General features: G+C 39.9%; 1 protein-coding gene across 1 annotated transcript; it reads left to right on the top strand.

The window, feature by feature from the left end:
* The first annotated feature begins 27,176 nt into the window (after window positions 1-27,176).
* AGPAT5 (1-acylglycerol-3-phosphate O-acyltransferase 5) lies at window positions 27,177-81,558 on the top strand. Its single transcript, XM_027715480.2, has 8 exons — window positions 27,177-27,622; window positions 42,365-42,434; window positions 42,648-42,763; window positions 47,655-47,744; window positions 54,088-54,178; window positions 63,033-63,194; window positions 77,239-77,362; window positions 78,995-81,558. The coding sequence occupies exons 1-8, from the start codon at window positions 27,404-27,406 to the stop codon at window positions 79,218-79,220; spliced, it is 1,098 nt and encodes a 365-aa protein (XP_027571281.1). The 5' UTR covers window positions 27,177-27,403; the 3' UTR covers window positions 79,221-81,558.
* Window positions 81,559-112,530: the final 30,972 nt, after the last annotated feature.

Here is a 112,530-nt window from a genome sequence, read left to right as displayed (position 1 = left end):
TGTAGAAATTGCAGGAGAAGATATTTTATGACTGAGAATTGTTAGGGAGATGATCTCATCTCTAAATTAAAATGCAAGATATTTACACACAAAAATCAAAAGAAGGCAGCCTAGAGCATAGTGTAAGTAAGGGTGAATTAGTTTTACAAAAAAAATTCCTTGATTAGAACAACTGAGACCTTGCTACTAGGCAGCGAAGTACTATCTGCAGAGGAATAGAGGTAAATCTTTTCACTCAAACCAAGAAGCAGCACACCTTTTATATTGTACAGTGACTGGGTATCATCTTTTCCTCCTTCACGTTCTTTGCAAATAACAATTTCTTGATAGTGCTTGCAGATTCCTTAGTGTTGTGTCAATCAAGTTCATAAAACATAACCTGTCTGTATTAACAGACACTTCCAAGATGGATCCTTCCCTCTGCTATTCTTTTCCATCTTCCCTGATTTAGTCACAATTTGTTTCATTCTTCCAGTTCATCAAACAAAACCTTCCTTTCTCTTCTGAGCTCTCAGCACTGTAGTCCCACCTTCTCTATCAGATCTGGCACGTACTTATGTTTTGCTTTTCACTTTTGTTTCATTAAAGAATACCAGCCTTAAGCATTAAATCTAGTGAGGAAAGAAAGGGATGGGGTGGTTAATAAACATTTTCATGCTTTGCTTTTCAGACTTCCATTTTAAAAGTCACTGTAGAAGTCTGTGGTGCAGTTCTTCATTCTCTCCATGTCCTACTTTAAAGGTCTCCACTTCTTTACTACTTGTACACTGCAACTACCTGGTTAGGGATAGGCAGGTAGAAAGCTATACTCTGAGCTTCTGATGGGCTAAGAACTATTTATTTCCTGTTGTATTTAGATGATATTTCTCTGTTCCATCTAATCTAATCCTCTGTTTCATCTGCTTCATGTTCCCAGAGGAAGCTCTCCAGCACATTGTCGTATTTGTAAGAGGGCAAGGGCCTGGGACCATCAGATTCTACCTTGCTGTAAAATTGGAGGAAGATTCATAATAGAAGAGCTTCCCATCATATTAAGGTAAGACATGGGTTATGTAGTTGGCATAACCCTGTGCCTATTTCCAACAAACAGTAAATACTGTAACACGTTGTTCCAGAATGACTGTGTAGACTCAAACTGTATGCAAGACACATTATATGCTTGAGCCTTAAATTGCTTTTCAGGCTTTTTTTCAACTCGGTAGGGCTGTTTTTCTTTAGATCATTTTCAGTTGCTGTCTTGGCTACAAATATGGGGAAGGTAAAGGAAGAGTATTTTCCAGATTTTCTGCTCTGGAGTGAAGCATTCCAGCTCATTCACTCACAAATCAGAAGTTTGTTCAGGTAAAGTTTCACTAAGTAAGTAGCCTCCAGGATTTAGAGATAAGCCTAAATCCAAGATGAATACATGAAGTACGGAAGATGCCATGACTTTAAATGTTCTGTGGAGCACACGTGGATAAAACTAAACCAACATCTATGATTCTGCATTACATTCTTTAAATGTTAAGTTGAGCAAATCCAGGATTTTTATCTTAACAGATGAGGGGAGGGTAAAGGTTTTAGTTCAAGAAATGAACAATATGGACCTGCTCTGATTATAGTCTAATGTCTTGATTCATATGAAAATCAAGCCACTTGGGAACCTGCTACAAGCTTACAGATACTTGACCTCTATGAAGAGCCTGATTGGTCCCTCTGCCACTTTTAATGTGCACTTTAAGAAATCTGGTGCTCTCCTCCCCCCACACTGATGACTGAATATTTCTGAATAACTTGAAATTCACACCCACTTGAAATGCTGACTTGGGAATACACTTTTTTGGACACATGCTTCATCATATTTCAGCTGTACACAAAGATAAGCACTTTAGAAGTTTGGAGGCAGAGCATTTCCTCCTACAGAAGAGAATTTATATTTTCCCTGACATTGCCCAGGCAACACAGGCTTGAATAAAAAATTGACGCTAAAAGCAGAGTTCTCTAGTCTGGGAATCAACACTGTTATTTTATTCCCAGCTACATTCAGTATCCTACTTGAAGAAGAGAAGAATGTCTTTCATAAGTCCAGGGATGTTGAACATATGACCCATATAGAAGCTATTGGAGGCCATGAAGATGCAAAGAAAAGAATTTGAAGTTATAGAATGATCCAACTGGAGATTCACTTTGCCCTGATTTTATCCAGCCTTCCCTCCTTTTGTGCTTTCTTGCCTTTTTTCCCCCTCTGATCTTAGTAGTGATATTGCATGTCTATTATATTTAGAGTGTTGTATGAGAGGCAGAAACCCATATTCTCTAAACAGTACTCTCCTGCACAGTATCATAGCTACTATGTTACAGAATCAGATCTCCTCTTCTGCCTTCCCATTTGAAATCTTTTGCATACCTAGAACAGCAGTGGTGAGCCACACACAAACTATGAAGCTATAGAAATCTCATGGGAGATATGAGCCTGAATCTACCCAGGCTAACAAGGGCTTTGCACCCAAGTCTTCAGTTCTCTGGATACCTTTATGAGGATTAGTCATACACTGACATGCAATTTAGAGCATCTAAGTTAAAAGCGTAGGTAAGCACGGAGACAGCAGAAGCATGAAGACTCCTAATAAAGGTTGCCTGAATATCCAACTGCAGTTTTTCAGGAGATTATATCATTAATGAGGATAGGTTTGTATCTCTGAAAGTTTCTTCTAATGCCTAAATTAGAGCACTAAAGGCGTAAGTAATCCAAAAGGTGACCACCCATTGAATTCAAGAAAGGTTCTTTACTTCCTGCCAGACTAGCAGCATCTTCCTTTACATTTCCAACATACGGGTATGCAGTTCTGTTCTCCCTGTATCTAAACCAACAAGGTATGTGCTGAAGAGGTTTAGAGAGGGGCAGAAAAGTCAAATCTACAAAGTGGTCTCTGTATGAGAAGTGATTGGACAAACTGGGATTCTCCTGCCTGCAAAAGAGATGGCTGAGAAAGCCATGTTGCTTTTCACACAAAATACAAGTGAGCTATGGCACTTCAACTGTGAACATTAAAAGTTTATATGGATTTAAAAACAACTGATCTAGGAATTGTTGGAGGCTGAACTATTCTGTTGAATGGCATGGTAGCTCCCTTGATCTTGATGGAACCAATTCCAGGCACTTCCTGGCCTTTTTGCTGCCAGGCAGCAGTTATACAAGGTACCATGAACCTTGCAAAACTAGCTGGAAGTGATGGGTATGATGATCTTCTAAAATGGTTTGCAATACAGCAGAGACAAAACATCCTGATGATGACCCATTAGATATGGTCAGGGCAGCAGATAAAATGTGTCTGTGACAGTTCAAGGAAGTTAATGAGTGCTAACTCTGCTATGGCTTCCTTTGTGACTGTCAGCCTGAAATAGTGTGGGCTGAATCTTAAGAATACCCATACTAATTAACCATCATCTTTCCAACCCTGCAGGTAAGTCTGCTTTCAAATAATCTTAGCAATCCAACTTTGTGGTCCCACCACTACTGTACCAAATAAGACGTATTTTCCCTTTTTTTATGTTCTTCCTACACTGCAGAAAGACCATGCCTTCCAATATCAACAACACAAACCTGTTTCTCTTCATGGACCAGAGACTATGAAATGGGTACATAACCGCAGGAAATTACTAGAAAGTGGTCAGCTCTGCCTACTCTAACTCTCCTGACACAGCTGGCATGAGCTGTTCTCTGTGGCATGCAGTGAGTAGGAAAGCTTGCTCACTTACAAGAACTCCCAATACAGTTGCCAACCACCTCTGTGTCTGTATTCAGAAAGAGATCTGTGCCGCTGTCCCAGCTCAAAATGGCATATTGCTCTCACCATGCTGAGATGCAAACAGCAGCCTGCCTTGTCAGTGACATGCCATGGCACCTTCTGCAATGCCATTCCTCGATGGCTGATTTGAGACACGTCTTTTCAGAGGAGCTACCCAAATTAACCTGCAGTGTAAGCCATCCCACAGCACACAGGCCGTGGTAGGCTGGGCACAGGGCAGTCGTGCAATACAAGCAATAAGCATCTGGCTGAGAAATCACAAGTGAGTGCTTTTTGCATCTGTTGGTGTTCACAGGAAGTGTATTTCTTCTAGCTGAGTGCTCATATTCAGTGCTACAGATCATGGTATCTCACTCCTAATGAATCAGCCTTGGAAAGTTTTCCTGTCTGCTTCTTAGTTATTTATACATTCCTATAATGGCTAGGAATTATTCAGTATTTGAAATAACAATGCTTTTTTCTTTTTTTTTTACCCTGGAGCCATTTTGTTAGTGGCTAATGGTAGCTATTGATTAATACTACTCTTTATATCTAAAATAATACCAGAATTCTTTCCAATTAATCAAAGAATAGTGTTAAAATGAATTTAGGAATAAATAACTGAAGCTAATAACGATAACTTTTTGCTTCTGCATTTTTGGCAGAATTAGCTTCAGTTACTGAGGTAAGAAAATCTTTGCTTTTTTCAAATCAGGAACAAGTGCTCTGTTTTGTTGTAACTAATACAATTTACTCACATCAGTGGCTTTATTTTTTTTCCAATTCTGTCTTAGTTGCTGGACCCTCTAAAACCAGCAATTCACTCAGATGATTACTACTTTACTCCCTAGTGAGACTAAATATTCTTAAGCTACCTTCCAAATGCAGACTTTCAGCTTCCAACACAGAGAAAAAAATTGTGTACAAATGTCCAATCCCAAGTTATACAAGGAAAGTACAAATACAGGGGTCTCTCAGGAAAACTGGATGGTGCAAATCGAGTGTGGGAAAATGCTGAGAGCTTCAGGTCACAGCTGACATTTAAACTCAACACCTCTGCTTCTGCAGTGCTATTACTGGTCATCAGTGACGTAAAACACTGCTTCACAGTGGGTTTGATATTGAGATAATCTGTACAATCAGCCACTGAATACAGCTATATTTACAGACTTAATAAACTCTTTCTGCAGAATATCAATATGGGTGCCTACAAGCAATGTTTCTTTTTAACTTGCATAGTTGTGCTTTTTTGCATGACCTGCACAAGAGAAGTACTAGCACCTGCCTCTTCAGAAGTGATTTCCATCCCATTATTATTGTCCATGATTCAGGTAACTGAATACTTGAAAACTGATAGCTACATTTCACAAGTTAGAAAATTCCAAGCGAAACTAGTGAGGCAACTCACCTCCATACTTTATTTCTGCTTCACCAAAGAGGACCAGATGGGCTTCACTTCATCCTTGGCCACTGCCTGTGGTATCCTTAATAAGGTGAAAGAACTAACTTTGAACTGAAACAGCACAAGCTCTGTCTGTCCACTGCTCATGCAGAACAGTCAGGTGGTGTGGTTTATGGACAAATGATGTTATTTATTTTACATCCTGAGTTTTTTTAAATATGTTGCTGCAAAACATTTTTCTATCTTTTAGAGAAATAAATGAGCTCAAGTTTTGATGAATTTGAGGTTTGGAAAAAAGGAGGCACATTGCAATAGGAGAAATAAGTTTGAAAATACCCTTTAGAAACACCCAGCATTGTCAAAGAGAATTCTTGAGTAATATACATGTGGCTCCTAATAACATTGTAAATGCCTGTATTATTGCCAATAAAAGAAGCCATCTGGTAGGTCGCCCTATTAAAACAGAGGTTTATCTGCAACTTTTTAAATCTGGGGGTTTTTTTGCTGTGGGATGTTGCTGAATCATTAAGAGAATCATGGCAATGTTAATAAAATTATTTATGAAGTTATCAAAATGCAAGTTGTGATAAATTAGATCCTAAAGTCAAGTCACTTCTAAATTGGACTTTGACTTTGTTAAACCAACTTCATCTCAACTTTGGTCATCAGCCCTTCATACTATGAAGGGTGGTAAAAGCACGAGTGCATCAATCACAGAATCACAGAATATGCTGAATTGGATGGGAGCCACAAGGATCTTTGAGTCCAACTCCTGGCCCTGCACAGGACTATCCCCAAGAGTCACACCATGTGCTTGAGAGTATCATCCAAATGCTTCTTGAACTCTGTCAGGCTTGGTGCTGTGACCACTTCCCTGGGGAGCCTGTTCCAGTGTCAGAACACCCTCTGGGTGAAGAACCTTTTCCTAATACCCAACCTAAACCTCTCCTGAAACAACTTCAGGCTTGTCACTGGTCACCACAATGAAGAGATCAGTGCCTGCCCCTCCTCTTCCCCTCACAAGGAAGTTGTAGACTGCAATGAGGTCTCCCCTCAGTCTTTTCTTCTCAAGGCTGAACGGACCAAGTGACCTCAGCCACTCCTCATACGGCTTCCCCTCAAGGCCCTTCACCATCTTCATTGCCCTCCTTTGGACACTCTCTAATAGCTTTATATCTTTCTTACATTGAAATGCCCAAAACTGCACACAATATTCAAGGTGAGGCCACCCCAGAGCAGAGCAGAGCAGGACAATCCTCTCCCTTGACCAGCTGCCGATACTTTGCCTGATGCCCCCCAGGACATGGTTGGCCCTCCTGGCTGCCAGGGCACTGCTGACTTATATTCAACTTGCTGTCGATCAGGACCCCCAGGTCCCTTTCCATGGCACTACTTTCCAGCATCTCATTCCCCAGTCTGTATGTATATATGGGGTTGCCCCATCCCAGGTGCAGGATCTGGCACTTTCCCTTATTGAACTTCATATGGTTGGTGATTGACCAGCCCAAGGCTGAAGTCTGACCAGGGGAAGTCATTCTGTGCACATATCAGCATGTGATTCCAGTGTCATCTGTGAAACCTGCTATACCTGAAGGAGGAGGCGGGGAGAAAAAAGGATACCTTATTTCAAAATGGTGTTTTTACCCCAAGGAACCTCTTTCTTCACTCTGTGTCACTACAGAAATATAGTCAAGTTGGGGAAAGTATGGTAAAATAGCAGAAGAACACATAGGTAGTTATGCACATATCCACCCCATGCTTCTATTCCCAGAGACTGCAGGCACGAGGTAGGATAATCTAGACACCCAATGAAAACATGCTTGTCCAAAAGGCTGGAAGGACCAGTAAAATCACTAGCAAGCAAAAATCCATTTTAAGTAAGAAGTTACTGCCTACCTTTATTAGTGGTATCACCACGTAGCATCTCCTTGATGACTGTAAAAGCATGGCAAAATGCAAGCAATACAAGGTTTAAGGACACTTGCACAAATTCAGGATTAGGAAGGACCAAGGAGAAAAATGGCCTAAAGAAAAAATAAAAGACAACTCTCATTTGAAATGAGACGTTTAAATCCATTATCAAAGAACAAAAAGTGAGTTTATCTGAAGATACTAAAAGATTCTTCTTTCAGTACTTGAAATAATCCATTTATCAGTGATACTAATTGAAAGATACAAGTCAGGTAGCATAAAAAGTGTTGGATGGCAGGAGAGAGTTTTTAAATAATAATAGTAATGCTTTATGGCATTTGGGTTTGGGGATTTTTAAAGAGAGTTGATTTTGCATGCAAACTTCAATGAAGCACAGCAATGGGAAGTATGCAGCACTGTAATTTCATCTTTGACATTATACTGGTTACGGTAGAAAAAGCTTCCCCTTAAATGTTTGGTTACACTAAGAGTATTGTTTATATGAAATTTCTGTACTAATGAGCTGCATATCAGCATTTTTCTCAGGTTGTACAGAACATGTTTGTTTAGATGTCATCTAAACCAGCATCTGATGGTTGTGTTCAACTGTCAGTAGAGTGGTAAAGAGATATTCCTACAGAGTTCTTCAATCACTTATGGCAAATTCAGGCTTGTTCCAAACAATTCTCACAAAAGCATAAAAAGCTTTAGAGATGATTTATTTTCGAAATACAGTCAGTCACCAAGGTGCTGTGACAACAGGGGGCCCTAACAAGGCCAGGGAACCAGCCCTGCAATTCCAACCCGTCACCATCCACATACAGGCAATCCTAGTTGCTGGAGCTTCAGAGGGAGTACAGCCATGAACATACATATAATGCACCTAGTGATACCTGGTGCCCTCTGATGCCTGAGGGAGCTCACTGAAGAAAGCACACTTCCAAGCATTTAAAGCATAAAGAAACTTGATACACCAAAGCAAGTAGAGACAGTAGCTTGAACACAGTAGTAGCTGGCATGTTATTCCTCTAACAGCCAGGACAGAGAAGCCTGTGGCAGAGGACGACACTAAACTGCTATCAACAGCCACAGCTAAAGAGCAAGTGAGCACATCCCGACCACTCTTTGGCACTGGGCAAAGTCGGCAGGTGCTCAGGGGCAGCTGCAGCCACCACAGGCCCCACGCAGGAGCCCCTGCCAGTTTCCACAACATGGTGTGTGTGTTTCACCGAATTAGTGTCTTTACCTCGTCTTTGATTCCTGTTAGTTTTCATCAATTTCAGCTGGTCCCATCCCGTGCTCAGAAGTCTCATTTAATCTAACTGACGGATAAGAAGCATAGGCAACTTTTTCAATAAGATTTCTGACTTCACCCTTTTAACCCAGAGAATAACTATAAATAGTTTATAATGTCTGGGATTTCCACAGCCTAAGTGCAGCTATAAATAGTTCTAAACATTTTCCCACTTCATGCTTTTGAAAAGAACATTCTCCACTTCCTTTCTTGGAGAACCCCTGGGAATAAGGCTAGATCACAGCTCAGAAAATATGTATATTAGGAGAGTTGAGCAAGACGGAGCTACAGCAGGGCTAATTTCGCGTCAGCAAAGGGTCAAGCATCTTTCGCCAGTAGTTCACGTCCGTGATGTCCCCAGGCAGGTCTTGCCAGCCGACTGCAGTAGGTTCCTGCCCGCTCAGCCCATCGGTGTGTTGGAGCTTGTTCCCGCAGGCAGGCGCTGTTCCCGAACCACACAGCCCACGGCGGGGTTTGGCCGCAGTTACGTGCAGGACGTGTGCGCTCAGCGGTCGCTATTTTAAACACCAAAGCAGGACACGTCCCTTCGGCTCACATTTAGGCATGGACTTGAGCGGCCCCGACTCGGAGCCGCCGGTCCGCGCCGAACCACCGAGGGCCCGGGCTGGAAGGAAGGGTCCGGGAATGGTGCCGGGAATGGCCCGGTCGGGAAGGGCCCGCCCCCTGCCGGCCGCCTGCCCGCCCGCCCTCAGGGCCGCTGGCACCGCGTCCCGCAAGGCACCGCACAACGAGACGGCGACAGCCAACAGGAATTCCCGCTTTGGCGGAGAGTAAAGTCGTTCTGAAGCGAGTTCGGAACTGGAAATCTGACGAAAAGAAGAAAGGAAAAAAAGCCTGACCTAATGGCAAATCATGTCCTGCCATTCTGTCCTTCATTTCCTCTGTCTTGCCTTTTTTATGTCACCTTAAGTCACCACACTGCTTTCACTTTAAAAGATCTAAAACCTTTGATATCTGTTTTAACCCTTATGTGAAGATGTTTGAAGTTGTTGATCAGAAAAGACTGGAATTTATCACTACAGAAGATGATAAATTATTTGCTCAGGGACAGCAGATCATGTACGTCCTAATGAACAGGCATTTGCAAGATGCAGCTACAGGAAACAGCTTCACACAAAAATTTAGGAAGTAGAGCAGTAGAATAGCTTGGTTGAGAGACCCAGACCATTTATTCTATGTGGCCCAGAAAAATGTTTATGCGAAAAAAAAAAATCCATTATGCCATTATATCTTTTAAAAGTACAGAGCAGTTTGATGAGACCATTTTATGCATGGCTTCATGTCTACAGAAATACAGATGAGCGGTAATGAAAGACCAGTTTCAAAACAAACATTTTTAAATTGGGCCCAGGAACTGGCAAGGATGTTGAGTTCCTAATATTAGATGGCAATGACTTTCTGTAAACAAGGAGCATGAGAAGATAAAGTCCTAACCCCACAGGACTCTGGCACCTCAGAGAACCTCCATAATATAAGGTGTAAAGTGTGTGATGTCTAATACTGAGAGCACAGCAAAATGGTTTAGCATACAAAAACCCAAGCTGAGATGCCTGCAGAAATTCATATTTGCTTTCTTTTGATGCTTTAAATCAAAATAGCTTTAAATTTGTATCTATGCAGTTGCAAATTTGTATACAAAATGAATGTAAATTGTCTGTGATGTATGCAATACCAAGATGCTGATTCCTTAAAAAGAGCCAGCTCTTCCACAAGTATTACTATCACAGCCTGTTCAGAGATTTGTTACATGGTATGCAAACTCTGCACCCACTTAAATGCTTGAACACTGAACAAAGTATGGCTCACTTCAAAAATACCTCCTTTTTACATTGACTCAATTTCAGTTAGTCCAGATAAAAAAAGCTGTTGACATAATTGAAAATGCCTCATCACAGAGAAGATCTGACTGTGCACAGGAACAAAGAGCTCTCTGCACAGCCACCTCTCATATCATCATTGGAGACTTTGATAGCTTGACATTGTGGAGGAGACTAGATCATTTTTTTTCTTGAATCTGATGCAAACAGAATGTGGGAACATAATAAACCTTTGTAACAGCTGATCAACCAAAACCAAATCATCCAATCAGTGAGTGCTCTGTAGTCTACTTAAAAACACTCTACTCATCACAGATCACCTCTATATTAAGCTAACTGTGAGAAAAGAGAAGCAGTAGTTCCATGGTTAATGATAAAAGACAAGCCTGATCTCTTGATCAGGGAGAGTATGCAGTGGCCAGCACATACTCTCATTCAGGGTATTTTTGAATGAGAATTGAGATGCCTATACCAGCAGACCAGTAAAATAATTCTGCTGTTATGAAAGTAGGAACATAAGCTCCAAACAAAGCTACAGAATTAACCACAGCTTTGATACACAACACTGCTTCCTCCTTGGAAAGGCCAGTGAGAATGCACCAAGCGGTACATTGCACTTGCACTTAGGTAGGATAATCCCAGAAATTTCTGTGAAGTAAAAAAAAAAAAAAATTTACAGCTTCTGTCTTATTGTCACTGAGTACTCAGTAAGCACTCATGCTCCTTGGCCCAGTTTCTTTTCCTTCCAATCTTGTTTTTCAAGCGGAGCTCCTTTACTAGTAAGCATTCATTTAAATAGTCATAGTACAAGCCACAGACTCTGAACCGGTAATTTCATTCATCTCCCTTCTGAGCAGCGTTTTTCTTCTGCATTTCCCTATCTCTGTAGGATATAATGAAATTCACTCTAATGGATTCAACTCAAAATGCTGCTCTCATTTGGCATGGAGCAAGTTTTTACAGAACCGAAGAGCCAAATGCATGATCTCCAAACAGAAGTAATACGCTGAGAGGGCTCGGTTCAAGGTTCAAGCCTAAACACTATTCTAGGTAAGATTTATTATGCAGCTGAATGTGGTAGTAAGCTGAGAGAGGAAAGAGTTAAATGATCTAGCTGAAACATTATTTAAATATTGTGAATTAAAAGCTTCAGCCTAGCTGCAAAGAATTAAAAAGGGCACAAGCTTGGCAATGCTCCTAAGGCAGTAAAAGCCATGTTTAGAGAGAAAGAAATCTTTGTTTGAATGCAAGAAGGAAACTAAAACTGGCAAAATGGAGCAAGGAAAATGTATCTGGGCGATCGCGAACTGACAGAATACAAATTTCCCTCAATACAAGAAGAATCTCCATGAATTTCAGCAGGGCCACTGTCAAAAATCTCATCATATAATACAGTCAAGGTGAAATCCCAGCAATTTCATAGGCTATTTTTAAAACTGTAGTTGTTTCTGTCACATCTCACTCTCCTCTCTTTCACACTCTGAGGGAGGAAGGTCAGTCACTTCTTCCATACTCATCTTTTCTATAAGAAATGCTGTCTGAGAACTCAAATTCTCTTCTGTTGGCACCAATGGGACTTCTGCTGATGACTTCAGTAAAATGGGAACGTGGACCCCAGCCTTCTTGGAAAATCTGCAGCAAGTGGGAAGAAATCTAAACCTCTTGCCTCTTCAAAGGAAATGATTAGCCAGAGGGGTGAGATCACACAAAGTTGCTGTGATTACTGACTGTCACCAAAAAGGGTGGTCCCACTGCCTCCTCTGCAGGGGACCCAATCTTATGTTGATGGCTTAGTTTTCTGTGGAATCATCTGCTTGATCAACTTGTGGTTACATGACATCTAAATCCCACCTCAGGGAAGCAGTGTGTGAGCACAGGGCTGCAGGAAGCAGGCCCGCTCCCAGGTATACTGTGAAATTGCCTCATAAGAAAAGTATGATCAGAATCCTCAGAGCTAGACTGTGAAGGACTAAGATGAGAATTTCTGCACAGTGCAATCAATGAGATGACTGAGCATCCATTTTCCTAAATGGCAAGCCTGCCATTGAAAACTGCGTGAGGAAAATCAATACAATTTCTTGCAGGTTTGTATTGCTTCAGAGCACATTTGTCCTCCCACATCAACCTGGCAGTGAGAAAGTCTCCATGCAAGACTGTGGAGGAGGGATGTGTGCTGCCCTAAGTCCTTTAAACCTGCTAGACTGGGTAGATGAGGCAGGCAGGTGAGGTAAACCCTGAGGTAAGCAGGCAACTGACACGATGATCTCCCCAACACCACGAACCCCATGGAAGGGTTGCTCTGTCCTCAGTTTTTCAGTGGGTTGACTCTGCCTGCCATATCATTGCCATCCAACTCACAGTGTCACTGGCAGGGGAGCACTAATAATAACTGAACTGCAGCAAATGTCATCACTTCCCACAGCCCTTTCCCTGTTGAGCCAGACGCTCAGAGCTTCAGCCCAACAGGGTAAAAGGGACATTCCTCACCCAGTGTGAACACAATCAAAACACGTCAGGGTACTTCTAATTAAATCCTACTTAAAATTATTGCCTCTGTAGAATTGCCTACAAAGAAAAAGCCCCAGAATAACTCAGTGAATATGTAGTTCAATTTACCATTTTTGTCTCCGACCAATGCCAAACACATCCGAGAAAAGGCGATCACTGACATAAATTCCTGCAATCATATGAACAAGTAGAAATGTCTTCCTGACTATACCTGGGATTTGGCCAACGATACATTAACAGCCTTTGTAATTTGCGTGTAGGTAGTGTAACCAGACTCTCTGCATTGAAATAATTAGGACTTTGGAGATTCCCTAAACAAATTCCCATGAGAAAAGAGTTTCTGGGTAAGATTTCAGAACTCTGGTAAATTGCTCAGGCTAGAATATGATTACAATATTCCCGGCAGTGACAGAAAGTAAAAAATCACAAGGTAATACTGGAAATGGATCCGTTCAGCTGGAAATGTGATTTTATGTGATCTGCTAATATTTGTTTCTTTATATTTTCAAAGCAAAGTTAGATGAATGTTATCTATCTTCTGTGCTGGTACTGACTGAAGAAACATTATGGAAATTATATGTCCATACATCTATATGCTTATTACATTAGAAGGATGGAAATTTAACTGTATTCAGCGCTTTCATAGCCATTTTTTTCTTATGAATCTAACTTTAGTTTTACAGGACTGGATTCTGTGAAACTAAGGAGTACACTTGTGCTGCTGCATGGGAAATGTCTTGTTTTTAATGAGTTTCCAACTTAATGACCTGTGGGATTTCAAAGTTCCTTTTTGGTTCTAAAGGAAATGATTAATATATATTCTGTCTTTAATTATGGTGCTATAATTGTGTGAAAGGAATTCCATTCATTCTTTTCTTCATTTAAATGTTTTACATTTGTGAATGTCAAGCAACATATTCTCCTAAAAGTTATGTCTGTAAAATGATGTATAATATTATTCACTTTCAAATGGGAGAGTAATGAGAGTACTGGTATTCCTCAGTTTTGGGCAGGATATTTTGATTTTTACTTTAAAAGGTTACACAAGTTATTTAAATGATTGCTTGACTAAAATAAAGTGAATTTATATGGAAATAAATGCATGGCTTCAAACATCTATTAATGTAATACTGACCCTTATTTTTTTACAACAAAAAATTTTATAAAACGGGAAATGTCATGTGTGTATTTTTGTTGATACTGTAATTGGCTACTATAGCCCACTAGCAAATGCCCTAGGATAAATTTGGACAACTGGTAGTTATACTTCAGAAAGCAAATCTTAATCCTACTGTTCTATCTGTATAATCCAAGGATTTTCTAATTCTGAAAATGAGTCATGACTTCTTTCTTCTGTTTTTGCCCCAAATAATTGGGAAATCAAATATTTGGGTTTTTAAGAGCTTATATATGTGTTGCATACGAATCCCATCTCTGTGACTCAGAGATTTTGATCCCCTGGTTATCAGCCAGACATTTCCAATAACCTGTAATCTCTGAAAATAAACGTTTTTGTCTGATTATTCCTTATACATAAGGAGAGCCTGATTTTGCAAAATCTTGATTTAAAAAAAACCTTTTAGGGTGCACACCACCACAGATGCTTCTCCTACTACCTACTCAGCTTTCCTGCTCCACACTAGACACCACACCAGGTGCTCTTCACCAGGTATCCCTAATTTGGTTTCCCAGATAGTCTGGGCTAGAGACCAAGACCATTTCCTGTTTTGTAACTCCTTGACATGGGTCACAAGGACAACACAGACTTATTGAATGAGACCAGAAACATTTCCTTTCACATATGTCTGAAAACTTTATTTCTTTGAGGTTTTGTGTAGTCCACAGACCTTTAAAAAAATGTGAAACCTATATTTGCTAATGTGATTCACAGCTCCTCATATGCACCTCTCCATCCTACTAGAGACATCTAGCTCTTCCCTCAGCAGCACCACCACCAAAAAAGGAACATAGACTACGAAAGGACTATCTGAGTCATCAAATCACCAGTCGTCTGCTATCTCAGGACCATGTCATATCATCCATTAACAAAATTATCAAACTCCATCTTAAAACTACTTAGGCTTTGTTGCCTCACTACACCTGTAAGGAAGTTCTCATTTCCAAGAGATAAGCTTCTGTTTTCTAACAGAATTATCTAGTATTAATCTTCCAGTGCATTGACTTGCATTTGGCACAATTACATTTAATCCCATTTCTCCAGTTCTCATCTACCCTGTTAACCTTCGGTGTTCTGCATTTACAGAGCTGCACCAGGAATGGTGTAATTTTAAGAAATGTATTTGATACACAAGATCTGCATTATTGTTCTGCTGATAAATAGAAAATGCTCTACTATCCTAGCAAGGTTAGAGTGACCTTGCTTGTTACTTCAGAAAGAAAAATATGCACACACATTCCATAAATGAGTGTGCTGACATCTGCTAGAAGTGAAGTGCAAAGTTAAATCACAATAATACTGCCACTACTGGTAGGTGTTCCTACCTCCTCTATCCTCACCAGCTACTCAGCTTTGTGCTCTTGAAAAATAACAATAGCACAGACTGACTTTTTGTGGCAAAGTCATTACAGAAAACATTTAACAGTATCAGGCTCAAGATCAGTCTTCGAGGAACTCTGCTTTCACACGAATTCTTCTTTCTCTTTAGCCAGTTCCTCACCTTGCCTACAGTTCTAATGCTGAACATCAGGTTCTCCGCCTTAATTACTAAGTTTCCATTTGACACTGTATCAGGTCCTCTAAAGAAGCTGACAACTCTTATTGCAATTTTTCAGTTACCTTACTAAAGAATACTAAAATGCAATTTGCATTTTATCCTCTTTGGTCTCTTTGGTTTTTTCCATCAAAAACAGATTTTTAAGTCCTGTGAAGTCAAACTGAAATACTATCCAGAGTACTCTTCCTAAATATAGCACCATGTATTGATATAATTGAAACCTTGCAAGATGCAGAATCAATGTTATCTGTCTTCTTCATGGACACAGTACATTCTGCCTCCTCTCAGTAGACCATGAAAGCACTGCTTGTAGATGAGTGGTAATTTAAAAAGTCAATAAATTCCTCCATCAGGTATTTCAAGTAGATTAATGTGAAATGAATACACTTTGTATTGCCCAAGGTAGAACTGGATAACTTGCATTTACTCTGGATTATGTTAGCGATCCCTGTAGTGCCAGTGTGGCAGCTTCCTGCAGGTACCTTTGAAGTGAGAACATAATTTCTGCAGCCTGTGATGTTGATTCCCAGCTATGTTTCTAAATTCTTCTCTCCAGAACTCTAAAGAGACACTTAGAATGATTATGTCTGAGAGAAGGAGCTAAGTGTATGTCACAAAGAGTAAATCTACAGCATATTATGTCCTAAGTTTCACAGTCCACAGGGTATATGGGATATTGTCCTTTCTTAAGAAAGAGATTGAAGAAATTTTAGGTTTATTTGCACCTGGATGAAGAAGAGTTGAAGAGACTTCAGGGAAGAAGTTTGGTAATAAGATTTATAAAAGATGTAAAAGACTAACTAGGTATGAATCATAGAATCATGGAATCTCCTGAGTTGTAAAGGAACCCACAAGGATAATCAAAGTCCAGCTCCTGGCCCTACACAGCTGCCTGAGAGCCTGAGAGCATTGTCCAAATGTTCCTCATACTCTGTCAGGCTTGGTGGGGTGACCACTTCCCTGGGAGCCTGTTCCAGTGCCAGAACACCCTCTGGGTGAAGAACCTTTTCCTAATATCCAACCTAAACCTCTCCTGACACAACTTCAGGCCATTCCCTTGGGTCCTGTCACTGGTCATCACAGAGAAGAGATCAGTGCCTGCCCCTTCTCTTCCCCTCACAAGGAAGTTGTAGACTGCAATGAGATCTCCCCTCAGTCTCCTCTTCTCCAGGCTGAACAGGCCAAGTGACCTCAGCTGCTCCTCATATGGCTTCCCCTCTAGACCCTTCATCATCCTCGTGGCCCTCCTTTGGACACTTTCTAATAGCTTTAAATTTCTCTTATACTGTGGTGCCCAAAACTGCACACACAGGACTCAAGGTGAGGCCTCAACCTGATTCCTGATGCACCCCAGATGTTTGAGCTTTTCTTAATGCAAGGGGCCTGAAGATGATAATCTCTTGAAATGTGTCAGGTTTTGCATTTCGATGCTTTTGTCTCAAGACAGAAAGTCATTGCCAAGGTCACCATCAGACGTTTTGGGCCTGACAATTTCACCATCAGTGCCTTTGAGCATCAAGATGGTTGTTTTCATGAATATATCTGCATATTTTACTTTCCTTGACTAGTTCTTTGCAGGATACAGAGATAAAGATGGCCTACAGCCAAGCATTTGGCAGCCCTCTATCCTGTTGCAGCTATTCATTCACAAATTACAGGTGAACATACATAGAATTGTAAATTTGTGTGTGTGCATCTTGTATGAGGTCTTTGACTGTTTTATGTCTCAGATTATTCCTTTGGAGATGAACAGAGACTAGTTTTGCTGATGCTGGATATATTATTAAATGATTATATATATTACCCTTTTTCTTTGGTGTTACAATGTCAGGCAAGGCCATCACCTTCCCCTTACAGGGTAAAGATATCATCTACCCTTTACAGGAAGAGGGAGTAGGTAGTGTGAAGATCAGTCAACTATTTCCAGGTGTGTTCTTACACAGGTGTCTTATCTGCCAGCAAATGGCTTGAGCAATGTGTCCAGTGTTCTGAGACTGGAAACTGAGACAAAATTATTGTGGGAGGCAGTGAAAGGACTAACTAACTTCTGTGTCACTCTTCTTTCTACATGGTTTATTGCTGTTTAAGCAGAGGGCTATACTCTTTGTCTCATGCAATGTACCAGCATTAAAGCAAAAGACAGTCCTGTTCTGAAAAGTTCAACAGAGAAGGATAAGTTTGTTTTACAGAAGACTGCTATTTCATAATATAGTGCCTTTCTGTTGGGAACAATACCCTATTCAGAAAAAAAAAGGTGTGAAAGTGCAGCATGGAGAACTGGAGGTGGACTGCCCCAGAGCCACGAGCAATGGGAGCCTGTGCGCAGCAGGCTGCCCCGCAGCTGTGGACAATGAGAGCTCCAGCTATCAACGAAGAATAAGCCTGGAAGCCCTGAGAGCCAGAGCTCCCAGAACTTCCCAGATTTTTGCCAAGGATCCAGGTCAGCAAACTGTCAGGAAACTGGGTAGGGTTCTCATTGAAACACTAGATTTTGATGAGTCAGCAAATCATAGAATCATAGAATCATAGAATCAGCTGGGTTGGAAGGGACCTCCGAGATCATCAAGTCCAACCCTTGATCCACTACCGCTTCGGTTGCTAGACCATGGCACTGAGTGCCACATCCAGTCTTGTCTTAAAAACCTCCAGGGTCGGAGAATTCACCACTTCCCTGGGCAGCCCCTTCCAATGTCTGATTACCCTCTCTGTAAAGAAACTCTTTCTAATATCTAACCTAAACCTCCCCTGGCACAGCTTAAGACCATGCCCTCTTGTCTTGCTGATAGTTGCCTGGAAAAAGAGACCAACCTCCACCTGGCTACAACCTCCTTTCAGGGAGTTGTAGAGTCATCCCCTTAGGTCTCCCCTGAGCCACCTCTTCTCCAGGCTGAACAGCCCCACCTCCCTCAGCATCTCCTCATAGGACTTGTGCTCAAGTCCCTTCACCAGCCTTGTTGCTCTCCTCTGAGCCTGCTCCAGGACCTCAATATCCTTCCTGAACTGAAGGGCCCAGAACTGGACACAGTACTCCAGGTGTGGCCTCACCAGTGCTGAGTACAAGGGAAAATCACTTCCCTGGTCCTGTTGGCCACACTGTTCCTGATACAGGCCAGGATGCCATTGGCCTTCTTGGCCACGTGGGCACACTGCTGGCTCATGTTCGGCTTCCTGTCAATCCAAACTCCCAGGTCCCTTTCTGCCTGGCTGCTCTGCAGCCACTCTGTCCCCAGCCTGTAGCGCTGCATGGGGTTGTTGTGCCCAAAGTGCAGGACCCGGCACTTGGCCTTGTTGAACCTCATCCCGTTGGAATCAGCCCAACTTTCCAACCTATCCAGGTCCCTCTGCAGAGCCCTCCTGCCTTCCAGCTGATCGAAACTCCCCCCCAGCTTACTCTCATCAATCATGCCAGAATTCTTCCAACCGTCTCCACTGATAATCTAAACAAATAAAGGGTGTGGGGAGGAAATACTATCCTTATTTTACAGCAAGGGAACTGAGGCAGAGATAAGAAGTAACTTATGCCAGGTACTGAAGAAAGTCCACAGTCAGCAGGCAAACTTAGATTTCATGCCATCCCTTAGTCACAAGAATCTCCTTATTCTAAACTTAATTTGCCATTACAATGAACTTGTGAGATAAGTATTACTTTCATTTTATAAATAGGAAACTAAAATAACTTGTACAACAGCAGATGGGAAGCCTGTATCTGAGCCAAGACTTGAATCCAATGTTTCTAAAGTTGCTGAGCTTTAGTAGCAAGCCTACCTGTTTCTTTCGTGAACAAGGTACACAAAAAAGATACCGTCAGTTGCAGATAACCTTACTCAACTTCACTTACCTAGCCATACTAATTGCAGCAACGGTATAGATTCCTACAGCAAAATACTCTGTGCTACAGCCTTCTTATACTGAAGCCATACTGCCCCTGAAACAATGTTGGTTTACTATGACTAAAACCCTCATATGTGGTTGTGGGTAGTACAGAACTAAAACTTTAGATAGAAGAAGATAACTAATGCTTCCCAAAACACTTGTATATACAGTTCAACTGGTCTTCCTGGTTCTGCTAAACACAAGCAGCTACATCTGTATCTAGGCACACCACAGAAGTTCTTTTCCCAAGTCTTTCATGATCCCAGGTTTTGTCCTTCAGCTGGATTTCCACTTTAAACACTGCCCTAATTGTAGGGAAGAACTGTAGCATCACCTGGTATTAAAGTCAGTTCAGCTTTTTCTAGTAGATTTTAATTTCAAGTGTCAAAGAGCTTTGCTGTCTTGTCTTTGCTTATTTTAAAATTTGGGGTTGAAATTTCCTAAACCACATTCCCTTAGGGAACATAGCTAAGTAAAATCTGCTATTCTGCTATGCTGCTCATAGCCCTCTTACATTTTACTACTTTTGGCCTTTGAACAGGGATTTGTTTGATAACATTATGAATAGCATTTGAGCTATGGATATGACTTCTGCTCCTACTGTGAAAATTGGCTCAAATTTGGCAAAGTCACAGACCTTTGATAAATCTGTTTGCAAGTGCATAATAGAGAACCAGCTAAAATACATGAATCCTGGCTCACTGAACAGGCTTTATAGATGCCGTCCTTTCAGAGAGAAAACATGCTTTGACCCCTTCTGGCTGTCCAAGGACCAGCTGGAGGGCTACAGTACCTTATTTCTGCCATTCTCTCAGTGCCTGTACTCAAGTGCCACAGAGACAGAGGCCACCCAAGTTGCATACAAAGGGACTGAGAGTTTGACCAAAGGAGGGGGAAAAGGCAGAGCTAGAACTGCTGGTCAAGGATGAAGCTGTGGCTGAGAATTGTTGAGGAAAGACTGGACAGTGACCAAGTGGGCAGGAAGTAAAAACTAGAATCGCTCAAGCAGAGACTGACATAAAGACTGGATAACAGGATTAGGAGCTCTCGAGGGAAATTAAGAGCAAACTAGGATTCACTGGGGAAAAAAAGAGACTGACCTTGTGTGAGAAATGTGAATGGGATGTACAGAGTCATGGGAGTAGAATTAGCTAGGTTTGCCTGGGAAGGAGATAGGCAAAAGCATAGCTGAGAACAAAGGATGTGTTTTGGAAGGGGGACTGAGAGTTTGATGGGTGAAGACTGGAAACAGAGGAATGAGAAAACTTGGAGGCAGATGAAAGATGATAGTACTCCAGCTTGATGCAAAAGAGTCTGTGTTCATTAAAACTCTCTTTACTCCACAATCTGTAGAGTCTTGAAAACCACAATATCTCTGGTGTCATCAGATATGTTTTAGAAACATAGGAAAAGCGTGCTTCTCCTCATTTACTAGTTTGGTTTATTAAATGGTGACATATCATACTAGACTTGTGTCAGAGAATCTTCAAGTTATTTTTATGTATAAATCCTAGGAGAGTGAAAGTAATGTTTAAAAGATTGGGGATTTATTTTTGGTAAAAGAAGAATCACTTGCAAAACGAAACTTTAAAAGTTAGCAAATGCCATAAGTAATTCTTCCTATGCTTGCAAGACAGAAGTTATAGAACAGCTTTCATATGGGGCAAAACTCAGTAAAATTCAGTCTGAAAACAGATAACCTAGAGGGGATATATGGAGATCTGTAAAAATCATGAGTGGCACAAATAAGAGAGTGGATAGGGGTTTTCTGTCTCTTTCAATACAACCTCTAAGGTACATAAAATGAAATTATAATGTGGCAGGTCCAAAAAAAAAAATGAGATAATTCTACTGCTTGTCAAAGGCTGTTGTGGAGGCTAAAAGCCAATATGGGCAAAGGGAAGAATGAGTAGACACACATAGGATAAATCTGTTGGTGAATTAGACCTGGCTCCAGACCCTGAACCACAAATGGGAGAGATTGTAGACTTGTAGAGATAAAAAGTATAACCAAATTCTTAAGAAGAAATTTCTTAGGAGGCAGAGAAGAACTGCCTCAATTAATGTACAGCTGAACTTGAGTTTCCTTATCACTGCAGGGGAATGATGCAGAAGACAGTGTAAATCACACCACAAACACAACCATGCCCACTGCCACACAGGGACATAAAGTGGAAAATACTCTTGTGGCCACAGAATTAGCTCAGAACACAAGCTGGCCCACTGTGCTTCCTCAACATTTTCTCATGGTAAGAGAGTCTCTGGGCAGGACATGAAGTGAGGAAAGGAACAAGCAGAGCACAAGCATGTAGTGGACATGTTACTGAGGTGGATCAGTTAGATGTTGTGCAGCCTTATGTTCTGTGTGAGGGGCAGCCATGGAGTCCAACAGGACAGAAGCACAAGAAGGACCCCTGCAAGGCCAGAGTCAGGGATGGACAGGAACAACTACAGTTCTCACCTGAGGTTGGAGAGGATTGCAGAATTCAAGGAAGCCTTCATTCCATTGAGCAAATGCAGAGAGATGCAGAAGGTCATGGGCATTGTTAGAAAAAACACACACAGCTAGAGGACCTGTAATATAAACTAGTCTACTTGTCTAAACTAGTCTACCCGTAATCTAATTATTTCTATATTAAACAATTATTTCTACATTAAACAATTGCTACATAAATGCATCTTCAACATGAGAGATGCGCATTATTCTTACCCTGCAGGTCACTCACCTCAGTGATGGGAGGTATGAGTTTGATACCCTCAACAAACTGAATCCATGCTGAATCCAGTTCTCTGAAGCAGGAGGTGATGTTGGTGTCTTCTTTGGCCACATTTTCAAAAGTGTGTTACCAAACTCTTTGAGAGAGATCTGTGAGTTGTGGATCTCAAGTTGACAGACGTGCTTCCGAAATACAGAATGAGAACTTGCGAGATCATACTTAGGCCACAACACTGTCCTCAGTGTTTCATTCTACCTGATCTTGCACAAATGCACATTCAACCTGCTAATTTTAATCAACTTCCTGCACAGACTGATGATGGCTGTGGACCCTATTCTGTGCTGCTTAGCTCGCTGCATGACATGCATGGCATAGCAAGCCTAAGTTCCCACTCCAAGTCCTGGACTCCAGGAGTTCAGGTGCTTAAATCCTTATCTGGATCTAGATCTCTGACCTTAACATCAGTGTCTCGCTTATCAACATTTAAAAACAGAGGTAATACCGACAAATCATCTCCCAGGATATTGCTGAAGATAACACCATCTGTAAAGGTGTAAATTCTAAAGCTCGAGGCAGTTTGATTTGTATCTAACATTATCTGGCTTTTGCTTAGTCTATTTGGCAATTGCAGTGAGTGGGTGACAGAACTGTGAAACACAGTTTTGTGACTAGCAGTATGAGAAAACCCCGTAATGTTCAGAGTTGGTGCTTAGCGACACAGTTTGTAGTTCCTTCTACACAGAGGTACAGTCATCAGTATTTTTCGATATAAGATTAACATCTGATATTTTTTCCAGAGCTTGGTGAGTCTGGCTACTTTAGGTGTGACAATCACTGGCAGAAGAACCTAATACTAGAATAATCAGGGTCATACCAAACAGACTGAGCTCCTTATGCATGGAAGACCAATGCTTTTTTCCAAAATTGAAGGCTTGTTTATTCCTCTAAATTTCAAGGTTGTTCTACAGAAGAAAATAATACCTTAACAGGTCTGAAGTCTTAATATCCTAAATGGAGTTCTAATCACCCTAAATGGGGTGATTTTGCTTCACCCAAATGAAAGTAAAATGCTTAGAAAACAATTTGGTCAAAGGAGCTGTAATTAGGGCCTTTGCTTTCATAGGACTAGAAATGATGAATTGTAGCAAAGATCAGAACAATTTTCTTATTTTGTCTCTGTTGTCTAGAATCTGAAAGACCAATATGCAAATTCCTGCAGCACAATACAGAGGGATCTAGGATAAAAAGTGTATCTGAATCAAGAGAAGCAAGGACTTGGTGGCAGCATCCCGTATCTAATCACTGTGGTGTATTTCTTTAATGGAAAAGTTTGGGTTTCATTCACCTGCAGACATTTCAACACAATATTACCACATCATACTGATCTAATTATACTAGTAAATTAAGCCCTAAGCCACAGTATGTAGATTTCATACTTTTTTGTAACTAAAATGGTATCTATACATGTGATGATATATACTCAATTAGGAGAGGAAATATATTAAAACAACCTGTTGAAAATAGTAAATAATGAAAAGCAGAAATGAAGTGTGTGAGCACGGGCATATGTGTGTGGTGTGGGATGGTATGGTGTGAAAAAGTGTAAAATGGAAGGCAAAAATAAAATTCAAACATTAGTGTAACAAAAAAAAAGGAAAAAGAGAGAGCATGCTAAAAACATGTAATGTAAAACACAGCAAAGAAAATACAGCAGTCTTTGTCATACAGGGCAAAAACATTCAAAGGAATCAAAAGTAAACATTCTAAAACTGGTAAAGACATATATTTTTATATTCAAGCCTAATGAACTGAAGAATCTCAGTGCTCATTTTCAGCACTGGGGCAAATGACTGAGTGTAGTGGTTTGGACTTTGTTTTCCCCCAGAGGCTAAGAAAAGTGATAGACCCCAAGGGGTGGAAACCCCTGGAAGTTTTGAAGTTCTGTCCAATGGGCGCTCCTGCAAAAATGTCAACATTCCACAAGCTCACCGGAAGAGACGAGTTGTAGTTTTTTGGTTGTTGTAGAAGAGGTGGCCATGTTGTAGAGCCACGAGGAAGGGGCTCTGAGCCCCTTGGGCCCTCTGGGGCCTCCCAGCCCCTGGCTGGGGGGCTGCGGGGACCTGGAACAGCATAAAGCTGGGCTAGGTGCCTGTAGTTATGCCGGGAGATGTTTTCTCCATGGGCGCAGAGCAGCAGCCGACATTGACCAGAGAAACGGTGGCAGAGAGCCAGGACAGATAAAGACCTGAACCGGAGGAGCAGCAGAAGCAACATGCAGCACCGCAGAGAAGACTCCTGGAAGGAGAGCCGAGGAAAGGAGAGTCAAGAGACAGAGTTCTGGGGGTAAGACTGTACCACACTCCCCCAAAACTCCCTTGAGACCCCTCTTGGAGAAGAGGGACATGGACTCCTATTTTGGAGAGCAGTTTGGACATGCAGCACCGGAGAGAGAGAGGAGCTGAGAAGCTCAGAGCGTCCTGGAGCTGGACCGGGACGGCCAGATGGAATGCGGGGGGGGCGACCTTGGCTCCCCCCTTGCACTGCTGCCACGGTGGCAGCCTGAGAGACAGGGCACAGAGGCCCTGCAAGAGATACCAGACCGTCACGAAGACCCCCCTGTGTCTTCGTGATATGACCGTGGTGAAACGACCTTGTCTGGGGTTACGAAGCCCACGGAAGACCCCTTTGCCTGCATCAAGGGGGCCGAGGGAGCTTGGATACCTCCCTCGTGAGTGCTGGCAGAAAGCCAGCCACAGCTGCTGCATGCATGAGATGAGAAGAAGAAACCTGCTGCCTCAGAAGATGCTGCTGCTTAAGGACTGGAAGGGATCTGTCCTTCTTTCCCTCCTGGACTTTTATTTGGAGGGGAGAAGAGATCTGATCCATTGTAAATACATATGTCATGGTAGAGATAGTTGTGATCATGTGTATAATGTGATATGGTATTTATTTGTACAGTCATTGTAATATATTCCCTTTCCCCCACTTTGAGTCTGGTGTGTTTTGTCTGGAAAAACCCATCTCACATTAGGTTGAGATGTGGGAGGGGGAATGGAGCTAGGGAATTGGATTTTGGGACTATCTCAAACCATGACACTGAGTCAGATTCAAGACAGGAAGAATAGACATGTAAATAAACACATGTAAATAAATATAGTAGGGCGTCACAAATCCTAAACTGGAAAAGTATTATTAAAGTGGACAAGTCCAGCACTTAAATATAACAAGAAATACCAGACTAAGACTGATTGATTAAGTTCAGCTATGTATTACTTTTCCACTACATCTGTACTGCCTTTGGTGCATAGAATGGGTATTATTTCTTGATGAGCCTGGTATTTTATTTCCCTTTTTATTCAAAGTGTCTTCATGGGTAGGGTTGGAAGGGACCACAGCATGTCATCCGGTCCAAACTCCCTCCTTAAGCAGGCTCATCCTAGAGCACACTGCATCTTCAGTTCCTAGTTATTACATGATAGCCAAACTGTTCTCCAGAGGCAGAATTGTTCATTTCTGCAGATTTTTTAAACACATAATATGCAGGTTCTTCAGACGTATGACTGAATTTAGAATCCTGTAAGTAAAAATATGGTTTTATATACATGGAATTAGAGGCTTCAAGTTTATTCCTTGATATGAAGATTATTTTAATTCCCTTCACATTCGTTTCACTGCAAGTCATCTCTTCAGGTTGTCCACTGAGGTTTTACCCTCTTCTCATAAAGTTAATCTGCTTTTAAGCCTAGACAGCTTAACTTTGCCATATTTTCCCCAATCCTCTGCCATTTCCCAATCCCAGTTCAGATTGCTAATCTACATTTTCCACTCCTGATTACAGCCTCATTAAACAAACACACCTAGTTGCTCAGAATCCTTGTCTCTCTCTGCCATTGCCTTTGTGAAGCAGCGGGTCTGGATCCCCTCTCCAATCCATCCCACTGTTCCACCCACACTAGAGCATTCGCTCCTCCATATCTGGCTCTGCTCAAATCCACTTCTCTGTGTTGTGTTGGATTACTCTGTCCTCCCTGTATTATAGTGAATTACTTTCTCTTCCATGTGGCCACGTTACAGACATCACAAAATGGAAGCTTCCTCCTCACTTTACTGTCTAACCTAGCTTTGACAGATTTAAAGCAGAAAAATTTCCTGCCAAAAGAGGCTGTGATGGGGAAAGTGCTTCTACTCAGCTCTGGTAGTCCAGAGCTGAGGGTAGTGTATGCAGTTACTCAATGAAGTCAGAAATGTATGCACTAATCAGGATGGGGAGCCCTGACAGAAAAGCTGCCATGACCCCTCCTACCTCCCTTTCTGGATGGGGAAGTGAAATAAAGATCCTTTAGTCTTGTTAGGGACACAGATGCTATGATGAATGTTCAGTGTTTGAAGAGAACATTGCCACAGACTTCAACCTAGTATCATTTCCCAAGTCTTATTTTGCAGAACTCTTCAGGATGCCACTTTCAACACACATTAAAAAATAGCTAGCACGAGGTCAACAGCACTGAAGGACAAAGCTTGTCCCAGTTAAAGCCTGGCAAAGGAAACAGATCTTAGCAGAAGGTATTGAGCATCCACTTCTTTCAAAACAACGAGATCTTTACAAGTTTCAGGATAAAACTAATTGTTTAAAGACAAGGAATAAATGCCTCGCTATAATAAGAAATTCCTTCCGAGAAGGTTATGGAACTGTTTTCTTCAAGACTTCTTGTATTTTCTTGAAAAGCAGTTGGTGCATCTGGATGCTGCTGCCACCAGATTATTGGGGGTCAGAGAGGAGGACGCGAGCCAGGCAGCTGCCTGCTTGTGCGAGAACGCGTCCAAATGCAGACTGGTAACGTGAAATGCCTCCTAAACCCTGAGCACCACTGTGCCTGGAGCTTGCAAAGGGAGAAGTTTACTTTTCTTAGTGCTCCACTTTGGAATCGTGGGCAGGAAGCAAACGCGGGTGCCTCGTTTGGCACGGAGCCCAGCAGCCAGAGGCCACCACTGAAGCCACTTCTGCGCGGAGAGGGATGAGGACAGCAATGAATGCACAGTCCCGGGGCAGCTCGGCCCGGCCGGCGCCGCTCGGCTCCTCCCGCCCGCCCGGAAGCGCCGCGGCCGCGGGGCCGCCTTCCTGCGGCGCGGCTCCGCCTCCGCCGGGCAAGATGGTGGCGGCGCGGGCAGAGCTGTGAGCCGGTGCCCGCTCCCGCCGCTCTCTCTCTCTGTCTCTGCCGGCCGCGGTCGCCGCCACTGCTGCTTCTCGCCCGCCTGGCAGGTGTGCCCGGCCCGGCGCGGCGGGCGATGCGGCTGCGAAACCGTGTGTGAGCGCACCGCCCATGTGGGTGTCCCGGTGAGGCCGGGGGCAGCGGGAAGATGCTGCTGTCGCTGGTGCTGCACACCTACTCCATGCGCTACGTGCTGCCCGCCGCCGTCATGATGGGCACGGCGCCCACCTACGTGCTGGCATGGGGCGCCTGGCGCCTGCTCTCTGCCGTGCTGCCCGCCCGCTTCTACCGCGAGGTGGACGACCGGCTGTACACCATCTACCAGAGCATGGTGCTCTTCTTCTTCGAGAACTACACGGGCGTGCAGGTGAGCCGGGCGGGTAGGGCAGAGCAGGGCAGGAGGCTCCGGCGGCCCGAGGAGCGGCCGTCGGTCGGTGGTGCCGCTCTCGGGTCGAGCGGAGTCCGCGGGCAGTTGCGGCCCCGGCCTGTGCCCGGTCCGCAGAGGATCCGCCCCGTTCCGCAGCCGCCGCTGCTCCGCTGGTGATGCTTTTCACGGAGTGTTGGTGTTGTGTTCGTTTTGCAGGTCGGGAAAACGGAAGAGATGCGACACTGGTCGTGCTCTGTCAGCACTTGAGTGGCAGCCGCCTTTACACACTTGAAGCCCCGTGGCCTGTGTTGCACATCTGTAGTATTAAATTGGCAGCAGATGAGGAAGCTATCACCATAATTGTACATAAAACACGTACAAGTTTTTAATAAATAGATTACTTAACCTCGAAATTATTACAGCTTTTCAGTTTTTGTGCAGTCTACCACATGTCAGTCTTTGGCCCTTAAATTTTGGATCAGCCATGGATTGTCATTATTCAGGATCTCAGTTTCAGGTGACTAAGTTGCAATTAGAGGCCTCTCTTGTGTGACCAGCGGGATATTTGCATTCAAGTAATAATACCTCACTTACAAAGTGCTGTGTTTGAGATGTTACATATTTGTCTGTAATTTGAAAAGTAAGCAAGGAGACTTTTAATTCTGCATGTAAAAAATAGTTACATAAATGACAGGTGCTTCCTGCACCTAAACCTGACTTTCAAAATATTTTGAATATACAGAAGTCTCTTTGAAGTTATTGTCATCTTTAGGTGCTTGAGAGTAAAGAATAGCAACACATGTTGACAGGTGACAGAGCTCATACAAAGAAGGCCTTGTCCATGTTTACAGCTAAGGCATTTGTCCACTTCCTAACAAAGCATTTATTTCAGAATCAGGCTAGATCTTCCCTAATTTCCACTCTTGAGTACAGTTGTAGGGCTTGCTTCATACCGATTTTGATGGAAACACCCAAAGCCAGCTAAAGATACAGGAGCTGCACGGTTTGACATCAGAGTAAATAGTACAGATACAAAACCAAAGTGAGATCTTCCTTTAGTGGTGGTTTTTGATTCAGCTTGTAACTCGTGTAACTTCACCCTTACGTCTTGTCCAACTTAGCTAACTTGTGTTGTGCTTTACATATCTGGGTTACTTTTTTAAAAAAAAAAAGAAGAAAAAGGGAAAGAGGGAGTAGTAGCACACAGATTAAGTACTTACCATTTTATCTGCCTTCTGTAGTGTCTTTAGTGCAGATACCTTGATGTGTAGTAATACACCTTGGTCATTAGCTGCTGAAAGTAGCAGTATAGTAGTTTAATTCAACCCAATCTAAGAATGAGAACCAAAAATCAGTATATCAATTGTAGTGGAAAATCTACTCTAGTTTCCTATGATTGGTGTGCAGAGAGTAGCAAACACTTTGAATTTTTTATAAGAACTTCTATCCAAAAAATGCCTATGACATAGAGGTAAAGAAAGGAAAATGCTAATCGAAAGAAACAAAAAGGTAGCCATAATCTGTTGACCTGTTTTATTGCATTGATAAACTTCATACACACAAAAATGGTGGGAGATAGTACAGGTGATCAATTAGGACAATATTAAAATAGAGATGCTTTGTCACAGTAAGTAACAGATGACGTTAAGAGATGATGGAAGAGGAGACATATGTCATAAGCAAAATAGTAACTGAGACTGGAAGGTAAATAAAAACTTGGAAAGTACGTGCATATGTAGGGAGGTAAGAGGTATAACCCTTACAATTCATGTATCATTTAACTGGAAGATGCCCCCCCTTTGAGGAGGAGAAACAGAGTGTCCTTTCAGACCTACTCTTGCGAACCCTGTACATGCTTAACTTGAAACTCACAGTGGAAAGTTAACCATGTGCCTGAGTGTTTGAGATTGGGATGGTAACCTGAGAGCTGTTTTAAGGCATATAATTAGATGCAGAAGTGTAGCATCATTAAACTTAATTCCAGTAAACTAGCAAGAATAGTGGCTTCATAAAGGCAGTTGTAGGGCTTTACCAGCATTAAGATACCGTAATAGCCATGAGAGGGAGGAATTCCATGTCTCTTTCAGGTTTTTTAGGTTATTCAATAGATCGAAGTGTTTGGGGGATATTTTTTTTTGTAACTGGATAAATGGAAGGCCAACAACCTCATCCATCAGAATACTGGAACTTGTTGTGTAGTCTCCCTGAAGTCGTTAGATTTCTACAGATGCTTAAGTGACTTATTTTGGCAGTGATGCCATCTTACTGTACATAAAAAGTCTTTATTTATGTACTGTTTAGCATTCTTTGGTTTTTCACTCAGAATATTTGTGGCATTTCCATACAAGAACGCTCTAAGGCAGTTGTGGATCTTTGAGGTGTCCAATCTTAAAATAATTTGCTGAAATTCCCATTAATCTGAGTTGGGTGTTAATAGAGTAAAGCTGGTTTGGATCATAAACATGGATTATTTTTTTGACTAAAATAACTACTACTGCATCATGATATTTACTTTCTATGTATTTGTCAGGAGGTGATGTTTCTATCTTTCATCTGGTATTAGTCCATCAAATATCTAAATCTGTCTCCCCCTCATGAGTGTATGCACAAGCATATTTTTCTTCTTTTTTTTATTATTCTTGACTTGGATGTTTTTAGCCCGGTTTGTTAAAAATCTAGTTCATGCTAGGAAGGCTTTTTATCTTTGTGGCAGTATCTCTTCTGTTGGGAAATGTAACTAAATAAGATGATAACCTGATCTGCATGACAGAAAATTTTGAAATACGAGTGTTTCCCTTTCTCTTAAGTATTTTTTTTGAGTTCTAAAATAACTGCAGATCTATAGTTGCCATGAGCCCTAGCTGAGTACTTATGTTCTAGACGGTGGCTCATAAAGTAACTGTACAAGTTTCTTGCTTGCTTATACTGTAAATACTTTCCCTTTTTAAATTTTGGGTCAGACACATTTTTCTTCCACCAAAACAATTTGTTTTACAAAGCCTGAGAGAACTCAAGCTAAGTTGGCATCAGTTTAGGTTTTCCAATAATGTTAAAATTTGTTAACGATTTGCCAAAAATAGTCCTTTTTGCTGACTATCACACAAGAGTTGGCTGTAGAAAATTGAAGAACCAGTATTTAGAGTACAAAAAGCAACCAGAGCATCCCAATGCTGTAAGTGAGGTAAATTGGACAAAGCCAGTACAACTATAAAGTGAAATCCTATAATACTGTGTAAATTTGTCGGTGCAATTACAGTTGAGCGGGTTTCCGTGAATTTTTTTAAGGAGCTATATATGAAATTAATTCATATGTGGCATTGTGACACTGCTCCTCAATAATCTCTAAAATTATAAACTCACAGTAATGAAAATGTGTAAATGCTGTCTGTTGGAAAGTGGCATAGAGAGAGCAGCCCTGCTTTGGCCCTTTGTTGGTTTTGATGCAAATGCAGTTGTGTTTTCCCACTTGTCCTGCTGTGAGCTGCAGATACCCTACAGTGCTGTTTTCTAGGAAGAATATATACATAGTGCTTGAACACTGTGTAAAGTGAATCAAATGCTATGTAAAGAAAGTCTCAGAGACCAAAGGATGTTAATTTTATCAGTGATGAGCCAAGGCAGTAACTGGTACAAACAGGTGCAATTCACACACTTTGGAGGACTTGCATTTGCTGGTGCTAATACTTGATTTGGCCCCAAGTTTTTAAATCATCAAGTAGCTGATGAACTGTGGTGGTATTACTGCATTTGTCTTTACTGTGTTAGGGCAGTCTGATCTTTTACATTTTGTACGGACAATGAACAGCTGAATCTTTCCCTAGAATATGGAAACTAGAGTGGCTGCAAATATGCCTGTGATTAGGGTGTTTGAAGAGCTGAAAGGACTAGTGATTTATTATGCTGAATGCTCTCATCTCTCTCTGACCCTTAGCATCTTATCCCAGTTGCTGTCAGGGTGATGAAATTAATATCTATTGTGTTTGTGCACGTTTCAGATCAGATGAGGACTAAATGTTCTTTAACTTTTTCTGTTGTAATTGGTTTTGATGTTTTGTATGGAATGCCGGTGAAGAGATAATAAATCATCACTCAGACATCTTCTGAAAGGATCATTTTCTTCTGAAAGATTTTGACAATTGAATTAAATCCATAATTGAATTAATGCATATGGATTTTGTTCAGTACTTGTGTTAGCTGTCATTCCCTACCTCCACTTCCTGATGAATAGCATTTTTTGGAATTGATGTTTTCATTAAAGACATTTTGAAATTGTGTTTTTTGTTGTCATTATGGGATTCTGGAAGGGCCGTGAGAATCAGATGCTACCTCAGTGGTTTTTTAGCAGAGCTGCAGTATTTCTAACAATTATTTTATAAAATACAAGAGATCCCTGTTAGACAGTGCAGTGTGCTTCCTGGTTTGATGTTGAAGCTGTGTCTCAACAAGGTTGAAAACTACTTAGGGTTAGAGCAAACTAAAACTTTGTGGAGATGTTATGCTGCTAAACTCTAGATGGTGTTTTCCAGTGGAGTAGAGCCTGGGCTTTTTTCTTATGTCTTGGCTTCCTAGGAGATCTGTGAGGAGAGCTTGGTGTCTGAGACTGGGATAGATGCTTAGTCTTCTAGCTATTGGCCAAATGGCAGTGGACGTGAGTGTGTGTGCCCATCTCTATTCCCAGGACAGCAACCTTCCCAGACAAGATCATCCTTACTTACTCCCTGCTTTTCCTTTTGAAGCTGTTCAGCCGCCCAACAGGTAATTCGTGAGGCCTTAAGGTGGAGATGAGAAGGCAAGGGGCAGTGCAAGTCTAGCAGCAAAGTGGCAGCATAATATAGGGAAGTGCTTCTGGTTGCTGTTGGTGAGGTGGTTTGTCATCTCTTAGGAAACTGGTTCTTCCCCTCTCCATGATGGGAGAGGCATCATAACCAGGTTTCATCATGTCAGGGTGAAGGTTTGCCTTTGAACTGCTTTCTGTCAGTAGATGTGAGTGGCAGGGTCTGACTCCTCGAGATGAGGATCCACTTCCTAGGCAAATGCCATAACTGGAAGATCCAAAGGAAACATCACTTTTAACCCTTCTTCAGTTGTGTTTGAAAAGAAAGCGTTGGCCATTGCATTTTGGCATGAGACTGGGTTTATTAACCTGTGCTTGAGTTCCCTGAGCCCTTTTCCCTCTGTAGCAGCTCAGGAGTGGGAGGGTACTGGGGTGATGTGGGAGCTGAGCAGGAGGGCACAGAGCTGCTGTCAAGGCAAACCTCTAAGCTCGGGCGGGAGCTGAGCAGCCTCCCAGGGCTTGAGCTTTATTAGCTCCTGTAATTTACAGCAGTAACCCCAGTTAGCACCTGCTCATGTTGCTGCTTTGTGAAACAATGTTAGCTGTTGTGAGGCACTTTGAGAGGTTGAAATAATTGCAATTTGTAATTTAATTGTGATGGTAGAAATAATGAAGTAAAGGTCTTGGGTAGAAATTTGGGGATTGGTGGACTGCAAAATTTGAAAAGAAGTGTAGTGAAGTGTATCATGTTTATGTGGTAAACTTTTGAAAGAAACCTAGTGAAATTTTTCTGCTGTGATACTGGCTCCATTTAAAGGGTTTACCCTGTCACATTTCATTAGCGATTTCAGTGCACAGCTGTCTCCAGGCATATATGTATTTTATAGTATACAACAAAGTCCTGTGTGTTATTAGAGCAGAAATGAAGTGATACCTGCTAAGCCCAAGGGATGCTACTTTCAAATTAAGATGTATGCCTAATTTTAGACTTTACGTTCAGCTGGCAGCAAAAATAGATACATTAGGTATGTAAGCTTTGTGCTCTTTCTGTTTTAGATATCGCAAACCAGATCTTTGCATATATCTTAATTTTTATTCTATCTGCCTTTGGTTGTAGTTCTGAGGATGAAAATTATGTCCTTCAGGACTGGTACAATGAGATACCAGCTACGGTTCCGGTGTGCTGCAGATTTGGCTTTGGGGCAATCTGGAAAGAATTTAGTATGGGGAGATTCCACATTCAGTGCTGATCCTGATTATCCTCCACTTACTGCCTGATATATGAAAAATAAAATAAATAAATTAAAACTGAGGTCTGTTAGCATTTTATAGAAATCCAGTATCAGCTACCTGAACCAAAACCGTTGTTTGGGTTCAGAAATTAGGAGCTTTGTGTGAAGATTTGACTAGCATATGTTTTCTAATTGGGAAGTCACAGCTGAATCTGAATTTCATATTGGTCTTATCTATTGGAGTCTCAATTTAAAAGATGTGTGTTTACATTTGTAGGTTAGCTACATGAATGTATGAAAGTATTAAAAAGTATGTGTCAGGTAGGAAAAGCTAAGGAGTCAAAGGGCAAGTTTGAATGCACTTATAAATTCTGATTCCTTTGGCCAGTAAGTTTTGCAATCTCATGGTTTGATTTTAAAATTTTCTGTTTAAATGTTTTAATTTTAGTATCTTAAGATTTTTTGTGTATTAAGGTTTTAATATAATTTGTTCTAACTTTACATAATTTGTTACACATTAAAATAAAAATTGTATTTATCACATTTTTTTAAATTACTTTTTTTTTTAACCTGCATGAGTTTTTGACACTTCCCTCTTTTTGCATTTTACTGTGTTTTGGTAGATACTGTGCCATGGAGTTTTACAGTGATCTTCCATGCCCTTTCTTTCTGCTTACATAATATGTCCAGGTACTTTATGTAAGGATGATTGTTAATTGAGATTGTTAATTGTTTTTTCTCCTAGTACTCTACGATTGGACGCTGTTTTTGCTAAGAGAAGATTCTATTCATAGTTAAACATTTGAGTGCAGTTATTTCAAACTTTTTACTTCAGGCTTACAGAGTATCCTTTTTTTTTTTTTTGTCTGTTTTAGTTGTGTTAGGTAAAGTAGGCTCAGATGTCAGGGATTTTGACATTACAATTATGAGGAAGCATATCTTCTCAGGGGAAAAATACTCTTTAATCTATCTTCTGTCAGTTTGAATTTATCCTATGAAGGGATTTGCTATAAAAAAATCAGGGAAATAATTTTCTTTTGTTCTTTTCATTTCTGTCACATATTACTTGTCATTTCCCTGTTACAACTAGATCCTCAGTGTGGGAGTAGGAAATCATAGCATTTATGCTTGTTTGATTTTTAAATGTAAAATTAGCTACACCTGATTTGGTCAAATCTGTATTTTAGCACATAATCCAAATTAGTATTTTTTTCCATCTAGTTACTTTGAACTGTATTGTGGTAGTCGCAGTAATTTTTCCTGCAGAACTTATGGATTGACTTGAAGAGTCGTTCCATTTTCTAAGGCTGCTTGTGAATCTGAGGGCATGCATTTTAATTTTGAGTAAGCAAACATAGTGCATGCTCCTGAGCAAGCTGCAGGTGAACCGTCTTAATCACATGCTGTGGTGGTGAGCAGATTAGCATGATTCTCATCTGGTGATTTTTTGTAGCTGATATAGTTTACTGTGTCCAGTTCTGGAGCCAGAATTGTTGCCGCTCTCTCAGATACCTCCTTGCGTGTTCTCTTTTGCTGTGTAGTGATTCCTTTGCCTCACTGTGAAAGTCCATAGTGCTTAAATTCTAAATACTTAGTGAAAATTATGTGTGGAGAAGCTTTCAAAAATCTTATTCCACAATTATAAGCAGAGAACATAGAGGTTTCTTAATCATCCCCTTTCCCATTCATGTCAACTTATTGACAGCTTCACACCGGTTTAGTCTATACTTGATAAAAACACTTGTACGAGTATTTCAAGTAAAGATACAACTTCTCCTTGAAGTCCTAGATATTTAGAAGCAAAGTTCCTATCATAAAGAGTTCTGGCTAGAGGAAACACTGCAAACTGTCACAAGGTTTCCTGCTTCTGGCTGATGTGTGGTGCACAAAGGTTATTTCCAGAGTGAGCTTAATGTACCAAAGTAGCTGCTGTCTGGGGGGAATGGATGGGATGGGATGGGACATGGACATTTTGTATTTTCCACTACAGAAACGTAATAAAATAAGCAATAGCCACATTAAATGTGGGTTGCTTTTGCCTTTCTTTTAAGGAGATTATAAAAATATGTGGGAAGAAGTCTTCAGAGGTGCCAAAGGCTTATAAAGGAGACTTTCTCCTATTGGAACAGATGGAATACTTCCTTCCACTCTTGTGCTGGAAGGCATGATTAGGTTTTGTGTAATACCAAGATGCCAGATGTTCAGAAAAACACTCCTGTTGAAATCTCAACTTATAAATAATCTCCTTTCACATGTGCTATGTACATGTACATGTCTGAAGTATGTACAGTTATTGTTAAAAAAATGTAACTAGTGGTGATTTACTATAAAAATTATTTAGATGCTCTAATTTTGACTTTCCCAAGTGATTGTAGTTGTGGGTATGTGCCATAGAACTACATTGTAATCAAAAGCAAGTCATTTGGAGAAAGATCAGTAAATTATTTGGGTGCTGAAAATAGGTTTTATTCAGAATTTAGATGCCAGAATCCTAAAGTCGTGTTCTTGATAAGTCTTGTGTTTTTTTCTGTTAGCAAGACTAGAACATCTAAGTTATACAGATGCCTTTTTAAAATTTTTTTTAAGGATTCCGGGGACGCGTTATCTTTAATTCAGCTCAGAAACTGTAAAACCTTTGTAGTCAGCATCAGAACTAGATGACTTCAGTACATGGGGTTAGTAACACTGAATGAAATGTAATGTTCGTAAAAATTTGTCAATTTAGACCATGAGACTAAAAGCTAGTATGAAAGCAAAAATGTACATACTTCATATTTAACATCATGATTCATTCCTGCATAATCCATATAGGTTGCTAATATAGTTTTCTTATAAAAAGGAAATAGAATGGCAATAAGTGTATTTTCTGAAGTTCTGTGCTCTCTGATTCAATCAAATGAAAGATGTATTTTAAAAAAAATTGCATTACATTACATACAGGAATCCTTTTAATATTTCCCAGAGCTTAGTCTCTTAGCAATGGTTTTCTTCACTGAACCTCAGTAAAATCCATAGCTGCAGAATGTTTGAGTGAACTCTGCTTTAATAAAATGGATCACATGATGATTTTATGGTTTGCTGCTGAGCCTGAGCGAGACTTCGGACTTGTGCAATTATGTATTGAGCAGATAGTCTCTAAAAAGATTGAGGTGTAGCAATAACATGATCATTACCTACAAATTGTATGTGCCCTAAAGATATTTTTAGAAAAATGATAAACTTTTTTTTTCAGATCTAGAGAAAATGCAACTAAAACCATGACAGTCTTTCCCCTTCTGTCCTATTCATATTCCTTATGCTTTAGGCAAGTGGAACCTGTATCTATTAAATGTGAATAAAAGTGCTTTAAAAATAAATATTTGAAATTCTTATAGTAGGACATCTGAAAATCTGAGAAATTTGTCAGCAGCAAGTGTCAGTTCCCTGTTTGTATCCTGTCTTGAGCCTGCTCCTTGTCAAACAGGTAAATAGATTCTGTGGTCTGAGGTACTTTCTGTAGAAGCTCAAAGGACTTGTGTCATCAGGCAGGTTTTTAGTCTTTGTTTAAGATGCCTGCAGAGGTCAGCTTGCACGGGAAATATGCTGACTTCAGAAGCTGTTACTCGGTGGTTGTTCTGGTGGTTGGTTGATGCAAGCTCCACCCCTTCACCACAAAATTGTATCCAGAGTTTGTAACAAACAGATGAGACATACGCCCTAGCATACTATGTATTTTAATAAACACCTTGTAGTAGTGCCCAGCTAACAAGAATGCTCTTGTCCCAAAGAGCACACAGTCCTAGTTATTAATTGGGAAGAAATACTGAAATGGAGAGAAGTGCATCTCATGAGGGTAGTACAGCTGAGTATATGAAGTCTATATGGTTGTTTTTAAGTGTTGATGTCGTGAATATTCTGTTTCTCCTCTCTTTCTCCAGAAGAGGGAATGTTCTCCCCATTATCCTACTACTTTTATCCTCCTTTCTAGTTGCTATTGCCTGTGCTTGAAACTGATGTTTTTCCTGATTGCAATGCACCACCTTCACCAAGTGCCCCAGTGCACATCAGTCTTGTGGAAGTAACAGCAAAGAAGGGAGCATCATTCTGCAATTCACACCTAGTTTCTTTGCATAGAGAAGGGAGGAGGGTTAAGAAGGCTGAGGAACCAAGAGTGAGTGTGCTGGTAGATGTGATAGGACATCAGATGAGATGGCCCGAGTTTTTACCAGCAATAACCAGTTGTTTGCCTTACTACTACAGAAGCAGAAGTGCCAGATCTGCTTGCAGATCAGCTTCTAACTGCTCCCATTATCAGCTACATCCAATTATAATATTAAAGTAATCATCTTAGGAGTTTGGTGTGATCACCAGTTGACCTGCAAGCAGGTCTTCAGATAGTGTGATTACTTTTACCTCTTGAGTTATTCTTGTCATGGCACTGTTTACTGATGATATAGCTAGGACATGATTAAATGATCTATTTCATTTTCTTTGGTATGTACAGATTTCATAAGCAAGAAGTAGAACTCTAAATTAGGAGTGTCCACCTTGTTGCAGTGAAAACCTCTGGAAATTCTGAGTTATTCAGGTGTGGCTGCCGTGCAGGACTGTTTTACGTTGCTACGTGACCTACCACATTAGCACAGCCATAATTGAATATGTTGCACTGGAAGAAGCAGAGGCTGGTAGTGAAGCTGAAACTGGTGTCATCAGATTACCCAGGAGCTCCCATTTGCACACCCAGATCAGCCTATCACTGAGTTAGTAAATTCACTCATCAGGAGAACTTGTAACCTCCTGCCAGTGAATCAGAGCTACATGTGGACATGACACTCCAAGGTGTGTCTTGTGCCCGATGAGCATGTGAACAACTTGGTGTATTGCATCCATGGAAGCTGGATACCAGCCTTCCCTCAGAAGGGGATCTAATAGCATCCTTTATTTGAGATCACACTGAATTGAGTTTGACAGCACTACTGTGTAAAGAGATCTGAAAGACCCACATTAACACTAACTGTATTACCTGTTATTGTGAACTGGGCTGTGAAGCAACCAAAACATGGCTAAAAGCATGCATTTTAATGTTGTGTACACAAGTAATATTTGCAATGTTAGACTGTAAATCTGCATATTAAACATTTTCCCTCAGATCTCTGCTTGCTTTGGCTTGATGTGTTGCTCTTCCTTTTAACTTGTTTTCTTTGCTTGACTTCATTTTGCCCTTTTTTTTTTAACACAGCAGATTATATTCTAAATGAATAGGATCCTCACATTCTGCATTGTGGCAGACAGAATATTTATCAGTTCTTTAAGCTGATAGGTAGAATGTATGTATGTATACTGTGACATATGGAGAGCTAGGTACTTAGTTTCTGAAACTGAAAATTGCATCCCAGGCATATCCTGCACCATTTCCCTGGTGTGCTGGTTGCAGAGGGGAAGACTACTCCCTCTTGTGCTCTTCACACCCTGAGAGAAGCATTATTCTTCTGAGCGGGGCTAGGAGTCTTTTAGCCACTCTGATTTCTTCAGATTGCTTCAAAAGGGGCTTGAATACAGCCTGGCACTGTGGACACTTGTTTCTGCCCTGCTGTCCCTGATAAATCACTCAAGTGCTTGCCTTGGAGCATGATGCTGATAAAACCAAGGTTGTGGGTTCGATCCCCATACGAGCCATTCACATGAGAGTTGGACTTGATGATCCTTGTCAGTCCCTTCTAACTCAGACTCTTCTGTGATTCACTGTTGCCCCCAGATATCTTCTGCACCATCAGACTGAGAAGGAGCCAGAGACTGCATGGCCTCTGCAGCAAGGAATTCTGCAAAGTTAGCTATGTAAAACAGCAGGGAGTCAGAGGTTTTCTGGACACCATGAAGCAGAGTACTATATCATTTCCTTCTGCAACTATAATATACATTAGGTGCTCTGGTTCACCTAAACACATCAGATTGTCAGAAATTGGAGACCTGTCCTGAGAGGACTCTTCCCCTGCTTATCCACAAGCAGGTGAATTCTTCAGACATCATCTCAAAGGGAAAAGGACAAAATTTCTGCAAGATTCAAAGCTCTAACTGTTACCCCACTGTTGTGTGTGATGAAAATTTTCAGAAACCTGATAAAGCAAAAACGCTTGGGTCTCAGAAGGAGAGCTGTGTGGGTGCCCACAGAGTAGGTGTCTCCTGGGATTGCAGGCTGGAAGTTGCCATTCTTATCTGTTTGTAGTATCAGTCTTAAGTTTGTAGCTCAATTCCTAGCTGAGAGTGTCTCACATGAATAGGTGTTTGCTGGCCTTTAGTGAACTGTATAAGCCTTTTCTCAAGATCAGTGAAATAGGCAGTGCTGAAGTGGATGATGCTTCAGTTAAAGCGGTTGCATCCTCTTAGGCTGAGCCATCTGAGCAAACAAAATAGAGCTTCCAGATTTTCTCATTCTTATATTTGCTTTGAAATAAAATGTCCAGTTTTTGTGTGTTTAATGAGAACTAATTATAAATAGGAAAAGATTTTTATTTTTTTTTTAATTCTGTACAACAGTATTGGCTGTGTGTTTTACCATGAGTAAAAGATTTTGGTCCATACCGTTATGGCGAAACATAATGTTGTACACAGAAATTGCTTACAGTAATAATGAACAAATGTTCCTTGGGATTAAAAGTGAACTAGATCCAATCTTATTGAAATAAAAAATAATACAGATTAACTGTTATATTTGGCAGACAACATTATACATGTTTTTTTAAGGGAATGATCCTTTATATTTGTTTTTACTCATGCAATAATCACAACTGAAGGCTTTAAATTGTGGGTCTGATTACACTGAGATCTTGACTTTGTACATGAAAGTGGAAATATTTACAAGTTGAAGTTAAAAATTGTACATTTCAAACCCTGTTTCTTGTGTGGGGCAGCTCTTGGGGTCAAGGGCATATTTTGTTTTCCTCTTGTTCTTATTTTTTTTATATATTTTAGAAAAGCTTAAATAGCATTTAGGACCTTCTGGTTTAGAGATTTGTTGTTTTGGACCTTTTCCCTTCCTCTAAAGCAGTCTTTGCCAGAAACGGCATAGTGGAGTCTTAACTTGAAATTAAAGCAAACAGTGTTTATGGACCTCACATGTAACAGTGCTGGGAAAGTGTACTCTTGGAAAATGAGGCTTTAACTCTGTAAGTGAGAATAGCAAGATTTATTTCAGTGGAATTTTTGCACCTGAACTGTAAGGTCAACCTTATACTGAACAGTGGTACCTAGTGTCAGCAGTAAGGTTATAAATTCTGGAACTTCAATGAGAAGACCACTCCTATAGCAAAATCTTGTTTGAATTTCTTGGATACTGTTCAAAATATACGTGTCAACTGACTTGTTACAAATAATGTTCAGTTAGAATTTATTATTGTATGCCTTTTTTTGGGGGGGGCAAGGGAAATTAATTCAGATAAGTAATGTCCTCTTTATGCTCAATGATCTCTTGTTCACATGTTTACTGAATATCTCAGTTTGGCAATATGTGGTTTCTGCCTTGGAAACAAAATTTAGTCAATAGTGCGGTTGCATTTTCAAAGAGGAAGCAGAATGAATGTGAAACAGACAGCTTTTATGAGGGGTTTTTGTCTAGTATTAACAAAACAAGGCACTACCCATCCAATATCACAGGTTAACTAAGAGGTGGGCAGATCTTCTGGAGATGCTGTTTGAGACCAGCATATGAGACTTAGCATACTAAATGATACCAATCAAGATCTGAATGTTAACTAGATCTTCCAGATAAAATTCCAAGATTGTCCAGACCAGGGAAGTGATGATAACAAGTGGGTAAACCTTCCAAATAGCACTTTGGTTTTTTTGGTGAATGGACTAATTTTGCTGTAGTGTGTATATCTGATACAGCTAACTTCTAGAAATGAGGAGTACACCCACTGGTATTGGCAGAGCAAGGGCTAAATTCTGCCTAGAATGTACTTATTGGAAAAACTAAGCTTCATTAAATAATGAAAATATTTATTAAAGATAATTGAACAGCTGTATTGATTCTTCAGTTCAGAATTAATTCATTTTTCATTTTGTATTTGATATAAAAGGAATTGAATTAATCCCTTTTAAAAGGGTAACTAGGATTCCTGCTTCAGCGTCTTGCTTCCTGGTCCTGCTCCCACAAGGTTATTTCACTGAGGCCGTTGCCTCTTAGGGTGAGAAACTACAAGGTTAAAGGGTATCTTTAATATAACAGAGAAAAAAGCATAAGAAAACATGCTGGCTGGAAGCCACAGACCAATTTAAAGACACCTCTCAACCTCATGCTTTTTAATTCGTTCTTGATGGTTAAAATCATGGCAAATGGTTGAGATTGATCTAACCCAGGAAAACTTAACATTTTAGATTGGATGATAAAGAGTGAGTGTCTGGCTGAAGCATGTCTTATTCATTAGATGTATAAAGTGAAATGGTGATTTTTGTACCTGGCTATTAGCTTTAGTTATCTAATGGAGGGATCTTGTGGATGAAGGTCAGCTTCCATGGATCGAGTTCTAGGGCTGAAGCACAAAAACAGAATAGCTTTCCTAAGCCCTTATTAATTAATATTTACAGCTTTGTTGATGAGTCAGTTGTCTGACACAGTGATAGAGTGTTTGTCTGTTGATGGTGCTAACTTGCTGACAGTTTTCCTAGTAAATAGCCAATTACTGCATTGGATGTCGTCACTGCCTAATGCAATGAAAATAAATAATAAAGTAATACTGCATATTTTTTTAATTTTTTTAGGTAATAATCTACGGGGATTTGCCAAAAAATAAAGAAAATGTAATATATTTATCAAATCATCAGTGTACAGGTTTGTATTTTTTTTGCTTGTCTTAGCACTTCTATAGGTTTAAAAAGTCTGCTTGTCTCTTTACTATGTCTCTTTCCAGCCTTGCCCTAATGAGCAAGAACTTCTAGTTCAAAAACCTTTAATGACATTTATACGTACACCATGTGTTTTGTGTTTCATCAGTAGCAACTAAGAACTAATTTAACTGAGTATGTTGGGCTTTTGTCTTTGCAGTTGATTGGATTATTGCGGACATGCTGGCAATTAGGCAGAATGCTCTTGGGCATGTCCGGTATGTCCTGAAAGATGGCTTAAAATGGCTTCCGCTCTATGGGTGGTATTTTTCACAGGTAAGCCTGTTCACCTTTTCCTTGCTGTTTGTGGGTCAAATATGTAAGATGTACTTTCCCTCTGTTTGCCATGCATGCTGGGAAGACGTAGTTCTGAGCTGGCATTTATTTATTTGGACATGAAAATAGCTGGTTTCACTCGGTGTAGTTAGATGTGTATCTTAGTTGAGAGACAGTTATTAGACTCAGTAAATGAATACGTCTTATGGATGGTGTTTATTACTAGAATTAAAACTGTCTGTTAAAAGCATTTCAGAATTTTCTAGAACTTTGTTCTTTTTACAGTCCAAAAGTCCACTTAGCAGTAGGTGTAAACAAATTTTTTTTTCTATGTATCATGCTACAAATTGGGAGTAAATTGGCATTTCTGTGCTGTACTTATTTATTTTTCAGTTGTTTGGTTTTACCACAATATAAAAGAGAAAAATTGGATCTTAGTGGAGGAAAGGCAGCCCCGTGAAAGTATTGATGGTTTTACTTTGGACTTTAACTAAGCAAAAACCTGAGTCTAACAATAATCCTATTACTACATTTTTCTTTCTCTTCTTTCTGCATAATGCTCCTCTTGTCGCTTTTAATTTGAAATCTCAACCTGATGTGACTCAAAACTACACAATTACTAAGAAACAGTGGGCCATGGTCATTGTACAGCCAACATGCTGAGCAGATGTGATCTTCACTCTAAAATGGTGGAGAGCAGTGTAGATTACTTAAAATCCTCCCTAAAATCCTCTGAATTTGTCATATCTTTGCTTTTTCTGAAAGCAGGACTGTTTTTAAATACAAACAAAATGTAGAGGGGGATGTTTTTGAAAGTACTGGTTTGTTTTTCTAGGTGATCAGAAATGGCTTTACAGCACTTATCTCAGGATTTAGATGGGTGCTTCTTTGTTAGAATAGAAATAGAGTTCTGGATAACTGTTCCAAAGTGCTTGTTCAATAAGATTTTTCTGCTTTGTCTTTTCTATGTTCTTATGTGTTTGATGAACATGAATCTGCGTTCTGTTCCCCCACCCCACCACCTGGGCAAAGAAAAGCAAAAAAAAATCACTTAGAAAAATACTTCTAATAGAATTAGACTGTTTGAACTTACTGTCAGCCCTGTCCAAAAGGGCGGGGAATATTGAGAAAAATACTATGCTCAGTATGATTAGAACTATATATTAGTATGCAAAGGAATATATGAAGAGGTGTATGTCTGAAGAGGAGAATTTACTCTTTCCCTCATCTTTGGCATCATATTCAATGTTTTCAACTTGATAGTTGAAAATCTTTGTTGTCTTATGGATGATTGTCTTAGACAGCAAGTAGGTTATAGATCTTGGCTCTACTAAAACTGGTATGTTTAGAGAAGCATATACTTCAGAGAAAATAAGAAAACGGTTCACAATTTATTTTGTTGGTAGGTTTGCTGTCCCAGTCCCCTAAATAAGTTCAAGCTGTCAGACCCTGTCATACCTCACTAAGGGTATCCTTTGGGAGAAAATGTACTTTTCAGTTGTCTGATACTTGTCCCCAGTCATTCTCTACATTTTTCATCCACTAAAGTGACCAGTCTGCTGCATGGAAATATTTTGCTCTTTGTCCTTGCCTGTAGTCATTACATTGGTGGAGATTTAAGTCTGTTTTAATTAAAATACAGACAGGATGTATATTCCATCCACTATCACTATGTGTCCAGAAATTATTTTTTTTCAAGATTTTGGAAAATTACTTTTGCTATCCGGAATATCCAGTGCTCAGTTTCCTGACTGGTATATTGACTGTTAAAAGAAGGTTCCTGTGGAAATTAATCTGAATGTAGCTTACATTACTAATCAAAACATATATATTAAATAAAATCTATTCAGCTTCAGATTCCTCAAAAAAATAAAGCTTCTACAAGATTTAGTGAGGGGTGATTATTTATGTATATATATATATAATTAATTCAGTGACACAACTGAAAGGCAGTGGTGATGCATGTGTGCTTAAATGACTGAGACGGGATGCTGAAGGCCTGCAGTGCGAGCTAATAGGTATTTTTATTGTTTTTATCACACCAAACAGTGCAAAAACATAAAACACTTCCTGCCCTTCCTGTTGATGTTCTGTCAGTGATGTCACTTACACTCCACTAAAAGTTTCCAGAGCCACACAATTACGCCATGCTCACGGAATTCATATTCCCTACCTCAGGTAAACATCCTGTTTGGAAATAAACGTGGTCTGGATGTCCAGGAGAGCGAAATTCAGGCACAAAGGAAGTATATTTGTAAACATAATCCATTGTTGACTGAGAGAGGGGCTTTTAAAGTACAGCGGAAAAAAATTATAACCTTAAAAACAGTACTTCCAGAAATCTGTTTTGAAAGGAGTTCATATATTTGATCTCTTACTGAAAAGGAAATGCAATACAAATTGGGGAATTCAAGCTATATACAATGGCATAACTAGCATTCTTCTTTGGAGGCAGCTATCTAATAGCAAGAAAAGAAAAGAAACACTTAAATTAACCTGTTATGTTTCAGGTCTGATTTATAAGGTGGAACCTATTTCAGTGCGACTCGGATAAATATTTTGATAAATATTTTTGATATCTCGCAGTTCGCCTGATTTTTTAACACAGGAAGCATGTCTTTATCTCTTCTGTTATTCAGCATCAGCTTGTTCACCCTTTTGGTTGTTATTGAATTTTAGCGACATATTTAGTTAGTGTGGCATCTTGCCTCTCTTTAGCTTTGTAACCCTGAGCCTTGGGGCACCTGACACAGTGATGTATTTGGGTTGTGTGCAGCAAATGCTGATCTTACACTACATACTTTGTCTGTTCTTACGTGACCGTATGCTCATTTCCTTCAGAAGTACAAATTGCTTCTGAGCATTAAGAAATCTGAGGTGGGACACCAGATGAGTCTTTGGTGTTATGGTGTCCCTGAGGAAACTCTACAGTAGTAACTTCATTTCTCCCAGTTAACAAATTAAACAAGGAGAAGTTGGTTCAGTATTTTTCCAGTTCACTGCAACTGGTTAGTAATTTGATAAGGGAAGACCTTGATTTCAGCCTTCTCCCATTTATCAAAGCCTCACCTAACTCAGCTCACACAGAATGACGACTTACCAATTACATGGAAGTCTTGTATAGTAGATGCATTATTTCTGATACCAAACTGAGTTTGCCCTTCCTGAAAGGGGTAGTTGTGGTGAGTGTCAGAATACAACTGTACTTAAGTCTACTTAAGAATTCTACTTCCCTTTAATAGTGTCAGATCTTAAAAATGGTCTTATAAGTGGAGTGTGGAGATAACTTATAGCTCTCTGTTTACTACACAGCTTTGGAACATTTTTCTCTTCATGCTGTTATCTGTCTGGAACTGTTAATACTGCTTATGGGATGGTCCCAATACCATGCTCCTGCCTGCTAAAGGCCAAACTCAGTGGGCTGGGGAATTCTGTTTATGGTTTTGGTCCCCTGCCAGTCACAGCAGCCCAACTGACTGTTAGAGCTGGCTACTTCACCTTGGCAGAGAACCACAGACAATAATGTTAAGACAGAATATGTAATATGGAGTTAATGCACCATTGACTTTCATGTTCCTTTTCACTGCAGCTTTTGGAGGACAACTTAAAAGTCTCATCAGATACCACTGTCTAAGCAGCTACACGGCCATCTCTCCATGCCGTGAAAAGCAAAGGCTGAAAGCAGTTTGCATGACCTCTTCCTAACCCCTCAAGCTTTATTTTTGGCCATGCCATGCCAGTTCCACACACAGCCCCTGTTTCTACAATGTGTACTGTATCTTTTCCTGAGATCAGACATTTAAATGAGATTCAGCTCTTAGTAGTTTTAATCTTTCTGTCACCTTTCTGTTGAGCATGTAAAACCATAAATGGACAGAAGTTGTCTGACAAAATCTAATACTAATAGTCAAGGTGGACAGAAAAGAATATTAAGAAGCTATGGAGCCCCTTAGAAAACCCATGAAAACAAGGTACCTTAAAACTGAAATTCTGTTATTTGGAAGCTAATTTTGTTTTTCCAGACTTTATTGTATCAGTAGTTCATATTGATGCATGTTTGTTTGAATCCTCTTACTCCATAGATAAAACAAAGTGGTGGAAGAGGGAAATGATACAGCAAATTTCTCTTTGTGTGTACTTTGCTGTAGTCCTTTTACTGAAGTTTTTGTGATTAATTGTGTGCAACAAGTTATAAAGTGAATCTCTTCCTGGACATAGTCCAACTTTTTGTAATAGTTTTCAGTAAAAATACTTCTATAAAATTCTTTGTCTTCTACAGATTTTGGTTTACTTATTCAGTTATCTCTGTATGTAACTTCTTTATTGAAAATTTGATTCTCTAAGAAGTGCATGGAAGTTTTCAAGACATATGCTAGCTAAATTTGTGCTATTCATAAATTTTGTATGTGGAGGTGTGATACTTGCATTTCCCGTATTTGCATAAGTCACTATTTAAGAGCGGATGCATAAAATTGAAAGCATTGACCTGTAAATACTTGTATGTGAGTAACTTCATTTGTGTGATTTTCCCTTGATATACAAATTAAGCTACATGTCAGTGTTGTCAAGGACAGATCCCTGGGGTCACTTCCAATGACATCTTCAGTTAATTATTTAACACCTTTAAACAACACACTTCAAATGTTTTATGCACTGGGAGTTTTTTTGTATCTGATTTTTATTTAAACAGATTTTGTGAACTAAAGTACATGCAAATGTAAAATTAGTTTCAGGTGCTTTCATCCTAGGAGAAAATGTCTTGTGGGCAATTTGCAGCAATGAGTCATAAAGGTGACTTGTCATTGTTGTCTTGTTTGTTCTTCTATCAACTATTCTACATTAAACTACACCTAAATATTTAATGCTTTTCTTTTTTTTTTCTCTCTGATAGCATGGAGGAGTCTATGTAAAAAGAAGTGCCAAATTCAATGAGAAAGAAATGAGAGAGAAGTTGCGGGCCCAGATGAAAGCTGAGACTCCAGTAAGCTTATACCTTCCTTCTCATTTCTTTGACTTTTTTAATGGCAAAGGCTTATTGGAGAAAAGAGCCATGCCCGATACCCACAAACTACAAGATGGTAATCATGGATTTGTTTTCTTTCTGTGTTTTTACAGTTACTTTCTATGATTAGAGTGATGCCTCTAATTAAAATGAGGAAAATTTGACTAGTGCTTTCTGAATGATAGGAACTTTGTGATCCTCTCTGTAGAGAGCAAGGGGGTTTGGACTTAGAAGATGAACTGTAGCACCTTCCTTGAGAAACCACTATTTCAAAAGAGAAACCCTTTGTTTCAAAAGACAACATTTTGACTACTGTGTGCTTGTCAGAGACTGACACTCTTGACTTCTGAAAGTCAAGAACCATTCTTACCAAATGTTAATTAGTCATCACGATGGTCAATCATTTCTAATGGCAGTGACATCTTAAGAACACAATAACTTTGTCTGATATGCCTGGAGGAGGAAAAAAATTACCAAAACAAACTCTTGATAATTTTCTATTTGAAGAATGATTGTTACTGCCAAGTGACTTTTCTCATGACTCCCTGTATGGTTTGTGGCTCAGTGGTTAGCATCACTGTGCTTGGCTTCCATTACTTGCTGTGTATTAAAATTTTTCTGCCTTTTTGGCTAAACTTAAGAAAAACCAACTAAGCAAGCCTTGATACAGAACAGTTACACTTTCATTTTATTTAAAAATGTATGATTAGGATTTAGACTCCACATATTGTCAAACCTTATAAAAGGTGAGGCTTGGGTAAAAGGAGTGCATGGGTTGCTTTGACATTCATAATAGTCTTTTCTTTTTTCTTCTTTGGAGATAGAGAGTTTCTGTTTGTGCATGTGTCTGTGTTCAAAAAGCAAACTGGCCTTATGCTTATTGAGAGGCTTGAATGAGTAAAGTTGGTGGTGTTGGAAATGGGCCCAGAACCTGGATGTGCATGCCAGGCAGTTGTTGCCGTTTCCTTCATACTGTCTAGGGTTGCTGCAGACATTCATTCTGTTTAAAATCTCTCAGTCAAACCATATAGGGAATGACAAGTTTTATAAAACCAAAGCTGTCAAAAGCCTATTTACTGAGACAAATATTTGCATCTGCTGGGGTAAAAGACACAGGCCATTGAGTTGTCATTTGAGGGAAGACTAAATTTTCTGTAATCTGCTTTATCTGAGAATTTAAATGTAGATGCTATTAAATGGCCTTTAACATGCAGTTACTACTCTGAGAAGATCATGATAACTTGTGTCCTTACACCATTATTCATGGAGATACTTTGCAGTTCTGCAACTTAGCATGACATTCACGAGCAACCATATTGCTTTTAAAATAAAAGACATTTTGATCAGTAAAGCAAGTATGCCCTAAAGTCATCAGCTTCATGCAAAAATAACTGATCTACTACTCTGGAATTTTTATGTACTGTATGCTATAGCTCAGGGTGGGCTTTTCCTCAGTTTATAGGGCAGCTGGTGTAGCTTAGTCATTCTGCATGTATGTGGTGGTGGAGTTCTTTCTTTATTGTAGTGTTAGAGAAGAGCTGGCCTTTCAGCTGCTAAGGAAAGATTTATATACCAATAGAGTAGGGATGGACAGGAATCTGTGTTAAGGGTCATGTTGTTGTTTACAGTTTCTCTGCACATACAATTTAAACAAAAGAATCCAGATGATTAATGTTCAGTCTGTCTGGAGCCATCCCTATTCCCATTAAGAAATTAAAGACATATAGGAAGACAGAACCAGTCTTCTGTTCTCTTCAGTGTAGCAAGATCTTTACTGTTTCACTGTGGACTTTTTTTTTTTTTTAATTACAAGTAAATTGGAGTTAAAACTGACAGGAAAAGTAAGACTGTCTCTTAGCCTCTTACATTCACAGTAGAACTGGATTAGTGGTCTGGTAAGCCTCCTTTTGTGCAGTAACAGTGGGACTTACGACCTCCACCTGCCTGCCTTAAAAGCCCCTTTTCCTCCACTTTGCAGCTGGTCCACCCATCTTCCCAGATGCAGCGCAGCAATATCAGATGCGAATAAAACTTTGATGCTAGACTGAAACACTGTTGCACTCATGTTTTCTTAGTGGGAATCTTGAACTAATACATTTTTTAATTTTGGCAATTACTTTGCTTCCCAAACTGTCATTGAATTATACACCTAAATGGTGCATTATTGAACCTTTTCTTGGTAAAACACACTTGAAACGCTGTGATTTTGTTTAAAATTCCATGAAGTCTGACTGATTGCTAATAAATTGCAATCTTATGTCTTGTTATGAGAACACAGACTGTCACATTGTTTAAAGAGCACTTCTGCGTTAATGTTGTTTTAATGTAAGCTGTAATAAGATTAATGCATTTCTCAATGCAACAATATATCCAGCTGATGCTTTATATGCTCAATGTACTTGATTTATAAAGAAAGTTAACTCTTCTGAACAGCAAACTATTCAGTTTGATAAATGAAAATGTAATTTATATTTATTTTTATCATGCACTGCATTCTGAGATGTGAGATTTAAACTAGTACAACAATATTTAGCTGATTACTATGTGTTTTGGTTTTGTCATTTAGTCACAGTTTTGTCATGCGAAGCAACGCCAATCAAACAATAAAAGCGCGGAGGGGACAGGTACATTAGTACAACTGCTATAAGACTTATTGTAATTACTTTGTCATATAGTTACTAATTTGCAAATCCCTAACAACTTATAAATCGTGGATGTTCTTGCCTGCTTTCCCCACATCACCCTTTGTATGTGATTTCAATTATACCAGGTAGGCTTTCTCATACCCTATCTTTTTTGATCTTGATTATTGATCTGAGTGATAGTGTTTCGCATCCAATTCACCAGAAACATGCCTTCTAGGCAGTGGTCTAAACACATATGAGTCTCTCTAGCTGTCAGAATGCAATAATATGAATTTTGTAAATGAAAATATTTGTTTTCCCCTTGTCACCTGGCAACAGCACAGTAAATGCAAGATACCTTTAGTCAGTGGTTACCACTTATTGATGCTCTCTGTTATTCTACAGAATGGCAGCAGCTTCCTCCAGGACACCCTCCAAAACCCTATCCTTGGCCAGCTTTTCTCTTTGTCACCTTCTCTTCCTGTATGTTTATGGTTATTCTGTATTCCAGGGACTCTCATCTGTTGCTTTGGACCGCTTTCCCCTGCTCCACCCAGCTCCTTTTGTGGCCCTCTGATCTATGACAGGGACTTCCTCAGCTACCCTATCCCCGATTCTGGAGGCACAGCCCCTTTGGTGCTGTTGCTGTTTGGTTTTGCCTGGGAGACCTCGATGATGCAGAGGGAATGAATAGAATTGCTATTTGGGTGAATGCAGTTATCATCTTCCATTCATTTCATTTTGGATTGTGGCAAGTGCACTGACATTACACTGGGGACTCTGCCGGTAACCCCTGCCTCTTTCCTGATTTTCTGACTCCAACAAGAATCAGTAGGGTTCTACTAAATGAATCCTGATTCAAAGTTTCACCTTGAAGCTTTCAAACTGATGAGACATACCGAGTTTATTGACATGAAACCATCCTGTAGAAACAGGCATGAAAGTACCACTTAACTGAACATAGGGACCTAGTGCTTGGGTTAAAATCAATGTCTCAACGAATCAGGGGCTACTGTAATCCAAAACTGCCTATGCCATTTTGAACACAAGCACTGTACTTTGCAACCACTGCGATAAAGTGTGTAACTTTATGTAGCTAATTGCCATAATTGAAAAAATCCGTATAAAAAATGGCTTTACCTTCAGCTAGTGTTTCTGGGCAATTAAAATGCTTCTACACCTCAGCAGTTCTTATTCCAAGTTCAGGGGAGCTTATTTATTTATTAAAATCTGAAGAGATTTACAGTCTTTGGAAATAGTGCTTAAGGATTTAACTTTGGCTGCCTATGTTGGGAGAAAAGCCAGTCATACAAATAGATCTGGTAGGCTGAATTTGCTCTGGCAGAATATCTTTGTCTTGTGCAGGACTGTATGTGAATATAAGTAGGAATCTATTTACATTTATGAATTTTACTCAGTTAAAGTAGTCCTAGTGAGCTACATAGTAGCTTTATATGTGCTGAATTTAAAGCAAAGGCCACTTCTCAGTCTTGTTGGTATGCTTTCAATTCAGAGATATTCAGATTCTGGTCAACAAATCTGTTTAGCTGCTTGTATTTTAGAGGTTTACAAGAATAATTAAAGTATAATTTCAATCCCTGCTTTGTATTATACATGTAGGACTGGAGTAAGTAGATACTGTTCCCCGTTGTGTAACCAGCTTTTGGTGGTTACATTCTCTACTTTGAAGACCAGTAACGTTGTTGCATGCTTGTAAGTGCTGACATCTGTACCAAGAATGGTGTTCCTATCCTGTGTGCTTGACTTCCTTTGCTCTGTTACCTGTTACAGCCACTGAATTACCCTTCAGAGCTAAGCATATAGTCTTTGATGGGGAAGGAGGGGGGTGGAACACCTCATCTTGAAGTGCCATGTTAAGAATTCAAATTATGTGATTTGAATAGAGCACATTTATGAAAGGAAAAAAAATGCATCTGGATTTGAATATTACGTCCTTTCCAGCTTACTTGGAAAAGTTTTACCTAGTCAGTTAAATATCTCAACAGTGTACTTCATAGACAAAATGTATAGATGACTGGGGAAAGTGTGGACTACAGCTGGGTCTGAGGATTCCTGTACTTGTCCCTGTACTTACACTACTGTTATGTTATAAAAATGTAAGCACCTTGACTCTTAAACGCATTTTCTTTTGTTCCTTCCCCACCAAATCTGTATACAGTTTGTATACATTGGCTTGTGTTGATTTCTGCTTGTCCTTGAACATTCTTGGACTTCACCTGCCTCTGCAGTCTGCCAGTTCTCCCCCAAACATGCTGTGACAAGTGCCGCTTTTTCTGTAGCTCTCTTCACTCTACTGGAACTGGTTTTCCCATTCTTAACATATTCTTTTTTCTTTTTCCCCTACCAGGTTCTAGGCAGTGTACTCAATTCTCCTCTTTCTTGATCTCCTGCTGCCTTCACTGGTTTTCACATTTCCTAGATTTCTTCCCATCTCTGAATTCTAGCACATCTTTCAGCCTTCCTTGCTGGGGCTGACTCTGGACCGTTTACTTGCCGGGGCCTGTCTTTTGGCATTCAACCTCTTCTCTAGCTCTTCTGCAGTTATTAAGTGCAATACCTTGATGTTTTTTGGGCTAGAAGCACAAAGTTAGATTCCTGTGTGTCTCTCTCTGAGTTTTTATTCAACTTGATGTCTTTACATGATGTGGACTCCCACTTGTCAGTGTCTTCATCTACTCACTGATAATCCTCCTTGGACTGTTTTATAAATCCACGGTCTCTTTTTCTTTCAAATATTTCTTGAGATTAAGAAGTTAGTGTAGGCACAGTAGGCATTTCACTGTGAATGTGTCAGCTCCACACTAGTTACCATTTGTGGCCATGTCTCCTCTGCAGATGAACCCCCAATATGAAATTTTCACTGCTTAAATGATGTTTTGCATCAGCTTTGTTTATAGGAGATTATGCAAGACACAGACACTAAAAAAGAAAGAAACCTCTGTTCTGTTTCAAAGAAAATGAAAGATTCATCACATTTGACTGGTCCTATTTGGGTACATAATTTTGCACTCAGATATGCAGATATTTAGGCAAAATCATTACCTCTGTAATGATTTGAGAACCTATAGGTTGTTGCTGAACAGGCAAGTGAATGAATTAACTTGGGAAATCTAACCTTGCAGACGTGCATGCTTAAAGGAATGTGACTTTAAAGTTCAAATTACACTAAACTATGAGTTTCAGTTCCTAATATATTTAATATCCAGTGCAGTGAGAGGCATAGAGGCTTGTAAAGTAGCTGATCATGGATGGAATTAAATGTATATTTCAGTATAAGGAAAGACTAGAGGCAAGAGCAGTATTAAAGAAAAAAATTTCAGTCATTTGTGACATACTTGCCTGTCTTTTCAAAATCTCTTAAAACTGATACTCTTGTTGATATTAGCTGCTCCTGACTTGCTGACTTTTGTTGACAAGTGCCATCTCCTTTCCTAAATCACCTGGACTACTTTCTATGGTGTATTTTCAAAGGAAATTATTTTGAACCTTGAACAGTAAGTTTGTTAGAGCTAGGAAATTTTAGCTCAAGTATTCTGATTTTCTTTGGATCCTTACAGTAATCAGTGGTGTGAGCTAACTACAATATGGACCTATCAAGTATTGATAATTTCTGTAAAAGCAATCAGTTTACATTTATTATAAGAACTTGTCTGTTTTGTTTCTTTTTAAACCCACAGATGTATTTAGTGATTTTTCCAGAGGGGACTCGTTACAATCCAGAAATACCAAAAGTCATTGCAGATAGTCAATCATTTGCTGAAAAGGAAGGTAAGCAAAATAAGTCTTGAAATAATTCTTAGTTACAGTGTTAATATATATTATATAAAATTTTTATATAATCTGAAGATAACCTCACCTTAACTGGACTATTAAGCCTGCCTGATTGGTATTTAAAGGGTTAAAATAGCATAAACTAGTGTTTCTCTTACCAGAAAGTAAGATTATAGTAGCTTATATACAGATATTTCATGCATTTCACATTGTGCAAGAGTAATAATATTCCAGAAGGCTCTCCATAGTTTCTACCTATATCTGTGTATTTATTTTCTCATTCAAGGTTGTAGGAATTACCTGCACTGAATCAGGGCTGTTCCACCTAAGTTGATACTGTAGCTCCAATTCCAGTTATTAGCCAATATAAAGAGTATTTTGCATAGTGATGGTTGTGCCTTAAAAGTCTTCCATCACTTAATTTTTAATTAGCATTAGTACTCCTGTGGCATTTTGGTTTTCTTCCTCTCTCACCTTCCAGTCTCAACCTTCTCTTGGTTGAACTTTATTCTGAAGTCACTTTGGTTGTTGGCATTGTCTCTATAACCACAGATGGAATTACTTCATCTTTGGAAAGGCTCGCAAAAAGCCAAGGGTCCCAAGCTTTTTCATATTTTTTGACATCATATGCACAATACATGTAAACTCTTAAGTTCAACATGTTCGGTGAACATATTTCCTGGTTTTGTTTTTTCCTGTTGACCAAAAGTGAAATAATTCACTCTGGAGGTAAACAAAGAATAACAAATAGGTCTGGTAAATTCATTCCTGTGACACACTGAAATGAATTCACAAGTATGTGAATCAGCCTGTTGATATCATCAATTTATTAAGTATTGTTAGCTTGTCTCCAAAAGGATACATGCTTTTCTTCTCCTTGGGAAGAATGGAATTTGTTTGCGTGTATGAGCAGGAGAGCTTAAGTCATAATGTATTTGTTCATTGCTTCAGTTTCCTGTCGGAAATGAAAGTCAAATGTTTCATTTAGCTTGGCGGTTCTTTGAGAGTTTGGGGGGAGGTGGTGTTTGATAGGGATTTTTTTCCTCTCCTCCTTTCTCAGGGAAAAGATTTTTATTGCTATTACTTTAATTCACCTCTTAATTATATCTCTGCAGTCTGCAAAACAGTAAAACACTGCTTTTGTACTTTCAGAGCACCTGTTTTTTTCTCCTAGTGCTCTTCTCTCCAGTATTGGTCTGCTTTTATTTTGTAGGATTACTCCTTTTAAAAACTCCCATGACAAATAGTTATCAAAAAAGAAACATCTCCAATTCTAGTGCAGAATCCTCTAGATCTGCTTTTCCTCACTGCAAAATTCTTTTATGGTTGGTCTTATTGTTATGTGGAGAAAATGGGAAGCAGTCTGCGCAGAACCCTGCTCCTCTGCGTGTTCACACAAAGGTAGAAACTCCCTTGAACTGGAGCATCCCTCATACAAGCGTGCTGAGAGGCAGCATGACTGACACCGAGAGCTGCTACCAAACTGTTCCGAAGACTGGTCCACAAGGCCCATACCAGTACAAGGCACATACCAGTACACCTGGGAGCTGTGAGGATGGGGAATTCCACGTGGCAGCTGGCAGGATGTGATGACAACTCCCCAGGGTCCCACCATGCTACTGCACAGCACTGCTGGCCCTGGCCTGCGGCTTCCATGCAGGAACCCCAGTGCCACCACAGTCCGGGCTGGATCTTGTGGCTGCAGCATGGGAGCCGTGGCCAAACCAGTCAGTCAGTACATGCTGTGCTGGTAGTGTGTGAGCGCTGTTATGTTATATACTCAGCTGAACTAAAAACACGATTCCACACTTGTCTGAAAGATCCTGGAGGCTTCTTATTTCCTACAGTCTTAGGAAGGGTAGTAATGCCCAGTAGTTCCGTCAATCAGAGGAATGAGGACATACTGTAACTTACAGTTTAAAATTGCACTTCATTCTTCATGGGGATATAATAAAGTCTAATAATTTAGTCTTGTCATCTTAGTATATTAGTTACAGAGCACAGTGCTTCAGGGTTAGCTTTACAGACATGTAGGGGAATTTTTTTATTTGTTTTATACCTTGAAATGTAAGCTTTATAATGCTTTTTTCTTACATTTTGGCCCAATTTTATGTTGAAAAAATAGTGCAAGTGTAATATTGGAAATAGTGGTTTAATTAAGAAGAATTAAACTTGAAACTGATAATAGAACCAGAGCTATTACACCCAAAGATAACAAAACTATTCCTAGAGCACAGGGCACAAGCATAACTCATGTTTATCATGCTGTCTGAAATACTGTTTTTTACATTTGTGTGTATATGTACTTTATTCGTTTTGCAGAGAGGAAATATAAAAAGGTTTTGTGGAATTTGTGTTTACTTTTACTGTCCATGAGCTGGATCCTCATCTAGAATAAAGGTTCATTGGTTTAGGCAGAACTGTTGGGCTGAACTTAATTACCTGTTCTTAGTGGGACCAGTTAATGAGCTGCATCTCGTATCGTGATGGTCTTTTTATGTAAACACTTGTTCTGGACACAGTTACAGGCTCTTTACAGTTGGTCCTAGGACCAGTTCAACAAAAAGAAATGTAAAGTGAATTTAAAAAATAGCTTGGGTTGACAAACAACAGAATATTTTGACATTGCTGATTTCAACTATTATGTCTTTCCTCATTGGTATGAATATATAAATAAATCTTATCTGTCTGTGAATAGGATGGAAAGATAGCAAACAGCAAAAGAATTTACAGGTGCTTGTGGTCACCCTTGAAAGAGGAGCAACTTTAAAAAATGCTGATAATAATTCATGTAACAGTTTGTTTTGCTGTAGGACTCAGGTTCTACACAAGATCTTGAGTCCTAGCAAGAGCAGGTGATTTCCCTCTTTCTGAAACACAAGGAAATCAAATATACAGGGTAAGTCCAACAGATGTGGGTAGATCTGGATGATTAAGTTGAGGCTGAAGGCCATCAAACACAGAGAAACTTGTAGGGAAGGAGTAGAACTGTACTATTTTTAGAAAGCAATAAATGATACTGTACATTAATAAATTAAAACCATGGCCTGTTTTTTCAAATTTGTCATTAACTGCTTTGCTAAGTTCAAGTTAAATGTACTGCCAGGTTTTTTTGTTTATTAAAACCAAAGAATGCCAAAACCATCTAGAGGTAACATTGATTAGAGTTAATTAATCCCCTAAATTAGGGGATTAATATATGTGGTTTTCATGTTGGAGCCTGACATGTGTATCAGCCTTCAGGCACTGATCAGTTTGACACAGCAAAACTCTACTCTAATTAGCTTGAACTCCATCGTGAGTTCTGTCCACAATTGTATTCAGTGAAAATAAGCAACAGAAAATTGCTTACTTCCAGGTATACTGATTTTACTGTGATGACTGAAAATGTTGTCATCGAGGGATAATGCTAGTACCCCCAGAAATTCAAAGATTACTCATTCTACACATTTTACAAGTGGCAGAAGATTCCAGTCAGATCAGATTCTTACCCCAGATGGACCAGGAAGTATTTTAAATACAGAATATGTTTGTTTGATTGCATTGGGAAAGGAAAAATGCTACTCTTGAAGTTTATTTGGTTATTTGTGGTAGGATTAATGTAGGAGTTATTCATAGAACAAGTTGAGAAAATTATTCCGGTATTTATGTTATTTGGCCAAAATAACAGTATTTGCTGGAATTTCACAGCTACAGCAAACTACATAAGCCAGCTGTTGCCAGAATATTAGCTAGAGGCTTCCAAGCTGGAGGAGATGTATGCCATGTAGCTGGATTTGAACCTGATACACCTAGTTGTCCTCTCCTGGTGGAAAGCAGGTGTCTGGGTAAGATGATTCCAGCAATTGCTACCAGGATGGGCTCTCTCTTTCTCTGTTTCAGCATGGTTGACAATGCCTGTGTTTCTAATGGGATGTCTTGCAACATTCTCGTAATCAAATATTTCTTCTTCTCCTCCCTTGAACAACTAAGAATGTGATGTCATGTGTTTTTGCTCCTTGTCTCCTAAGCTTTTGCTTTCCGTATTCCAGTATTTAAGTATATAGACAGTAATCAAGTTTGTTTTCGTTTTCCATTGTGTGGGAGTAGCCAGCTAATGTGATCCCTGTCTTCAAATGTGATGCAGTCATTCAGTTGACTTACATATTGGTGACCCCTTTCAGGCTCTGATATATGAGTTTAGGCATCTTAAAAGTGCAGGAATTGTCCCACACCAGTTAGTGGGCTTGAATTGCTGAATAGTATCAATTTGTAGGTGGCACTCATATTTTCATGGGGATTTAACTAATCTTGTCATGATAGAAGTGGTAATTTTTATTGTATCTCTTTCATTCAAACTGTGAATCTTTTAAGCTTGGATCTTTTTAATGGTATTGGACTATAGAACCAAATATCTATAAAACCCCACAAAATACATGATTATTATTTTTTGTAGCAGCTTCTGGTATAAAATTTATTCCATTTATATGTACCCATGTAGTAGATTTCTCATCATTTTGTAGTAGTCAGTCATAGAATCATAGAATATGCTAAGTTGGAAGGGACCCATCAGAGTCATTGAGTCCAGCTCATGGCCCTGCACAACACACCCCAAACGACCACAAATTTCTTAGGTTTTATAGTATGAATTTTATCCCAAATGTTAAGAAATGGTATTTTAAACAATCGAAAATAAATAGGAATAATCCAAAACCCTCCTACTCGTAATATTAGTAACTCTTAAAAGTCAAAGCCAAAGGGATCCGAAGCTTGTTAAATTTAACTTGGCTTATTTTTGCTGAATGAAGACAAAACAATCTTCCCTGGAAAAAGGCATTTATGGAATTTTGCATTAAGGTTTAATTTCTAACAAAGGTCATTTAATCAGGCAAACATTTCAGGTATTCATTTATTATCTTTCTTGCTTTTATGCAGAAAAGTTGCTAATGTAAATGTTTTTTAATGCTGAGTTTATCTTGACGAATATCGTGCTTTCTGCTAAGATGTTTTTCTGTGCAGGATATGCTTATCTCAGAATTGCTTTTACAGGTCGTATAAAAAAGAGGTGTTTCAACTGAGCTAATCGAAAATGTTTCCCTTTCAGTTAGCATTAGTTTTAGATTGTATTCTAAAGCAATACAAAGTATTTAATATCCATAAATGTTATTTGGAACTGTCTTTAAAGAAAGTAGCTTTTGGTGATCTTTTTTTCTATACTTCCATGTAAGCAGGCTTATTCTGAAAGTGCACATTGAGATACGGAAAAGAGAATATAATTTTTAAAAAGAGTGGAGTATGGACCTTGAGTAGCATTTGAGACACCAGCTGTTAGGATGAAGAAAGGGTTTCTGTTATTAAAAGTCATCCCTAGAAATTAAGTTTAGAAAAACAAGAAACTACATTGTATTTCTGTAGATACCCATGACAGAAGAAAGTGTACCAAGGTGTGGTGTCTCCCATGTCTTGCTGTGGGATGGTTATACTCTTCCTGAGATTACTTGCATTTCCTGTACTTTAGTTCGTGGTAAAAGAAAAACACTTTTTACAAGAGCATGCAGTTTTTTAACACTGCCATCAGCTGAGTCCTATTTATGTAAGTCAATGGAATACAAATGGATGAGCTCTCCCACCATATGTTATTTTATGAGTCTAACTCTGGTTTCAATAAGTAAAACTTCGATCACTGGAGGCGTTCCAGAAAGCTAGTGGGAACTCAGAGTTGGGTCAGTATTTGGGACAGCACGCATAACTGCAAAGCTTTCAGTCTAATATCATCACTGCATACACATTCACATGAAAAAGGAAAGATTTAGCTGGTATTGAAATAAATTTTCAATTTTTCAAGGTTTTCACCCTGGTTCCAGTTTTTGTGTTATTTTCAAGTACGTGGTTTTATAGGGGGGAAAAATCCCTCAAACTAATTCTGACATCCACTTTCAGTGAGCACATAACTTTTGTTGATGAAATGTAGTCATGCTAATGTAATGCATAGAGTATTCTTAATTTAGAGCCAGGGTTTTTTGTTGTTTTCATTTAAAAATGTAGTGTGTGCACATCAGGGATACAACTATGACTAATGAAGTCCAAGTTTGAAAATGTAGATGGCCTCCCTGTACTGAACTGCTCTGTGAGCAGATGAAGGGAAGAGCAGTCTTCTTCACAGAGTTGTACTTAGCTACTATTATATGTAGCTTCACCCTGAGAGGTTAGATAAATAATGTTTTGTTTGGTGGCTTTTTAGGTTTTTTGTGTTTAGATGTAAAATTCAGTTCTATAGATGTTAATGATTTGGGCTTTTGTATTTGCCAAAGTAATTATTTTATTTCATTCAGTTTTCTTGCAGACTTTCTGAAGTAATTCTGCATCTTACTATCATGTAGTAAATGTATGATATTTGAAGTATCATTGCTCATCATATTTCTTCAGGTTTTCACTTTTTTTTTTATATCTGTTTATCAATCAAAAGTTAGAAGAGCAAAGCTATAGCATTTTAAGGTAGAGTATTACATTATTAGTAGTATCCAGTTCATTTTCTTTGGCATTTAAAGTAAAATATCATGACCTCAAATACTGTGACGGAGGTTCTAACTTAGTATTGCACAACATTAAAAACAGTTTAAGCACAGTGTGTTTTGTGAATTGGATGCAGGCAGCTTGCCAAGGTAACTATACTGTGACTACTTGGATTTAAAATCTGTTATGTTGATTTTAGCAGAGATCATCAAGTAATTGCAAGAATGTGTGGTAATGTTTTTATAAAACAGATTCTTTAAAAAGATGTGCTGAACTTGCTACAAGTTTGTCAGTATTTCTGAATAATGAATTATAGACTTTATCGATTTTATTTAAATACATACTCATTTTGTCCTTAAACTCTCAAGAGTTCACTGGCAGCATGTGGAGTAAGAGTGGCTTATTCTACAGTTGCACTTCACAGGTTGTCACTGACCATCTTCATCACCAAAATTGGCCATGAATTAAGAAAAACTATGCAGTGAATAGTCAGAGATTAATAATTAATAATTTGTCTAGAGGATTCAGTTCTCACTGAAGGATATTTTCGCTTTTTCTTCCTTACAGTAACAGTTTGGTTAAGGGGAAGATGAGTTGGGCAGGAAAGGAATGATAGTGTTTTTAGAATAAGTTTGGGAATTTGGCTGAACAAAGTTGTGTTGAGTGTAATGTCAACACTAATAGAGTTGCTGACAAAACACTAGAATATTCAATGCTTCATTTACAGCATAAACATTTTGAAACATAACATAATTAGATGTTTGATGTAACAGTTCACAAGCTAAGAAAACACTACCACCATGTTATGCTTCAAAATATTTACATGATCCATATAACATTTTGCATAGACAGTTATCGCTATTGCCAGTAAAGCATAGAACAATGACTTCAGAAGGAGTGCTAGTAAACACCCTTTTATCTCTGTATTCAGTCAAGGAGATTCTTAGCAAATATTAAGAAATCAAGATAATGATTTATACTGAAATTTTCAACTCTTAAGAATGTTAGAGCAGTTTAGAAACTGTCTTACAGTGATGAGTAGATATTTTCATAATTTTAGACCAAAATATGCTTTGCCCAGCAAGGGAATTCAGTACAAAATCAGGACATAATATGTAATCCTTTGAATTGATTTTGCAAGCAGAAAGATATCAAAAGCAATATCACAATACTTTTGTTTAGAAAAATTTCCGCATCATCTATCAGGAACCAATAGCACCAGTGGATGGCTCTTTAAAAATGGACTGAAGAGTAAACCAATGAAAAATAGGCTAGAAAGGAAAAACCAGAATTTTATTCCAATACTTCTCTATCTTCTCTGTTGGAAAGATAGATATCCTATAGCAAAATAGTGAAAATTTTTGCATAGTGTGATTTTTTTTTCTAGAAACCCTTTCAAGTAGGCATGGAAGAGTTGTGTTCAGGTCATGAAAAGGTTTTGGGTTTGGTTTTGTTGGTTTGCTTGTTTTCATTTTGAAAGTCATTGTGTGTTAAAATTCTGGAAACAGAATCAATTCTATAATTTTGAGCCCAGTGTATTTTTATGTTCTAAAGTGTGCTCTGGTGGAAGTGGTCAACTGAAGCAAAAATGGATATGAAATACTGCTGTTAAGACTTGCAGAGTGACGTTAAACCTGACGTTCTTTTGTCCTTGTCATACCAGTCTATGTGTCTTGGCCTGGAAAAGTTAAAGACAACTATGAATTTGTTAGTAGCCAAATCAATTGTAATAGGTTGTTGCAGGGAAGCAGAGAAGATTTCCTCCTTAGTTTTGGTTCTCAGTGCTGTATTTCCCCCCCCACACACTAAGTTTTCTGCTAGGACAGTGAGTAGATTAGGATTCAGTATGTTCTCTAAATTGGCTTGTCCTTGGGAAGTAAAATGCTGGATGAGCATCAGGCATGCTTAAAATTCTCTGTGCTTATGCCTCACGTGCCAAATCTGTTTCTGATACAGAATTTCAGGAGGTGATACCTGTGTGTTTAGTATTTCTCAGCTAATTTGCTCTTTTTTTTAACCTCAGTTGGGCACACATAAACAGTAAAGAGAAGTGCTGTTTCGTCACTCATGAGCCACATTAAAACCATTGCTGCTTTTAGAGCAGGAGCTATAAAAGGGCTCTTTTGTTGAGCAGCCTTCCTCTCCTTAATATCCTTTGGGATTTCTGTTTCATCTTCGACATGTGTTCAGTAGAGCATATGCAGTGTACACACATGAACATTCTCTCAACTGAGAATTGAGATTGAACCTTTTGTGGTTTTGAGTGGAGATGCCTGAACTTCCTTGGCATGATGTTCCTTTTGTAAATGTAGTCCACTTTCCTTTCAAATACTGTAATTTTTGATTTTTTTCCCTCTAGGACTTGCTATATTAAAGCATGTGCTGACACCACGCGTGAAGGCAACTCATGTAGCCATTGACACAATGAAAGACTATCTGGATGCAGTGTATGATGTGACTGTAGCTTATGAAGGTACTGTGGACCACAAAGGGCAAAGGAAGCTGGCACCATCTATGACAGGTGAGTTGATTGATGTCTTTTAGACAGGCTACAGCCATATACAGAACTGTTCATGTACAGAATCAACCTCAGGTGCTTTGTAATGCTCTGAAGGTGATCTCCACAGTGCTTCAACCATCTTACCATCATTTAGTAGGGCGTCATTCTTCTAGGCTTTACTATAGTTACCTGTGACATTCCTGCCCTCCCCTTCCCTATTCCAATTCTGCAAGTGGTCTTTGGAGTCAAAGTAAACTTGGAGCCATAGGCAGCAGGTGCCATTTACCTTCATGTTTCTTCTAGCACTGGGATTTGACATTATCCTCAATTCCCTCTGCTGTGCTACATATATGTACGGGTACATATGTACATCAAATTGCTGAAATGTGTATTTTAAAGGGAAAATGTGTAGTAGTAGTATTTTACTGGCAGTTTTTCAATTTGCTACGCATACCCAGTGACCTTACAAACAATTAACAGCATTTTATGGAAGCAGGCTTCACTTGCTGTAGTATTTTAAACCACCTACAGCACCTTAAGAAAATCAGGTAAATTAGTTTTATGTTCCTTGAGTAATCTAACCAGAAAACAAGTGCTGGGGTTTCTATAGGGGAAAACTCTGGGACAGAGCACTTCAGGGTTTGCTGTTTATTATGCTTGGTAGATAACTTTTTTTTTTCTACATAATTCATTTACCTGCACTGCTACTGGAGGGCCAGATATCATCTTTCTTTCCATTTGTAGTTGATGTGTTACTCAGCCATATCTGTGCCTGACTTTCTGTTGCTAGTTGGCTCAAAGTGGAACTTTTGAGTCTTTCACACTACTGATACCACGTGGGGGAAAAAAAAGCCACGGTAGTTCCGCAGAGCTGTTCAGAATTTTGAGCAAGTGTTGACTGAGGGACCTGGAGGATCTGTCTTAGCTAACTGCCTGCTTCTTGGCTCACCCAATGTCACTGGGACTTGTTCCTTCTGCTGCTAAAAATAGTTTGTAGTGTGGCTGTTTCCATGTCACTTCATTAGCAGGTGTAACTCCTTCATTAGCACATGAACTACTTCCAGGTGCTATGTGATTAGAAATTCTGCAATTGTCTATTTTTACATTTTCACCCTGTTTCATATTCTTTTGGATAGGTGAGCAACAAAACTGTTAACACTGTATATTGTTAGCACTTGTATAGTACTGTAAGATCTTAGGATGGTTTTACTTTATGTACAGTTTGTTCCTAATGGACATTTTTTATGGCTAAATATCCAAAGTGATTTAAATTATTTAAAGTTTTTAAATATTTTTTAAGTGCCTTATGACTCTTTTACAGTACCCTTTGAACTGGGCAGTCTCCCTCTTGTCCCATCACCCAACTCTTCTTAAGACCTCCTCAAAACAAATAGGATTGTTTCTCCTTCCCTGCAGCATATCTTGTTTCATGACTTAATTATTATGCAGCTACAGCCATTCTCATACTGAACTTCTCACTGCCTGATGGTTAATTAAAACTATTAAAATGTCATTACCTAATGATAAGAGGGCAAATGTTCAAATTCCTTATAAGACCTCTTCACCTATTGAAGTTTGCATGAAGCATGATATAATTATGGAAAGGGAACCAACAAACTGAAATTTCCCTGTTGGCTGTTTCTTGTGTCTGGAGTCAAGCAATAATCAGACGGTTTGGGGTGGCTACTCCACATCCAGCCTTTTGGAGCCTCCATGGCAGGCAGTCCAGGCGTATCTTTCAGCCAGACTTACTGGTAGGGCTGGGATAATTAGTGTCTCGGCCTTGGCTAAATACAAGGCAGTAATACAGAATGAAGTACAGCCAACCAGTTGTTACCCATTACAGAGCAGATAAATTATATATCTATCCAGGGCATTCCATGTGATTGTGGCAGTCACATGTATTCCATATAATATAAATTATGTAGATTAAGAACACTTTATAAATTACAGTGTGGAACATAGTTGTCATTCTTTTAGGCCCTCCAGACACAAAATGGGAGAAAAACAATTTCTGTTATAAGAGATCAAGATCGTTTCACCATTTGTTATCCAGAAGTCTAACAACTGGTCTGTTCAGAAATATAACAAGAATTGAATTAGGCATACTTATGCATTCAACATTTTTTAGCATTATTGCTTTTTTGCAATACTAAAATGTGTTATGCATGCATGAAAAGGACATATTACTTCATATTTGTGTCCGTGCTGGTTGAGAATTTTGTTTTTCATTCTCATCGGAATAAAATGGCAGTGCAATCCTGGTAATTTTTAAAAGATAAGGTTGACATGTCTTTTTGAATCTAGCAACTCTGATTGAAATTTATTACATGGAAAACAAACTTCTGATAAACACAACTTTACTTGAGGACTTCATTTCCCATACTATGCCATTTCCCATGTGAATGAAATCTGAATTCCACATAGATATAGTGTTTCTTGAAATCCATTTTACTTTCAGTTCTATAAATCTCAACCTCAGAAGGACCTGTGCCACTTTTGGAAAAACCCATACTAACCTAGGACATGGTCAGCTCTTGGCTGCTGTCTTCAGCAGTAAACAAAGCAGGTTAAAAGGAACATTTTAGGTATTATGGGGAGTACTATCATGCTTTGTCTGATAACTTGTGTTAGCAAACTGTAAATGGGAAAGAACTTCTGAAGAAAAAGTGAATTACATTTCGAATTTTGTAATATGCAGCTCTAGTTTAAAGTCTTTCTTTGAAAAATTGGAATTATTTATTTTTTAGGTCAGCAAGCTTAAATATCATGATGTTGACTTGCTCGACAACATTAAAACAAAGCATAGTATACTAGCAACTGAAAATAGGCATTCACCATCAGAACAACAGTGAATAACAGACATACCGGATAACATGGTGCCATTTTAGAGCAGGCAAATTATGATAGTATATCCTTTCAAATGTGTTGAACTTTTTGTCACTATTTATGCATTTTAATGTTTTGTTAGCATTTTCCAGCTGCAAGTTGTTTGTTTTAGAAGAGATCAAATTTGATTGGTCTTAGACAGGGACAAGGGTAAGTTTAGCTTTAGACAGGGATGTTGCTTTCTGCTGTTGCTTCACATCCAGTTGTGACCAATGGATGCAATTTTTTTCCTACCATTTATTCATTATTGATTACTTTTCCTTACAACAAGTTTGGATCTTGGTACATTTCCAGTGGAAATTTTCCAGCACATGGCAGCCTTTCCAAAGAATAGTGACTTCCCACAGATTGTTCTCCTCTCACTACTGAAGATGGCTCGTCCAGATCATTAATGGCAGAATGTCATGGTCGTGTTTGGGGAGGACCATGCTGCTAGACAGTATTTATTGTGGTCATTAGAATAAGATGCAAATGATCATATTTGCACTGAGGCACAGCTGAAGTGCATCTCAGGTACTGAATTCTCTAAGAACTGTTTAGAAGGGAAAAGGAGGAGGGGAAACTCTTGCACTGAATTTATTGGTACTGTTTTACTACACTATCATCAAGTTAAAAGTAGAAACAAGTTTGGGAAGGAAGAATGAGATCCTAGTTTTCCCCCTGCTGAATAAATGTCCTAAGAGTTTACATCCAGCTTGGTCTGGTGTTAAGGGGCAGGTCTTGTGGGACATGGGAACTGTTATCATTCTTGCACCTGAAAGAGCATTATATACACATCTACATCTTTATTATTCTGCCTGAAGGCTTTAGCATAACCAGATGGTATTTATCTGGCCATTGTAGATGAAAGAGTGTGTGAAATAGCAGCATGTGACAATGATAAACACTGAATAAAAATAGCAAGTATGTATAGACTCTGTCTTAAAGAAGTCAGAGGAATTCCTGAGAATTATTGACTCTGCGGTATATCAGTCTCAGAACAAACACTTTGAAAGCATACGTATGTGTGCATTTCTGAAAATCTGTACATCACTTTGATCAGTATAATTTGAGGAGGTCAGACTGGCCTAACTTCCCTAGGGGAAAAAACCCTTTTCCAAAACTTGCACTTTTGTTAGGACCCAGTTAGACAGTGAAGTACAAGAGAATAGAAAACAACTGGGGGAATAGAAAACAGTTTTTGTCTGGACTGTGCCCCAGATTTGACCACATCCATTGTCTTTCAAGATCCAAAGAATGATAACAAGCATTTGCTTATAGATGGGTTGAAAGAATTAAAAAGCTAAATTATTAAGCTCCTAAACAGTAACAGGAATGTAAAACAGTCTGAAGTAAGTTTTATAGTGATGAAATGGCTAATTTTTCAGATCTCTGCTAACTGTCTTTCTTACTGCATGAAAGAATATTGAAAAGTAAATATCATTTATTTTAGAGTAACCAAAGAAAGGATGTAGATTAGAACTGAGGCTGGACATCGGCTCTTGTGAAATTTGTGTCAAGTGTACAATCACTTTTTAGTATGTACAGGAAATCTCAAATCAAGAACCTGTCATTCTACATCTGTTCAAGCAAAATTTAAGTAATAACTACCTTTCATATTTCAAAATGTAAAATTTCCATTGATTTTTTTGGAGGAATTTTGATAACAACACTAATTGGCAGCATAGTTCTGTGGTCTTAGGCTAGATGATCCCCAGAGGTCCTTTCCAACCTAACAGTTCTTGATACTCTATCATACTTTTTTCCTTTAGCGGAAAAACCCTAGGTTTATTTTGCGCAAAATGTCAAAATAAAGCCTTTTTAATAACATGATTTCACCAGGTACCACAAAGTAAGTAAATGGTCATTCAGTTTTAACTGAAAGCTTTTTCACTTGTTCTTTAGAACTAGATCTGTCATTTTAGACCCCTTGTAATTCCATATTAGATGCAGTTTGCGTAAGATGAAAACCTGCCTGTTAATTTGTGGGTGACTTACTTGAAATGGCACTTTCAACACAGATGTGGGCATATGCATCAATATTCTGCAGATAAGGACAGTCTGGGTAAATGCAAAGTATTTTCATACTGTAAGAGTTAATCATTGCACTTCTGTTCAACAGCATTTCACTGAAGAGCAGCATCAGTTTAGGGGAATGTTTTCAAGCCTTGCTGTAGTTCTTCATAGAACTCCAGAATGGGAGAAAATGAAAGTCAGTCTGAGCATGAGTAGCACCTTTGTTTCTTTACCTATCTCAAAACAAGGACACAAAGATGACTGTATTTGGAGTTCCTGTAGCCCAGTTTCTTGTCTCTACCAACAACCAAACTCAGATGTCTAAGGAGGAATGCAAGATTAAGGCGAGCCTAAATGATTCTTCCTTTTCCAAATCACAAATACCTGTGGGTGCTGCATCTGTGTGTTAATAACACCCCCTTGGTGTGGGTAATATCCCCTCGCAAAATCCCTCCAAGCCCCAAGTGTGTGTTCCTCTGAGTGTAGACCAGGACTTGTGTATCTCAGTTATTCCCAAGCAGCTCCTACTGAAGGTAGGCATCCATAGGTTCCCTTTGGGAATTTGCGATCTGAAAGCACACAATTATCAGAAAACTTCTGCTACACAAAGTGACTCTTGAAAGTATTTACACCGGAGATTCATAAAGTTTCCCTGCACCCTGGACCTCCTGCACATGTGAGAAGAAGCATTCCAGTCCCCAGGCAGCATTTATTTACAACAGCTCGAGGAACTCCTGATCTTTATGCAAAAGTGTATCTGAACCCTGAGGATAACAAAAACAACTTTAATTTCTTCACACTGTCAGGTTTGGCCAAAAATATGTTGCTGCTTTGAGAGACTGTGTTTATTTTTGGTTTTTTGTGTATCACGGTCCTTTTCTTCTGTTTGTGGTACTGTTCTCTGTTTATCAAAACAGACTGTCTGAAAGAAAGGCAAAAACATCAGTATAGCACTACTGGCATAGTTCCTAACAGATCCTGTTGTTTTGCTAGAGAGAACATTGTTTTGAACTGGTCCACTCCTTGTATCTTTGCTTGCCATTTTTTTTTAACTCCATAGTTCAACATTTTTTTTCCCCACTTCTGAAACTTTAAAGAAGTTCTGAGGAAGACACAGGTATCTCCTAAATTTGCTCATTTTCAGTTACCAGTGCTGGAATACCCTTTAGATGTAATCCACAGACCTAACCTGATCCAGATTCTGTTCCTGGCAGCCTGTTGATCAAAACAGTTAAGCTTTTGTGGGAAACCTCCTGCTAACTTGGCCAACATACAATATTCACATATTATTATAGAGGAGTACAAAGGCCAGAGTGCATCTGTTAGAATAACAGATTAAAGCCACTCGAAGATTGTTTCAGTGAACTATAATATGCAAGTACTGTGGGTCTTCATCAAATACTATCTTGGATCACCAAGACAGCTTAAAGTGACACTGCTGCTCTCCAGTGCTAATATCTGTATAGAAAACTATATGTACCACATTCTAATAATAACTTTAAAAGATTCTTTAGGTCTGGGCATCTTCAGGAAGGTACAGACAAGTGATGATTTACCCTTGAATTTGCAGGATTTCTGGAGCTATATTTCTGAACTGCTATATTCAGGATTTATATATATTTTTTTTATTTTTTTAAGCTGTCATAACCTTTTTCTGTGGCCTTTTTTCTGTCTTTTCTGTGGCCTTCTCTGAGTCTGCTACATCCTCCTTCAGCTACAGAGATCAGAACTGCACACAATATTTAAAATGTGGATTTATAATCTTTTCTGTATCTTTGCCCTGTTCTCAATGTCCGTCCTGGTGCTGCCCAGTATTTGGGGGATTTGGGACTGCTGCTGCACAACTGAGAGGATGGCTTCAGGGAAGGATCAGCAACTCCCAAATTGTAACCACCAATTCCAAGTTAAGCATCATGTAATCAGAGTTTAAGGGGGTTTTTTCCCCATGTTTGTTTACACTGAAGCTTGGCTGCCCCATTTTCACCCTGTTTGTTCAACTTTGAGGTCCTTTTGGAGTTGAGCCAGTGTTTGACTACCCATAAGAGTTTAGGATCTTCTGAAAGAAATGTGAAAAACTGGAGACTTCACTGTTTGCTCCCTTCTTCAACTCATCAGTGATGACACAGAGTAAAACCAGTCCTAGCATTGATCCCTGGAGGACCCCGGTTGTCGAATGTTTTCCATCCTTAAGTGCTTCCTCTCCTTTAAGCAGCTTTTGGTCTATAAAACATCATTTCCTTTAATCCCATGGCAGCTTAATTTCTTTAATAGCCTTCAATGTGGAACCCTGTCAGAGGCTTTATGAAAATTCAAATATATCACGTCCAGTGAATCCCCTTTATCCGCCTGCTCCTTGACACTGTTGTAGAAATCCAGCAAATTGGTGAGGCAGGATTTCCCTTTACAGAATCCACACCAATTTTTTTTCAACAAACTGTGATTATCTCTGTGCTTAGTGATCTTATTATAGACCCTGCTATCTTACGCAGGGATGTAAGACTCTTCAGTTTGTATTTCCCGGCATCGTCTCTAAAGCTTTCATTTGTAAAAGGGAACTCCCCGTTTTTCTGGCACAATGGTTGTTTGTGATGATACGTTACACATCTTTGTTTTCAAAGTCCAAGTTTGAGAGCTTTTGGATGAATGCTGTCTGGTCTTGGTGACTTCCTGACATCAAACTTATTTATTTAGTCTAATACTTTCTGTCTGTTTACTTATTGATCTAGTTCCTTTGAGTGATCTGATACAAAGAATGCAATGGGTGCAGGAATCAAACAGTTTCAGCAAGGAAAATATTGCAAGCAAATATCTGAGCTTCTCTTGCAAGGGCTTATACTTTATCATGAGTGCTACTCTTCACACCTTTGTCCTCCAGCAGTCCCACCAGTGACCTAACTGGTTTACTGCTTTTAATATATTTTAAAAAGTTAAAATAGAGCACCCTTGCCATTTTTCAAGTTTCTTTTTGGTCCTTTTATGTTTATGTATACATTTGACATGAGTGGTTTCTTGGCTTTTCCTAATTTGGACAAGCTTTCCATTCCTCAAGGAGGAAAAGAAGGTAGGAGTATAGTAGTAGCCTCCTTAATTTTCCCATTAAGCCATACAGGTGTTTTTCAGACCCATGCAGACTTTTCCTTTTGCAGTGTTATATGTCTTTTACATGGGTTTTTATTGCAAGTTTTTCTGGGGTTTGGTATTTAGTGTTCTGGGGTTTTTTTACCAGTCTTTAGATTGCCTTCTTTTGGACTGTTTCTTTTAGGGTATTTTGACGCTTTGCCTTGCCTCCTACATAGTTCCTTTAATTCACAGAATCATTAAATCTAGAAAACCCTCTAAGATCATGAAGTCCAACCATTGACCAAATACCATGCCCACTAAACCATATCACGAAGTGCCACGTCCATTCATTTTTTGAACACTTCCAGGGATGGTGAATTTACCACTTCCCTGGGCAAGTCTCTTCCAATGCTTAACGACTCTTTTGGTGAAGAAGCTTTTCCTTATATCCAACCTGAATCTCCCCTGGTACAAGTTTAGGCCATTTCCTCTTGTCCTATTGCTAATTGCCTGGAAGAAGAGGCCAATCCCCCAAAATTCTGCATTTCTATGCAGATTCTTTCTCTACAACACTGAAATTAATTGTATTGTGGTTCCAGAGCACTTCTTACAAACACTGTGCACCACTCAAGACCACACCAGAAGTGGCATCTTTTCATGTGGGTTTTGTTACTTTCAGGGGTTTTTTTCCTCTGGTGTTTTTGTCCAGTTGTTTGGCTTGGTTTGGTTTGGGAACTTAGGGGTTTTTTTCCTGCTCATTCAGATGGAGTATCCATGTAGTTCAATAAGCTGAAATCTCACACTCCTACTGTCAGTCCTGAACTTGCAGGTCTCAGTCTGGCTTCACAGTTTCTGCTCACTATTATCAAACTTATTGGGAAGTCATTTAATATATTTATCTAATATGTATTTTATTAGAGCCTAAGATTTCCATGCAAAAGGATTTCATTGTGCTTCTGTCTCCTTATTATAGAAAGCTATTATACTTTATATATTCCTGCACAGTACTATTCCCTTACTTGTAAATCCTCTTCTGTCATTCCTGGAAATCCGGTAACCTGGTAACCTCCTGCAAGGCTCCTGGGTACTTGCCTTACAGGGGTGATCTCTTGGTGCCAGTAATTCTTGTTCTGTCTTCATATTTAGGCATATTGTGTTGGTACACAGCTACATGTGTGTTGGTAAACTTCTGAGTTTTGCCCTCACATTGAATTTTATCCACATCCACCTCATGCCACATCCCTATGAACAGGCTGCTTTTCCTGACCTTCAGCCTTCCCTAACTGCCAGTCCAGACGGTCTCTAACTTTTTCAGTTTTTGCAGCTTCATAATGATTCAGGTGCATCCTGTTTCTCACCTCAGAACATCCTCCAGCCCTTAAGTCACTTATTCCTTATGCCATGCCCCTTCTGGATGCATGGAGGCTCTGATCTCTGTGTGCATGGCAGACCTTGCACAGGGGATTGGCAGTATTCCTGAAAGGGCTATTCCTCAGGTCCCAGGCTTCCCTTCTGTCCGTGAGCTTCGGTCAAGCCTGCACAACACCCCCTGCATGCTTCCCTACATCAGCAGTACCTGCAGGTACTGGTGCATCCTGCTCCTCCACTGCTGCCCAGGTTAACTCCTCTGAGCAACCTTTGCTGGCCCTGGATGTTTGCTTTCCTGTCTGGTGCCACTTTGCTGTACCGCTGCTTTATTTTGTTAGAGCAAGTTGTGAAATAGTTTCCTGTCAGCTCAACTTGAGGTGATGGAACACACAAAGCGGAGAAACAATGCGGCACTTAAATTTGTGTTTGTTTTTCTGTTTGATTGTTAATTTGGTGTACAAAGTAAATGGAAGTAGAGAGATGGGATTTTTTTCTTTGAGGAGGAGATATTTTACAAACTGCTTTGGTAGCTAAACACTAAAGTCCTGACTAGTGAAAATTTAAAAAGTGGAGAAGAAAGCATCTACAGTTCAGAGAGGAATGTCTGCTGTCATGGGTTTGCCTGTAAAACTATACACACCACAACACACAATGTTCTCTTACTGAAGAGACATACTTTTAAACATTTGAAAGGCTAGTTAGAATAAATATACATTATTCAAATTTCAGATTTCTTTGATATCACTATCAATTTATCACAAACATTACTGAAATCTGTTAAAACAGGAGAGAATTGTGGACTCTTTAAGTGAACATGATGATGTCAGGTTTCAGTTTGTCCTTTCTTAATTTTGAAGGACTTGGCAATAATTACATTGCAGTAAAAGAGCCAATGTAAGAGGTTGAAATCTGAGCTACTTTATTGCCGTCATATTTAAAGTGCATATAAAAATAGACCTCATTAGTAATTGAAAACTGGAGTATCTGCTTAAGTGTAATGCCACTGTCACAACTTTCTTAAGGGGCAAGGCAAATAGTTTGGAGTGGTGGAATGAACCTCTGTGGTAGTATTAAGGGGAAGGTGGTCTGAGGCCATTTGTATGTCCCTTTTCGGTTAAGATACGTCTATGCTTTGGAGCTTCTCTTTTCCCTCAGTTTCCCTGGTAATGCTGGTAATTCCAAACAATTAATTGGCTTCTGAAGGTGAGGAGTTGAGAACTGTTAGAATTTTGTGGAAGTTCCAAACATTGGTTTGCAATTAAAAATCTTGTGAATCCGATTCCTTTCCTGAGGACTGCTACACCTCATTCATTAATCCTAATTCTGCACTGAATCCTTCAGCCCTGTGTTAGTGTGAAACCTGTCCCACAGAAGGAAGGACACAGTGTCACAGTCTAAGGAAAAAAAATGCTCAATCCACCTTATTATTTTCAATTCCTTCCTTCTGCTGTGGTTGGCCACTAGAAGCATTATAAACATTCTGTGCTTGTATCTGTTATTTAGCCAGATAGAAAGTTTTATTAGGAAATTATCTCCTACACAAAAGTCAATCCACTTGGCTCCCACACAAGTTGTTAGCATTAATTTAACCCAATTGGTACACAATTCTTGATTGGCTAATGCTGTCCCCAACATAATGTTTGCTTGTAATGCATGGTTTGCACTTATGGTTTGTCTCTTGAAGGAAAGTTCAGGCTTGCTTGTTCCTGCTGTTAATTATAACAAATCCTGGCAAGTTTAGGAATCTGAAAAGCCTGTAAGATGTTGGCCTTAAGGGCTAGTGTCCCTGAAGTTAGATGTAATTTGAACATAATAAATTGCTTCAATAAGATTTTGTTTCTTAGCTTAATTGCATAAGTCTTTGGGGAGTTAAGCTAATGTGAAATTAGGAGTCATGGGACCACCACTAACCTTTAGAGGTTGTGGTGATAAAATCCAGCTGTTTCTTCTCAAAATCAACCTCAATATATTGTCCTTATTCACTGGTGTTCTTATGTGATTGCAGTGACCTTGTAGATTGGGGAAAAAAAGTTGGATTAGTTGCATTAAACCCTGATGTGAATTGGATAATTAAAGATTAGTCAGATTCCCTGATGTGCTTGTTTGCACGCATTACAGTATTATCTGCAGATGTCCTGGTTGCCCAGACTTTGGATAAAAGGGCCTTGAATCGATGTGTGGGAATCATGACCCTCTTCAGGGGAGCACCTGCAGTAGCAGATCCCACAGCTTTCAGTGAGGTTGTACTAAGCTCAAACTGCAAGGGAGAGTAAGACTGTGGAAGAAAGCATTGGCATTTACAAAGGTGGGAAATTATGACAAAGTTTTAGGATCTTCACATATGGGGACTCAATTTAGATTGTTTGAAGAAGACCAGAGTGGGAAGTGGTAAGAATCAACTTGCACTGGAACTTGGGCACAGGGTAGAAAGTGAGCAGCAACTCTCAGGTATTTGTGGAGGTTTTTGGCTGTCCAAGCAGATTTGTAGAATTGCTACATTTCAGCTTGGGATGGGGGTAAGGTGTTTCTTTTGAAATACTTATGTCTTGAATTTTGATTGGCTTATAATTTCCCTTAATAATTTATAACTGAGGTTATAAGTAACATCAGTAAAGACTTGTTTGTTCCTACACAGAGCACCCTATGTGCTATGAAGCAAAAGAAACATACAGTAGAAAATGCACAGAATGTTTCAAATATCTTTTAAAGCTGGATCTTGAGCTCTAGCTGAATATGCATACCATAGATGCTTTAGGAGTCTAGTGCAAAAAAAGACTGTATCATCTGGCTTCCAGGCATTTGTTTTCTAGATACAGTTCTGCATGTTGTTAGAATGTTCCACTTAATAGTAATGCCATTCAAAAGAGGATTTATACATCAGTGAACATCATAAGCGTTTAAGACATGGATAATACATCTGTCATTTTAAAATATTAATAGTATGCTTTTAGGTGATCATATAGTCAATGACCTTCAAGTAGGAGCCTGGATAGTATCCTTGGAGAAACAGGCCTGGAAAATCCTTTCTTCTCATTAAAGCAAGAGGAAAAACCTGCTTTTAGATAAAAGAACTCTGATTTCTTTGTGGTTAGTAAAAGCATTGCACATAAACCTGAAGAAAATGTCTACCTGTACCGCCGTTCTGGACTCCAAGTACTTAACTTGCCTGTCATCTAATAGCTGTAGCTAGGAGAAGGTTCTGCCAGGAACCTTCTAGTGCCAGCTGTGTTTGCTGCATGGCTGAGGTTGACTTGTGCCTGCTGGGAGCCCTCAGCCATTTCCCCAGCTGATGGTGCGGGGCCGTGTTGCTCCCTTTACGTTACGGTGCAGTTTGGTGAAGGGCTCTCTTTGCGTGAACTCTAGACAGAACCACACACAGCACCTTACAGATTTGTGCATCAAACTGCCATAAGACTTCAGTGATCTCTTTATCTCTTCTCCTTCCCTCCCCCTCTGCAAGCACACATACACATTTGCATGAACAGGCTTTTAAAATTCCTTAAGGCAATTTCTAGTATATGATAAGGACTCTTTTACAACGAAGTCCTTCCAAATCAGTAATCCTGTAAAGATGAAAAATAAATACAGGGATATCTCCTTTGGCAGATAATAAAGATGTACATGCCGCAGCAATTATTTTGCACATTCATTCCTCAAGATACCCCTAACAGTTACGGGTCAAAGTCTTCTGTACATCTGCACTGCTGTCCAAAAATGTCAACAACCTAAAGGGACCACCCTCTCTGTGTTACATTTGTTGCTTGTCTGTATTGTAGGAAGGCACTTCTGGTCCATTTCCAAAATATGAAAACTGTCCAAATTTCTGAAGACTTCCATCCTCACATCATGCATCTCTCTGTACAGAGATGTCATGGTTACTGCAGCACCCCTTGCTACTGGTAAATGCAGATGGTTACCAATACACACTGCACAGGATTTCACAGTGGTTACAATAAGCATAGTATTTTACAATATGCAGTATATCACAATAGTCATGCACAGTATTTTTACCACTTATTAGTTGTAAGAAATCTCACAAGGCTATTTGAGTAATGGGGTTTTTTTTTTCATTAATGCTTGCTTGGTAAATTTTTCTAGGGACAAATTAAGGAAATGGGGGAGGGGAATTACAATAGGGCTGTCTCGAGCTTTGTAAGGCAGAAGAAAAATGAAGGGATAAAAAATAGAAAGATCATTTTTTTCTGAGTCTTTTGCCCTGTTTTACTTTGTAATTATAGATTATTGCTTAAACTGAAGCATACTTTCTTCTGGAGATGCTTTGGGAAATCACTGTAATTCCAATCCAGGAGCAAAGAAAATTTAGATTTTAAAAAGGACAAGCAAAGAGGACTACTAACAAGATTGCAGGATGGATAACTACAGTATCGAAGTTACTGCATCCCACACTACTGAATGAGTAGATTGCTGCTGAGGTAGAGCATAATGTTTTCAAGCACAGCATTTTACGGTTAGCAGGGTGCATTTTAGGACAATTCTTCCATGTTGCACGTGATCTCTGGGGCCTTTCGCTGAACACCTGCTCCTACAATGGTCCACTGTTTGAAGTGTGTAGGCCAGGTGGTTTCTAAGTTCAGCTAAGTGCTCAGGATCTGAACGTAAGGAGGGGAGGCTTTTGAGCACTGAAGTTAGGCTTCCAAGGCACGCACAGACCAATTTTTTTGGTGTATTTTAGACAAATAAATGCCCTACAGTGTTTTTGTGACTCAGTTCTGTTGTTTTGCTCTCTTTTTAGAGTTTCTTTGTAAGGAATGCCCAAGAGTTCATATTTTCATTGACCGAATTGAGCTGAAGGACATTCCAGAAGAGCAGATGTATATGAGAAGGTGGCTTCATGAACGTTTTGAAATAAAGGATAAGTGAGTAGAAATATGTAGAACTTCCTGTTTCAACAATCTGTCTTACTTCTTTTGTATTAACAGATACACCCTTGATTTCTATGTTACCAGCAGTACCAGCTTTAAGGCTCTCCGTTGGTATTCCTGTGCATATAATGTATCAGAACCTTCTGCTTAAACCTTTTACTCAGGAGGTTGGGATTCCTGGGGTTTTGGCCTTCCTTAGACTGAAGAGGTGTGAGTCTTGTGTTCCAGGCAAGACTCGTATTCATTTGAATACTTTCCGTTTATCTGCTTGTAGTTGAGTCCTGTATAGCCAAGAATGTAAGATGCCTGTGGAAGGCAAGCAAAAAAAAGCAGTGTGATTCTCTCCTTGTAGTCAGTTTTAAATTGGAGTTAAAGGCAGGTCTTGATCTAATCTCTTCTGCCAAAATTGTTTACATGTTTTTCATCCAGACATCAACTGGATAAAACCACAATTAACCCCAAAATCCCTACCTTCACTAGGGAAACAAGGTGAAGTAGAAGTTTCATTTGTCCATTTTTTAATTGTGGCAGAACTAAAGTGCCTGGCTCGCTCCAGCATCTCCAGATAAACTCACTAGTGAACATATGCAGCAGATCCTAGGGGACCTTTTTCTCTGGAAGGACTTTGTACCTCAGTGTGGGATTTAAATATTGTTTGAGAGATGATGGTTTTATTTGCCATTAAGTCAAACTTAAGGAGCTGCATCTGTTTACTTTCTAAATCTTTGAATACTTTATGTGAGACAGAAATTTCCCTGATTCTTCAGTTATGTTCTGTTTTAAAATTGTTCTGCCAATCTCACACTCCATGGAAGTAAAAAACGTATTCATTTCTCCTGTGAACTTCGAATTCATGTAAAAGTTAACATGACTGTCTGTAAGCATGGCACTGTTACTAAAGTGTCTTAGACATTTAAAATCACTAAAAAACTTTTCTTCACTTTAGAAAGGAAGAAAGTCTGAATTTAATTTATATAGACAAGGAGGTGATACATAAAATAAAAGACTGCCCAGTATCTGTCCCTTTAGTTGTCTGGTGAAGACAAGCAAAACTGAACCCTGATTGTCTCATTGTAGGCTCTTGTTCACTGGAACATCTTTCCTGGGACCAAAGGAATCTGTCAGGCAAATTTAGGAGGAAAAAAGTTACCACTAAACCAGTGGTGTAGCATCTTACTCCTGCATGTTTAGCTTCCGATGTATTTAGCGTCTTGTGAGCCCTTGTTATTTATTAGTTTATTTTATGAAGATGTTTTTCCTCTTCCTTGGGTATTCAGTGATTATCTGTGTGTTGTTTTGTCCTACAATACTGCTCAGTGTTATGGGCTTTTATGCTAAATGCTGAATGAAAAGGATTCTTTTCAATTTTTATGTTCACTGTTAAAATTAGTCCCCAAGGAAAATATACCTTCATTGCTTACAAGCGTTCAGGTTGAGTACTCTGACACGCAACATGTTCATAAGGTGCATTCATTGTTTCAACTTGCTACAGATGAGCTGCTACACATGGTGAGATCATTTGTTAAATAATGTGTGATTAGAAGCAGTTACTGGAGGGAAAGTAAGGTGCTTAAAATGCCTTACACTCCTGTATGACTTTAACCATCTCCTTTTCTCTGCTTTTAGGTTACTAATAGAATTTTATGATGCGAAGGATTCTAAAAGAAGAAATAAATTCCCTGGAAAAAGTGTTCATTCCAAACTAAGCCTCAAGAAAACTTTGCCATCTTTGCTGTTTTTAGGTGGCCTGACTGCTAGTATGCTTCTGACAGAATCTGGAAGGAAACTTTATGTAAAAACATGGATATATGGGACTTTAATTGGCTGCCTCTGGGTTAGCATTAAACCATAAGCAGATGTTAGTCTCCAGTTGGTGAAATGTGCAGTCTTTTCTTGTACATTGCACCAAACCTTTTCCTGACTTTATAGAAAAAAAAGTGTAAATAAAGCCTTATTGGTCAAATATTGGAAATAATAGATTTTGTGACTTAAGCCTCTGTGTGGTTGGTCTGGGGAAAAGTAATGTAGATTTTCAGATTTGCTACTGATTTTTGCTGGAATAATGACAGATAAACTGAGTCATATGATAAATTGCTTTCCCCATGAACTAACATCCATCTCTCTCTGCAGATTTGAAGAAGTATGAATTATGCATAAGGGTGTCTTAAGTGGACCTGTGAATGTATTTACAGAGCTTAATTTAGAGTATATATTTATTCTTCTGATATTCATGTTGAATTTTCATTGTTCTTTCGTGCATTGCAGCAGCTCAGTTGCATCTGTCCCAGCTGTATCACAAATAAAATCAAAACTTCTTTTTTTTTTTTAATTTTGCTCTTCAGTTTTAGCTAAATACTGTGTTCTTTAAAAGGGACTGCGTAAGCTAGCAAATCATGAGATGTTACCTGAAGCAGAATAAAATGTTCCCGGGAACTACTGTTCATGGGGAAGCAGCTCTGTTTATCTAGTGCATGATTTTTGATTATATTGCAGTATTAGGTGATTATTTTACATATGCAAAACATTAAATTGTACTGAGCAAACAGTTTATTTTGCGCACCTTGTGTTTGTGCATAAAAGGAATGTACGTGGTATAACAAAATGTTAAGTTTTTGTTTCTGGCCTAACCAGACTGTAGCCTCCCTTGTGTCTGTTATCCCTACCACCTCAAGTGTTTCAGCTGAACTCACAGACCTTTCATGTGTACGTGCCATAAGCAGAAGTTTCCTGTTACCTCACAATTTTCTGGAAGCAAACTTTGTTGTTTGGGTAGTGCACAGAATTATTGTAACTCCAGGAGCGTAAGGGTACGGTAACAAGGAACCTTCAGGTGTTCCTGCTAAATCCCAAGCATGTGCCTTTCCCACTAATCTGATTTAGCCTGATATTTCATAACCTGGCAGTCATCTCCATGCTGTAGTATCACAGTAAGATTCACAGTCATTCTAGGTGATGCAGACTGCAGCTGGATTGAAGTTACAGGGTCAATGTATAAGATTTGCACAGTAGACTAGTAGTGAACAAAATGCGTATCCTGTCAGTATTTCACCCGCTTGAAAGTATACTTTAAAAAGCAAAATCAACAAACCCTGACTATCAGAAAGTCTGCAATTCCCAAGGCTGGTATTTTTGTTGGGGAAAAGCCATTTCCTGATATCCAGGGAACAGTCTATATGTACAGCAGTGGGGTAGGAAATAGGATGTATTTTATCTTCTTCCATTAGGGAATTGGACTCCTTGTATCAAAATGAAAGAACTAGAAAATATTTTTATATAACACTTGCAAGCTTTAAATGTGCATCTCTCTCTAGCTTCAGTATGATTTGTCTTACTTTACAGTCCATTGTGAATTAGACATCTCTTAAAATTACATCTCAGTTTTTCAGATTCTATCATTGCCAGTTAATTACAGATACGGCTTTTACTGTGTGGTTTTCTTTTTTTTTTTTAACCTTATAGAGTAATTACAGTTATTACAGTTCCACCTTAAAATCATTCAGTACAACTTTCAGTTTGAAGTTCTGTGTCCTTTCATAATGGATTTTGTCACTGGAGTTATTTATATCGGTGATTGATTCAGGATATGTTGATGAACCATTTTAAAAACAATGACTGGGAACAATGTTGAAAAACAGTATTGTTATGAGGCTGTGAAACAGAAAAAAAAAAGCCATTTTATGTAACAGCCAAATGTGCTTACACGTAGTTCTTCCTATTCTCAGCTGACTGTTACCAGTGGGTATAACCAGAAGGCAGTGTTCCTATGTTAGTGTGATTTTTTCAGTCATGGAATGAAATTTTACTCTGACATGACTAAATTTCTTTGTAACAGCTAAGAATAACATTTAATTATACATCAAAAATAAATGCAAACCGCTTAATTCATTTGTAGGAAAATAACTGCTATTTTGGAGAGCCTAATTACCATGAAATACTGGATCACTCTTGCTGTGTAAGTACCAGGAATATAATTGACACAGTGCAGCAAACAAACAGGATGTTTATTTTGAACCTTATCCTCTCTGTTAATCTTTTTTTTTCCTTGCCATTCATTTATAAAGTTTTGAAACTGTAATTTGCTGTTGTATTTGGCATTGGGAGTATCACATGCTATTTCTAAATATGCACTGATATTAACTTGAAATATTTCTTCATTAAAATAAGAAGAGCCAATGCTCATTCAACTTTTCTGTCCTGTCTACTTGTTCAATTTTTTCTGCACTTTCATATTTGTAACTTGGTTAATAGGAACTGCTTACACAAAGGCTACGAGTGTGGTTTTAAATCCTTGATGGAAAAACTTGTGTGAGAAGCAGTCATTTGAAAGAAAACAACTTTGTGATTTTTTTTCCCATGCAGCTAGAAACGCATTAAAATTGATTTGTGCTTGTTCCAATGCAACACACCACCAGGTGGGTCAAACTGCAATAGCTTTTCACCCATGAACACCTGCACCAACTTCACAGGCTTAGTAATGTTCATTAGTGTGCAGGACCACAGTCCTGTCCAGGAAACATTAACTTAAATAACAGAGAACACAAAAAGTGAAGTGACAGAAAACATTGAGTGATAGTAGAGTGAAGAAATTACTGAGGAGGACATGTGAGGGGCTCTAGCCTGCTGCAGTCCTTTGCTCGCTCCTCTGAAGCATTTTCTTACTGTAATACTTGTTTTTTCTCCTTTCAGTCAAATGTAACATAACTGTAAAACTTCTTTTAGTACTTAAAAATTGGCCCCTGATTATTTTAGCATGCATAGAATATATATACTCACTTCAAGTGAGAGAGAGATAACGAGTTTGGGTTTGGATAATGAAGGAGACCAGGACCAGGCTTGGGATTTTTGTTTTAGTGTTAAAAATTTAAAAAAAGATATTTCTCCCACCACCACCTCCAAATAAAAAAACACTTTTAATGACAGAAATTTCAACCATGCCCAGAAAGGCAATAGAAAACCAGCTAATAGGTTCAAAATCTTGGCACCTGCTTTATAAAGGCTTTTCCTTTCTAGAATTGGAAACCACAGTTTGGTCCTAACCTGCAGTTCTAGATCACTTTTTAGCAGAGCAGCTGTGGTGACAGGGCTTGAAGCAAACACAGTGGGGTTGCTCTTGTCCTCATTTTCTTGTTCGTGCCTGTCTCATCAATTTGGAGCTCTGTGGTCCCAGTGAAGTGAGTTGCACAGTATGCTGAGCATAAGACAAAAGAAGAAATTGTTGTTTTAAGTTTGTATAATGGCAAAAGTCAACAAGTAAAACAAAACACAGAACAAATCCAGAGAAGGAAAAGCAACGATAATCTAATTAAAAAAAAATAAAAATATTAGAAACATCAGCTCCAGTCAGGCATGACTACATCTGATTGATTCCAGGGAAGATTTGTTTTCTGTGTGAGGAGCAGTTTCCTGGTCAGCCTATTGAGTGTACCTCCTACCTGTTCAGTTTGAGTCCCAGATCTGCAGCCCTACCCCAGGTTGACTGGTCTGTTGTTTTCCTAACGAGGAGTCCCTCAGCACTTCTAAAACTGATGTGAATCTTGGGTTTCCTCCATTCTCCTCCTGGACCTGAAGAATTTCCCTGTTTGTTTTCACTCTGATAAACTGCTGACAGATAAGCCACTGACACCCACCTCTTTCAGGGCACATCCTCCTTAGGAGGACTGGCATTTGGTGGGCAGAAGCCAGTGGAAACGCTGGAGTCTGTTGCTGGTGGGCTGGAAGGAGGTGTTGCTGTTGAGAAAACGGTTGTTGAGCTCTGAGCAACCTGGTCTAGTGGAAGGTGTCCCTGGCCATTGCAGAGGGGTTGGAACTTTAAGGTCCCTTCCAACCAAAACCATTCTGGGATTTTGTAACATCTGTATTTGACAACCAGGATGGATCTCACTCCTGTCTCTGCCAGAGTGTGCTTTTCACTGTTAGGCAGTTTGCATGGCTGTAAGTAAATGCAAAGACTAGATGTACCCCTGAAAAATAGTGACTTGTTCCTGGGTCGTATTTGTGATGTGAAAGTTCAGTTAGTTATGCCTGTACAAACTATTTCACAGCCATTCTGCCTGTGAAGGACATTTTGATGCCTCTGTTTGTGTTCTCTGTATGACTTATTGGAACCAGAGCCTTTTCAACCTGTTTGCCCGACTGGCCCAGAGGACCTACAGAGGATGCCGATGTTCAGGGGCAGAAGTTGCTGCCAGTTCTCAGTGGCCGACAGAGCTGCTGGTCTGAGCTGCCAGGCTCCCCACAAAACCTCTGCAGAAAACAGGCCCCTCAAGTCCCAGTCCCACCACTACAGACTAAGACAGGCATCACCATCACTGGGCTGCCAGTACAAAGGAGTTTGGAGAATGGTAGATCTTGAAACCCTCTCGGTTTGTTTGCAAAGTATAACAGATATGGTGTTCTCTCCATAAGGTGGACTGGGGCTCATTGGTGGTTTGAAACATGGATGAGCAACAAGTTGGAGGGTTATGCCTACTTTTGGGCATCAAAACACAGTCACTGGAATGGGAAGTAGGACATATGGTCTCAACAACTCCTGACCTGAGAAAGACCAGAGCTGTTTTACTTTCCCCAGCACTCCATATCCTCAGGGCATCCCCAGTGCTGCTTTTCACCTCACAAGGTCGGAAACTATTTTAAGATTTGTAGGGCCAACATGACTGTAACTGGTGCCAAAGACACTGGCTGGGTGTATGGATTTCTGCATTCAGCTTCAGCCCTGGGGCATTTCTGAACTGCCCTATGAACAAGGTGGAACCAGAGATGGCCCACAGCTCACACCAGTGTGCAGGCAGCTGTAGCCTCCAGGCTGTGCTTATAGAAAGAGGAAAATGGGAAGGGTTCCACCCTAAAATGCCATATTTTTGAAGTGTCTTTCTATGTTAGGAGTGAGCCTGACACTTCATGGGCAGTAGTAGACCTTGTCACCACTATGGCTGTTGTGATCCACACTCCACACCAAGGCCCTCCTTCCCTGTCTCCTTCAGAGACACGAAGGCTGAAATTGCCAAAGCAGTTTTCAATTTTTGGATATAACTGGCCCCTGGCCTTACTCAGCTGTGCAACAATTTCATCCATTTGGGACCACAGAGGAAACAGCTACAGAGAATTTAATTTGCAGTTGGCCAAGATGGGAGAGTTGACACTGTAATGATCCCAAAAGTATCAAATGCTGTTCAACATTGTTAGGCACAAATAGAAGAATATGCAGAGTACTCAAGGCTGAAACCTGAACTGGAGGTATTAAGTTAAATTACGTTTCATGCTGTATGCATAACAGTCCCTCGTTAAGGTTGTCACTTATGGTTTAACAGGCATTTGCATTTCCTATAGTATCCTATTGCACTTTTAGCATAAACACTGTAGGTTCAGAAAATGTCATTGCCTTTGCACCCAAGTTTTTTAAAGTCTTGTGTGATAAAGAGATTATAAAGATTTGCCTCTAGTCTGTATAGTCTGTGAGCATTATTTGGCTTCTGTAAATGAAGAAGTCATCACTTCTTGTTGTGCAAGGTATAAAAAAAGTTGGTTTGACATCAAGGTGCTTTAATAAATTCCTGTTGATTGCAAAGGATTGCATTAGTATGGTCACGTACTGACAAGTGTTGAAAAGACTTTTAAAAAACACACACTGTTTTTACAGCCAGGGAAGTTAAATTATAATGCAGAAATACTTTGTGGAACCACGCACTTGTAGCTAGGACTTGGTTGTAGTCATGGGTGAATAACCTGATTCACACAGCTGTTTAAAGACAGAGAAGTAGAAGCTGCTGGAGAAATGGTGTTTTTATTATCCAGAAAAGGAAAGGTATTTCAAAGAGCTGACAAATAATTTTGCATAGCCTTTAGTAGTCCTGTTGGCACAGGATATGGTATTGTTTTCTAAGTTTAAACAGTAATAAGAGATTGTGCGTACATATCCTGATATGTCAATTGTATTCCTGACAAAACCACAAGAGATTCAAGAAGTCAAAATACTTAGAACACATCCCCTTTTGCACCACAGGATTGGAAATGCCAAGTGGCTGCTGTCACTAGCTCATCCTGTGCATCCCTTTGGAATGCCTGTTGCTGCTTTCGGCGCCGGTTTAAAACTAACAATTATTCTTGACAGCACAACATGTATGAAAAGCAAAGGTGTGAACTGGGACATGTACCATCACTGAGGAAGCTGGCCACAGTGATAAAGCCTAGGTAGTTCATCAACCAGCTCTGAAGAAGCCAGGAAAGGGAACTCAAGGCAAACCAGGGAGCTGCAGTCACAATGAGACCACAAAGTGCCTGTTTGAAGACAGAATCTCAGCGCAAGCGGTGGGTGCTGGCAGCGCCACAGGGTTTACAGCATGTGCATGGCAGAGGCAGCGGCTCCAGGGGCCACACCACGCTCAGCTGAAGTAAATAGGGACTTCAGATTCCTTTTTTGATAGCAGGACAAATTCGAAGCTTTAAAAGAAAAACCCTCTCGAAATTATATGACATCCCGGAAAGGAAGGACTGCTCCTGAACCCTCAAAGTTTGGAGTAACTTTAGTATCAAATGATGCCATAGAATAATTGGGTAAGGGTCTGCCACACTGCAGATTCTCATCCCTCCCCTCTTCCTCAGCTCAGGCCAAATCCTTCCACATGCATGGAGGTGAAGTTTTGCATCCCTTATTCCTTAGATGCCTGACCTAAATAAAGCATAGCTTACAGAAGAATTTAGGACTTGCAGCTGCTGTAGAAGGCAACAGGAACATATAAAGAACATACATACACCACTATACAGCAGTCTCCTGGTACAACAAATGTACTTCTTGGATTGAATAATCAGGAAATAGTTCCAGGCTCTGGTTTTCTGTTTGTAATATGATGGCAATGCTGTTCCTTGCATTTTAGGGGTGATCAACAAATACTTTATTTTGTGAAGTTTTGGTGCTTTTTTTATAACGTTCACCATGACAGTGTCAGAAGGAAAGGGAAGGCCTTCTGAGTGAGCTCAAGTGCTCTTAAGTGAGCTCAGAATAATGTGCAAAGAGAGGCTAAAATGAATTCCTTCACATCCTTTCCCCATATGCCACTTCCTAGTTGCCTTCGTTCTTTGCTGTGCTTCAGTCTCCTCCTCATCCTTTGATTTCCACCCCAGTCTTCACATACTTCGTGTCCCCCCAGCTATCTGCCGGGGTTCCTTTTGTCTGTTCCAAGTCTACTTTTCCAAGTTATCTCCTTGTCTTCCATGTCTCACCTCCTCTGAATGCAGTCACTTCATGTAGCCTGGAAACAAACAGTTTGAAAAAACAACTAAAAATCCATACTTTCAAGTATCTGGATTTAGAGTTGCTCTGGCCTGAAGCAGTTAGAAAATGCAAGTTCTAGGGAAGTCCTACTCCAGGCCCTAAAGTATATCCCATGCTCGTGAACTCACCAGAGAACGAAGCCTGCAATCCCTAGCTGGCTTCTGATGAGCACATGTGAACTGCAGCTGGCTTGGTTTTTATCCAAAGCCCTGTGAATTGGCCAAATTTTCAGAGAGACTAGAAAAAGTCTATTTCAGCAGTAAGGTTACTGTTTTGTCCAGTTCCAAGTCCCTCTTCCAATAAAAAAAAAAAGCACCACAGCTTTTCAAAGATTGCCGGAGTATTGGGAGGGGGATGTGGGCTTTTGCTTGTCTTGAACCTGGCCATGATTACATTAAGGAAAAAAGGTGCTCTTAGACACATGAACTGTTTTGGCTGAAAACTTTGAAGAAAATCTAGCCTGCAAGACACACCTGGCAAGCAAAGCTCTGGCTTTTTGCGAATTGGGCAATTAGTTTTTTGCTAACTAGCTTTTTGCTAATTGGGCAAAGGTAAAAAATAATAAAAATAAATATGTATAAATGATAAATAAACCCAGAATTGAGACGGCAAGATGCATTAGGCAGTCCAAAAACTTAGGTTGCACTACCAGCTATGTATGTAGCTTGCATCTTTCCTTCCCTCAGCCTTGAACTCTGAGAAAATTTAGACTCAAGGATCAACGTGGGACTGGTTGTGGTTTGGATGAGTCTTTTTTTTAACTGGGTGACTTCTGTGAATCTGTTTTATGGCTGCACATATCTCAGATTTGCTTTCTGTGTAATAAAGTTTGGTTACTTGAGCCAAACCCAGTAATATGCCAAGACAGCTTGGCTATACAAATGAGGTTACAAAGGTTTAACTGAATTGGAAGGCTAAAGCAGAGAGTAGCTAAGGCATGTACAGAATATCTTAAGTGTTTTGTTTCCTCGTGTAAGCAAAGACTGTGTTTTGTTCACTCAGTATCAGTTTCTAACAGCAGCTCCTGAGTATCATCCAACACCAATGTGCTTCTAAAGTGCTCAGAATCGGTCCTGCCACCCAAGTGAGGTCAGTATTGCTATAACCAAACTGGCTGGCTGATATTACTAACTTCTGCCTGGAAGAATTTTGACAGTTTGATTATAAAATGCATTAGAAAAGAAACATGAGATTTGATGCTGCAGGAAAGAATGCAGGCTTTAATTTAAAAGAGAAGCGATTCTTTTCATGAAGCAGATACAACAGCACACAGTTCCTCAGTCATACAGTATGCCAGTACTATGTGTTAGCAACAGCCACATAGCTTGCATGTTCAGGCTCATTTTTGGGGGGTTTCAGCATCCCCTGTAGCCCCTCAGACAAGCTGGCCTGCCAGGGCAGCAGAAATTTGCATCTTCCTGCTGTGCGAGTCAGTTGTGAGCGGCAGGGCTGTAAGACCCCAGTGCTCTGCCAAGCCTCCTGTCCTTCTCTGTTCTGAATCCAGGAGTTCCTCTTACACCACCTGCCACCTAAGTCACTCTGTTGAGTTTGCACAGGAGCAGAGCCAAGGAGCAGCTTCACACAAACAGCAGAGATCTCAGTCAGGAGGCAACTATGAGCTGAGAGGCTTGTCCGGTGTTGGTTAAGATCTAATTTGTTCACAACAGCAGCAGCTCAGCCAGCATCTTGGATTAAACCCCAGAATTTGGGCCCAGCTGACACGGGTGGTGTGCATGCTGTCTTACAGGTTGCCTGACACAAGCCTCCCCTTGCTCATATCCACTCCCAGGGCACTTGGCTACCACAGTCCTGCGGGGCTCCCTCCTTTGTGTACTTTGCCTTTGGGTCATCTCTGATGTCATCACTGAGCAGACTGCAGTGATGAGCATTGGGGTACCAGCTACTCTTCTCTGTGCAAATGAACTCAAACTCACCTGTCCTCTCAGCAAGCCACAGTCACTAGCAGGTGACACCCTGTCCCTGCAAGCTCAGCCTCCTTTGGAGGCAGGAACCTGAGGGTGGATGTCCCATATGATCCTGCTCTCCATCCCCAGGACCCCTGCAGTGATATGGGTTATCTGATTCTTTTAGAAACATTTCACACCAAATTCTTACCTGGAGAAGCTCTTACATTGAACTACATTGAAGAATAGGAAGAGATATTACAGTTTATAAGCCATTGGGTGAGGGTTGTAAGGGGTAGTTACTATTCAGGAGCAAGCACATGCTGGTGCCAAGCACACTCCAGGACTGTGGCAGTGCATCTCCTGGTATCTGCCCTGGCACTCTGGCCAGCGCATGCCTTGCATGCCCACAGGAAGCACACCAACATACAGGGGAATGAATATGTGTTTGGGTATAAGAATGGTAACTTTTTCTTTCCATTATCTAATGTTTTTCCACATTGAACTGCAAATACAGAAGGAACATACTGGTTTTCATTGCAGAGAAAAAGTCAATCCCAGATCTTTCTGTGTGGTTTATAATGAAGTCTCAAACCTGAGCTGTCCTGCTTGCACAGCTTTTGTAATGTGGTGGCTACCCTGAGGTAGCCAATGCATATTAAGAAGGCACTTTCTGTAGGACAGATGTTCCCTAGGGAGTCCTATGCCAGAGCGCTGGGCAGCCTGGGCTGTGAGACAGACTCTCTCTGCCTGCTCTTTGCAGATAATCCTGCTTTGCCCAAACAAGTCCCATGTGCAGCGGCTGGCTCGGGGAGGGCAGGGCTGGGGTACGGCTTGGAGTATGTCTGGCTCGGGGAAGGAAGGGCAGCGGGCGCTCACAGGCAGCTCCAGCCCAACGCTTTGCATCTACCACCATCTCGTGGAGAACCAGCAGATCCCAGCGCCGGGCTGTTCCCACCATCGACAAGGAAGGGAAAGGGGCAGAGAGCTGATCCTCACGTTTTACAGTCAGTGCTGCCCCTGTCAACCCCGGCGCAAAGGAGATGCCGCGAACTCACTGAACGGGATTGACCAAGAGTGAGGGAAAGCACCAGCAGGTTCATTCCCCGGAGATCACATGTGACGTGCAATACGTGCCTTCCAAGGAGCCCTTGGCCCTGAAGGATGCTGCAAGAGGACATGATGCTTCTCCTGCAACAATGGCATAAATGCTCTATATTTGCAGGGAGGAAAAAAACATCCTGCCTGCTCCCTTTCACTGTGGGATGGTCAAATATATGAAACCAGCGACGGCAGCAAGACAGATTCTCAGTGAAAGGAATTATGGAAATCAGCTTAGAAGACTGAATTTCATGGGAGGGCAGAGAAGGAAGAGGCCTGCCAAAATGATGGGGAAGATTTATGATTTCCTACTGAAAATATGTGAAGTGGTTTTGAGATTTGGTTAAGCTGCTTTTAGAAACCAGTGACACAGTAAAAAGCCTTAATGCACCATGTTTTATGTAGGAAACTGACTTAATGCACCGTGGACTAATTTCTACATTTCAGATTCTCCCTAGCCTGATAATGAATCAGAAGAGGCCTTGGGGGGTGTGTGATGTGGGGGTTAGCGAGCTACAGTCTGAGCCAGACAGAAGGGAGCTGAGGACTAAGGCAATTGCAAACTCAGTGATGCTTACTGTGTCCTCAGAAAACAAAGTAAGTACCCAAACAAATACTGTTTGTTTCACATGTGGTTTACTCCTACATGTCAACTGCGCTTCAGGTTCAATGTATTGACTAACCTGTGGCCTACAGAAATAAACTACTTTTTTTCCCCTCTATCTCCTACTTTGCTGCAAAACCAGGAAGAGGAAGAGAGATCCCTGTGCTTTGATTTCCATATCCTCCAGAAAAAACCAAAGACTCTCCTCTCATTTTTTGAGGAATTCCTAGTGTGGACTGTTTTAAGCCTGTGGATCCTGTGCCAAGCCCTCTGCATTCCTTTGCTCAATTCTTGGCTGTCCCAGCTAGAAAAAGGGTGTCTGATTTAAACCTGTGTGTGGTGATCAGGAGGTCCTTAAGCTATAGCTGCGCAGGCAAAGCATTTGGCATCACACTTGTCTCAGATATCTTGAGACATCCACAATACACACACCTACAGCTGACCTGAACTCCCTTATAGGGGACAGAGGAGCCCAGACCCTTTTACTTCTCTTTAATGTCACTCAAGAAATAAATACATGTCCAGTGTTTCCTTCTTCTGAACAATTTTAGGCATTGATTCCAGGATGAGATGAAAGAGAGCCTAGCTTGATTAGTTATATTGCCTGTATGTCTGCAGGCTGCAAGGAGAGCCCGGCCTGAGCAGCTCAGGCGCAGACGTCCGTGCTGGAGGTTGACTCCACTGATCCAGATGGATGCTGGCCCCTTTCCCTCTCTCTCCACGGGGGCACTGGACATGTGTCAGCACCTGCAGCCCAGGGGGAAGGGCTGCAGGCAGTGTAGCCACCCCTGAGCAGAGGGGTCATCTCCTGCCATCCTCTGCCCCTCTCCTGGGACAGAGAGGTTGACATGGGGATGCCACCCTCCCGGGGGTTGTTAAAAATTGAGCTGCAAAAACACCTGCAATGAGTGTGTGGTTTGGCTTCTGTATCTTGACATACTCTCACAGGGTGTCCCACTCTCTTCCCTTTTGGGGATAGGCCTGGAGAGAGATATGCTCTCTTGTCAGGTCTGCTTTCTCTGCCTCTTTGGTTTTTTTTGATATCCAGCTCTTATTGAGCTACTTGTGTTGTCCTGTGGAGACCAACAGAAGCTGAGTTATATTTAGCAATGTTGCCATACAAAAGATCAGTCTTGTTAGGCAATGTTGGATGTACTGCATCTAGTGAACTACATGGCTAAATGCCATACTTTGATCCAGAAATTTCTATTGCTCAAGGAAACAGGAAGCACAGAACATGCAATTATGTGCCTACTTTTAGAAGAAAAAAATCTAAACCGTGGTTAGATCTATTTCTACCTTACTTCAGAAACTTCTCAAATGCATTTCAGGGCAGTCACTTAGAGGATGACTAAGAAAACAACCTCCAAAGCTTAGCACTGTTATTCATACTGAGAGCTCAGCACAGTGAGATGGCTTGGGCTGTAGATCCTACACAGGGTTCAGCTGTGACATGTCATTCCCATTGGGTTCAGAGTAAATTGCTCCTATCCCGTTCTCAACAAAGTTGCATTAAAGTCACTGGATTGTTACAAGTTTTATTTCTCCTCTCAGGCAAGAACACTTGCTCTTTGGTCTAATGATCTCCTAAGGTTCCTGTTGTCTAACTCTTCATGCAGGGTAATACACGACGAAAGCAGAGTTGTATATTTTATATTATATTATATTATATTATATTATATTATATTATATTATATTATATTATATTATATTATATTATATTATATTATATTTATTATATTTATTATATTATATTATATTATATTATATTATATTATATTATATTATATTATATTTTATTTTATTTTATTTTATTTTATATGAGTGTTTCTCAGACTGCTGTAATAAAATACCTGCAGCAGGGCCAGAATGTCCGAGGTATCCCAGTGTATATTCAACATAATACCATACAGAGCTATGCATGTTTCTACCTGTGCAGCCCACAGTTAAAGAGAACTAAAGAGCAAAAAATGGAGGAATTGTTCTGGTCTGACATTAGAGGACATGGCTCTACAGGAAACCCAGGTTTATTTGCAGGCCTCCTTGGGGCCTGTCTTCTTGATGAACTGTGGAAGGACAGACAAACAAGAATCACTTCTGTAGAAACAGGCCATCATTGTAGCTTCTGTCCTTGCTAATATACTCACTGTAATTTACAAGCTCCCTCACCTCCACACTGTCCCCCTTATTGTCAGGATAAACCACAGGCTTTTACTGCTCACAGAGAACATAACTCATATTGCCAACAGCTCAGTTTATATTTAGTCATTATTAAAGTGGGGGAAGCAAATGAAAGACACTATTGGCTCTGAGAAGCTCTCTGCTCTGTAGGCTCTCAGATGAGATGACCTTGAGAGCTCCTCCATTGCTGGTTTCTGCAGCAATCAATGCTGCTGAGAAAATGAGCCTGAACAGGATGAATTCAGCACACACTTTTATTATGTTTTACTTTTTTTTTTTTTTTGGAAAAGCCTCCCAGATTCTCAGCTTTCAACTTTGCTTCTCTGTTGTTCACTTGTCCTAAAAGTTTCTATCCTCCCTGCTTCATGCTGTCTTCCCTCTTTTTGTTCCCTTTCTCGTGGTTTCTAGAACACTTCTCTCTTAGTCAGAAACACAGTTTTTCTCTTTGTGTGCTGTTTTGTTGTATCTTTGTTACTTCTGTTACTTTATCTTGGCCCTTCCCTTTGTCTGTTACCTCTCTTCACTTTGAGGTACTATTTTCCCCATCAGTTTTGCCTTATGCTTTTTGTATCCTGGATTACAAACTGTTACTCGGACTGGATCTTTATTGTTGCATGTAAAACTCATTGCATTTCTTTAATCTTCTCTATAATAACCTCACCATCACTTATACTACATTGACCTCATTGATTTCAGGTGTACTGGAAAGAATAAGAGGATAATCCAATTTGGAAGAGATCAGGAGCCAGATAGTACAAAGTGGTAAAATGAGGAAGAGAAAGCTTAAGCTGGATGTTCCTGTTTTGCAAAGAGAAAACTCTGCCAGGTGTCTGGATCTGCTAGACTCAGGAGCAGACCTGCTGGCATGTGCGGTGTGCAGGCTGGGCATGCCATAAACTCACTTGAGCTTTCCAGAGCCAGGTAAATGCAGCATCAGGTCCCACACACGACTTCCCAGCATTCATATAGAAGAGCAATGTATTCATCCACTAGACACAGTCCCACATTAGAAATGAATTTTGGCCTACAGATGTGTGAGGAAACACACATTATACAACCTGCATTTGATCGCCTTTTTCCCCCACATCAGTGATAGAGAGCTCTTCTTTTTCCTACTATATCTGTCTCTGGGCTACGAAACACAAAGAACATCTCTCCCTTTGTCCAAAGAATCGCAGATACAATTTGTTAAAGACAGAGAAGTATTGGGATTAGGGGGACTATTTCTATTCGTGAAAACAGTGCTCTCAGCCCGGTCCCTGGTGTGAGGCAGTTATACAGCTCAGCAGCACCTTACATTGCCATAGTTTATGCCTTGGCTTGTACTTGGCTCAGCAGGACAGCGGCTTAATTGCCAAACTGTGTGAGAGAAAATGTAAGAGCAAAATTAAAGGATCAGATCTAATAGCAATGAGTGTCTGAGCCAGGCTGTCAGTTATTTCCATCACCTTCCTGATGACTGAGCTCTCAGGGCTGGAGATGCTGCCAGTAGCGTGACTGCAAGTAGGGTGAGGCTTCTATGGCAAACAGCAGTTTATTAGTATGCATCCATAAAAGATTGCATCTAATCCAGCCTAATATAGTCACAATGTTTTAATATCTCCAACATGCTTATCCTATATAATTCCCATTAGATGTGTTTAAAACTCCTTATGTCATTCAAAGCCCCTTCAACATCCCCAAAACATCATGATAAGCATATCCTCTCACTGTTGCTGCAAAGTAAGGCTCTTCTTTTTTGGCCCCAGTCAAAGAACAATTTTCAAGTGTTCTAATGCTCTCTCCAACATAGTGATTGAAAAATCAAAACAAAACCAGAAGGAAAAGAACAACATAAACTGGTAGGCAGGCCCTGTAGATGGTAATAGCCTGAGGTGGTCCAGCTCAGCCCAATGGATGCTGGCCATGCCATGGGTCTCCATCAGCTTCTGATCCCCACAAATGCAGAGTACAGCCCACCCCAGTGGTGACAGGAACTAGCAGTGATCACACTCTGTATTTCACATTGCTACTAACACAATCAGAATGGCTGTCAACACTGAAATTGCTATAAAGTTGAAAAGTGGATAAAGTGGATAAAGCTAAGGAAGTGGATACAATGTGGAAGTATATTAAATCATGTCTTTTTTAATTGCATAGTATTACAAATTTCTCAAAATAGCTGCACTAAAAGTTGTCTTGACAATATTCCCAGTAAAAATGCAGTAATTTGATCTATTTTACCTAGAGTAGATTATAATGGGGATGTGAATATACCATCCCTCAGATAGAACTGCCAGCTCTTTTACTAAAATAAATTGCTCCTTTGCACTTTACAATGGATATATTTTTCATAGCAGGCATGTTCAGGGGCTAATTTTCCTAATGAACACAGACAGCAGTATGGCTTTACCATGCTGCCCTGGAAATGCAGTATTGACTTATATTTTACTGTCTAAAGCTGTCAGAATTGCATGTGCTGGCGGAACTGGAATTTTGCTTCCAGTTTTTCACCTGTCCTCATGCATGTCCCCATCATTTCCCATCTTTCCATCAGTTTACACAATTTCTCCTGCTGCCCAGGTGCAAAATGGTTGCTGGGGGCTGTCCTTGGCTAAGTGCATCAGGGAAAGTAATATTTTCTCCTATCTGCCTTTTCTCAAAGGAAAAAGAGAGCAAGGTCTGCAGAGAGGCTTCATTTAGGCACCAAATATGCTCAAGTGGTTAAAAAACAGGTTTGACAATCAGTGACGCAGTTCAAACTCTACCTCTACAACTCTCAGCTTAAGTTTCTTAACTCCTCTTGCCTCTCTCACAACAGAGCTCAGTGCTTACATATTCACAGAAAAGTTGAGTTGGGAAGGTACCTCAGAAGATCATCCAGTCCAAGCCCAGGGTCAGCTGCAAGGGTAACCTACAGCAGGTTTCCCAGGACCCTGTCCAGTCAGGTTTTTAATATCTCCAGTGCTGGTTCATGGGGTGCTAAGGTTTAGTGTACTGCTTTGGTGGCAGCTCCTGTGCTGGGTGTCTGAGTTGCTTGGTGAGCCCCTGCACGCAGGCCAGCAGCTGACAGACCCCTGTTCTCCACCCTGCTTCTGTGGCAGGAGGGCACTGACATTGCAGCTGCTCCTGGGTCTGGCTGCAGAAGGTATGAGGCAGAAAAAGTAGGAAACATGGATTGATGTGGGAAAAATAAGGGCGGAGACAGGTGAGATAAGGGATCCCACTGGTGAAGCAAGAGGGGGAGGTTGAGGTATGTTAGGAATTCCAGAGTAGCAGGTAGGAGATTATGATCCTGGACTGAGAGGGGGTTGCTAATAAGAAAGGGGTATATGGGTTTTATGTTCTAGTGTAGTGGGATAATATTATATTAAAGAAAAGGTGGGGTTGGAAGGATGTCTTCTTTAGTGCTTTTCTGCAGCCCATCCAAGGCATATTTGGAGAAAAGACATTTTCTCTCCTCCCCTTGGGCTTCCTCTGAAGCCTGTGCATGCCTGAATGACAAGGTCCCAGGGTTAGGACTCTTTTGTGTTGCCTCACTTTTCCTTCCTGGGATCTGTTTTCTTCTAAGTTTTTTACTTTCAGATGTTTCAGCTGCAACAATTTTTATCATGCTCGTATCATGCAGGAAGCCTGACAGTGCATCAACCTTTCAACCACCAGCTGTTTGATCAGGTGCACAGAGGTAGCAGGGAGAATTCAAATAACTCTGTCTGTACAATAGCTATTGTTTCCTCTATCTCCCAACCCCAGAGCTAGAAAAGAAAGATGTTGTTTCCCATCTTTGCTTCTAAAAGCCAGGGTTTTCAACCAACCTTTTGATCTGACTTTCACTGACTGTCAAGGCAACCAGTTCCTGTCTTGCATACAAAGAGCGCTTGCTCTCCCTTGCCTACTCGGGTCATTAAACTTCAGGGCCTAATTCGCTGCCGTTGTTTGCTTTAAGTTGGGAAACTACTGCTGTGAGGTAGGTTTATAATGCTACTGTGCCATCTTTATAAAGTTTCATTTCTTCTTTTCAAAGCAACACGTAAATCCATAGAGAGCTATACCTCGAGTATTAATCAGAGATTAGCTCAGTTGGTTAGAGCATGGTTCTAATAATCCCAACGTTGTGGGTTTGATCCCTGTAGAGGCCATTCACTGAAGAGTTGGGCTCAATTCTTATAGGTCCCTTCCACCTCAGAATGCTCTGTGATCTGTAATTTCCTAGTCAATGAATTGCACCAACAAAACCATCTCTCCATCATTTCAATGTGACATAAAGTATGTCTCAAGAAAACCAAAGCATTGGTCATGAGAGCAAAGAACAATAAGGAAGAGCGGACAGATAAAATAGTATGGCCTTGATGGTTTTAAAACTCCAAGAATGTGAGAAGTCTGCATCTGATTAAAGAAATCCATTCCTCTCATCTTCTCTCTCCTTTGCTCAGCTTATGGCAAAGGAGAAAATTCATCCCTGCTGTAAGCCAACTGAAGTCATTCTGATCTCGCTGTTTTTAATGCTTACTGCTGTGCTTTTTGTATTTATATGCAGCAATGGCATAAAGAAAGGAAAGAGAGAGAATAATTCTGTAAAGTTACAATAACAAGTGAGACACCAAGCAAAGATTAAAGAAAGAAACAAAATGTTAGAGCTCGGCATGGGGTCAAACACAGAGATCTTTAACTCTCCTCTCTCCTCTCTGACTATACATTGTCTTATTAGACTGTCATCATCTTGCCATCTCACATAGGCCTGGTGTATTTTACATTTTAAAAATGGAAAATGACAGGACAAAACTTTGCTTTTAAATAAGCATATATTTCACATAGAATACACAAATTCCAACTAACCTAAAGTGTTTGTGTCAAATACAGGAGTTTCTCAAGAAAACTATTCTTTGGTGTTTGGTGCAAGAAGCCATGCTAGGGAATGCTGTGAGAATCCACACTGAAGGTGGAGTGGAAGGGACTCTCACTTTCCATTCCCATTCCTTTTGAACCAAATATGATGCTGTTCAAGTTTGTAAAGTCTTTGCACATGTATCTCTTTATACATATATATATATATCTGTGTTTGTAGGCACACACATGTACATCTGCCTGTGTATAGGTAGTGCCTTGGAATTAATAAAGCTATAATCCTATTGAATCTTCCAAATTTAGGGGCAAGGAAAGAGTAATTTTCAGAATTGTAGCTTCACATAGGCACATCTAAATCTTTTTTATATCTTCTCTATGCCCAAATCTCTATGCCTTAGTATCCAAGGTATTTATATTATATGGTAACATTGCTTTGGAGGAAAGCCTGAGATAAAAGAGAATTTTTCCCTCATCCTCCTGATCCTTTCTTTTTAGGGAAGAATAAAATTAAAAGGTTAACTGGCAATGCAAAATCTTACACAATTGACAATGGAAAACTGCAGTGTTTTGGGGGCTCATTCTGTTAATGAGTAGCAATAAATAGTATCTTTTGTCTCCCTATGTATTTATTTTGGATAAGCCAGCACTACTATATACTGTTCCAACAGCAAAGCAGTCTCACTGTGTAATGCAGACCCTGGCCAACAGTAAGGGCATGCTGTATGCACACCTGGGGATATCTGCTGGATGCAGTATAATAAAGAGGTATCCATGGAAACCTGGGTTTTAGACACAACCAGGTCTGATAACTCCACATACTGAGTTTGTAAAGCTTATGTAACAAGACAGCTAAATTAGCAATACTGCACTCATGGCTTGGGTACCATTGCAATGGCAAGTCAAGGTGTTTGCAGCACAGATCTGCTCTGAACAAGCACAGAGTAGCAGTCAGGGACAGGTGTAAACTGAGGAGTCCACAGCTGTCACAGGCACACCAAAAATTTCTGTTTTCTCCTTTGGGTAAAATTCATGTTTACTGGTTAGAGCTGTGTTCAAGAGCTCAGCTAAGGGCATCTGCCCAGATAAATGCATCAAAGCTGAACAAGAAGATATGGTTGTATAAGCACAGCACTTGTCTTTGAACATAAGGTAGCCATCTAGTCGTCTAACACACTTGCTTAGGAGTATTCTGCCCTGTTGAGACATTTTAAAGAAGACACTGGTGGATGGAAGCTGTGATTTCATCCACATGTACCTCAAGAAGCATCCAATTCTAGTGCAAGGAAATCCTCATAAAAGTGTAGTTTACATAGAGCACTGTAATATTGGTGACATCAAAAACCATGGCTGACAGCTCCCTTCTTTTTCAGGCACATTTCTGAACCTCTAGAGAGGCTCAGCAGTTTAACATGAATAGTCCTATCATTTTAATTTTATTTTATATTTACTAATACTGCTATTTCACAGAATCACAGAGTTTTTGAGGTTCAAGGGGACCTCTGGAAGTTGTATGGTCCAATCTGCTTGCTCCAGCAGGGTGACCTGGAGCTGGCTGCTGAGACACACATCCAGCTGGCTTTTGAATATCTCCAAGAATGAAGACTAACCTCCCTGGGCAATCTGTACCAGTGCTCTATCACCTTCACAGCAACAAAAGTGTTTCCTTATGTTCTGATGGTACCCCTTGTGTTTCATATTTACTGATATTTTAATGCTAATAACCCCCACAGAAGATTAAAAAAGACAAATTTTATAGACAAGGATCATGTGGTACAAAAAGTAAAAAGATAATTGCTAGTCTCAAGCTACCCAGCACCACAAGTCAATACCATGAGAGGTCTCCTAAGTCCCAGCCTTTCTCTCGCTTCCTTTTCCTTCAGAGCTTGTGGTGCCTTTCCCTTAATTTGCCCATTTCATCCACCCTCATCAGGGAGCAGGAGCAGGCTATGGTCACTGCTGGTGAGGCAGTAATGAGAGCTGTCAGACTGGCCAAGGACTCTCCTCTGTGGTGAACAGCACCAGGTGCAGAGGGGCACAACCAAGGCCATGCATATCCTAAACTTTCTCCTGACGTGGTCTCTTGGCCTCCAGCAAACAGCCATTTAGGAACTTCCTGAGGTGATAGTTTCATCCAAATCCCTGTGTACCAATGGATACATTTGCCATTAACTCATCTAACCACTTCTTGAATCTACTTGTGCTTTTGGCCTTCTCAAAATCTTTCACAATATTATTATATATTCATGAACAAGTCTTGTTTGTTTTTAAACTTGCTGCCTGATCACTGTTGAGTGCTCCTACTTGTATTCCTAGAAACAGTGACTAATCATTCCCTTTTTAGCATCTCTTCAATAATCATCACTTCCTAGGTCAGTAGTACATCCAGACCCCGCACATCTCTTCAAGCTGGAGAGCCTAGCCTATTTAGTCTTTCCTCACAGTCTCTTTTCTGTATCTTTTTTGGTTCTCCTACACCTATTCTGTCGTGTGGTGAGTGGAATTAAGCAGAGCATTCAGTAATCCAGGGACAATGTAAATTAGGAGGGTGATGTAATGGTGTTCAGTTTTGTTCTCAGCTCCCCGTAACATCTAACATTGCATGAAAGTCCGAGTGCATGGTCAGCTGAGAGTCACAGACTTGTTCATGTTGGAAGGGACCCCAGGAGGTCTCTAGCACAAACTTCCTCTCAAAGCAGGGTCAGCCATGGGGTCAGACCAGTTGCTCAGGTGGTTCTTGAAAATCTCAAGGATGGACAGTGCACACCTCTCTGGCCTATCTGTTCCACAGCTGGGCTGTTGTTGTGGGGGTAAGATTTCTCCTTTCGTTTTGAGTGTGAACCACTTTCGTTTTGACTTGAGACATTGTCTTTCATCCTGTCACCATGCACCACTGGTTCCATCCCTTGACAGCCTCCCTGTAGGCACTGGAACTTGTTGTTAGGTCCCCCTGGAGCAATCTCTTCTGCAGACTGAACAAGAACAGCTCCCTCAGTGTCTCCTCACATGTACTTTAGCCCTGACCACCTTGGAAGCCTCCACAAAAGTTCCTTCAGTTGCAAGGGGGGGACTGGGGGCAAAATCTTCCATTTTGGCTTCCCGTACAGTCAGTGGAGAGATAGAGCAAGAGCCTTATCACAGGATCACCCTTTCTATCCACTCTAATACAGATTTTTAAGATGGATGGGATAAATCACTGAGGGCTATCTTTCTCCTCTAGGGAAGGAGTTTAAGCAAATAGTTCAGTATTAAGCATCTAACTTGCACAGAGCTCAGGTCACGGAGATGAGCCATACACTTTTTGTTTTAATTCCCTGTCTGTAAAATGAGGATGCTAGTGCTTCCTTGTTTCTCCCATCTATTTGAACCTATGTAACTACTAAGTTAGACTGAAAGGTGTTTTGCCTGAAGTCTGAATAATGACAACTGACAACTTTTTGAGCCCAATTGGCTTCATGCTGCCACTATTAATGATGAGGGGATGGAAGACGAAGCTTCTAGAGCAAATAAATTTTGAGCATTTGCAGACAAACTAAAAAGTTGACATAGAAGGGGCATGAAGGGAAAAATAAGGCAGTGAATTTCCACAATTTCTCATTCTCTCAAACTTCTGAACTGCTGCCAACTTCAAGTCTAAACTGGCATATTTCTTATTTTGCTGTTTTAACAGGAGATAATTATAGTTCATTGTTCCACAGCTTACTGCGTAAAATGCTGAGCAGTATTTCTGTCTATTCTTCTTAGCTTTGAGGAACTCTAACTACTTTTGATTCTTGTGTCCCAGATAACCACCATTTAGCAGTTAAAAGTTCATTAAAAATGAGGCCAAATATAGATGAAAATGCCAACAAAAACATGCCTGAAAAGACAGATGAATAAAATGGCAGTGCCCTTAGAAACAGGTTTTCTCAGACAGTCTTTTTAAACATAACTAAAGAACATTTTATAAATTTAATTACATTTGATGTAATTAAACTTCTTCAAAGTAATTGTCCTAAGGATATGGAATTTTAAAATGGAAATGATACTTTGAAATAGCACCCAATGAGAGCACTTTCTGCCAATATCCATGTGTATTCCTTTCATGACCTAGAGTTCAAATTTATCTAGTGTTTTCCACATTATGGAAATAAATTTAAACTATAATGTACAATTAAAATTAGGATAGTAAAAGCATGTTTGAGTTGCATTCCTGCACTTTTCTACAATTAGGAAGGCAATAGTTCCCTTGGGTTTTCCTTCTTTAGCTGTGAAGGAAAATGGCTGGTTAGTATTTCCAAAACATTTCTGTGATATTCTACAACATCAATAGCTCAACAAAAGGAGGTTCCTCCTGCTGTTCTTTTAATCCAAAATCCAACTTTAAAATACATAATTAGAAAATATTCTTTTAGAGGCACCTCCATTTTTCTTTTTTTTTTTTTTAATTTGAATTTTTCCACATTGAAATGCTGCTCAGATAATCCCTTCTCTCAGTCTGAACTTTGCTATTGAGAAGGTCCTCGGCATTTTGTCTTCTTTGTGGAAGGGTAGGGAACAACCAGTGCTCTTCTTGCTAGCAGATAAACAGGGTGGATGAACAGGGCACCACAAGCTTAGATTAGGACAGAGATTCATCACTGACAGAGAGGAAAAAGGTAAATAATTTCTTACTAGAAAATATCTAAAACAGTGAAGCACACTTGGAAGCACAAGTATTTGCAACCAGAATTCCTGGCAACGTCACAGCACTCAAATCTGTTTTCCTACATTTAAAACTAACTCTATACCACTAAACAATTACTAGCAAACTTTGTGTTTTGCAACACCGATTGAAGAAGAGTAAAGAGCTGCCAGAGCCATCTCTGGCAAAGAGGCAGCAAGGCAGGATGCTGATCTGAATGGGGCAATAAAAGCATGCCTCTGTGTCAGCCGGCACACTTCACAGGCCAGGTGTTTGTGGAAATACACATCTGCTAGAGCCTGAAATAATTGTTCAGAGCACAAAGTAGGGCAGTTCTAGTAGAGATATCGGCTCAGTAGCAACTACTGTTGCTAGGGCAGTGGCTGACAGGAAGAAGATACAGATAACCAGCAATATGACCATCTGTTATGACAGGAACAATTTTTTATTTGCCAGAGGCAGCAAATATCCCCATGAAAACTGTTGTTCACTCATTCCTAACAATTTACAGTATTGTTTGCAATGTATTCCAATGAGAACCTGGTGGTCATACAGAGTTACAAAATGAGCCTCTTTGTTGGTTCATATTATGCTATGGGCTGGTAAATATGAGAAAAATGTAAAGGTCTTGTTAAAGAATAAAACAATGTTTCTGCTGCACAACTTGAAGAATAATGATCCAAGTCCAAACTACTGTGCTCACATGAACCAAAAGAGAAAAATAAAAAACTCAGTGAATGTGAAATGTCAAAGAGAAAAGAAATAAATTCATAAAAGTACATAAGATTTAAAAAAATGAGGTCAGATGTGATTAGCTTGATAACTTAAACAAAGAGCCTTTCCAGATTGGTTTTGAGCCAATCTAGTGCTTTTCTCTTATTAAATAACTTCAGTGATTTGTAGTCCTGCTTGTATGTGATTTCCTCCTACTTTAATCTTCACAGGATCAGTGAAATGTTAGCTCAGGGATACTTTCTCTCTGAAGCACAAGAGGCTTAGTCAACCTGGTTTGTATAAATGTCTAAAAATACATAGATCAATTGATTTACAAAAGGCAATATAGTATCTACCTTGTCCACTCCTTCCAATCATGAGACAGCAAAAACTAGAGACGTGAGATGTATTTATTATGTTTTTCCTATGCTTGAACAATTGTTATGAAAATGCAGTTTTGCTTGAGCAGGTCCAAAGAGTAATAAGGCTGGTGAAGGGACTCAAGCACAAGTCCTATGAGGAGAGGCTGAGGGAGCTGGGGTTGTTCAGCCTGGAGAAGAGGAGGCTCAGGGGAGACCTCATCACTCTCTACAACTCCCTGAAAGGAGGTTGTAGCCAGGTGGGGGTTGGTCTCTTCTCCCAGGCAACTATCAGCAAGACAAGAGGGTCTTAAGCTGTGCCAGGGGAGGTTTAGGTTAGACGTTAGGAAGAAATTCTTTACAGAAAGGCTAATCAGGCATTGGAATGGGATGCCCAGGGAAGTGGTGGATTCTCCGGCTCTGGAGGTTTTTAAGATAAGACTGGATATGGCACTTAGTGCCATGGTCTAGTAACCATGGTGGTAGTGGATCAAGGGTTGGACTTGATGATCTCGGAGGTCTCTTCCAACCCAGATGATTCTATGATTCTATGATTCTATACTTTGAATCCCTGTTTTTTGCCATCACAACAGCTCTTTACATTTTGAAAGCTGGTAAGGTAAGCAGTAAAATCCCATGAGGTTTCCTTCCTCACATTTCTGATGGACAGTAAGCATGTAACGCGTAATGTGAGATTGAAATAAAACGAGTGGTTCCAAATTTGGTAAAGTAAGCCAGTCCTGTTCCTTTTTTAGGGCCTGAAATATTTATAAAATATGATAATTAGCTTTCCTTGATACTTCTGTATGGCACCTTCCATCCAAAAGAATCATAGAGACAGGTGAATGCTTTCACATACTGCTGAAAGCCTGAAGCTCCCCAGGGGGAGTTCTGGGGCCGTGATCTGAGTCAGGCATAAGGACTAACATACATGGAGCTGCATGAAGCAGAAACAGTCTGTTCTTAACCAAATCAGTGCTAGACACATACCAAAGATGTACTCCTGATTTAAAACAAAGCCTGTGACATCTTAAACAACTGCACTTTGTCAGGACGATCTCCAAGCCAGCGTTTCCAGTGCCACTTGGAAAACTGATGCACTTCATGCACCATTTAAAGAAAATTTTTTAGCCTCCAGTGTCCCAGACTGTGCAGTCCAGACAGTCTCCCACCTCTGTCTGGTTGGGCAAACAGCATCAGGAATGTATCTGATTTGAAACAACCATTCAAAATATGTATCTTTGTCCTCCTTGTGCCCTGGTCTCCCTGACACCTGAACACCACTATGACCAACAAATTCGATCATTCACAGGTGAATCAGACTGAGTAAAGGACTGACCTCTATCTGACAGTTTTAAAACTCTAGTTCAAGGAAAAATACATGTCAACATGGATTTGAGCTGAAAGGAGATCTTTTCTCTTCCCACGCTGTGTACTCCAAAGGAGGAAAAATCTGCAGACTATGAATACAGCTGAAACAGGCACATCTGTATCTCTGCCTTAACACTACACTGAGTCCCTATTTTTACCCACTGTTATGGCTAAGATGGCTGAATTACAAGGTCACGTATTTTGCTGAAGGCGATATCGTGAGTCATTTGATTAAAACTCTGCCCTTCCTGGCTCTCAGTCCTTTTCTCCACTCATTAGTACACACAATGTAATAAAATGTCGGAATATCCCCAGAAGGGAGTCTTGCTTAGACCACTTCCTCTGTAGTTCACTACCACAGACCTCAATTCCTGGCTTAGGCAGCTTTCCAGATGAACTATAGATGCAAAATAACATTTTCAGTTAAATTTCAAGCAGGATAATGTGCAGCTACAGAACTTCAACATTGTTCTAAATTTAAACAAAGTTGCAAGAGGAATTTTAGAGAGTATTCAAGAGAGTAAACAGAATAGAAGCTAAGCAAATACATAATGGACACTATTCACCCTTCTAATTATCCATCTTGACAAGGGTTCTTTGATGCATTTGGTAACTTTTGACCTTCCTCCCTTCCTTTCCTTCCCCCCCCCCAGTTTTTAGCAAAAAGCCTTTACCCAACCCTCTAATCTAGGATAATTGAAAACTGAAAAGTTGATAAAATTAACCAGCTGTGCTAACTGATAAGAAATGACTGATAATATTAGATATTTTATTAAAGTTGAATTAACACTCTTCTATTTTATAACACAGTTTAAGGAAGGGTTCATTTTATAAACTCATAGGGTGTTGGAATGAAAGATGTGATAGTTCCCATGTAACCTCATAAATTCTCTTGCTAGTCAGTTTTGAGTCTACAAGCTCTAATAAAATTCTCATGAGAACACAGTATTCATCCATAAAAACTCCTGAACCTCCCATGGGAATTGGCTGGTTTAGAAGGGTTCAGAGGTTCAAGCCTGTGGTTTATTTATTAAAATTTTCTCAGTAAATATATCATAGTATAATAGATAACAAGCACACTGTTCTGTGCTAATAACATCCATCTTCCATAATACACATGCACAGTAATCTTCAAAAATAGGAGGGAAGAACCTTAAGTTACATTTGAATGTGAGTGCACTGAACCTTTTCTCAAAAAGAGGTTGAAATCACAAACAAGAGTGCGAATTTGCTTCCTTATTTTTCCCCTCAAAAAACTGCTGTCATCAAGCGCAGCTAAGATGTTGCTCTGTGCAAAGCTATAAAAAGGGAATTCAGATCACCTGAGCTTTTAATAGACTGTGCTGAGGTTAGACACTTCTAGACCCCGAAGACAACAGTAGTAGAGCATCAAAAGTTGTAGAAGTACATGCCTTCTCTGTAGTATTAGAAGTATGAATCTGACTAGGAGCACCATATCCATGCTGGAAATACAAGTATTTTGTATAGTCTGAGGTTGGAGGCTCTGAATCGATTTTACCTCCTCCCTCTATAAAGCCTCCAAACGAACCTTAAAAAAGTGCAAATTCCTTCCTTCCCTTGGAGACAGTAAACAGCAGCAGGAATGTGATAGGCAGCAGTAGCTTCTGTGAGACAATACGGTACCCAAGAATAGCTCAGATGCTCACACCAGGGATGAGTTTGATAGCTAGTTCATGTCAGACTAATTATTCTAACACAGGATCCACACAGTCATTTCCACCTCAAAAGGCTTCTGAGGGAAGAAAAGTATCACTAAAATCCAGATAATTTTTTTTTCTGTTGGAAAGCAAAATCAGTCGCTCTATATCCTCTGGTGGTGGAGAGGAACACTTTGACTCTAAGAACAAGTCAATCTTTCACAGATACTTTTTGGCAGCTCATTTCAGGCCTTTAGAGGCAGGCTCTGAGATGGCAAGAACAGGGAGGTGACAAAGTCACCTTCCTTCCAGCAATACAACCAGCTGCCAGCTTCCAGCTCTGAAGATGAACAGGCAGATGGTCACATCTCTCCTGGTCCAAATCTCACTGCTTTACGCAGGTGTGCAGAGCACTGCAGCACCAGCCCACTGTGGGACCCAGGGCTGCCAACACCACCTCGCCTCTAATGTGCCGGGGATGAGCATGCCGATGACAGTCTCTACATTCTCTACTCAGCAGTTCCCTTATCCTCCACTCTTCTCCTGGCACTTCTGTGTAAAGATCAAACGGGAGAGGAAGATGCTCCACAGAAAGGGTGGAACACCCTTGTGTATTCCTTGCCTTGCCTCCCTGGGACATAAATACATAGCTTTCATAGTCAGCTGCTCTGTGCTCCATATTGCATCCCATACTCAACTCCCCATTGCCTAACACTGATGGAGTGTTTGCCTATAAAGAGCACAAGGCTGCATAGCAAACAAGCCATTAGTCTCCTTTCTCTGTGGTCTGCATGCATGCAGATCCTGCCCAGAAAAACAGACTGTGTTCTGATTTCTGCCAACCATCTGCTGAAACTTAAATGTATTTTACTTTTTATTCTCAAACAACTCCAAGCAACTTCACAGGCTTCCTTCATTTATCATAACATCACCTTGAATATGTTCATAAAATTTGCTTAGCTTTGATAATAAAGTTCTGGCTTTGTATTTCAAAGCAGTGTACTTCAAATCCTGCTGGGACTGCATTTTTATTTAAAATTCGCTGTATCTTTCCTTTCTCTCCATGTGAGCTCGGCACCTGTACAGTATTTGAGTGCCTGCATGAGAAAGATAATTAACAAAAATATTCAAACAACCTTTTTTTTTCTGGAAGAAAGCAAACTTACTCTGTCTGTGTGCATATGATAGAGCTAGTTTCCTTCACACTGACACACCCAATAAATATGTAAATAAAATTCAACTGTTCAACATGTAAAGTAAGCATTACAAATCTTCTTAATTTCTTGATAAAATCAAGAGTTTGATCCTACAAGTAGTGTACATTATTATATACTATTAACCAGCTATAGCTTGGCACACACAGGAAGTATGCAGGCACAGTACTTTTACACATCTACACATCTTTTCTCTGGAATAGTGCTGGCATTTGTCAAATCATTTACACCATATGGACAAGAGAGAGCAATGGAATATAGCAATCATTGACTTTCACAAAGAAGAAACTAGATCTGAATTCCACTTTAGCCCACTCAAATCCTAAGGCTCTAGGGAAAGCTTCTTGCTAGCTCCAACAATAACAGTGACCTGTAATTTACATAGCACATCTTTTGAAAGATTCTCAAACTTACAAAGATTTACAGGGGTCACTTCAGCCAACAGTGAACTGCAGAGACGGGGGGAAATAAGTTTGTGACATAAAGAGATAGGCCACAGAAGTGAAAGACAAGAGACCAAGAATAATGTATTCCTTTGAAAAATGTAGAGGATAATAGGTAGACACACTATAAATTATAACACTAGATTATCCTTCAGCTTGTAAAAACTATCAGGAGACCTTAAATACCTACAGATGGTCAGTGCCTCCATTTTCAATTACTTCTGACAGATGGCCCTTCCCCATGGCTCAGTGCTGATACGCCAAGAACAGTGATTAGAGACTGACTCAGAGGCAAGAGTGGTGCCATACTTTGCAGTATGTATTTAGAGTCAGACCCAGAGTTTTCTTTACCTCTATATCTGCAATTCAAAAATGCTGCCTGAAGACATATTGAAACAATAGCAGTCCCATGGTTCTATCCCCCGTCTTGATTTACCACCATAAATCATACTGAATTGAGAGACAAGACTATTCATCAGTTACTTGAAGACCCCAGAATATATCAGTATCCTTTCTAGCAGCTAACAGCTCTGTGTATACTTAATGCATTTCATTATCACTGCAACTCTCTTTCATTCCCAAAAGTTGAGGATTCTGTTATAGATCAAATCATCAGTTAAACTATTGGCCAGTAATCACAAAACCCAAGCCAACTGCTGACAAACCAAATCCATAACTGGCATTTCTACTAAATTAATCACATAACACGTGGCATTTGTTAGCACTTTACCACATTGTATTCAATCTGGTTATTTCCTGACTCCAGTTCCAGTTTCAATCATGGCTTTTCATTTTATGTAAAACATCCAAAAAATAAAATGATCCAAATGTCTTTATCACCTCGGAAAATGTAAACTGTGGGAGTGTGAAATGTAAATTCTTCACCATCTAGTAAAGCACCAGGCCCAGATGGTCTCTCTGCAGAGTTTTTCCAATGATCCAATTTCCTCTTTCTGTCTCATTTATGATGCCTTTATTGAGAATCATAATAGGTATTCAAAAGACATTTAGTAAAGCAACTGTTAATTTCATTTTTGGATTTTGGAGCCTGAAGGATGTCAGGAAATAGGTTTGGTTGCCCACTTATTATTACCTTCAACTGTGTGGGATGCATCCAGAACATCACAACTCACTCTGGTTTCAGTAGTGTCAGCCACATGGCTGCAAGCAGCTGCTTGGCCAAGCCCCTTGCTCTCCCTGCTCCAGTGGCCCAGGTGCATCCCAAGGAGGGCTCTCCCTCACTATGGACCTGACAGGCATGTACAGCACCCCTCTTGACAGATGGCATAGACAATGTCATGTATGAAGATAAAGATGTGTCCAAAGTGTGTATCCGTGTGTGTCCGTGTACAAAACACACCAAACTGCCTGTCAGCATTGGCCCAAACTGATCATGGTAGAGAAGATGATTATCAACCAGATTAAACAGTGACTGGGGAATTACAAAAACACTTGATACAAAGCAGGAGCCAGACTGAAAAGAAGTATAAAAGATGTGTGAAAACTCATAACAGAAGGGATAGACCTTAGAGGGGAAACAACTGCCTCAAGGGTGGGTGGTTCAGCCCATGACTTGTAGAGAGCTGCAGGGGTCTGCAAAAAGGTAGAGGATCCGTATCTCCTGCAGGAGTCATGTGTAAACAGGGAAGTCTGCAATCTTTGGGGAAGGGGTGTTTTTGTAAGCCATACTGCCCATGAGTGAGGGGGTGCACCCAGCTCTGTGCGCATGTGGGCCTGTTTCTGTGTGTGCATATGTGTACACCAACAAGGCTTTGGGATTAGTTATAGGAGACTGTTTAGAAATTTCTAGCATGATTTGCCTATTTGTATTACTGGTCTTGTATGGACAGTTCACTGGTTGTTGGTTAATTACACACTGCCAATAAAGTATTAAACTGCTTCTGTCCATATTTATTTTAAACTATGGGAACTCAGCAGTTTTTCCCTGCAATGTCTAGCAAGTTGCTTAAGCAACCAGAGATATCTGTAGCACAAAGATTTCATGTTTTCTTCCAGAGTACTGACGCAGAATAAATTCATGTTTAGTGAATCACATCTAACTACAGGTGAGATCCCCTAAGTGCAAGCAATATTTGTCTCAAAATAACTATGTTTAACTAAGACATTACACATACGGTTATTTCAGACCTATTTCCCAGGAGTTCATATGCAGATGTTACATGGTTAGCATTTGTAATTAATCATGCTGTTATACTTCAGTTTGGAGATCAGCACTCACTGTTGGCCCCACATTTTCCCTTTGAGTTATCTGTGAAAAAGCAAACTGGGCTGGATTTGGTTCTCAATTACCACAATCTCACACAGAATAACCTTAGCTAAGCCCCACCAAAGAATTCGAATCACAACTGTACAATGGTTGTTGCAGAGTTTCACTAATCCTACAGGTTTTGGCCGGAGGGGTTGGGAGTGGTTTGTAACATCAACTCAGAATTTCTGTAAGACAGACAAGTCTCTTCAATTTTACCCACTTAATCAGCCTGGCCAATTCTCCCTCCTTCCATAGCTGTAATAACATACTCTAGTGATCCCTAATGTACCTTTTGCTGTGCATGTCTGGGTATGCTAGCCAGTGCTAATTTGCTATAATCCTTCTGTCCTGACTTTTCCAAACAAGACTGATACAAACGTAGGCAGTTTGGTCCAAAGCGTGGACTCCGATTGCCTCACAGTCCTGAACGTTGCCCAGCACTGAGGCATTACCAGAGACAGCAAACTCTTTCAACATATACTCGCAGTATAGATAAGACACAAGCAGATAAGCAATCAGAAAGGTTCTAACATTTACAAAACAATGAACTTTGAACAACTTGGTAAAGGAAACAACACACAAACACACAGCCCAGTTTCTGGGCTGAGATTGTAGCTGAATATCCCAGCCAAAGATAATTGTATTTCACAAAACTGCAAACCTCACATGAGAGTTTATAGTGGAAAAACACTGACAGGCCATTGTCTGCAGCATTGTATTCACAAGGCTGTAATTATAGCTTTACCATAATGAGTGTAACTCTGTGGTCAGAAAGATAGCAAGAATATGATATTTTCCATGGAATACTTCTTCCTTCATAGACATTTGGCTTGAAATCTGGATTTTAAGTTGCAGTACTGTTGGCATTATTTTTCTCACACTTTCATTTTTTGAGGTTGATCTATATAAGTGCTTTAACTTGGCTTCTCCTTTTAGGTGTACAAATAAAAACTACTTCTTTTTTTCCAATGCACATAACAGTAGACATGTAAACAATTTCTATAATTTGATGTTTATAATCCTCCCTTGGCACTCACAGTGGTACTCCTTCGAGTATCATCAGCCACAAAAAAATGATGATAGCTTTTTTCTCTTTTTTTTTTTTTTTTCCATTTAGGTTACTGCTGAGGTCTCACTAAGTTGTGCTCCTCCTGCCTGGCTTGGCAAGAGACATATCCTAACTCATGCTGCCTCATGACAACCACCCTGAGATATCAGTCTTACCACCCACTGGGGGCTCATCCAGCACATGGTTGTGGAAGGTTTCTGGCTCGTCTGCACTGGAGGAGCAGCAAAAAAACCCTCAGCAGAGACAAAAGATCTGGTTCCATAATCAACCGAGTATGAAATACAGTACTCATGTATCTAAGTGTGGGAAGAGCTTAGGAAGGGGAAGGAAAACATCATCTGAACTGTTAAAAATGTTACTTTTAATAGATGTAAAAGATCGGTTGGTAACCATTATTGGAGGTTCCTAAGTAGTGGGTGGTCCTCCTTACTGGACGTACCAACTCTAATGAGCTCTGATGAGGAAACAAGGTCAGAACCTCACTAGGAAAGTGCTGGAACAAGAACATTGCTTTGAGGGCCCAAGCCTGCTTACCACTTTTTCTCAGTAGTACTTGTATAAGCAATACTCCTGATGTTAATGTGATTATCTAAAGGCAGAAGGAATATTCATACAAATAAAGACTGGGATTTATGCCTAGTAATCTGTCTAATCTGGCACGCTCTCTCCTTCAGCTGTACTAGATGTTTTCCAGCAGAAGACTCTTAAATAATATTTCCATAATACACTGATATCCTGGGGGAAATTCTCTCATAGCTTACAAAATCTTTCCTGAGACATAAGTATTCATCAAGTTCTATGCAGACAGAGCAGAAGGATCCCAGGGAAAAAGTGCACCATCAGGAGGGCTGTAGTTTAGTCTAAGGGGTCCCTTTCTAAGTGCCAATACTATGAGGATTGTCCTAAACTGTATGTATATCCTCAGTAGGGCACAATGCAGCGTTAGGGATCTAAGGTTCAGGTTTCACTGAAGTAAGAGAACCATGAGACATCACCTTCAAAAAATAAAATATAAAGTCCTACCAACATTGCATTTACCCTTGCATATCTGCGGACACAAAATTAGAGCCCTGAAAAGAACACAAGGGATGTCCTGTGGGTTAGGCCAACATCCAGCTCTCCCTAGTATCCTTTCTTTAATAACAAAAGATACTATTTAAAGAGAACATGCAAGCCAGGCATATACATTTCCTATATTCACCTCCAGCACCCACAATCACTGTATTAGGGATGCTAAGGAGCATATCGCTACTCATTCTTTCTAGCATCTCTTTATGAACATGCAGTCCATTTAATTTTTTTGTCTCCTTTCCAATGTGCTGATCTATTTGCTTCCAAAACCTCTGCTGGCAGCAAATTTCACAGGTTCACTATACCTGCTACATAAAAAAAAAAAAAAAGTATATTCCCTTTTATCTTTTCTAAGCCAATCCCCTACTGGTTTCAACGACTGCCCCTAGTTCTAGCTCTGCAGGATTTGGAGAACAATCTTTATTCGTTCTACCCACTGCCTTGATTTTACA

This window comes from Pipra filicauda, unplaced genomic scaffold (assembly GCF_003945595.2).
Source record: "Pipra filicauda isolate LSUMZ 115617 unplaced genomic scaffold, ASM394559v2 scaffold200_size1382263_pilon, whole genome shotgun sequence".
Taxonomy (NCBI): Eukaryota; Metazoa; Chordata; class Aves; order Passeriformes; family Pipridae; genus Pipra; species Pipra filicauda.
Note: the sequence above shows the minus strand (reverse complement) of the source record. Positions and strands in the feature narration are given on the sequence as shown.

Bases quoted from the DNA above. Each gene is read 5' to 3' on its own strand.
- AGPAT5 (XM_027715480.2), top strand. From the start codon at position 27,404: ATGCTGCTGTCGCTGGTGCTGCACACCTACTCCATGCGCTACGTGCTG. The intron at 54,179-63,032 runs GTAAGCAAAATA...TTTTCCCTCTAG, and splicing joins ATCATTTGCTGAAAAGGAAG to GACTTGCTATATTAAAGCAT. The intron at 63,195-77,238 runs GTGAGTTGATTG...CTCTCTTTTTAG, and splicing joins GCTGGCACCATCTATGACAG to AGTTTCTTTGTAAGGAATGC.